General features: G+C 45.2%; 1 protein-coding gene across 1 annotated transcript; it reads left to right on the forward strand.

Moving 5' to 3' along the window:
- The first annotated feature begins 29,302 nt into the window (after positions 1 to 29,302).
- Positions 29,303 to 119,823, forward strand: LOC137570372 (cytochrome P450 2K4-like). The gene is made up of 9 exons (XM_068279035.1): positions 29,303 to 29,493; positions 53,572 to 53,734; positions 57,714 to 57,863; positions 66,249 to 66,409; positions 80,145 to 80,321; positions 85,708 to 85,849; positions 101,350 to 101,534; positions 107,043 to 107,184; positions 119,445 to 119,823. The coding sequence occupies exons 1-9, from the start codon at positions 29,311 to 29,313 to the stop codon at positions 119,621 to 119,623; spliced, it is 1,482 nt and encodes a 493-aa protein (XP_068135136.1). The 5' UTR covers positions 29,303 to 29,310; the 3' UTR covers positions 119,624 to 119,823.
- Positions 119,824 to 129,783: the final 9,960 nt, after the last annotated feature.

Raw genomic sequence — 129,783 nt, forward strand, 5'->3', positions numbered from 1 at the left:
TGTTGTTGTATTTTTGTTTGGTCTTGCCTCCTGGCAAAAGGTGGATGCAAGAGGTGCAGAGAATGTTGTTTGTCTTCTTCTGGGGTTCAAAGATGGAGAGGGTGGCACGGGTGACGGTTCACAAGGGTGTATCTCTGGGTGGTTGGGATTTCCCTGATGTTGCTTCCTTTTTGTCTCTGCACTATCTGGTGTCTGTCCGTAGAGTGTTGGAGTCAGAAGGGAGGGTGAAGGATTTTGTGAGATACTTGGGAGGATGGTTGTGGAATAAGTTGGGATGGGTCACTAAGGACCTGAGCAAGCCTGCCGCATTTACAACCGCGCTATGCTACCAAAAAGTCAAAGACATTCTGGATAACTTCAACATGACAGGAGCAGCCTTGACAGACATCAGCAAGCAAAACATAAAAAAGTGGATTACAAGGAATGATATGATCTGTTATATAAAAGGAATGACAAGTGTGCAAACAGAGGCAATATGGAAGAGAATGAGTATAAAAGGAATAACAAACAGGCAGAAGGATGTGGTGTGGATGGGCCTGGTATCAGCACTCCCTACTAGAGGTTTTTGCAAAAGAAGGGGTATAGCTGTCTCAGGAAGGTGCCCAAGAGAAGGGTGTGGAGGAGAGGAGGATGTGGACCACGTTTTCTGGGAGTGTGATTTTGCAAGGAATTTTCGGAGGAGGTTGGGAAGGTTTCTAGAGGTGGTGGTGGAGGTCAGGGTCACATCTTTTTCAATGGTGATGGGTGGAGTGTCACTGGGAGAAAAGGAGAAGGATAGGAGAGGGTGGATAGTGTTTTCTGTTTTCAAGGAAGTTCTGTGGGACGCAAGGAACCTAATTGTATTCAAAAAAGAGCAGTTGTCATTGGAAGCAGTATGCAATATATTTTTGGCAAGACTGTACGTGGTTTATCTAGCAGATAAAAGAGGTGTTGGGGAGGAGAAGGCGAAAGAATTGTGGAGACAAGAGGAATGGGGCTCTTTGCTCTAAAATGTTTTTTTTTGTTGTTGTTTTTTCTTGATTGATAAAGAACAGATTTGATTAAAGCCGACATGATGATTAAACCGTGAAGGAAGGGCAATATCGCTGCCAACCTGATGGAGAGATCCGTGTGATGGCTGGTTTTTAAGTGATTTTAATCTGAAAGGCAAAAAACAAACAAAACAAAAAAAAACAGTCTGTATGCATGTTGGATTATTATGATTCTGTACAAATTAACAAGCTGACACATCATTGCATTCCAGTGGTTCTGGAGGTGTGTTTAGCTTCTAAGGGTAACAATGGTTAATTTGCATGTTTTCAGCAGTGATGCATTGGGAGACATCTCAAGCTCACTCCAACCTGAATTATCGCAAATTCTTTCTGTGTTAAGAAAGCAAACTTTTGTTTTTCTTACACTGTTAATGGTAGGGTTCTCAAACTTTGCACAGTTGGCCGATTATTCAAGGGGAAAATTTCTGCCATTCTTGCACTGTTAATGGCACAAGCCTCAAACCTGCCATTCTTGCACTGTTAGTGGCACAAGCCTCAAATCTGGTATAGTTGATCATTGGGTGACTGGGGTTCAATTTCAGAAAGGGGGTGGAGCCACAAATAGACAATCAGATTTGTTTCATTATAATGCAAATTATTGTTGCCAAACACCACAAAGCTCACAAACTTGGTAATTGAGTAATTGATTAATTGTGTTTTAGGGTTAGGAAAGTGGGCACAGCCAACACCAGCCAAATACATAAGCGGGCAACGCAGGGTCATAAGTGGGCGGAGACAAATACAAATTTTACTGGGAAAATGTAAACAGCAGCCATTCTTACACTGTTAATTGTAGGGTTCTCAAACTTTGCACAGTTGGTTACTGGGTGACTGGGATTAATATTCATAAAAGTGGGTGGAGCCTACAAAAAACAATCAAAAATTACCTATTGATTTTTCAGGGGAATATTTCATTGCTGCCATTCATGCACTTTTAATGGCACAAGACTCAAACCTGGTATAGTTGATCATTGCGTGACTGGGGTTTAAATTTATATAAAGGGGTGGAGCCCCAAACAGCTAATCTGATTTGTTTAATTTTAATGCAGTTTAATGATGCCAAAGACCGCAGAGCTCACAAACTTAGTCATTGAGTAATTGAGTAATTGTGTGTTAGGGTTAGGAAAAGTGGGCGCAGCCAACACCAGCCAAATACGTAATCGGGCAATGCCAAGTCATCAGCGGGTGGAGACAAACACAAATTTCACTGGGAAAATGTAAACTGCAGCCATTCTTACACTATTAATTGTAGGGTTCTAAAACTTTGCACAGTTGGTCACTGGGTGACTGGGATTAATATTCAGAAAAGTGGGTGGAGCCTACAAAAAACAATCACAATTCACCTATTGATTTTCAAGGCAAATATTTAATTGCTGCCATTTTTGCACTGTTAATGGCACAAGCCTCAAACCTGGTACAGTTAATAATTGGGTGACTGGGGTTAAATATTTAGAAAAGGGGTGGGGCCACAAACAGCGAATCAGATGTGTTTAATTTCAATGAAAATTATTCATGCCAAAGACCACAAATCTCACAAACTTGGTCATTGACTATTGACAATTGTGTGTTAGGGTTAGAAAAAGTGGCCACAGCCAACAGCAGCCAAATACATACCCGGGAAACATTAGGACATCAGTGGGTGGAGAAAAATACAAATTTCACTGCTAGAATGTAAACTGAAATTTGGCACACACATAGTACATTACCTGGAATAAAGTATAGGATACGTTTTATTCCCATAACCAAAAAGGGGGCGGAGACAAATACAAATTTCACTGGAAAATGTAAACTGCAGCCATTCTTACACTGTTACACTGGAGGTTATTATTATTATTATTATTATTAATTAGATTTATATAGCGCCAACATATTACGCAGCGCTGTACAATAAATAGGCTTACAGACAATGATAACAGGGTTGACAGAACAATACAGGTAACGGACCATAGATACAACAATACAGGTAATAGCAATAAGATACACAACACAATGCAGATAATAGTACAATGCCAGATCATAAACTGGAATGGTAGTGGTAAAAAATTACCAGTTCCAAATTCTGGGTAAAGTGCACACAGTCAAGTATGATACACAAGGGAAGAGGGCCCTGCCAAAGGCTTACAATCTAGAGGGAGGGGCTGGTGACACAAAAGGAGGGGGTGCATCAAGAAGTTATTGGCAGAAAGGATTAGGGTAGTGTCGAGTTGATGTAGGCCTCCTTGAAGAAGTGAGTTTTGAGTGCTTTTTTGAAGGTGTTGAAGGTGGGAGCAAGCCTGATGGGCAGCGGGAGAGAGTTCCACAGGATAGGGGCAGCTCTAGTGAAGTCCTGCAGTCTGGCATGGGAGTGCGAGATGCGTGGGGTGGTTAAGAGGAGGTCGTTGGAGGAGCGAAGTGGGCGGCCAGGTGTATATCTGCTGACCAGGTCAGAGATGTAGGTTGGGCAGGACTTGTGTAAGGATTTGTATGCCAAACATAGGATCTTGAAGTTGATTCTGAAGTGAATTGGAAGCCAATGAAGGGATTTGCGTAGGGGAGTTGTGGAGACAGAGCGGTGGGAGGAGTAGATGAGTCTGGCTGCTGCGTTCATGATGGATTTTAGGGGGGCGATGCGGTTTTGAGGAAGGCCTGACAAGAGGGAGTTGCAGTAGTCCAGGCGGGAGATGATGAGGGCATGGACAAGGAGTTTGGTAGTGTCTGGGGTCAGGAAAGGCCGGATCTTGGAGATGTTGCGTAAGTGGAAATAGCAGGCTCTAGCTACGGTTTGGATGTGGGAGGTGAAGGAGAGGGCCGAGTCTAGGGTGACACCCAGGCAGCGGGCTTGTGTGGTTGGATGAATGATTGTGCCATTGACAGTGACATAGAGGTCAGTGGGGGGTGAAGCAGCACGGGGCGGGAAGATTAGGAGCTCAGTCTTATCCAGGTTTAATTTTAGGAACCTGGCAGACATCCACGATGAAATAGCTGAGAGACCAGAGGATACCTTCTCCATGGTGGTGGTGGAGAGGTCAGTGGTATGGAGGTAAATCTGGGTGTCATCTGCATATAGGTGATAGTTGAAACCCAGAGAGGAGATGAGTTTTCCTATGGAGGCGGTGTAAATGGAAAACAGCAGGGGACCAAGAACAGAGCCTTGGGGGACCCCAACTGAAAGTGGGAAGGAGGTTGAGGAGGAACCATTGAAGGAGGTCTTGAAGGAGCGATTTGAGAGGTAGGAGGAAAACCATGCTAGGGCACGGTCTTGGATACCCACAGATTGCAGTGACTGGAGTAGCAGGGAGTGATCAACAGTGTCGAATGCAGATGAGAGGTCTAGGAGGAGAAGGATAGTGTATTTTCCTTCGGCCTTGGCAAGCGTGAGGTCATTGACGACCTTGGTGAGGGCAGTCTCGGTGGAGTGACCTTGCCGAAATCCTGATTGTAGGGGATCAAATAGGGAGTTGGAGTCAAGGTAATGGGTCATGCGTTGGTGGACTAAACGCTCTAGGAGTTTAGATGCAAAAGGGAGTAAGGAGATAGGACGGTAGCTGGATGGAAGTGAGGGGTCTAGTGAGGGTTTTTTAAGTAGGGGAAGTACAGTGGCCTGTTTGAAGTCAGAGGGGAAGGTACCCGTAGAGAGGGAGAGGTTAAACAGAGTGGTGAGGACAGGAGCCAGAACAGGGAAGTGAGGACGGAGGCATTTGGATGGCACAGGGTCTAGGGGGCTGGAGGTGGCAGGAGAAGTGGCTAGGAGACGGCTGACTTGGTCCTCTGTGATAGGAGTAAAGGCAGTGAGTGGAGGGTGGGGTGGGGAATAGGTATTGGTGGGGGAGGAAGAGGTGGTGGAGTGGAGGCATGAGATTTCCCGTCGGATGCTGGCTATTTTGTCGGTAAAGTGGGTGGACAGATCAGTGGCTGAGAGGGCGGAGGTGGGGGGAGGAGTGGTGGGGTTAAGGAGGGAGTTGAAGGTGGCGAAGAGGCGCCGAGGGTTGGAGGCTTGGGATCCGATCAAGGCAGCAAAGTATTTTTGTTTAGCATCAGTTAATGCGGTATAGAACAGCTGCAGGTTGGCCTTGTACGCCAAGAAGTCGGAGTTGCTGCGGGATTTCCTCCATTTGCGTTCGTAGGTGCGTGTCTGTTTTTGGAGGTTGCGAGTGTGTGCATTGTGCCAGGGCTGGGGGTTGATGGGACGGCTGGGGCGGAATGTGGGGGGTGCAGCAATGTCTAGGGCTGCTGAAAGGGTCTGGTTGTATTTGGCCACAGCTTGGTTTGGGCAGGTAACGTTAGGGAGGGTGGATGAGAGGGAGTGGAGGGGGTTGGCTAGTGCAGTTGGGTCTAGGTTATGCAAATCTCTCTGCCAACGACCTGAGGGTGGAGGAGGGTTGGGGGAGGATGATGGGGAGATGGAGAAAGTGAGAAGGTGATGGTCGGAGAGGGGGAAGGGTGTGATGTCCAGGTTGGGGAGGGTGGCTGATTTTGAGAGAATCAGGTCGAGAGTGTGGCCAGCGCGGTGGGTGGGGGAATTGGTGTGTTGGGAGAGGCCAAGGGAAGTAGTGAGGGAGAGCAGTTGAGAGGCTTCAGGGGAGTAAGGACTGTCCATGGGTATGTTGAAGTCCCCAAGTATGATTGTGGGGAGGTCAGAGGAGAGGATGTGTGGGAGCCAAGAGGCCAGGTTGTCCAGGAATTGTTTAATGGAGGTGGATGGGGGGCGGTAAAGGACTGCGATGACTGCTGGAAGGGGATGGTAGAGGCGGATAACATGTGTCTCAAAGGATGTAAAGTTTAAAGAAGGGGGTGGCGTGAGGACACGGAAAGTGCAGGACGGGGAGAGGAGCAGACCCACCCCTCCCCCAGACCTGTTTTCTGGTCTGGGGGTGTGACTGAGGTGAAGTCCCCCATAGGAGAGGGCCGCTGCTGCAGCAGAGTCAGAGGGGGTGAGCCATGTCTCTGTGAGGGCAAGGAGGGTGAGGGAGTTGGAGAGGAAAAGGTCATGGATTTCAGTGAGTTTGTTGCGGACTGATCTAGGTGTGTTTAGCTTCTAAGGGCACAATGGTTAATTTGCATATATTCTGCAGTGATGCCCTGGGAGACATCTCAAGCTCACTCCAACCTGAATTATCGCAAATTCTTTCTGTTTTAAGAAAGCAAACTTTTGCTTTTCTTAACATCTTAGTAAGGGGGCTTTTAGGACCATTGTAGTCCCTTACACACTCCAATGAGTTCTGGGTCACCATACGCTTGCTGGTTAGTCTGTACCTCTCGGTGTTACAAGCCCTACTGCATAGAGCCAAATTAATCCATGCCATGCACTGATGAGGATTGAACAATCCAAAACAGTCTGTATGCATGTTGGATTATTATGGCTCTGTACAAATTAACAAAATGACACATCATTGCATTCCAGCAGTTCTGGAGGTGTGTTTAGCTTTTAAGGGTAACAATGGTTAATTTGCATATATTCAATAGTGATGTACTGGGTGACATTTTAAGCTCACTCCAACCTGAATTATTGCAAATTCTTTCTGTTTTAAGAAAGCAAACTTGTGTTTTTCTTACACTGTCAATGGTAGGGTTCTTAAACTTTGCACACTTGGCCACTGGGTGACTAGGATTAATATTCAGAAAAGTGGGTGGAGCCTACAAAAGCGAATCAAAATTCACCTATTGATTTTCAAAGGAGTGGAGCCACAGCCAATTAGATTTATTTCATTTCAATGCCAATTATTGATGCCAAAGACCGCAAAGCTCACAAACTAGGTCATCCTTGAGTAATTGTGTGTTAGGATTAGAAAAAGTGGGCAGAGCTAACACTAGCCAATTACATACCCAGGCAACGCCGGGCGACCAGCTAGTGACAAAATAAAACAACAAACAGAACAAATAGCAACAATGCTTGGGGAGAGAGGGGCTAATCCAAAAAATTCCCTAAGGGGGGGGACTCTGCTCCTACACATCCCAAACACAAATACAGCCCCACCTCCTAAATCCTATTGGCCCCAGCCAACCAATTTCCAACTCCTCCCAAGCTTTAACCCTCTCCTTGCCGGTCCGAACAGACATCTACATCATGAGAGCCCTGCCCAGGCTCTTCGTGCCCCTGTACGGGTTCAACTTTTGTAGCAAATGTTGTTTTCTAAGGTATTATGATGCATGTTTCAATGAATAGCTTTTTATACAATACACATTTTATGTGGTATTATATTTTTCTTCTTGTGTTTTCTGTTTGTCCTGCAGGGTTCCCACCGCCTCTGCTATCTCGTCCTGCTTTAGCTCTAATCTATTTGTTCTCTCCCCGATCTCTTCCAGTTGGGCAGATAGAGTACTTACTGCGGATCTGATCTCCGTTCTCAGTGTGTCTTTTAGTTCATTCAGAAGGTTTGTAATGTCGCCCAGGGAGAAGCTGTGGTCCGACATCTTATCTTTTCCTCTCTCTTCTGGACCGCCCTCTCCTTGTTCAGGCTCTTTGGCCTGCGCCATCTTGGAAACTTTGCGCGGTTTAAAGAAATCCCTTGCCGCCGGTAGTGTGTCTTTTTTTGCGCTCTTGTTTGGCATGCCCAGGCTCGGCGAGACTTCCCCCATCCAGCGGTGGTAGATAATTAACTTTTCACCGGCATTACCACTATGTGGAGCCCTCCGGGAGCAGGCTGAGTGCGGAGCTCACTCCTGATGACGCGCCGCGCATGCGCCCCAGTATTATATGTTTCAATAAAAATAAATCCTAAAATAAATAATGCATTTATTTTGTAAGCACTCCATGCATTCTATTTGGGCAAGATAGCAAGTTTTGTGTCTAAAAACATTCGCTGCTTGCTTGCAGGACCACATTCTGCTCCTGCGGCCTTCAGATGTACTTCCTGCTGGACAGGAAGTATGTCACTGGGATTCTCTGGGTTTTCTGTTGTATTTCCACCATTCTGCACATGCTCGCTGCACCGCCGCCAACATTTTTTAAATGTACGTGACAGATGACCAGATCAACCATTAGGTAGATAACTCTCTGATCAAATGTGAGAGATATCTATTGCCTGCCCATACACTGCACAGCACAGATTCACCACAAGCCCCGTACAACGTGACTTGGCACATGAAGGAACATCACAACACCTACCGTGACGCTGAAGGAGACCAGGGGTTGCACTGGTGGAGAAGTGAGACTTTAATATTGCACACAGGCATGGGGGAGTTGTGGAATTTAACACAAAGGACCCTTTTACACTTAATGCGTTGGCATGCATTAGTGTGCATTAGTATGCGTTAGTACGTGTTGGTATGCGCTTTTTCCATAGCAGTGCATTGTGAAAAAGCTTTCAGTTAAAGCGCATATAGTAGGAACTGAGCCATAAGGAAACATGGATATTTCTTTGAAAATCAGTTGTCTTTCAGTTATAACTGAGAGCAACTGATTAAGGCCCAGTTCACACTTGCGTTAAAAAAAACGGTCCATTCGCGGAATGGAGTGAAAAGGATACTGTACTAACAAAACGGATGCAAACGGATCCAATGTTAACCTGTGGATCCATTTACATCCCTCCGTTCAAATGGATCCGTTCCACACGATCCGCTGAACAGACTGCAAGTTTCCTCCTGCAGCATCTTTTCCGGACCGCTGAGCCCAGCTGAACAGAAATGAAAGCTGAAGTCCTGCACTGGGGGCAATAAGAAAACGGAATGTTTCTTCACACTAGTGAAGAAACTGACCATTCTAGGAGCAAAATCCACTTGAGGGGGCTGCAGTGGCTCTGCACTGGTGACACCTCCTTCCCACATGGTGGCGCGTAGTGGACTCGGGTGGCGGGGGGAGCAGCCTGCGTGCAGAGGGGGCAGCTGTGGCCGGGCAGCGCTATCTGCCTCTCCCTTCTGTGCGAGTAATGAGCCCCACTGGTCCTCCAAAGTCACTTATGCTTCTGATCCTTCTTCCTTTGGCCTCGCGGTGACTGTTGCGCTGCATGGGAGATTCGGCAGTGCTTTGCAATGGAGTGTTGTGAACAGGCCCAGCGGATCTGTGGTGTAATAGAAAAAGATCTGTTTCCACGGATCCGTTTACCTCAAAACGCAAGTGTGAATCAGAAGCTTAATTGGGCTGCAATTTCGAGTAAGGTATGGGCACCTTTTCCTGAAAGAGAGCCCGAGGTGGGCTCATAAAATTAGAAAAAAAAACTATGCTACCTGATCCGGGGGCTGGGTGGATCAGGTAGCCAGCATCCCTGCCGCTCTCCTCTGCTCCATTGGCCTGCACTGTATCCCTTTCACTTTCGTGACCTCAGGGGTCAAGATGTGGGAAAGAGAGAGCTCTCTCTCAGAACGCAGGGAGGCGGGTGAATGGGGGTGCGGCCAGGGAGAGACCTGCCCAATGGCAGCTCTGGAAAGCCTGCAGGAACGCCGCTAGTGAGCGTTTCGAGCAAGGAATCCTTCTCCTCCCATTACCCACCAGAATAGTGACAAATATTGTCGCTAATTTCGTGGGGCTATAGTGTGGTGGTGGGGAGCAGAGAGCGGTGTGTGGTGGGGGGGGACAGAGGCATGGCATGAGGCAGAGAACATGCCTCTTTGTCCCATCTGCCCCCCTCCCCCCTCGCACCGCTTCGGGTTCACTTTGATCAAAAACACTTTTCTGCTTTGTGAAAACAAAAAAAGAAAACGAGAGCCCCAATAGTGTATTAACGTTGTTTCAATTCACAGTTAAAAATTGAAGGAATAATACTCACAAGTGTGGGTTGCCAAGTTTTAGGCAACCCCTAATCTCGCTTGTCGCTCTCCGTAGAAAGGAAAAGGGTGTTCACACCCATTCAGCCAGTGGATACAGTTATATTCTAAATTATTACAGAGGCGCCCAAAGGATAAAAACACCATCAATTAAAATCATAAAATGGGGGGTACTGGACGACTTACCTCCCCAATGATGACAAATTGCAATTGCTCAAATAAAAGAAACAATTTATTCTTACTCCACAATACACTTTGCAACGCGTTTCACGGGTCTACAGCCCACTTCCTCAGGCAGCATAAAAATAGGAGGAACTGAAATACAAACACATATACACCAATCTGTAAAAACAATCAATAACATCAAGGATAACAAGAATCAATAACGAAGTGTACACCAGAGTCCTATCCGGATAGTGGTAACTCAGGGAGGGGATAGTTTTCCCCACCTAGCTATCTTATGAACCAATCAGGCCCTAGTTGCCTGCTAGCAATATAATTTAAAATCACCTTTTGGGACCAGTATTCTTATGCATATGCTGTTTGTCAAAGCCAATCATTAGCATCAGTATCTTTTATTAGCAGTAGTGATAATTCTTAGTTTAGGTGCTTACATCAAATTCCCCTTATTATCTATACCCACAATAAACCTCCCCCTAATCAACATTTCTATTTTTAACCTTTTCTATATATGCCAATAGATTGGCATATATAGGGGGCGCGCGCGCGTGCGTGCGCAGTGTAGAGCGGCCCGTCTTCGGGAGCATTTCCGAAGCCTCCCTTCGGCCGGGAGACAGCGGTATTTGACCGAAACGGTCTAATGCCGCTACAGGGGGGCTAGGACAGCACTGGGCACCGGCAGAGGAGAGGGAATGCTCTATGGGACCCAGAGCCTCCCTCTCCTTAGGTGAGTATCTGACTTTTTTTTTTAAATGGTTCCCATAAGCTTTAATGGCAGAGGCCTCAAATCTGGTACAGTCAGTCACTGGGAGACTGGGATTTAAATTCTGAAAAGAGGGTGGGCTACAAACAGCCAATCAGATTTGTTTAATTTCAAAGGAAACATGCAATTGATTGATGCCAAGGACCCCAAAGCTCATGAACTTGGTCATTGAGTGACTGTATGTCAAGGTTAGAAACGGTGGGCGGAGCCAAAAACTAACTTTTCACACGGGAAAATATAAATTGCCACTAATGATCCAATCTTTTTCATCCAATCTTACCAAATCTCTGTAGTATAAGGGTAAATTGAGTGAACATACTGAATGGATACTTCAGGCAGTTACCTTATATTACATAGAAGTGGTAAGATTGGATGAAAAAGATTGGATCATTAGTGGCCACCTTTACACTGTTAATGGCAGGGTTCTCAAACTTGACACAGTTGGTCACTGGGTGACTGGGATTAACCTCCTTGCCGTTCTAAAAAATCCGGCAAGGAGGCAGCGCCGCACTTTTTTAATTTTTTTTTTTTTAAATCATGTAGCGAGCCCAGGGCTCGCTACATGATAGCCGCTGAGCTGCAGCATCCCCCCACCCACTTCGATCATCTTCGGCGATCAGAGTATTCAGGAAATCCAGTTGAGAACGGGATTTCCTGCAGGGCTTCCCCGGTCGCCATGGCGACCGGGCGGGATGACGTCACCGACGTCATGGACGTTGTGACGTCAGAGGGAATCCCGATCCACCCCTTAGCGCTGCCTGGCACTGATTGGCCAGGCTGCGCAGGGGTCTGGGGCGGGGGGGTTGGGGGGGCGGCTCGGCACGGCGGGTAGCGGCGAATCGGCGGCGATCGCGTACTACACGCAGCTAGCAAAGTGCTAGCTGCGTGTAGGAAAAAAAAATTATGCAAATCGGACCAGCGGGGCCTGAGAAATCCTCCTGCGCAGGTTACCCCGAACTGAGTTCGGGATAACCGGCAAGAAGGTGAAATATTCAGAAAAGTAGGTGGAGCCTACAACAGCCAATCAAAATTCACCTATTGATTATCAAGGATAATATTGAAACTGCTGCCATTCTTACACTGTTATTGACAGAGCCCTCAAACCTGCTACAGTCGGTCATTAAGTGACTGGAGTTCAAATTCACTAAAGGGGCTGAGCCACAAACAGCCAATCAGTTTTCTTTGCTGGATAAACTGCTTCCATTCACACAATTTTGTTAAAGTCAAAAAAAGATTTCCCTGGGAAAATGTAAACTGCAGCCCTTCTTCACTGTTAATGGCAGGTTTCTCAAACTTTGCACAGTTGGTTACTGGGTGACTGGGAATCTGGGATTAATATTCAGAAAAGTGGGTGGAGCCTAAAAAAGCCAATCAATATTCACCTGTTGATTTTCAAGGGGAATATTAAAATTGCTGCCATTCTTACACTGTTAATGGCACAAGCCTCAAACCTGGTACAGTTGGTCATTGGGGTTCAAATTCTGAAAAGGAGCAGAGCCACAAACAGTCAATCAGATTTGTTTTTATTGATGCCAAGGACCCAAAAGCTCACAAACTTGGTCATTGAGTGACTGTGTGTCCAGGCTACAAAAAGTGGGCAGAGCCAAAAACACATTTCACTGGGAAAATATAAACTGCAGCCATTCTTACACTGTTAATTGCACAGTTCTCAAACTTTGCACAGGTGGTCACTGGGTGACTGAGATTAATATTCAGGGAAGTAGGTGGAGCCTATAATAGCCAATCAAAATTCACCTGTTAATTTAAAGGGGAATATTTAAATTGCTGCCATTTTTACACTGTTAATAGCAGATGCCTCAAACCTGCTACAGTTGGTCACTAGGTGACTGGGGTTCAAATGCTAGGGAGGGGCAGAGTCACAAACCACCAATCTGATTTGTTTAATTTCTATGGGAATATACAAATTATTGATGGCAAATGTAATGATCTGCTCAGCTGTCTGCACGGGCAGACAGCTGTTTGTCCATTCTTTAGGTCTGAATGCTGCAGGTCTCTGGAAAAGAGACCTGTCTTCGCTTTGCAAGTTTCAGAGTTGCTCTGCTGAGTTGCTCTGCTGCATACACTTGTCATGCAAATTGCCTAGCTGCCTCCTTTGAAGGCTTGCAGTATAAATACCATGTTCTCCCAGAATCCCGTGCTGGTCATGATGGTTGGTTCCTGCAAACTCTCCTGGAGTGTCAGCCTTGCTATCGTTTGCTAAGCTTATCTTAGAGTAATTCCTTGGGACTGCACTAGGCATACCTTCTAGTGCAGTCAGGTTGTATTATCTGTATTGCCTTGTTCTGTCTCTCTGTCTCGATTGTCTTGTCACCAGCGGCGGTCGACAGGAAATCATTCTGTCTGTCTGGGAGTGTAGGCCAGAGCTGCGGTTGCTACTGGCTGCTACATCTGTCTGGATTGCATTCGCCCTAGTGGTAGTGGCAGTGCTTCCTTCTGTATTCTGCCTTATGGGTGCTAACCAGAGCAGCGGCTGCTACTGGTAGCCCCATCTGTTTGTCTGCCTGGATCGCATCCGCTCTAGCAGTAGCAGCGGTGGTTCCTTCTGTGCTCTGTCTAGGAGTGTAGGCCAGAGCTGCGGTTGCTGCTGGCTACTCCTTCTCTTTGTCTTGTCTGGTACGCACGCTTGCTGTAGGCTCGGTGAGGTAACCGTTTAGCAAGCGCTCGCGTTCTCTATTTCTTGTTTGTGTTGTATTGGTTAGTTAGGGTGGCACGCTTATCACTGGGCGCCTAACGCGCGGTGATCGTGTCTATAACGTGTTCACTGTTGCGAATGAGTGCGGTGTTTGCGTTTAGCTAGCGTTTGTTGTTTTAATTGTTGTTGCTTGCGGTGCCTTTTGCTACTCTCGTGCTCTGTCCTGCTCAGTCTTGTGTCTGTTGGCAATTGCCAGTCTGGCGATTGCATTCATACTTTGTTTCTGCTGATGTGTGTTCACTGTCGCTGGGTGGCGACTAGATTGGTGGACACACATTCATTCTGTCTCTGTGCTCTTTCTTTATACTTGTGCTCTGTCTAGTTCGGTCTTTTGTCACTATTGGCAATCGCCACTTTGGCGATTGCGTTCCCACTTCGTTTCCGTTGTTGTGTGTTCACCGTCGCTGGGTGGCGACTAGATTGGTGGACACACATACATTCTGTCTCTGTGTTCTCTCTCTCTTCGAGGGCGATCTTGCCCTGCATTGCTTCAACTCGTACAATTCCCATCTGGCGTCTGTGGCAGTGCAGAAACTGTGTTCGTCTGCACTCCACAGCTCCATCTGCCGGTGGGAATCTCCCTCTACAGGTGCATAGCACCAGAGCTGGGTTCTCTCAATTTACACGCTTGTGGAGGATTTCCGTAGTGTCGGCGCGCGTCCTGACCATGGAAATAGTTCCGCAATCGTTACACCAAAGCTCACAAACTTGGTCATTACGTGGTTGTGTGTTATGTTGCCCATACATGGTACAATTTTTTCTTTTTTTTTTATTAGATAATTTTGTTTGATTATACCATTAGATCGAATATAAAGATTTTTCCAACATGTCCGACTGCATTTTTATTTAAACAACTTGATAATCGGTTATTTTTTCTTGATTGAAAAAAAAATTCTTTTAAACTTTCATTTGATCATTTTGGTCGAATAAAGGGGAAAATTGAACGTTTTTATTGTACCATGTATGGGCAGCTTTAGGGTTAGAAAAAGTGGGAAGAGCCGACACCAGCCAAATACATACCGGGGCAACGCCGGGTCATCACCTAGTATTGTATAAAAGATAGTAGCAACTGGCATCACCAGGTGCTGTAATCATCCAGTGGAGGGAACAGAGATCGTGCTGTGCTGGCAAAGCGGGGACCGATGACTCCATCATTGTACCATGTGCTGGAGTCATCGGGGAAGCACTGCAGGCATCGGGCTCTCCGTTTTGAGTTAAAGTGTCCAGCAATCCGGATAGCATATTGCGAACAGCCACTCACACTGATAATAGAGCAGCTTCCTGGTTGCAGGCCACCTGACCAGTGACATGTGCACTCCACAATAATGTGTTCCGCTGGCAATCTCTTCCGGCATGAGCACACATGTCACCAGTGGAGCGCACACGTCACCGGTCAGGTGACCCCCGAACCAGGAAGCTGCTTTATTATCAGTGTGAGCGGCTGTTCGCAATATACTATCCGGATTGCTGGACACTTTAACTCAAAACGGAGAGCCCAATGCCTGCAGTGCTTCCCCGATGACTCCAGCACATGGTACAGTGATGGAGTAATCGTTCCCCGCTTTGCCAGCACAGCGCAATCTCTGTTCCCTCACAGTACAGCAATTTAAAGGTCAGCCTGTCAACCGGCGGCCTGACACCCGGCATATAAGACGACCCCCAACTTTTCAGAAGATTTTCAGGGGTTAAAAAGTCATCTTATACGTCAGAATGTATGGTATATCTGAAGATTATAGATATGGTAAATGGTGGAGGTTTTGTTCTTTTTTCCTTTTTTTCTCCCATGTAATCTTCTATGCACAATACACAGTACAGGCTGTGTTATCCTGACTGAGCGCATACTAGGGAGATTATGCAACTCCAGTAGGGAGAAGGTGAGACTGTCACTATCACTAGAGGAAAGGTGGACTATTAATGTCATTAGTGGAGGAGTGGAGTTGGATGTTATCAGATACAGTAACCTCATGCTTGTAGAATAAAGGTAAGAAGCAGGATTTGTTTACATGGTAATACAGCAAGTTCACTCTGTGTTTGTTTTCTAAAGTTCTGTAATGCATTTTCAATTACAGTGAAACCTTGTATTGAGAGTACATGAACAACTTCAGGCCGGTAGCCCTTACTTCCATCATAATGAAAACTCTACAGCGAGTGGTCCTATCCAACCTCAAGATCTCAACTTTGCCCCTTCTAGACCCCCATCAGTTTGCGTATAGGGCAAACAGGTCCACTGACGATGCTATAAACATTTGCCTGGAGTTTATTTATGACCACCTTGACAGACCAGACACGTATGCCAGAATACTACTCCTGGACTTTAGCTCGGCATTTAACACTATCTGTCCACGCATCCTACAAGAACAACTGGCCACACTTGGTGTGCATCCAAGCCTACGCCGCTGGATCACGGACTTCCTCTCCAACAGGACCCAAACTGTCAGGCTAGGTGACATCCACTCACAAGCCATGACCACGAACACAGGTGCCCCCCAAGGCTGCGTCTTGTCTCCACTGCTGTTCTCCCTCTATACAAACAATTGCAGATCCAAGGCAGCTTCAGTCAAGGTCATCAAGTTCGCCGACGACACCACCATTGTCGGTCTTGTCACCAAGGACAACATCCAGGAGTACTGTCAGCAGGTGGAAAGAATCTCCCAATGGTGCAAGGAGAACAAGCTGGTGCTCAACACTGCAAAAACTGTTGAGCTAATTATTGACTTCAGGAAATCCACTCCCACCCCACCACCAATTCACATTGATGGTACGGAGGTGGCTAGAGTGCCTTGCGCCCGTCTCCTGGGCACTACCATCTCCAGCGACCTCAGCTGGAGGCCTAACATCACTGCCATCCAAAGGAAAGCCCAGCAGAGACTCTACTTCCTTCGTCAGCTAAGGAAGTTCGGCATGGCCCCGGAGATCTTGACCAGCTTCTACTCCGCCACCATCGAATCGATCGTCTGCTCTTCCATCCTGGTCTGGTACACCGGCGCAACCGCCAGTGACAGGCTCACACTTCAGAGGGTCATCAGGGCAGCGGAGAGAATCATTGGAGGACCTCTCCCCTCACTTGACCTCCTACACAAGAGAAGGTTGAGATCAAGGGCGCTGAAAATCGCTAACGATCCTGCTCACCCGGGCCACCGCTACTTCTGTCAGCTCCCACTAGGACGGAGACTTCGGGCCATCTCCACAAGGACGGCCAGACACAGTAACTCTTTCTTTCCCGCGGCCGTCAGCCTCCTTAATTCCCTCCACATACTCCCATCAGCACACAAAAACTGACAAAAAGTGTTGATAGGCCTTCCATGAGTACTGTAATGGGGGTAGATGCTGCTCTAGAATGTAACACAATGTCAAGTGCAATACAATGTGAATGTAATTGCTTCCTCTGTGTATAAGTGCTCTAGCGTGTAACACAAATGTCAAGTGCAATATAATGTGAATGTAATGTGAATGTAATTGCTTTCCTCTGTGTATAAGTGTAGTGTTAACTCTGTTCTGCTGTTCTACGCTACCTACTGTTGTCTCTCTTGAGCTATATGTACTGTGCCAAATCCAATTCCGGGCATGACCCAGTCATGCTTGGCAAAATAAATGATTCCTGATTCCTGAGAATAAAGGCTCGTACACACGTAGAACAAAGTGCATGGGGGGCATGCCTTGCAATGGCCGAGTGAGGCAGCAAGTTTCAGAGCTTCGGCCATAGATCCATCTGAAAATTGTGCCTGCGAATAATGGCGCACGGTGTTGCCGCTAATCCGTTTGTCGCTTATCGCCTCCGTAGCAGATGACAACCTCACCAGGTCAACATCTACTGTTCCTGCGTGAACACACGCCCACGCTGCTTGCGATTGCACTCACGTAGCCTGGAGCATTCTCTGCAGGCACAGAAGTACTGCACCTGCACAGAATGCCCTCGGCTACGGGAGCGTGGTCGCAGCCGTGTGTTCGTGCAGGCCCAGTAGATGCCGACTTGCGAGGTTGGCATCTGCTACAGAGGGGATCCGGGGACTCCGGAGCTGCGGTAAGGGACAGGTAGGCTGCCAGGGGCTGGAGGAAGCCCCAGGTAAATAGATCTAATTTTTTATATTTGCTCAGATGTGTCCTTTAAGAGAAGACGTGAATTGGATCAGGCACAATGCCTCTTCGGATTGACCAATTTTCAGGCTGCATATGTTTTGGATTACATTTATAGCCAGACAAATTAGTATATTTTGGTGAAGGGCAGTGGAGTTCTGTTTTATAATAGTCCCAAGCCAGTTCTGAATACAATTAACTATGTTTTGATTAGCAAGATTTTAAAAGCACATCCTCAATTTGTTGTTAAGCGCTATGCCCATTGCTGGCAGACATGACCGTACTTAGTTTGGTGTGGCGCTGCTGGTAATGAAAGAGCAAGGCATAATATATAGGCATTCTTTTCTGTTGTACACAAAGCAACACAAAATAGGGTTTCCGAAACTCGTGACATAGGGACGTTACTCCTGGACCATTGGTGGATGTAGTGTCCTGCTGAAGGGAGCGTGCAACTTGTCCGGAGTTTCGGTTATGTAGAGTTGCTGGCCATGGCTTATCATCTGCATGGTCCTGTCATCGGCACGTACCACTCCAATACTTCCGCTGGGAGTTAAGTACCATATATACTCGGATACAAGTCGAGAAATTTAGGACTAACTCATAGTATAAGAGTGGGGGGGGGTGGACTTATACATGAGTATCCCTAAATTTAACGACTTATAACCAAAATGAGAGGGCACCTTTCTCTCCCTCCCTCTCTGCAGTGCACTAGTGGCCGGCGGGTATTGAGATCCTCCGTAATCCCCGCAGCAGAAGTGAAGTTGTTGCCGGGGACTTTAATCCTCCCTCCCTCCATCACCCAAAGTGCAGCCGCCTCTCACTAACCTCCCCGTGTGTAATTAAATGCAGCGAAACATCTCAGCAGAAGTCCTCACTCGCACCGTGTCATGTGACTTCGAGAGCCGGCGGTACGCTAATGCACGTACCGCCGGCTCCCGAAGTCACATGACGCGGTGCGAGTGAGGAAGATGAGCGGGCATGGCAACCGGCGCTGGAAGGGAAATGACTTTGCTTCTGCTGCGATGTTTTGCTGCATTCAATTACACACAGGGAGGTTAGTGAGAGGCGGCTGCACTTTGGGTGATGGAGGGAGGAAGGATTAAAGTCCCCGGCAACCACTTCACTTCTGCGGGGATTACGGAGGATCTCAATACCCGCCGGCCACTAGTGCACTGCAGGGAGGGATTACGGAGGATCTCAATACCCGCCGGCCACTAGTGCATTGCAGGGAGGGAGGGAGGGAGAGAAAGGTTCCATCTGCGGCGGTTAGCCCTGCCCCAACCAGGAAGCGCTCCCCCGCATTACGGAGGGGATTTGGGGGATCAGGGACCCCCGTTAAGCCGCGGGATAGCGGCGGTTTAGCAAGGGCACACATGCCCCTGCTATCTATGAGGTCTGAAGCGAGATTTATTCTCGCTTCAGACTCTCTTTAAGCCTTTGGCTAGCATATTTGACTTTCCTACCCCCAATGAAGTTTAGCCGCAGCATTTCCCTCCATGATTTTGCTACGTTTATAAATAAAGGCAGAGCCAGTGTGTTTATGCAAGCAACACCAGTCAAAACATAAAATTGCTCTACTAACAACCAGAGAGAGAGAGAAAGAAGACTTCCATGACACAGAGCAGCACGGAAGAACTCCTACTAGGAGCATAAAGAAAAAATACTGTACTAAGTCCTGTGTGATTTATCAAAAACAATTCTTTATACATTTATGGCAAATGTGTAAGTGGCCTTAGGAAGGGCTTTGTGCAGATAAGCTGAGTGGGGATGCTTGTCTGATCACTCCATTATCAGAATGGCATCCATAATAAAAGGGCACCTGGAAGTATAGGAACCCAAAAAAGCCTATAGTAGAATACCAATAAATGTACATATATTCTATTATTAAAGTGTAAAGAAGGATCATAAAATATCAGTATTAACCCCCTTGGCGTTATGATTCTTTCCGGATTTTAGGGTCTAAAAGCAGTGCAATTTTTTTGCACCCTTTCAGACCCTTAAACCTGGAAAAAATCATGCTGCCATGGAGATCTGCAGCAGTTACACAATCACTCACCTCTCTGGCTCCAGCGCTGCAGTTTTCCCTCCATCCTCCGGGTGGTGCAGCAACTCTAAAGTGAGATTGCCGGCTGTCATCATGACGACAGCCGGTGATCTCACCAGGAGGAAGCAGAGCCCCGGAGGCGAGGAAGAAAAATGGCGGCCGATGTTGGAATCCCCCGGGAGGTATGTAGAAACACCTGCTGCTCGCATTACTCTGCACAAAGCCTCCGGCTACCCTGAGCAGAGGTCGGGATTACTGCTCTGAGCTGCGGTTTTCCGCCCCGACCCCAGCTCAGGATTACCGCCAAAGAGGTTAAATACCCATATTTTACTATACATAAACCTAACCCTACTCTCACACAGAACCCTACCCTGTGCTGCCTAACTCTAACTGCCCCCCAGCACACAAACTGATGCCTAACCCTAACCACCCCTCCGCACAGCTTACCTTAACCTATTGCCCATTGAAATTGTGTCGCTGAGTGATAATTTGCGTTCCCGCTAAGCATCAGCACCACGGGCGCTCAAATTTCACCTCAATACCGCTATTTTAATGGGCGCTTATAGCGGTGCTCAAACTTCAACCTATAGCGGGAGCACTAATTTCCTGCTCCCATCAGAATGACCAAATAACACTGCAAACCTTTGCCACTTCAACCCCACTGTATAAGGAGAGTGGTCTAAGAGCTCCAAGCATGATTTTTTGATTTTCTTGCAAAGCACCCCCTCCAGGGCCGGATTTAGGCCAAGGCCACCTAGGCCATGGCCTAGGGTGCCACAGGAGCAAGGGCACCAAAGCAGCAGGCTAAACTGGTGCAGCATTTGCAAGCTTGTAAATGCTGCAATGCAGGGAGATCAGGGGAGAACCTGATCGCAGTACTCTGCTGCTAGTCGCCTGTGCAGCGGCTGCCCTGCTCTCTCTGCACGTTGGCATTGTGGCCTGGTGGCTATGGACTTGGGCAGTATTGCAGAGCTACAAGTGGAGGATGTGGAATAGCAGCCACCAGTCGTTCACATTTCCAACGTTGAAGCTTCCTCTTCCCCTCTGACTCGCTGGTAAAATGCTGGCAAGTCACAAGTGAGAGATGCAGGTTGGAGGGACAGATATGCGGCAGCGGCTGATGAAGACAGAGGGGAAGAGGAAGCTTCTGCAATGGAGAAGAGTGGAGAGGTTGATGGCTAATGCGGTGTGGAGGCGAGCTGGCTACCTATGCTCAAAGGGGGGAGTGAGAAAGGGAGGGATTAAGGGAGTCATCTAGCTACCTATACTTGAAGGGGGGGGGCACAGGCTACACTAGGGGGAAAGGGGGAGAGGTCACCTGACTACCTATATCGAGGGGGGGTGGCTGGTGACAGTGGCCTTTGGCGGTAAAGAGTACAAATCCGGCCCTGACCCGCTAACTGCTGACAGCACCACAAGGCTGGTAAACAGAGTTAAAGGGCACTTCCATATTCACCGGGGTTCTCACTCTGTGGTCAATACCAGCAGCAATGGTTGGGAGTCATACATAGTAAATAGGTTCACAAAGCAAGCACAAAAGTAAAGAAAATTAGATGAAAAAGGCATTTAAAAAAGTACAGGCCCAATGATTGGACATGCCCTAAAAGTTTACATTTGGTTGAGTCACCCATTTGCCTACATATTATACTTAATCAGAAGCAGGATTCAGGAACTAGAAACTTGAAAGTTGACTTGTCATTGTAAAGCAGTCTGTATTATTTTCTCATGTATTACTGGGCGGCAGGGCCGGGCCAAGGCAGAGGCAAGAGAGGCTCCAGCCTCAGGGCGCAGTATAGGAGGGGGGCGCACAACTCACTCAGCTATTATTCCCCTATTGAGTTTGAAGCAGAGAGAAACAAGCAAAGGGGATACTTTGCAGTGACTGCAAGCCAGATACTGTAACTAGAGATTAAAGATGTTGGGGGCCCTGGGGCGCCTTATAGTGTAATAGCAATCAGTGTGTGACAGTGGGGGTGGGAGGGATGGAAGGGCGCACTTTGATGTCTCTGCCTTGGGTGCTGGAGGACTTAGTCCCGGCTCTGCTGGGCGGTGCAATGGTTATACATTAAAAAGTTTCAAGGCCATTATCTGTGCAAGCAGATAAAAACAATTGATGTATAGCAGAAGCACAGAAGAGAGAAACCTCTGGTTTGCTTTCAGTTCAGCCCTAGCAGTGTGAAACAGTAAGTACCTTCTTCATCTCACTTTGCTGTAAGCACAGTATGCATGAATGTCTTTGCTATGCAGGTATGTGTGGGAAGCAGGAAATTTGGGCGCAGGAGGCAAGTGGAACATTTGGGTGCCGCCATTGACTTTCATGCTAAATATCATTTGACGGGCGCCCCGGTGAATAATAACGTTTACAAACTTACTTAAAGGGATACTTAAGTCAAAATTAAAAAATGATTTTTACTCACCTGGGGAATCCCTCAGCCCCCTGAAGCTGTATGGTGCCCTCGCAGCCTCGCTCCGATCCTCCTGTCCCCGCCGGCGGCTACTTCCGGGTTCGGCGACAGCCGCCGACAGGCTGGGAACACGAGTTATTCTCTGCGTTCCCAGCCGCTATATCACCCTCTATGCTGCTATAGCGTATAACATAAATAATAGCAGCATAGAGGGTGATATAGCGGCTGGGAACGAGGAGAATCACTCGCGTTCCCAGCCTGTCGGTGGCTGTCACCAAACCCGAAAGTAGCCGCCGGCGGGGACAGGAGGATCGGAGCAAAGCTGCAAGGGCACCATACAGCTTCAGGGGGCTGAGGGATGCCCCAGGTGAGTAAAAATGATTTTTTTATTTTGACTTAAGTATGCCTTTAAGTTACCATAGATATTGGGCTTGATTCACAAAGCGGTGCTAACCTACTTAGCACGTCTAAAGTCTTTAGACGTGCTAACCAGGGTGCTAAGTAGGTTAGCACCTGATTTCTCAATCAGATCGCGCACAAAGTTTTGTGCGCAAAGTTTTGCGCGCGCAAACTCCCATGCGCGCGCTAAGTCCCATAGGCTTTAATGGGCACTTCGCGCGGAGCGCCCTGCACTCTGTGCAGTACGCGCGTAAAGTTGTACGCGCGAAAAGCTCGTTTAGACGTGCTAAGGGGGTTTTCACAGGCGTGCTAACAGTTAGCACCACTTTGTGAATCAAGCCCATTGTGTTTATCTACGTAAAGTTTAAAAACAAAATTTAAAAAAATATCAAGATAAACGATATGGGAGTCTTAGGGTTAGCCTCCACCAGGGGAATCTTGTTAGGCACCACCAGGTCTTAGGGTTAGGCAGCAGTGCTGCTAGGATACCCCTTTTCAAAATCCGGAACCGATTCGGATCCGGATACCCAGATATCCAATCCGGGTCGGATATCCGATTTCAAACTTTTCCAATCCAAATTGGATTTCCCACCTCAGTTTCCGGGGTATCCGGGCGGATTCAGATATCTGGATAGAAAAACCGGAAGTGTCCTTTAAATTGCTTTTGAAACTTTTCTTTTAGGGTAAATGAGGCATGTAGCATCATTTTGTTTTTAAAGGGAAACACTAATTGATGATATGGGGACTTAAAATCCCCCCCCCAAAAAAATGGCTTTCAATTAACATCAGGACTATGTTCCAGACAGCGGTCGTGCAGCCCACATTGTGCTTGATTCACTAACCGGCGCTAAGCCGGTGAGTGTGCCTTATCACTTAGTGGGCACAAACTACAGCACTAACCTTATCTGAGGTTAGTGTGCCTTATCTGAGTTAGAGTGCCTTATCTGAGGTTAGTGTGCCTTATCTGCAGTGTGCAATGTAGCTTTGTGCATCTTTTAGTGTGCACAAAGCTACTTAAGGGGCACTAAGTTCAGATAAGGCACACTAACTCAGATAAGGCACAATAACTGGAAAACTCTTTTTTACTCCGGCGTTAACACTTAGCGCCGGTTAATGAATCAAGCCCATTGTGTCCAAAGTCCAACCGCACAACTGGGACATGGCAGTTTTCAACCCAGACACCTCCAAAAATGATGCAACAATTGTGTTTTGGTTGGCTCTTTGCACGTGGCACTTTGCACATTGCACATGGCACTTTGCACTTTGCACGTGGCACTTTGCACTTTGCACGTGGCACTTTGCACTTGGCATTTGGCACTTTGCACGTGGCACTTTGCACTTTGCACTTTGCATGTGGCACTTTGCACGTGGCACTTTGCACGTGCCACCTGCCACGTGCCAAGTGAAAAGTGCCATGTGCAAAGTGCAAAGCGCCATGTGCAAAGTGCCACGTGCAAAGTGCAAAGTGCAAAAGTGTCAAGTTGCACAGAACACTTTGCACTTGACACTTTTCACTTTGCACTTGACACTTTGCACTTGTCACTTGGCACGTTGCCCTTGGCACGTGGCACTTTGCACTTTGCACGTGGCACTTTTCATGCGGCACTTTGAACATTGCACGTGGCACTTTGCACTTTGCATGTGGCACTTTGCATGTGACACTTTGCACGTGGCACGTGCCACCTGCCACGTGCCAAGTGCAAAGTGCCATGTGCAAATTGCAAAGTGCACAGCGCCCCGTGCAAAGTGCAAAGTGCCAAGTGCAAAGTGCCACGTGCAAAGTGCCACTTGCAAAGTGCAAAGTGTCAAGCTGCACAGAACACTTTGCACTTGACACTTTGCACTTGACACTTTGCACTTGGCACTTGACACTTTGCACTTGACACTTTGTACGTGGCACATTGCACGTGGCACTTGGCACTTTGCATTTGACACTTTGCACTTTAACCGGAAAGCTCTTTTTTACTCCGGCGCTAACACTTAGCGCCGGTTAGTGAATCAAGCCTATTGTGTCCAAAGTCCAACCGCACAACTGGGACATGGCAGTTTTCAACCCAGACACCTCCAAAAAATGATGCAGCAATTATGTTTTGGTTGTCACTTTGCACGTGGCACTTTGCACATTGCACGTGGCACTTTGCACTTTGCACGTGGCACTTTGCACGTGGCACTTTGCAGTTTGCACTGGTACTTTGCACGTGGCACTTTGCACGTGCCACGTGCCACCTGCCACGAGCCAAGTGCAAAGTGTCATGTGCAAAGTGCAAAGCGCCACGTGCAAAGTGCAAAGTGCCACGTGCAAAGTGCAAAAGTGTCAAGTTGCACAGAACACTTTGCACTTGACACTTTTCACTTTGCACTTGACACTTTGCACTTGGCACTTGGCACATTGCCCTTGGCACGTGGCACATGGCACATGGCACTTTGCACGTGGCACTTTGCATGTGGCACTTTGCACATTGCACGTGGCACTTTGCACTTTGCACGTGACACTTGGCATTTGGCACTTTGCATGTGACACTTTGCACGTTGCACGTGGCACTTTGCACGTGGCACTTTGCACGTGTCACTTGCCATGTGCCAAGTGCAAAGTGCCATGTGCAAATTGCAAAGTGCAAAGCGCCACGTGCAAAACGCAAAGTGCCAAGTGCAAAGTGCCACGTGCAAAGTGCCACGTGCAAAGTGCAAAGTGTCAAGCTGCACAGAACACTTTGCACTTGACACTTTGCACTTCACACTTTGCACTTGACACTTTGCACTTTGCACTTGACACTTTGCACTTGGCACTTGACACTTTGCACTTGGCACTTTGTACGTGGCACTTTGCACTTGGCACTTTGCACGTTGCACTTGGCACTTTGCATTTGACACTTTGCACTTTGCACTTGACACTTTGCACTTTGCAAAAAAATGGCTGTCAATTAACATCAGGACTAGGTTCCAGACAGCGGTCATGCAGCCCACATTGGGCTTGATTCACTAACCGGCGCTAAGCCAGTTAGTGTACCTTATCTGAGGTTAGTGTGCCTTATCTGAGTTAGTGTGCCTTATCTGAGATTAGTGTGCCTTATCTGAATTAGTGTGTCTTATCTGAGGTTAGTGTGCCTTATCTGAGTTAGTGTGCCTTATCTGAGTTGGTGTGCCTTATCTGGGGTTAGTGTGCCTTATCTGAGGTTAGTGTGCCTTATCTGAGTTAGTGTGCCTTATCTGAGGTTAGTGTGCCTTATCTGAACTTAGTTCCCCTTAAGTAGCTTTTTGCACACTAAAAGATGCACAAAGCTACATTGTGCACTGCACGATAACATCGCACCCGCTATACTGTACATGATGCAACCCTAAGGTCGCATAGGATGCGACCTAAACAGCGCATCAGTGCACCGTTATCGTTGCATCCTATGCGACTTTATGGTCGCATCATATACAGTGTAGCGGGTGCAACGTTATCATCTCACAGCACGCAAAGATCAATGCATTACGCTGTGCATGCTGTGCTCGGTGCAGTGCGCGATGTAGCTTTGTGCATCTTTTAGTGTGTACACAGAGCTACTTAAGGGGCACTAAGTTCAGATAAGGCACACTAACCTCAGATAAGGCACACTAACCTCAGATAAGGCACACTAACATCAGATAAGGTTAGCGCTGTAGTTTGTGCCCACTAAGTAATAAGGCACACTAACCGGCTTAGTGCCGGTTAGTGAATCAAGGCCATTGTGTCCAAAGTCCAACCGCACAACTCAGACATGGCAGTTTTCAGCCCAGACATCTCCAAAAAATTACGCAGCAATTGTGTTTTGGGTTAAATATAGGTGGTATCAGCACAGCAGCAGTAGCCTGTGGCACCCTGGCGGTGCGAGCAGCAAAAGCAGCAGGAGCAGGGCAATGCAGCAGCAGCAGGTGTATTGTCTGCCAGGAGCATGCCGGACGTGGCACTTGGCATGTGGCACTTGGCACTTTGCACTTTGCACGTGGCACTTGACACTTTGCACTTGGCACTTTGCACGTGGCACTTTGCACTTGGCACTGTGCACTTTGCACATGGCACTTTGCACATGGCACTTTGCACGTGGCATTTTGCACTTTGCATGTGGCACTTTGCACTTTGCAAGTGGCATTTTGCACTTGGCACTTTGCACGTGGCACTTTGCACATTGCACATGGCACTTTGCACTTGGCACCTTGCACATGCCACATGACACGTGACTCCTGCCACGTGCCACCTGCCACATGCAAAGTGCAAAGTGCAAAATGCCACATGCAAAGTGCCATGTGCAAAGTGCAAAGTGCCACGTGCAAAGTGTCATGTTGCACAGAACACTTTGCACTTGACACTTTGCACTTGACACTTTGCACTTGGCACTTGGCACTTTGCACTTGGCACTTGGCACTTTGCATTTGACACTTTGCACTTGACACTTTGCACTTTACACGTGGCACTTTGCTCTTTGCACATGGCGCTTTGCACGTGGCACTTTGCACGTAGCACTTTGCACGTGGCACTTTGCACTTGGCACATGCCAAGTGCCACATGCCAAGTGCCATATGCAAAGTGCCACGTGCAAAGTGCCAAGTGCAAAGTGCCAAGTGCAAAGTGTCAAATGCAAAGTGCCAAGTGCTGAGTGACAGTCAGACAGCAGAGGAGAAGACACTAGTGCACACTAACTGTCACACTGGCACTGCTCACAGCACAGCAGTTCTGTAGTAAGGTAACACAGTAGTACTACTACTCTAACCACTATTAGCACTGAGTGCAGAACTACAGTACTAACTACTACACAATAACACTGTAATCCTATTCCCTAACCTAACCTAACCTAATCTAACCTATACTGTAGCTAAGGCTAGCTGGCCAGCAGGCAGCAGCTGGCCTGGTCTGTGCACAGCACACACACAGACACATAGCAGCTGCAGCAGGCCTGCAGCACACACTCTGACTGTCATTTACAGAATGAAATCAAGCTAGCTGCTACCTAATTAACAATATAACACTAGTGTAGTGATAGTGAAGGGGTTAATCACTCAACAGCTTTAGGTTTATCACTGTATACAGCACTTTCTAGACCAGCAGCACTGGAGCATGTCTCTCAGTGAGCATTCACAAGCAAGGACGAGATTTCTCATCATGACAGCCCTCCTTATTACACAGGGGGGCCTGGCCAGGTTTCCTTTCTGTGATTGGGTGCCAGGGCTTAGGCTGGGAGCTCTCTGATTGGCTTAATTAGGTCAGGTGGGGCTGGCCAGGGTTCCCTTCTGTGATTGGTTGCTAGGACTTCTGCTGGGAGCCCCTGGGAGCCCTCTGATTGGCTCAATGACATCAGGGACATCATCTCTTTAGTTACAGTATCTCAATAGTCGGATTTCTGCGGATATCCGCGGGTATCCGGATTGCCTGCCAACTATCCGCAGATAGCTATCCGGATTTGGGCCCAGGTATCCAGAATCCGGATCCGGTCGAATAGCTGAAAAAGTTTGGATTATCTGGGTAACCCGGATATCCGAAATCTTGCTGAGCAGCACTATTAGGCAGCACCAGGTGGGTCCAAGGGTTAGGCACCATGGGGGGGGGGGGGAGGAGGGGGGGAAGGGGGAATGTTAGGGTTAGGCACCACCGGGAAGGGGGGGGATGTTAGGGTTAGGCACCACCAGGGGAGTCTTAGGGTTAGGCACCACCAGGGGAGTCTTAGGGTTAAGCACCACCAAGGGGAGTGGCGTAGCTAAGAAGCTGTGGGCCCCAGTGCAAGGTTTACATTGGGGCCCTTCAAGCACTCTATACATAACAGTTCATACAACACACCAAAACCTGCCAAGGACAACCACAGTGTCAGAGGTGCAAGAAGGGGATGGGTAACAGTGTGCTAATCATCACTACTATTCAAAGCATCTATAGAAGTGATTATTATCCACACAGGACCAATGAAGAGCTAACACTGTGGTTGAGGGTGGGCCCCTCTAGCCCAAGGGCCCTGATGTGGTTGCAGCCTATGCACCCCCTATTGCTACGCCACTGACCAGGAGGGTCTTAGGGTTAGGCACCACAAGGGGGGTATTAGGGTTAGGTGCCACCTGGGGTTTCTTATAGTTAGGGTTAGGTAGGGGGAGGGTTCTGTGTTAGAGTAGGGTTAGGCTTAGCTGTAACAAAATATTGTTAATATTTACCAATGTTTTACTATAGTTACTACGATTGTACATATATTTTCATTTTCATTGTTATAAATGATATTTTCAGATTTTATTACATGAAGAAACAATAAAAAAATATGATTTTAGACAATATTATAAAATGATTATGATTGTACATATGTTTTTGTTTTCATTGTTATAAACAATATTCTCAGATTATATTACATGAAGAAAAAAGATAAAATACGGTTATAGACAATAATATGACATTTCTAAAACAATACTAGTTGCCTGCAGCCCTGACAGTAATGTCAGAAACCCCTGATCTGCTGCATGCTTGTTCTGGGTCTATGGCAAAAAGTATTAGAGGCAGAGGATCAGCAGGACAGCCAGGCAACTGGTATTGCTTAAAAGGAAATAAATATGGCAGCCTCCACATACCTCTTGCTACAGTTGTCCTTTAAGCACCTCTGTACTTACCTTAGCTCGGGTCAGGAGTAGAGATGTGGCGAACTGTTCGCCCAGCGAACATCTCTGGGGGTTTTACTACTTCCGGGTCGCTCTGACCCAGAGTACTACGCCTGCGCTGCCCGGCGGAGCGCGTCCTAGATCGCGCTCCTGTTGCCGGGCACGCTCTGCGCATGAGTGTGATGTCGTTCATGACGTCACGCACATGCGCAGAAAGTGCCCGGTAACAGGAGCGCGATGTATGACGCGCTCCGCCAGGCAGCACTGGCGTACTACTCCGGGTCAGAGCGACCCGGAAGTAGTAAAACCCCCAGGGATTCAGAGATGTTCGCCACATCTCTAGTCAGGAGGCCTATAATAATAGTTATACTTTTTACTTGACATCAACCATCTAATTTTATTTATAATATTTTTTTTCTGTAGGTACTACAGAAGACATGTTGGCCATTGATCCGGTGACTATTCTTCTATCTGTTATTGTCATCCTTTTCTTGGCCAATGTATACAACAGTCAGAAGAAAGACAAGAACAAGAATTTCCCACCTGGACCCCGACCATTGCCCATCATCGGAAACATACACCAGCTCGACATGAATAAACCTCACAAAACATTCATTGAGGTAGCATATCACTTTTCCAAAAGCATCTGGCATTAAAACCATTACTGTATTTTTACAAAATCAATTAAATAAAGTATAAGCGTCAGTTCACACTAGACCTGGTTGCAGAACGTGGCCAGGCTCCATTTTTCAGAAACCAGAACACAAACAGATCCATGCTGCACTTTTGCAGCATACGTTTCTGATCTGTTTGCATTTTTTGCCCCCCCCAAAAAAATGGATGCCTTAGGGGGTAGCTGCCAGAGAGCAGCAGCGAGCGAAAGGGAAGTAATTACCTTTCTTACTCAGCTCACCGTGACTTCCTGCAGAGGGCAGAATTGCCAGAAGTCACGCGAGGAGCAGAGGAAGAAAGGTAATTATACTTCCCTCTCACTCGCTCTTTAATTTTGCCGCACATAGCTGGCGGGGGAGCAGGGACGGGAGGACCCAGGTGGGGGGGCGACCCCACCACTGTGCCCGCTACCTCCCATCCTGGCCGCTACGCCCTCAGGCTACCTGGGGGACATCTATTGGGGTGACGTGAAGGGGAGGAGCAGGCAGTAGGCAATGCGGCAGGGTTGCTCGGGTAGTACTTTATAATACCCGCCCGGATCTGGGTACCCAGATATCCGGATCCGACTCGGATATCCGGATCCGACCTTGCGGATATCCGAATTGGATCTGGATATCCGACCATATTACCCGCGGGTACCCGACCTATTCGGGTACCCGGATAAAAAAAACGGAAGTGCCCTTTAAATAGCTCTAAAAAGGGTTTTTAGGGTAAATAATGCATGTAGCATCATGTTTTTTTAAAGGGAAACACTAATTTATTATTTGTTGGACATAAAATGAAAAAAAAAACCTGTCAATTAACATCAGGACTAGGTTCCAGACAGCGGTCATGCAGCCCACATTGTGTCCAAAGTCCAATCGCACAACTGGTACATGACAGTTATCAGCCCAGACACCTCCGAAAAATGACACCGCAATTGTGTTTTGCAGCAGCAGTGGCCTGTGGCACCGTGGCGGTGGGAGCCAGCGCCAGCTTGCTTCAGCCTCTTGAACTCCTCATGCTCAACAACATGTTTTTTGGCCAGATGGGTAATGAAGCTGGAGGTGCCATACTTGTGGGTCACAATCTCTGCTCATCTGTAGTTTGCACACATTGCATATGGCAAACTTGCTGTCCAATGAGGGCAGAGTGAAAAACCGCCAGATTGGGGAGGTGAAGATTCCCCTGCGACCTGGATGGGATGCTGCGGCTTTTCTCCCTGTGGCGGTTGGGGGTTGTGTGGTGTGGCTGGTGGTAGCGGCAGAAGGATGTGGTAAGTCCCGAATTCCACGGACACTGTCTGCAATACTGATCCTCCGTGCCAAACCCACCAACGCATCCTCCTCTTCAGAGTCAGAGCTGACATCCCCATGACATCCCATCATCAACATCATACCCCCCTCCTCAAAACCCAGAACATCCTCCTCAAACTCGCGGCTAACAGCCCTGAGTTCAATCGTGGCGCCTGGAGCGAAAAGCGAAAAGCTTGCTGACTGAGGTTAGGCTGCCTGCTGAGGTCGACACTGACACGGCAGACCTTCTGAGGCTGCCCCTCCTCTGGCTGCCGGTGCCAGCAGACATTACAACTTATACGTGATGATGATGTCACCAGATGATGTGGGGTACTTTTACTTTAATGAAATCGGGGTTGGACTTTAAATCAAATCAGCACGGAGTGACAGACCGCAGAGTAGAGGACAGACAGTGCACACTATCTGTCTAACTGTCACACTGACAATGCTCAGCAGAGCAGCACTGTAGTAATCTGTAGTAAGCTAACACAGTACTACTCTCTCTAACAACTAACTGCAGTACTAACTAACTATATAATACAATACAATAACACAGTAATCCTATTCCCTAACCTATACTGTCCTGCTGGGCTGCACAGCACACACAGACACAGACAGCAGGACCTAACTGAGTGAATGAAATCAAACAATTACACTAGCTAGCTAAAAAAAAACAATAAAACAATAGTGTAGTGAATGTGTTTAGCACTCAAAGCTTTGGGTTTATCACTGTATACAGGCAGCACTTGCTAAGCCAACAGCACTGGAGCAAGTCTGTCAGTGACCAGCCAGCCAACCACACAAGCAAGGACGGTCTGTCTCATCATGCCAGGCCTCTTATTACACAGGGGGGCTGGTCAGGGTTCCCTTCTGTGATTGAATGCCAGGGCTTAGGCTGGGAGGCCTCTAATTGGCTCAATGAGGTCAGGTGGGGCTGGCCAGAGTTCCCCTCTGTGATTGGTTGCTAGGGCTTCTGCTGGGAGCCCTCTGATTGGCTGGGAGCCCTCTGATTGGCTCAATGACATCATCTCCTTAGTTACACTACCCGGATACAGATATCCGGCGAATATCTGCGGGTACCCGGATTATGCTGCCAGATATCCGCATAGAGCTATTCGGATATTGGCCCAGGTATCCAGAATCCGGATTCGACCCGGATAGCAGAAAATGGTCGGATACCCGGGTTAATTCGAGTACCCGGGATCCGGATAAGCATCCCTGCAATGCGGATCTCCCTCCGTTTCTGTGTGCAAGAATAGCTTGTGTAGCGGGTGATCCGTTTTTGCATTGCCCTTCACTACCCCTCTGTGTATCCGGACCCTGCATTCAGTTTTTCAGCACGGATCCCCCGGATCCCCCTCGGATCCGTTTTTGAACCCCTTTTCACACAGTAACTTTCTACTGATTACTTATTCAACAGCTCTACAGAGGGTGTCCACCCCCCCCTCCCCTTAGATTGTAAGCCTCTGGCAAGGTCCTCCCTTCCCTAGTGTATTCTACATGATCGTGTACCCCAATCATTGTCCTCCTTCTCTATGACCGCTTCATATTTGTATTACTGGTGTTAGGAACCGGCCCCGCGGCAAGCCTGCAGATACGGTTCCCGACTGCGGGTTTGACCAGATCAAGAGGGAAGCAGCCTTAGTCAAGCTACAACAAGGCTGTTGCCCCTCAAAGCACTTCTCACTGCCACCACTAGCTGCTGCTAGACACTTCCACGATTCTCACTCTGCTGTCGAGTGATCTACACACAGTCCGCGTTTTCGTATCGGGTCAGCTTTGCGCTTGAGGCCGAATATGGGAACGCCATGCACACACACACAGTACAATCGTACAATAGCAAGGCACAATCAGGCACTGAATCTAGTAACGCAAGTTACACTGCAGTCTCTCTACTAATCAAAAATTAAGGCAGTGGCAAACAACACAGGTAGAGCATACACTCCCAAATAAACAAATAAAGCGTTTTTTTGTTTTCCAAAACACGTATCAAAATGTATTATACCAAAAAATATATTGAATCATAAAACGTTAAAAATACATGGGATGGCCACCCCGTCACACTACAGCCGCCCAGAGCACCATCCACACCAAACACCCACACGCCGGCATCTAACTAACAACCTGGTGTTACTGAAAATTGTCCAGAGATTAATGATCAGTGCGTGCACATTGGCTTAACTAGAAAGGAAATGCAATATATCATATAGCCAAGGGGTTGATCCCCTAAATAAGGTATAGCAAAGACAGAATTGCAGAAGCAGTCCAGCAGTTCAGCCAACAACTTGGGTGTGTTAAATGTTCAAGGTGCCAAGCAGCAGATGACTCAGACTTTGTATGACAGCAAAGCAAAGCAAGCATAGGTATCACTGTTTTCGGCCGCCACAATTATGCCTCACCAAAGATCACCTAAGCGGTCACTTGGACTCCATATAGGCAGATATGAGGAGCAGACTGTTGCATCAAAACATATATGTATACACTGCGTAGGTAAGTTCATCTCACCATGCTCCCATGTATGAGCTGTGTAGCGATCTGTGCTTACTGGTACTCCTGGCAATGTGTGGATCCACCTATGGCTTGGCAGGCAGTATAGGGCATCAGCAAACGTAGGTCCCAGTGCTCATGCTGTCCCCGTCTGGATAGAAGGTGTTGTGGCTTAGAGGAGGCTGATGATAGGAGCCAATCTGAGGTGCCTGGACGGAGAGAGCGGGACGGCGTGGCGTCCCATGCAGGCGGGTAGTTTCCCCTATTACACTGCAGTCTCTCTAGGCTATGAGCGTTGGCTTAGTACAGCAGAAGTCAAACTTATTAAATAACGATTTAATATTCCAGAAAAAAGTGGAACAATGCAGAAAATAATATATACACAAGATTTACAAAAACAAAGTAAAAATTACAAAATAAAAGTTACAAACATACACCACAAGACAGTTTGCACAAAATAAAATGGGAAATAAACGTTACCAGTATAAGCAGAGTGTTGTTTGCGTGGAGCACCCGGTCTGGTCAGGAACCAGGTTAGTCCTGGCGTTGTTGCTCTCTCCAGAGAACTACGAGTTGTGAAGGACCTGTGCGGGTTCTTATAGGCCAAATTTGGGGCCTGGGGGTACAAGTCCAACCTGCCTCCGAAGGTTTGCACAGAATGCTTGTAATATCCTGTGATATGCAAACTTCAAAGGTTTTTCCTGTCCCACTTTTGATCTTTCAGAGACTTCAAAACACTTCCAGCAGGCTGTCAAACGTTCCTGTGTTAGCTTCCAACTGTCTATTTAGTCTGGATTGTATTTTGGGCTTATTTACATATACACAAAGTTCAAAGCAATGCAACACCTTTGCAGGATGCAGGACAAAAGGCGGAAGTTGTTATGTAATTACCTGTACCCAGAGGAACTGAATGCAAATGTAGTTTCACAGACCACCACATTAGCAGCTTATTTGAGCCAGGGACAATAGTACATATCTGAGACAGTATTTCACAGCAGATCAAAGGTGACTGGCTAGTGGCCTAATGAGCAATTTCCTTGCCCGAAGCTAGCAACTCAACTTAGCAGTTCCTGCTCTATTGTTTACAAGAATTCACCTTCAGATGCAAATGTACTATAGAAGATCCAATTAGCAGCTTCCAACTTCCAGAGGACTGAATACAGACTCAAAGTACTTCATCCTGTCATACAGACAATCACAGCTTCCCCCAAAGCCAGACTGGCTTTAGCCGACATACACACCTGACATAATACACAGCAGACATAAAAATGGGAAAATATGGCTTCTGTATTATCCTAACATCATAACTAGCTGCGGTATTATGACAACTGGGCCTACCTAACCACCAGCCCAAAATCGCATGATCATGTACTTTGTACCATTTTCCTTGTACAGCTTTGTCCTATGTTGTTACTTCTGTCATCCTTTGTATCATTGTATGTATGTATTGTCCAGCGCTGCATACTATGTTGGAGCAATATAAATACAATAAATAATAATAACTTTCTCAGTAACCATTGTCCCCATCTCTTTTTTCCTGAACTAGGCCTAATTGTCCTTCCTTCACGTCCATGCAAAAAGTTTTTATGTAAAACAATATTTTTTGTTTCTATGTTATAAACGAAAATCTAGTGCTAAATATTTTGAATGAACGCTAATTAAATGGCAAAATACCGTCTATACGAAAAAAACGATATTTACACTTGTAATAAGCATACTAATAAGATTGTAGATATTACAGGTATTTTACTGCAATTATACCTAACTGTACTCTCACACAGAACTCTCCCTATACCTATCCCTAACACCTAGACCCCCCTCGATGTTAATAAGCATAGTTTAATAAATTGTATATGTTACAAATATTGTACTGGAACTTACTATACCTAAACCTACTCTCACAGAGAACCCTCCCTGTCCTGTACTTATCCCTAATTCCTAGACCGCCCCCCCCCCCCCCCTCGGTGGTGCCTGACCCTAAAACTGCCTAACCCTAAAACACCCCTGGTGGTGCCTAACCCTAAATCCCCCTGGTACTGCCTAACCCTCACCACCACCCCGGTAGTGCCTAACCACCACCCTGGTGGTTCCTAAACCAAACCATCCCCCTTGAGGTGTCTAACCCTAACCATCACCCCCCCTCCCCCGGTGGTGCCTAACCCTAACCATCCCTACTGCACTTACACACATAGAAATAATAATATATTTGATACCGTCAAATACTTCACTACAAATAACATGAATAGAATAATTTATATATTTTTAATACAGTAAATAGCCTTACAATCACATAAACATTTAAAATATTATGAATAGTAAAAATTATATATTTTTAATAGAATAAATAGCTTTACAATCACGTATGCACTAAAAATATTATGAATAGAAAAAGTTATATATTTATAATAGAATAAATAGCCTTACAAAATTGCCAACATTTTTACGGAATATTACGCACAACTATATGACTTACTTAATCAACCTAACAACTGTTATAATTTAAGTAGGCCTCAGTTATTTGGACTGAGTTAGTCAAAAAGGCTTGATGAGCAGACCTGCCCTTTAAGGGGATTTTCTCTGAAGAGAGAAAATCTGCAGTTCTGTCAGCAGAACTAGAACATACCAAGAAGCTGTTCTGAACAAGGCCGCAGGCCTCCCTGACCTGGGCCTGGAACAATAAACATCAGTCATGTTTTGTAAATATTCACATTCCTGCATGTATGTCAAATGTCTCATCGATTATTAATCGAGTAGGCGGGTATGATGACACCATGAGTGGGTCCACCAATAGACTGATATAGGGGGTGGCGAAGATGATGTCATATTTAACTCTTTCCTAGCCGGTATTAAATCTGGAGCGAGCAATGGAGAACTCACTTCTGCTTCTTCCTTCTGCACTAGCTCGCAAGGCCGACTTGGACCTCTAAGCATGTTATTCCTTTATGTAATCTGATATAATGTTTGCTGTACATAGGTAGTTTAGTGGAACGTAGGTTAGCAAGAAGGTACCTGATAGACTTCGGTAGGGAGTCTAATCATGAGCTTATAATGCAACATGAAGATTTGCATAGCTAGGATATGATGACTGTATCTATCTGTCTTTCTGTGACTTGAATAAATAACGGAAACATTGGAGAAGCCTGAGAAAGTCTATTTCCTGTTTGCTGTGTGGAGAGTCAAGTGATCTCACAGTCTGTGAGACGATGGTGTCGAAGCAAGGTGATAAGAACAGTTTATAACAGTGGTGCCTGAAATCCTTCCCTGCCTAGCTATACAGGCAGACAGGGGCCGGGGCCGAAGGAAAATGGTTTCAAGATATTCCACAGCAAAACAAGCGGAATAGAAGGACACGGACTGTAAAGCTTATCAAGCTGAGACTGATAAGCTGGTGTGAGTAGTGTGTGGGAGCCGAGCACACACGGGCTACAATTCGAGAGAACCAGCGGCGACACTCGTGGATGTTAAACTTAGCCTGAAAGTGCACATCAGTCCTAGCCTAAACAGGATCACAGGTGACTGGAAGGCTCCGAGGCCGGCTGGCAGCTGCCGCTGGAGATTGATCCGCTGAGCCAGTGTGGGTACACAGAGCTGACGCTCAGTAGTTCCAGGGATCCACTCAGTGTCGTGGAAAGTTGCCAAAAGCTGGTCGAATTCGCAGGCTTACAAAGTCTTCTGCTCAGGCAAGTATGTTTTACGTTGTTGTGTTGCATTATCTTTATTGTATGAGAGGAGGTTAATGTGTTAATATGTATATTCTGTGTTAATTGCAGAGTGGAGGCTGCGGGCTTCTCATCTCTCCTGTGCGTGAAGGGAGGGGTGAGGAGAGGTGCAGCTCCGATGTAAATACAGAACGTGTTTTCAGAGTTTATGCGCTTTTATTGTTTTTTAGGATTCGATGTTCCTGTGTGGCAGATGTTTTGTTTTCTCTCTCTGGGTTTTGTTTTGTTTTTCTCTCCCTGTCCAGAGACTGAGCAGGATGATAGATAAGGGGGGGGGGTCCCCCGCGGCAGAGGGAAACCATCAGTGTTAGTGGTGGATAGAGGGAGAGAAGAGGAAAGCGAGTGTTTTTCTGTTTGTGAGATGTTCTGCATGTTTCTCGCATTTCCAGTCGGTGCTGCTGCTAACATGTTTTTTCAATGTCTGTATTGTGTTGAAGTTCTAGCTGGGATGTTAACAGTTAAAACAGTTAGTTCGGTTCTTAGTTATGTCTGTGATAGAGTGAGAAAGATTCCTACGTCTCTGGGGATCCGTATGTCTGATTGCAGTTCGGATTACAGCTGAGACGTGAAGGAATGCTGAGGCTGATTTTTGTGCACTGTGGATAGATGCTGTGTGTAACGATAAAAAAAAAATGTGTATGTTCTGTGTGAGTTTTGTTTTCTCTCCTAGGTCTATAGGAACGAGAGGCTGCTATGGGAGCAGCCATCTTGGCTGGCAGTCCAGGACTCAAAATGGCGGCAGTGGAGAGAGCCCGCCCCCGTGAGTCATGGCCCCCACACGTCATGGCAGGGGGGAGGAGGGGCTGGGGGGATCCACATCACGTCAGGCTGTGCTCACGGCTCCGGGCAGAGCAGCTGAAAGGGAGGGGGGTAGAAATACAGAGACAGTCTACTGTGTGTCTCGGTTCTCAAAGTATTTCCCCAGAGATTTTCCCTGGGTCCATGGAAAGGAATGCCAGAATAGGAAGTGTTTCCCAGCTCGGTGCGGGGACACACGTAGCAGTGCAGATCAGGAAAGGGTCTGTACTGAGTTGCTTATGGGATTATTCCTGTAAGTGGGGCACCTTAATGGGTGGTGCAGCATGAGTTCCCAATAGCGTATAGGGGGGGACAGTGCATCAGGGGGGTGCCGGAGTTGGAAAAAAGGGAGTTGACCAATTCGGGTTTCCGTCGCCGCTTCTGCAGAGCGGTAACGTTTTTTACGGTTTTGTCGTGAACAGGGCCAGAGCTGGACTGAGAGGTCTATGCTGGGCTGGAGCTGTTTTTGTGTGCGGTTTTTTTCGTCCACTGATTGGTCAAATATGTTTTTTCCAGCTCCTATCAATTGTAGCACAAAGAACAAGGACTGACAACAGTTCATGGGGCAATTATACAGATGATAGAATTGCCGTTTACAGAGTGACAGTGTATCAGTACGGTGTTTGCCATGTGACTACCTACCAAGTGGGCATTCAGGGATCTGCATACAGGCATGTGACGCTGGTATGCTTAGCCCTGCACCCTGTGTAGTTTAAGTGTAAAGTGCTCCTTCCTACAGGGAGGCAGCCGTTTTTTTTGTGAAGTCTGGGGGTAGTGGCACGGCAAACATTGATCAGAGGGTACAACACACAGAACTTCTAGCAGAGCTGGTATCGCGATGAAGTTCTAGACAAGTAAATGCGATAATGAGTAAGAGCATTGCAGGCTCACCTGCAAAGCAGCATCAGGTGTGGCATCCGTAATCTGTGCATGCGACGGCCGCGCATGGACAGATAAGGGGGGATGTGGAGTGAGCTGCAATGGGGTGAGAGCTTCCAAAGGTGAAGCGAGCTTCCATAGGTGAAGTCCGCGGGAGCATATTTTAAACAGGTAAGTACTGAGGATAGTACTGAGGTAGGGGGGTGAAGTTTAACTCCAATCTACCAATAAGAGTAAACAGAGTTCATGAGAACCATAAAGCAACGAGATCAATTACGATATATATTGATCAATCTAAAGTGTAAAGAGTACAAGCCGCAGGGCGAATCCCAAATCATTAATAAGAATTGATTTGTTTGTATTTCGATTTCAGGTGTTTGGCAATATGGATTTGAGACAGATGCAGTGCTGGCAGCAAAGATGGAGATGTCAGTCGGATAAGCGAAAGGTTCCAGATGCCGATCTAAGCTTGGAGGAACACGAGATTCCTGAAATCGGAAAGAGACTAAAACACGAGATTCCTGAAATCGGAAAGAGACTAAAACACGAGATTTCGGAGATCGGAAAGAGACTAAAAAAACTGTCTGAGCAAAGCATAGTGCAAATTGCTAATGTTTTTCTTTCCCAAGGTGGTGCTTTTATAATGAGGAGTACCGTGCTGATGGTGATCCTAGGTTGCCATTTCGTCCTAGGAAAACGAAGAGAGGACATTCTCATGTATAATAAGGGGTTAATGAGAATGCAAGGCCCAAGCATGTTAATGTTGGGTGACAAAGGTACTGATCCTTTCACACCTCCCTCTGATTGGCACAGATGGACCAAGCAGGGATGGAGGGAAAGAGCACTTGTGCCAGGAGAAAACAAATTTCATGGCACAATGTGGGTGAAAGGTCTGAAGGGTCAAGTGTGCGGGCAGTGGGAATTTAATGGCAGTGTAAATCTGCTATTGAATGCCACACTCCCAGAATCGATGCACCGATCCAAAGGTTTGTTAAAAGGTACATTGCAGTACAATGGGTACATGCAAAAGGTGGAGTGTGTGATTCAGGGGTACCTTGTCTTGGTTATGCAGAGTGAGATGGTTCCAGATTGGAGAGGAACAAGCAGGAGGCGTCAATTCTCTTACCAGAGAGACGCAGGGGACAACATCACACTCTGGAGCTACCAACAGAGAGTGCCTCTGAAACAACTATACACACATAAAGGCTGGAAAGCCAAGGGTGGGTGGTTCTCGAAACAAGAAGTAACAATCGAGATCAAGCCACATTTCCAGGTGACAAAGAGGGTGGGGAGAGCGGTCCCGGGGGAGGGAAAGCCCACACAGGGAACCCCATTCACACCACACGGGTCACAACAGGGGACGATATTACACAGTCCATATGCAGCAGCTTATCCTCATGATAGTTGGGTAAGTGAAGAGGTACTCTTAATCGAAAGATTGCAGAGAGTACAGTCTTCCCGACCTCAGGTACATATTGTGCCTCAGGACGTAAGGGGGGAAGAGGTCCAATCAGGACAGCTGGGGACATATTTTGTCAGCGAGAGATTGGACAAGGGGAGGTATATTAATTTTTCTGGAGAAGGATCTTTTGCATGGCAGCTTCGAGATGTTTGGGTGAACAAATGGAAACGGTGCAACATTCCTTTAGGCACCGCTACTTCCGTAGTTCCCACCTCAACCCGTGTCTTACACCAGGACCTGAGAGGTCAACCTTTTTTGGTGCTAGACGGGGAGGTGAAGCAAGTAGAGTTGTCCTCATGCGGGCAATTCTTGCAGAAGTATCTGCGTTGGCCGGGGCAAGCCAAATTTAGTGAAGAAGCCTGCAGGCTCAATAACGCAGAATGCGAGGCTACCATTCAAAAGATCCACCCTGAAGCCAAACCAATAGTTCCGGTGGCTGAAGGAAAGGTTTGGTTTTTTAACATAAGGTCTAGTGATACATTCAAGGTATATTCTCATAATTGTTCCGATAAGGGGGAGTTTCCAAGGGGAACACATTGTATGAGTGGAGATCCCATATGGATCCTGTCATCCAGGTTTGATGACGTTGTTTCTCAGATTGTTAAGAGAACTCTAAAGGTCAAAGTTTCACGGGTAGTTCCCGTCCTGAAAGAGAACCCGACATGGGACAAAGGGGAACAGGGTTTGATCCAAGACGACCACATTTTGTTACAAAGGTTAAACAAACAGTACACTAAGTTAGAGGTAAGATTTCACCATGATACAGGTGATCTTAACGAGGTAGAACACAAAAATGAGCAGGTGAGTTCCAGTCTGCCCTGGTGGACAAAGGTTCCGGTGATGTTCCAGGGACACTCGGACGGGGCATCTGCAGTTCCAAAGTTCTTTCTACACCCACTGGTCGTCTGGATGGGGATGACAACTTTAGGCATCATTATCCAGGTGAGGTTGCGGGATAAAATTACGTAAAATAAATTAACCTGGTCCAGAGATTGGTGCCTCATAAACAATCTCCGGAACCAATAGTTTAAATTAAGGGATATACAGGGTTACGGGTATAGGTTTAGTAGTACCTAGGAGCTGATTGTATAAAGGCGCTCTTTTAGAAGGCACCTGGCACTGCTCCGTTTTGTAACAACCAAACGAGTTTCACTTTTCTGTGGTCATGCAAGTTTGTGAGTGATACGCAAGTGACGCAAATGCTGAGCATGTGGTATTGAGGGACTTAGAAGTAGGGCTTCCCCAGAGAGCCTGGTTACAGGAAGACCAAGAGGTCTTGCTCTCTCTCTTCCAGGGGTAACCACCGAGAGCAGAGAAGTTGTGTGAGCACGAACATCGAAAAGTGAAACATAAACGAAAGAAACCAGGTACTGGGAGGTTCAGACGCTGGGATCTGCGGGTCAAGCCGTTTTAGGGGGGATTGTTATAATTTAAGTAGGCCTCAGTTATTTGGACTGAGTTAGTCAAAAAGGCTTGATGAGCAGACCTGCCCTTTAAGGGGATTTTCTCTGAAGAGAGAAAATCTGCAGTTCTGTCAGCAGAACTAGAACATACCAAGAAGCTGTTCTGAACAAGGCCGCAGGCCTCCCTGACCTGGGCCTGGAACAATAAACATCAGTCATGTTTTGTAAATATTCACATTCCTGCATGTATGTCAAATGTCTCATCGATTATTAATCGAGTAGGCGGGTATGATGACACCATGAGTGGGTCCACCAATAGACTGATATAGGGGGTGGCGAAGATGATGTCATATTTAACTCTTTCCTAGCCGGTATTAAATCTGGAGCGAGCAATGGAGAACTCACTTCTGCTTCTTCCTTCTGCACTAGCTCGCAAGGCCGACTTGGACCTCTAAGCATGTTATTCCTTTATGTAATCTGATATAATGTTTGCTGTACATAGGTAGTTTAGTGGAACGTAGGTTAGCAAGAAGGTACCTGATAGACTTCGGTAGGGAGTCTAATCATGAGCTTATAATGCAACATGAAGATTTGCATAGCTAGGATATGATGACTGTATCTATCTGTCTTTCTGTGACTTGAATAAATAACGGAAACATTGGAGAAGCCTGAGAAAGTCTATTTCCTGTTTGCTGTGTGGAGAGTCAAGTGATCTCACAGTCTGTGAGACGATGGTGTCGAAGCAAGGTGATAAGAACAGTTTATAACAACAACCCCTCTTTCATACATGCGATAGACACCTTCCTAACACCACTTAACCTACCTAAACTCACAGAAGATCAGCGCAAAATGCTCAACTCTCCTTTTACAAGTACGGAAATCTCAGAAGTCTTAAAATTACTCCCTTCTTCCAAGAGCCCAGGACCAGATGGTCTCCCCTATTCATATTACAAAAAATTTGATTCCGTCCTAACCCCTCACCTAGTCACCCTAGCCAATAAAATTATGAAAGGTGAATCCCCTCCCCTAACCATGCTTAACTCTCTCTTAACTATGATTCCCAAAGAGGGGAAAGACCCACAACTCCCCCAAAGTTATCGACCAATATCCCTCCTAAACTCAGACTTAAAAATCATCACTAAGACAATAGCCAACCGCCTTAATCCTATACTTACCACATTAATCAATAATGACCAAGTAGGCTTTATCCTTGGCCGCCAGGCTGGTGATAATACCAGGAAAGCCATTAATCTAATTTCCCTTATGAATAGATCTGGAAGACCTTCTCTGCTTCTGAGCCTAGACGCAGAGAAGGCCTTCGACAGACTATCATGGCCCTTCCTATTTAGAGTTCTAGAACACCAAGGTTTTGATGGTCCCTTTATCCAACTCTTACGCTTCCTGTATTCCTCGCCAACCTCTACAATTAAACTTCCCTATGCCTCCCCTAGCCCCTTTCACATTCACAATGGTACCCGCCAAGGTTGCCCCCTTTCTCCCCTCCTCTTTGCCATCAGTATAGAACCCCTCGCCTCAGCTATCAGACTGAACCCAAACATACATGGAGTCCGACAAAAGGACCATGATTACAAAATATCATTATTTGCAGATGACATATTACTTACTATCACACAACCTTTAATCTCCTTACAAAACCTGCACAAAACTATCTCTAACTATGAATCTCTCTCTAACTTTAAACTAAACCAAGATAAAACTGAAGCCCTGCCAATCAAAATCCCCTCTGAATTACTTCTTACTCTAAAATCTCATTATCCCTACAAATGGAAGACACAATCCCTTAAATACCTAGGGATCTTCCTCACCCCCACATATTCTACCATCTACAAACAAAACTTCCCCTCCCTAATTCACACTAGTGTTGGGCGAACAGTGTTCGCCACTGTTCGGGTTCTGCAGAACATCACCCTGTTCGGGTGATGTTCGAGTTCGGCCGAACACCTGACGGTGCTCGGCCAAACCGTTCGGCCATATGGCCGAACTAAGAGCGCATGGCCGAACGTTCCCCGAACGTTCGGCTAGCGCTGTGATTGGCCGAACGGGTCACGTGGTTCGGACCCGAACGCGCTCTGATTGGCCGAACTGTCACGTGGTTCGGGTAAATAAATACCCGAACCACGTCATATCTCCGCCATTTGTCTGTGGGTTTAGCTTTGGGTAGGCAGGCAGGGTAGTTCGCGCTCCAGCCACGCTAGCCAGGGTCCCCCCCAGTCATTGTGTGTCACTGCTGGGAACAGTAGTACACCGCTCGTTCAGCCACACTATATAGCATTCTGTGTACTGTTCTGTGTCTGCTGGGAACAGTGGTACACCGCTCGTTCAGCCACACTATATAGCATTCTGTGTACTGTTCTGTGTCTGCTGGGAACAGTAGTACACCGCTCGTTCAGCCACACTATATAGCATTCTGTGTACTGTTCTGTGTCTGCTGGGAACAGTAGTACACCGCTCGTTCAGCCACACTATATAGCATTCTGTGTACTGTTCTGTGTCTGCTGGGAACAGTAGTACACCGCTCGTTCAGCCACACTATATAGCATTCTGTGTACTGTTCTGTGTCTGCTGGGAACAGTGGTACACCGCTCGTTCAGCCACACTATATAGCATTCTGTGTACTGTTCTGTGTCTGCTGGGAACAGTAGTACACCGCTCGTTCAGCCACACTATATAGCATTCTGTGTACTGTTCTGTGTCTGCTGGGAACAGTAGTACACCGCTCGTTCAGCCACACTATATAGCATTCTGTGTACTGTTCTGTGTCTGCTGGGAACAGTAGTACACCGCTCGTTCAGCCACACTATATAGCATTCTGTGTACTGTTCTGTGTCTGCTGGGAACAGTGGTACACCGCTCGTTCAGCCACACTATATAGCATTCTGTGTACTGTTCTGTGTCTGCTGGGAACAGTAGTACACCGCTCGTTCAGCCACACTATATAGCATTCTGTGTACTGTTCTGTGTCTGCTGGGAACAGTAGTACACCGCTCGTTCAGCCACACTATATAGCATTGTTTACTGACACTATATAGCAGACTATATAGCATTGTGTGTACACCGCTCAGCCAGACTATATACCATTGTTTACTGACACTCTGTGTACACCGCTCAGCCAGACTATATACCATTGTTTACTGCCACTCTGATTCTGCTGGGAACAGTAGTACACCGCTCGCTCAGCCAGACTATATACCATTGTTTACTGACACTCTGTGTACACCGCTCAGCCAGACTATATACCATTGTTTACTGCCACTCTGATTCTGCTGGGAACAGTAGTACACCGCTCGCTCAGCCAGACTATATACCATTGTTTACTGACACTATATAGCAGACTATATAGCATTGTGTGTACACCGCTCAGCCAGACTATATACCATTGTTTACTGACACTCTGTGTACACCGCTCAGCCAGACTATATACCATTGTTTACTGCCACTCTGATTCTGCTGGGAACAGTAGTACACCGCTCGCTCAGCCAGACTATATACCATTGTTTACTGACACTATATAGCAGACTATATAGCATTGTGTGTACACCGCTCAGCCAGACTATATACCATTGTTTACTGACACTCTGTGTACACCGCTCAGCCAGACTATATACCATTGTTTACTGCCACTCTGATTCTGCTGGGAACAGTAGTACACCGCTCGCTCAGCCAGACTATATACCATTGTTTACTGACACTATATAGCAGACTATATAGCATTGTGTGTACACCGCTCAGCCAGACTATATACCATTGTTTACTGACACTCTGTGTACACCGCTCAGCCAGACTATATACCATTGTTTACTGCCACTCTGATTCTGCTGGGAACAGTAGTACACCGCTCGCTCAGCCAGACTATATACCATTGTTTACTGACACTATATAGCAGACTATATAGCATTGTGTGTACACCGCTCAGCCAGACTATATACCATTGTTTACTGACACTCTGTGTACACCGCTCAGCCAGACTATATACCATTGTTTACTGCCACTCTGATTCTGCTGGGAACAGTAGTACACCGCTCGCTCAGCCAGACTATATACCATTGTTTACTGACACTATATAGCAGACTATATAGCATTGTGTGTACACCGCTCAGCCAGACTATATACCATTGTTTACTGACACTCTGTGTACACCGCTCAGCCAGACTATATACCATTGTTTACTGCCACTCTGATTCTGCTGGGAACAGTAGTACACCGCTCGCTCAGCCAGACTATATACCATTGTTTACTGACACTATATAGCAGACTATATAGCATTGTGTGTACACCGCTCAGCCAGACTATATACCATTGTTTACTGACACTCTGTGTACACCGCTCAGCCAGACTATATACCATTGTTTACTGCCACTCTGATTCTGCTGGGAACAGTAGTACACCGCTCGCTCAGCCAGACTATATACCATTGTTTACTGACACTATATAGCAGACTATATAGCATTGTGTGTACACCGCTCAGCCAGACTATATACCATTGTTTACTGACACTCTGTGTACACCGCTCAGCCAGACTATATACCATTGTTTACTGCCACTCTGATTCTGCTGGGAACAGTAGTACACCGCTCGCTCAGCCAGACTATATACCATTGTTTACTGACACTCTGTGTACACCGCTCAGCCAGACTATATACCATTGTTTACTGCCACTCTGATTCTGCTGGGAACAGTAGTACACCGCTCGCTCAGCCAGACTATATAGCATTGTGTTTACTGCCACTCTGTGTACACCGCTCAGCCACACTATATAGCATTGCGTACTCTGCCAGTCAGTGTGTATATTGCTGGGATCAGTAATACTCCACTCACCGTCAACCACTATATGAGCTCAACATGAGTTCCCCAGAGACCTCCGCTGTGAGCAGCACTCCCAACAACAGCAACAGCCAACGCCCCACGCAAGCTATAACATCCACCCCAGCAGCCAGTGGTCAGCAGCAGCCCTCCCCGGAGGAGAACGTTGTGTCCATCAGTCCGTCGCCAGAGCGATTAATGAGGGCTGCCATTGAGGAGATGATGGGGCCTGATGTGGAGGAGGAGGTCTGGCTCAGGCCAGCATCCCAAGTTAATGTTGAGGACGATGAGGGGTCTGTGTCTGGGGATGTTGGGGTGGCAGAGGTGGTGGGTGGGTCAGACTCAGGAGAAGAGTTGTATGATGAGGATGATGATCGGGACCATCTGTATGTGCCTCAGAGTCCGACCCCGGAAAACATGTTGTATCGTGTGTTTAGGTACTAAAATCTGCGTTCCCTCCCAGTAGTGTTGGGCGAACAGTGTTTGCCACTGTTCGGGTTCTGCAGAACATCACCCTGTTCGGGGTGACTATATAGCAGACTATACAGCATTGTGTTTAATGCCACTCTGTGTACACGGCTCAGCCACACTATATAGCATTGTGTTTACTTCCACTCTGTGTCTGCTGGGAACAGTAGTACACCGCTCACCCGCCACTGTATAGCATTTCTGTACTGCCACTGTACTGCTGCCAGTCAGCGTGTACTTTAAGGATAAGTGAAATGAGGAAGAAATCCGGTGAAAGAGGGAGGGGCAAGGGAAGAGGTGTTTCCCCTGACGGTTCACGTACAGGCCACAGGGGAGCACCCAAGAAAACCCACTCAATACTGCCCATGTTGTCCAGGACAACAACCCTCACAGATCCAAAAGAACAGGACCAGATAATTACTTGGATGACCTCTCAAGCGTCCAGCAGTGGGTTAAGCAGCACCAGCACATCACGCACGAGGTCCGAGTCCTCAGCCAGTTAAAGTCTGGGCTTTCTTTGAAGACTGCACTGAGGATGTTACCATGGCGATTTGCAAGGTGTGCAAGACCCGCCTGAGCAGGGGGAAAAGTATTAACAACCTCTCCACCACCAGCATGAGCCGCCACATTCTATCCAAACATCCCACTCTGTGGGCAAACGCGGCAGGACAGGGTACCACCAGCAACACTGCCTCCCTTGGGTTCACCAGACTCACCACCAGACCCGCCTCAGCAGCAGCAGTAGCCCAGCCATTGCGTGGTTCACAACATTCACAAACATCAGACGATGCTGACACTGTCACTTTCCGGACTAGTGCTCTTGAGGTCTCCCAGTGTTCATCAAACACAACAACCAACAGCCCTTCGGTGTGCAGCGCTACGGTTGAGTTGTCTGTCTCTGAGATGTTTGAGCACAAGAGGAAATTGCCAGCAAATGACCCCCGGGCCGTGGCAGTAACAGCCAGCCAGCATAGCCAAGCTTCTGGCCTGCGAAATGCTGCCATATCGAGTGGTGGAGACAAACAGCTTCAAGGGCATGATGTCAGTGGCCATCCCACGTTACGTGGTTCCCAGCCGCTACCACTTTGCGCGCTCTGCAGTGCCTGAGTTGCATGAGCACGTGGTCAGCTAAATAACCCGAAGCTTGAAGAATGCCGTTGCCTGCAAGGTTCACCTCACCACTGACACCTGGACGAGTGCGTTCGGCCAGGGTCGATACATCTCCCTTACCGCGCACTGGGTGAACCTTGTGGAGCCTGGCAGCGATTCCTCACCTGCTACGGCGCGGGTGTTGCCCACGCCGCAAACAGCTGCACCGCCGTCCCTCCCACTGGATAACAACAGCAGCACCTACCTCTCTGACTCCTTCTCCTCCAACGCATCTCAAAGCTGTACCTCATCCGGAAATGCTAACCCAGCACCAGCAGCAGTAGGATCGTGGAAGCAGTGCAGCACAGCTGTTGGCATGCGTCAGCAAGCGTTGCTGAAGCTGATCTGCCTTGGGGATAAGCAGCACACAGGGGAGGAAATTTGGAGGGGAATAAAGGAACAGACGGATTTGTGGCTGGCACCGCTGGACCTGAAACCGGGCATGAAGCTAGACACCTGGCACGAACTGGCAATGTACGCAATAGAGGTGCTGGCTTGCCCGGCAGCCAGCGTTATGTCGGAACGCTGTTTCAGTGCTGCCGGAGGCATCATCACAGATCGGCGTATCCGCCTCTCCACAGAAAATGCAGACCGTCTGACTCAAATTAAAATGAATCAATCCTGGATTGGAAACGACTACGCAACACTCCTGGACCCCAACCAAGTAACATGACCGATGAACATCTGGGATGGTTTAGCGTTTCCGGTCCCTGTTTATTGAACCTCTCATCTGTATTACATTTATGACTGCATGGCGGCAAAAAGCATTGCTGCTATATCCGCACGCTTTTTGTCCTCATGCAAGGCCTGGGTTGTTGTGTCTCACAAAGCGTGGCCTTCTCCTCCTGCGCCTCCTCCTGTTCCATCACGTGTGCTGCTGCTGCTGCTGCTGCTGCTGGGTTACCGTTGCCGGTCCCTGTTTATGGAACCTCTTATCTTTATTACATTTATGACTACATGGCGGTACAAAGCATGCTATCCGCACGCTTTTTGTCCTCATGCAAGGCCTGGGTTGTTGTGTCTCACAAAGCGTGGCCTTCTCCTCCTGCGCCTCCTCCTGTTCCATCACGTGTGCTGCTGCTGCTGCTGCTGCTGCTGCTGGGTTACCGTTGCCGGTCCCTGTTTATGGAACCTCTTATCTTTATTACATTTATGACTACATGGCGGTACAAAGCATGCTATCCGCACGCTTTTTGTCCTCATGCAAGGCCTGGGTTGTTGTGTCTCACAAAGCGTGGCCTTCTCCTCCTGCGCCTCCTCCTGTTCCATCACGTGTGCTGCTGCTGCTGCTGCTGCTGGGTTAGCGTTGCCGCGTGGTCCCTGTTTATTGAACCTCTTATCTTTATTACATTTATGACTACATGGCGGTACAAAGCATGCTATCCGCACGCTTTTTGTCCTCATGCAAGGCCTGGGTTGTTGTGTCTCACAAAGCGTGGCCTTCTCCTCCTGCGCCTCCTCCTGTTCCATCACGTGTGCTGCTGCTGGGTTAGCGTTGCCGCGTGGTCCCTGTTTATTGAACCACTTATCTTTATTACATTTATGACTGCATGGTGGTACAAAGCATGCTATCCGCACGCTTCTTGTCCTCATGCAAGGCCTGGGTTGTTGTGTCTCAAAGCGTGGCCTTCTCCTCCTGCGCCACCCTCCTCCTGTTCCATCACGTGTGCTGCTGCTGGGTTAGCATTACCGGTCCCTTTTCCTGGAACCTCTTATATGTATTACATTTATGACTGCATGCCGACAAAAAGCATGTTACCTGTGCAAAGAAAACAGACATTTCCCGCATTTAAAAGACAGTTTTCCCTTTGAAACTTTAAAATCGATTTTCTCAAAAACTATAAGCTCTTTTTGCTAAATTTTTTTTCCTCTTGTACCCACTCCCAAGGTGCACATACCCTGTAAATTTGGGGTATGTAGCATGTAAGGAGGCTTTACAAACCACAAAAGTTCGGGTCCCCATTGACTTCCATTATGTTCGGAGTTCGGGTCGAACACCCGAACATCGCGGCCATGTTCGGCCTGTTCGGCCCGAACCCGAACATCTAGATGTTCGCCCAACACTAATTCACACCATACTCCAAGACCTACATAAATGGACGGCGTACAAGATTTCTTGGTTAGGAAGAATATACGCACTAAAGATAAATATATTACCTCGCCTATTATATCTCTTTGAGACTCTCCCAGTTCGGGTCCCCTCATCCCAACTTTCTCATTTGCAATCAGAGTTCCTTAAATTTACCTGGAACCATAAGAGACCTAGAGTCCTTAAATCAATACTCTTTTCCCCCAGAGAACTGGGAGGACTGAGCCTCCCACACCTAAAATACTACAATCTAGCCTCACACCTAAGACAACTAACAGAGTGGACGAGTTTCCGGGTTTTCTCCAAATGGGCTCTACTGGAGGCTACTGATGTACTACCCTTATCTCTAGCTTCTTTTATATGGGCAACACCTCCCCCTAAAATACCTCATATTAACCTCCTCCCCACAATTACCTTTACTCTACACATATGGAAAACCTCCGTCCACATGGCGCACCTACGATCCAATCCCTCACCACTTTACCCAATATTAGGTAACCCCTCTTTTCCTCCCGGAATCTCAAAGAACTTCATGAACAGGTGGTTCTCATTAGGTTACTTCAACCTCCACAACTGAACAGACCCACTTTCTAAAAAACTACTATCCAGGTCAACCTTGGAGGAAAAGATAACTTTTACCCCTCAAACACTCCTAGAATTTAGCCAGATTAGCCACTTCCTACATAAATATGCCCACAACTCTACATCCATCTCGACATATACCCCCTTTGAAAGACTATGTGAACGCAGAGGACATCAGAAAGGCCTAATTTCACAAATCTACCTGATTCTACATGACAAATCAGGCTCCCTGATCCCTCCCCACCCTTACATGTCAAAATGGGAGGGCTCTCTCTCCACAACCATCTCCACTCAAGATTGGGAAGATATCTGGGAGAATGCCAAACACTCCTCAATGTGCACCCACATCAAAGAAAATATCTATAAAATTTTATTCCGATGGTACCTGACTCCTGAGATGTTGTCAAAAATATACCCAGGCACCTCTGATCTATGCTGGAGGGGTTGTGGAGAGAAAGGTACCCTAGAGCACATTTTTTGGTCCTGCCCTCTGATAATCCCACTATGGCAACATGTACAATCCCTAATTCTAAACGTAGTTGGTGTCCAAGTCCCCTTAGACCCCCTCTTAATGCTACTAGGCAAACCTATACCGGACCTAAGCAGACATACTATGCGCCTCATTACCCACATACTCACTGCCACCAGACTATCTATAGCTACATCCTGGAAAAATATCGCCCCACCGAGCATTCTAGATGTTAAGATAAAAATCTCATGGACTAAATCTATGGAACAAATGACTGCATCGCTAAGGGACACAGAAGACAAATTTCATAAAATATGGGACCCATGGACGCAAATTATTCCAGACTATAGACCTCCCTGAATCCAATACCCCAATAATCCAGGGCTTACGAACTCGTAGCATCCCCCCTAAGCCCCCCCAAGACTCCACCCGCATCTCTAGACATCCCATTATACATCACAACCTGAACAAGCCCTTCGTCTCTCTCCCTATTTACCCTCACCTAAAAAAACTTATGAGAGGTCCGTAACCACTGCGACTCATGACAATTCCTGGTGCTCTTATCCCTACCCTTCTTTCTCTCTTTCTTCTTCCACTCCTCTTCCACCCAAATACACTCCCAACTTTCTCCTATCCTTTCGCCCCCCTTACTTCATATTTCTCCACTACTCAAAACTTCTACAACCCAACTTTCTAGTTTCTCGCAATGTTTCTCCTAGACAATCAAAAACTTCTTCTGCTTAGTTTACTGTAAGAGTCTGGGACTGCAGACTGAAGATCCTGTTAAAGACCCACAAGGCGACACAGTCCCCTCTTCCAACAGCTCTTCTTACTATACTTCCTAAAGAAACTCTAGACCTGTTCAGTATCTCATAATCTTGTTCTATGCTCATTTATTATCTTTAATAAAAATCAGTGTTGAAAAAAAAAGAATAAATAGCCTTACAATCACGTACACATTATAAATCTTAAAATAACGGTAATGTTAAAAGCGATATATTAGTAAGATAATAAATCTGAAAACTATGATATACGCATTATAATTCTGAAAATAAGGTTAATAATACCAAAAGCGATATATTAGTAATACAAGGAGTTTGAAAGGGATATTTAAGCATTATACTTATTATGAAAACGAAAATGTACTTATTACACTCCTGAAAGCGAAAATTGAAAACGATAAAATAAGTTAAACTGAAAGTAAAAATGAATTTGTAAATGGTATTTGTAATAAACCTTATTCTGTAAACAAAAACTTTTGTTAACATGATCGCTGCAAATGCTATTTCTAGGGCTCTGAAATTTACTCTCTGGCGCCCAATAGCTGATGTTTTGCATTGCAGTGTATGGGTGCGCCCTTTTTGTCCACTAGCCATATGCGCCCTTTTTTCCTGCTTCCCTTCCGCCTGTATCCCCTTCTACTAATCAATGATGAGCTAAAATGCCAATATTCTATTTGCACTATTCTTGTTAAATTAGTACTATTTTCCCTTTTCAACAATGCATAATTTAGCATTTTTTCGCTGTAATTTTCGCTTAAAAAGCCAAAATTTTGTTTAGCGTTTTTTTTTGCTTTGATTTTTCAATGTTTGTAAAGCCTAATATGGGGATAGAACAAATTACTTCCTCTAAATGTTTGCATTTTTGCGCAAAGCACATTTGAAACACAGCAGTTATTATCAAAAGTTGCTATTTGGTCAAAAATATGGCACTTGTTTTTTTTTTTTTTTTAATTCGCTATTTGAGCGATAACACGAAAAAAAAATAGTGTATTTTGTGGGGAAAAAAGCAAAACGAAAATGTAATTTTCATTGCGAAAATGACTTTGGTGAAAATTTGCAAGCAACATTGCTACTAACTACCCTCCTAGCTGTTAAAGTCGATCCGAGATAAACTTTTACTTATGGCATAATTGTGTTCTTTTCATATAGTTTATAGGGCATTCCTCAAGCCAAATATTTTTTTGTTTTTGTTTTAATACTCTAATTCTCTATAAACTAAACAAGCCTCGCCCACAGCTTCTCCAGAGAGCCTTGGCACTGTGGCAAGGGCTTATGGGAGCTCAGTCTGGGCAGGAGGAGGAGGAGGTGGTTACTAGCCAGAGATTTCAGAGGCAGAGGGGTGGAGGGGAGGCTGAGGGTTGGAGACGCTATCAGCTTGTTTGTGTAATGTGAGAAACAGAACATGGCTGCCCTCATTGTATCACAGGAATAAATAATCGTAAACTATTGAAGCTGTTTGCAGCTATATTTGCTGTGTAAACTGTCTAAACTTTAGATAAGATATATATACAAGTTACTTGTTAGTTTAGTTAGTTAGTTTTTCATCTTGTATCCGCTTTAAGCATCTTGTTTCTTGCCTGACATACTATCATCAAAACCTGAGGTTAGAAGGTGGTTCATCCTCTTACGTTTTTCCTTTTCCAGTTGTCTAAGACGTATGGTCCAGTGCTCGGCATACAACTAGCGTTGGAGAAGATGGTGGTCCTGTGCGGATACGACGCTGTGAAAGATGCCCTAATCAATCACGCCGAGGAGTTTTCAGAGAGGCCATTTTTCCCAATGATTTCAAAAACTACAAGAGAAAATGGTAATTATTCATGCATTTTATGAAGCAATTAAAAAGAAACCGTGACCAAGAATTGAACTTCATCCCAATCAGTAGCTGATACCCCATTTACCATGAGAAATCTATTCATTTGCTCAAACGGATCATCAGGAGGCTCTGTATGGCTGATATTGTGGTGAAACCCCTCCCACAGTCTGATTTCAGCGCCTCACAGCACTGAGGTCCTGACATCACACTGTGGGAGTCTTGTTGCATTATGGGAAATAACAGCTGTTTCCTACTGCCAAAAATCCAAGCAGCATCTCTTTCCAGTGACATCACCTGCCAGCAGTAAAAATGTCACCATGTGATAAATGTCAGAATGTAAATTAGGGAGAGGAAAGATTTTACAATGAGCAAACACTGACTAAATCATTTATACATAATTATTGTACAAATTAAGCACTTTTTTATTACATTTTTTTCACTGGAGTTTGTTATGAATAGCCGCATGTGTGCAGTATACTGGCTGATGAACACAATTTTCTTTTCTTTGCATACATGTGCATTTTTCGCATTGAATATTTAACTAATAGCCGCACATGCGCAGAACACCTGCAAATAGATGCAAATATTTCTATGCACTGAACGCGAATTACACGTAATTGCGTAATTAGTAAAGTAATTACGATTCACAAACATAGTATGCTGTATGTAACATTATCACAATTACACGTTGTGTAAATTGCGTGAAGGTTGGCATAATAATAATTGACCCATTATGAGTACCACCAATATGCTGATGATAAACAATCAAAACAAAATTAAACATGACAATTAGAACTGGAAAGTTTTATTGAAGATGAAAGTGACAGAAAATCCAGTGTTTTGGGACCAGAACAGTCCCTTTGTCAAGGTAATATGTACAAATATATGGACAACCCCCCCCCCCCCCCCCCCCCCCGAATAAATAAATAAATGAATAACCAACATGTGGTCAAGAATCCCTAGAAAATTCCAGATAGTTCTGCATAATCTGTATGTGCAAAAATAACCAACCCAAGACAAATAACATTTATAAGTATAAATATAAGCAAGCTAGCCATTGGTGTCCTAGTATAGGTTAGGCAGCCGTAGGTGTTTTCTGTATAGATTAGCCAGCCATAGGTGCCCTCAGTGTAGGTAACTCAGCTATAGGTGCCTCCAGTAGAGGTTAGCCAGCCATACGTGCCTCCAGTATAGGTGCTCAATTAGGGATTCTAAATTCACGGATATCATCCGCTTAATTAAATCACCTGTGTGGGTGGGCGGGGGGGTTTAATCTTACCCATCAGGCATCTTCTTTGATCCGCCCCTCGGCACCTCCCACCATGTGTTCCAATTCGCGGTCATGTGATTACAAACACTTTCTCCTTCCGGGTTGAAGGAGGAAGTGTTTGTAGTCACGTGACGCGCTTGGAACGTATCATGGGAGGCGCAGAGGAACCGATCTAAGAAGACAACCTATTTGAATTTCATCCGAATCCGTGAATTGAGCATCCCTATTCCCTAGTGGCCACCACCAGTATGTTTCTGGTCTTCACCCCCATCTCAGCAACTGTACACTGATAGGCGGATGTCAAGCTGGGGGCAATACAGGTGACCAAAAAGCTCTGGTCTTCAACGGAGAGGCTTGGGGTTTGCAAGGGAGGCAAGGAATAACAGTAATGGCATTTCCTGGTGAATGGGTGATTTATTTTCCTGTTCAATTGCCAAAGAAAAAATAAACAATTTAAAGGACACATCCAAGCAAGTTAATATAAAAAAATCCACTTACCTGGGGCTTCCTCCAGCCCCTGCCAGCCATCTTGTGCCCTCGCCGCAGCTCCGCTCACCACTGGTGGCCCGGGGTCCCCTTCCGGCGCAGGATATCAACTGCGCCTGCGCGAGCGGCTCTCAGATTTGCACTGACTTAATCCGGACTATACTGCACAGGTGCAGTAGTTCTGCGCCTGCGCGGTACAGTCTGGATTACATCAGCGCGACCAGTGAGCCGCATGCTGGAGTGCAGGAGAAGCCAACCTGGCGAGGATGGCATCTGCACCGGAGGGGACAGGAGCCAACGAAGCTGTGGCGAGGGCACAGGACAGCTGCCAGGGGCTGGAGGAAGCCCCAGGTAAGTGATTTTTTTATTTTTAATATGCTCGGACCTTCCCTTGAAGGTACTTTTTCCTTTATACCCCTCACCACGATTCGAGCATAGCAAGTGGTAATTGTAATCCTCTGTGGACTTCTATCAATCTTACTTTTCTTATTGAGCAGCATCTGACTTTCCCACAGGAAGACAGCACAGCAGTGTAAATCCTGCAATGTGATAAAAAAATAGTAACATAAGAATGCTTTACATGCAATGGATGAAACTCTCAGCATTGCAAATTATGTTATGGTCTGCACTCATGCATTATGCCTACTGGCAGATTGTAAATGTCTGAACTATTTACTCAAGGAAATCCCTTGAGTACCAAGAATGAAAAACTAGAATATTTTAGTCATAATATTGGCAAAACACTATGGGCTTGATTCACTAACCGGCGCTAAGCCTTGTAAGTGTGCCTTATCTGAGGTTAGTGTGCCTTATCTGAGGTTAGTGTGCCTTATCTGAGTTAGTGTGCCTTATCTGAGGTTAGTGTGCCTTATCTGAGTTAGTGTGCCTTATCTGAGGTTAGTGTGCCTTATCTGAGGTTAGTGTGCCTTATCTGAGTTAGTGTGCCTTATCTGAAGTTAGTGTGCCTTATCTGAGGCTAGTGTGCCTTATCTGAGGTTAGTGTGCCTCAGTTCAGATAAGGCACACTAACTCAGATAAAGCACACTAACTCAGATAAGGCACACTAACTCAGATAAGGCACACTAACCTCAGATAAGGAACACTAACTCAGATGAGGCACACTAACTCAGATAAGGCACACTAACTCAGATAAGGCACACTAACCTCAGATAAGGCACACTAACCTCAGATAAGGCACACTAACCTCAGATAAGGCACACTAACTTCAGATAAGACACACTAACCTCAGATAAGGCACACTAACCTTAGATAAGGCACACTAACTCAGATAAGGCAAACTAACTCAGATAAGGCACACTAACCTCGGATAAGGCACTATAACTCAGATAAGGCACACTAACTCAGATAAGGCACACTAACTTCAGATAAGGCACACTAACTTCAGATAAGGCACACTAACTCAGATAAGGCACACTAACTCAGATAAGGCACACTAACTCAGATAAGGCACACTAACCTCAGATAAAGCACACTAACCTCAGATAAGGCACACTAACCTCAGATAAGGCACACTAACTCAGATAAGTCACACTAACCTCAGATAAGGCACACTAACTTCAGATAAGGCACACTAACTCAGATAAGGCACACTAACTCAGATAAGGCACACTAACTTCAGATAAGGCACACTAACTCAGATAAGGCACACTAACCTCAGATAAAGCACACTAACCTCAGATAAGGCACACTAACCTCAGATAAGGCACACTAACCTCAGATAAGGCACACTAACTCAGATAAGGCACACTAACTCAGATAAGGCACACTAACCTCAGATAAGGCACACTAACCTCAGATAAGGCACACTAACTCAGATAAGGAACACTAACCTCAGATAAGGCACACTAACCTCAGATAAGGCACACTAACCTCAAATAAGGCACACTAACCTCAAATAAGGCACACTAACCTCAGATAAGGCACACTAACCTCAGATAAGGCACACTAACTCCGATAAGGCACACTAACCTCAGATAAGGCACACTAACCTCAGATAAGGCACACTAACCTCAGATAAGGCACAGTAACCTCAGATAAGGTTAGCGCTGTAGTTTGTGCCCACTAAGTGAAAAGGCACATTAACCGGCTTAGTGCCGATTAGTGAATCCTAACCGGCCTATATAAACTATTGAAGTGTTCCTGGAAGCAGAAATACAGTATTTTACAATGACCGGTATATATGGCCATTATTTCCAGGTATTACCTTTTGTAACGGAGGGAACTGGAAGGTGATGAGAAGATTTGCCCTTTCCACACTAAGAGATTATGGAGTTGGGAAAAGAACTATAGAAGAAAAGATCATTGAGGAAGCTGGCTGCTTAGTGAAAAAAATTCAGTCCCATGGAGGTGAGTACTGACCATCAGTGATATTGGAACATGCCAGTATTCTTTTCACATTCATTTTCACAAAAATATTTTTTTGACACTGAGGAAAAAAACAAACAAAAAACGTATGATATAATGTGTAGTATGGATAATTCATCTCATCTCACTAAATAGGGCTGCTCAATTCCGATCCGGGAGATACCCGGATAGTTGCTATCCAGATATCTCCCAGTAAACCTGTGCAGGGTGGGCGGGGGTCAAGCTTACCTGTCTGATGCCTTTTTCGTCCGGCCCTCGGCGCCTCCCATGATGCGCTCCACGCGCGTCACATGATTACAAACACTTCCTCCTTCAACCCGGAAGAAGGAAGTGTTTGTAATCATGTGACCGCCGCTTGGACCACATCGTGGGAGGCGCCGAGGGACGGATGAATAAGACGTCAGACAGGTAAGCTTGACCCCCCCGCCCACCCCGCACAGGTTTACTGGGAGATATCCAGATAGCAACTATCCGGGTATCTCCAGGATCAGATTTGAGCAGCCCTATTATTAAAAAATTGAATGTTTGGATGTTTGCTACTCAATCACGTAACAATGGCTGAGCAGATTTGAATGAAATTTGGCACTCACATAGTACATTACCTGGAATAACATATAGGATACTTTTTGTCCCCATAACCAAAAAAACATTGCATTATTTTCTAATCTGTGCAGTTTAAAATCTACACTCTGCATTTTAAGCTATACAACAGGGCAGAGCTACTGACCATTTGAACTTCCCTGCAGTAAAATTGTATCTGAAGTTGTCCTTCTCTGTTTCTTTGATGTAGAAGTGCTTCAGAAAATAGCACTGTAGCCAACTAAATTAGTTGAAGAGCTCAGAGAAGCTCTTTTGCATAGATAACAAATGAAGTTTCTTAACTCTTCCTGTACTGGAAATAATGAGACTCATATCTTTGCTACTAATGTTTTTCGTAGCTGTACTACACAATCAATTCATTATACTACAAGTAGAGATGGCTCGAACCTCCGATTTTAGGTTCGCGAACCTTGAACGCGAACTTCCGCAAAAGTTCGAGAACCTGCGAAGTTTGCGAACCGCAATAGACTACAATGGGCAGGAGAACTTTCCAAAGTTCAAACATTAATTCTGGCCACAAAAGTGATGGAAAAGATGTTTCAAGGGGTCTAATACCTGGAGGGGGGCATGGCGGAGTGGGATATATGCCAAAAGTCCTGGGGAAAATTATGGATTTAAGCAGCGGCCTTAAAAATTCAGGAATCCACCTGGGGTCCTGGAGCCTGTTGGTGGTGGCGGAGAAGGCAGTCAAGCGGCCTGCAGGCCGAGATGCTGTGTGGGGGCACTGACTTAGTCTTGGGGCAGGCAGCAGCGGCCGGCAGGCAGGCAGAGATGCTGTGTGGGGACTGACATAGTCTCCGGGCAGGCAGTAGCCCTCCGGGATCCATGCCTCATTCATTATGATAAAGGTGAGGTACTAAACACTTTTTTGACCTAGGCGACTTCTCTTCTCACTGACAATGCCTCCAGCTGCACTGAAGGTCCTTTCTGACAGGACGCCTGAGGCAGGATAAGACAGAAGTTGGATGGCAAATTGTGACAACTCTGGTCACAGGTCAAGCCTGCGCACCCAGTAGTCAAGGGGTTCATCGCTGCTCAGAGTGTCTACATCCGCACTTAAGGCCAGGTAGTCGGCTACCTGCTGGTCGAGGCGTTGGTGGAGGGTGGATCCGGAACGACTAAGGCGAGGCATTGGACTAAAGAATATCCGCATGTCCGACATCACCATGAGATCGCTAGAGCGTCCTGTCCTTGCCTGCGTGGACATAGAAGGATGATGAATATTACTGGCAGTGGCACCTTTATTCCGTTGTGCTGTGACATCACCCTTAAACGCACTGTAAAGCATAGTTGCCAGCTTGTTGTGCAAGTGCTGCATCCTTTCTGCAATCTGGTGATTTGGTAACATCTCCACCACTTTGTACTTATACCGAGGGTCTAGTAGCGTGGCCACCCAGAACAGCTCATTCCCTTGAGTTTTTTTATACGGGGATCCCTTAACAGGCTGGACAGCATGAAAGATGCCATTTGCACAAAGTTGGATGCCGACGTACTATCCGTCTCCTCTTGCTCTTCCTCAGTGATGTCAGGTAAGTTCTCCTCCTCCCAGCCACGAACAATACCACGGGAAAGGTGAGCAGCACAAGCCCACTGCGACGCCTGCTGCGGTTGTTCTTCTGCCTCCTCCTAAAAAAAAAAAAAACACCTTCCTCATCTGACTCCTCTTCCCAACAAGACTCTTCCTCCTCCTCCCCCCTCCTCTGTGCTGCCACAGGTGTTGAGGAAACATATGGTTCTGCTGATGATTGTTCCCACTCTTCCGCCTCCTTCTGTTCACGCTCCTCCACAGCTTGATCCACCACTCTACGCACGGCACGCTCCAGCAAGAAAGCATATGGGATCAAGTCGCTGATGGCGCCTTCACTGCGTCTCACCAGGTTTGTCACCTCCTCAAACGGGTGCATGAGCCTGCAGGCATTACGCACGAGTGTCCAGTACTTCAGCCATACCATCCCCAGCTCCCCAGAGCATGACCTTTCACTGTAGTTGTACAGATACTGGTTGACGGCTTTCTCCTGTTGTAGCAGGCGGTCAAACATTAGGAGCGTTGAATTCCAGCGAGTCGGGCTATCACAAATCATGCGCCTCACCGGCAATTTTTTTCTCTGCTGAATATTGGCCAAGCGTGCCTTGGCCGTGTAGGACCGCCTGAAATGCCCACACATAGAGTTGAGCTGAAATTTTCGTAATTTCGCGTTACTATAACTACGCATGCGAAATTTGCGATTACGATGCGAAATTACGGTAGCGTAATTGCCATTAAAATCGTAATTGAAAATACTGTAAGCGTAATTTTCAACGCGTAATTTCGCGTTTCGTTCATACCGTAATTTCGCATTAAACCATACCGTAATTTCGCGTTAAACCATAACGCTCCCGTATAATATAAAAAAGCAGCCAACTTTAAGGGTTAATAGCAAAGCCCCCTTACATGCTAAGAGCCTCAAATTTGGAGAATATATTAGGGAGATCAGAAGGAATAAGAGGAATTTTTTTTTTCAAAAAGACCTTATAGTTTTTCAGAAAATCGATGTTAAAGTTTCAAAGGAAAAATGTATACATTTAAAAACCCGCCGACTTTAACGGTTAATAGCAAAGCCTGCTTAAAGTTTAGGAACACCAAATTCCCAGGGTATATTAAGGGGATCAGTGGGAATAAGAGGAAAAAAATTGTTTTCAAAAAGACCTTATAGTTTTTGAGAAAATCGATTTTTAAGTTTCAAGGGGAAAAATGTCTTTTAAATGCGGAAAATGTCAGTTTTTTTTGCACAGGTAACAATAGTGTATTATTTTTATAGATTCCCCCAAGTGGGAAGAGTTTTACTTACTTCATTCTGAGTGTGGGAAATATAAAAAAAACCGACATGGGGTCCCCCCTCCCAGACCTCTTTAACCCCTTGTCCCCCATGCAGGCTGGGATAGCCAGAATGCGGAGCCCCGGCCGCGTGGGGCTCCGCACCCTGATTATACCAGCCCGCATGGTCCATGGATTGGGGGGTCTCGGAAGGGGAGGGGCAGCCAAGCTTTCCCCTCCCCCTCCGAGCCCTTGTCCAATCCAAGGACAAGGGGCTCTTCTCCACCTCCGATGGGCGGCGGAGGTGGAGGCCGCGATTTCCTGGGGGGGGGTTCATGGTGGCATCTGGGAGTCCCCTTTAAAAAGGGGTCCCACAGATGCCCCCCCCCCCCCCCTCCCAGGAGAAATGAGTATAGAGGTACTTGTACCCCTTACCCATTTCCTTTAAGAGTTAAAAGTAAATAAACACACAAACTCTTAGAAAACATATTTTAATTGAACAAAAAACATAACCACGAAAAAAGTCCTTTAATATTCTTAATTAACCCTTTAAATAAATGATCCCTCGCAATAGCCTCGGAAATGTTCTATCAGTTACAATGTAACAAAGTTATTACAATGTAACAACTTTGTTACATTGTAACTACGCCGCACCCGACGTCACTCGCCGCTCAGCCGCCGCATACACTTACGCGTCCGTGAAGGACGCTAAGTCCCCGCCGGCTCCCGCCGTCCACCCCGCCCACATCTGTCACCCACATGTCACCCACATGTGGGTGACATGTGGGTGACATGTGGGAGAGGCGGGGAGGGCAGCGGGAGCCGGCGGGACTTAGCGTCCTGCACGGACCCGACAGAGCTCTGAGCTATATAGCTCAGAGCTCTCTAAGCATCTTTGAATTTGGGCTCCAAGGAGTCCCATTGGTCCTTAGCAGACCAATGGGGTTCCTTCAAATCAGAAGGAACCCCATTGGTCTGCTAAGGACCAATGGGGCTCCTTGGAGCCCAAATTCAAAGATGCTTAGAGAGCTCTGAGCTATATAGCTCAGAGCTCTGTCGGGTCCGTGCAGGACGCTAAGTCCCGCCGGCTCCCGCTGCCCTCCCCGCCTCTCCCACATGTCACCCACATGTCACCTACATGTGGGTGACATGTGGGTGACAGATGTGGACGGGATGGACGGCGGAAGCCGGCGGGGACTTAGCGTCCTGCACGGACGCGTAAGTGTATGCGGCGGCTGAGCGGCGAGTGACGTCGGGTGCGGCGTAGTTACAATGTAACAAAGTTGTTACATTGTAATAACTTTGTTACATTGTAACTGATAGAACATTTCCGAGGCTATTGCGAGGGATCATTTATTTAAAGGGACAGGTAAGTATTAATGGTTAATTAAGAATATTAAAGGACTTTTTTCGTGGTTATGTTTTTTGTTCAATTAAAATACTTTTTCTAAGTGTTTGTGTGTTTATTTACTTTTAACTCTTAAAGGAAATGGGTAAGGGGTACAAGTACCTCTATACTCATTTCTCCTGGGAGGGGGGGGGGGTGGGCATCTGTGGGACCCCTTTTTAAAGGGGACTCCCAGATGCCACCATGAACCCCCCCCCCAGGAAATCGCGGCCTCCACCTCCATCGCCCATCGGAGGTGGAGAAGAGCCCCTTGTCCTTGGATTGGACAAGGGCTCGGAGGGGGAGGGGAAAGCTTGGCTGCCCCTCCCCTTCTGAGACCCCCCAATCCATGGACCATGCGGGCTGGTATAGTCAGGGTGCGGAGCCCCACGCGGCCGGTGCTGCACATTCTGGCTATCCCAGCCTGCATGGGGGACAAGGGGTTAAAGAGGTCTGGGAGGGGGGACCCCACGTCGTTTTTTTTTTATATTTCCCACACTCAGAATGAAGTAAGTAAAACTCTTCCCACTTGGGGGAATCTATGAAAATAATACACTATTGTTACCTGTGCAAAAAAAACTGACATTTTCCGCATTTAAAAGACATTTTTCCCCTTGAAACTTAAAAATCGATTTTCTCAAAAAGTATAAGGTCTTTTTGAAAAAACCGTTAAAGCTATTAACCGTTAAAGTCGGCGGGTTTTTAAATGTATACATTTTTCCTTTGAAACTTTAACATCGATTTTCTGAAAAACTCAACGGTCTTTTTGAAAACAAAATGTTTCCTCTTATTCCTTCTGATCTCCTTAATATATTCTCCAAATCTGAGGCTCTTAGCATTTAAGGGGGCTTTGCTATTAACCCTTAAAGTCGGCGGCTACCTAACATTGATCCATGCGTCAACTTTTCTGCTTGGGAGCATGGCCATACGCATTAATTTCGTAATACCCACTGTAATGCAAAAATTACGCGAAAATTACGCTTACGCGAAATTTCGAGAAATCCTTCTTCATTACGATTATGTACTTACGGCCAAAATCGTAATTACACTAACTACGCGGAATTTCGCGACATCGTAATTACGTCATTACGCTCATCTCTACCCACACACCTTCCTGGACTGCTTCAGGACCTCCTGTAAGCCTGGGTACCTAAACACAAATCTTTGAATTATTAGATTCAGCACATGTGCCATGCAGGGTATATGTGTGAACTTTCCCAAACTCAAAGCCGAAATGAGATTGCTGCCATTGTCACACACCACATTGCCAATCTCCAGTTGGTGTGGGGTCAGCCACTGATTCATTTGTTTGTTCAGAGCAGCCAGGAGAGCTGCTCCAGTGTGACTCTCGGCTTTGAGGCAAGACAAGTCCAAGATGGCATGACACCGTTGTACTTGGCATGCAGCTTAGGCCCTGGGGAGCTGAGAGTGTGTAGCTGTAGAGGAGATCGCAGAACTAGTAGAGTAGCACTGCCACTCAGCCAAGGTGGAGGAGGAGGACGACAGCGAAGAGGATGTAGCAGGAGGAGGAGAAGGAGAGGAGGTGGCAGCAGGCCTGCCTGCAAGCTGTGGAGGTGTCACAACTAGGTCCGCTGCACAGTTACGTACTTCCTGCTTGCCGCCAGCGGTCACCAGGTTGAGCCAATGTGCTGTATAAGTGATGTACCTGCCCTGACCGTGCTTTGCAGACCAGGAATCTATGGTCATATGGACCCTTGACCCAACGCTGTGTGCCAGAGATGACACCACTTGCCTTTCAACTTCATGGTACAGTTTGTATCGCTTTTTTTGAGAAATAATTTCGGCCTGGTGTCTTCCACTGTGGTGTCCCAATGGCCACACATTTCTGGTATGATAACAGCTGGCGAGCTAACAGTTCTGCCAAGCCAGCTGTCAGACACCGGGCAAGTGGGTGACTGCTGGCAGACATTGGCTTCTTCCGCTCAAAGATTTCCTTCACGGACACCTGGCTGCTGTGGGCAGGGGAGCAGGAACTGATCAAGGTGAGAGTCGGAGTGGAGGAGGGTGGCTGTGAAGGTGCAAGGGAGAAAGCGGCTAAAGATGCTGCACCTGAAGGAGGAAGAGGAGAAGGAGGGTGGCTTTGCTTTTGTGTGCTGCTTTTTCTCAGGTGGTCTTCTCTTCCCATTGCAGTTTCTGCTTTTTCGTCATGTGCCTTCATAAGGGGTCTTTCCACAGCTCAATTTCCATGGCTCAATTTTTGGTGGCAGAGAGTACAGATGGCATTGCTTTCATCTGAGGCAGATGGCACTTTGGTGGTGGCGTCAGCAGCTGACATTGAAGGGCATGTTGGCTGGCTGTACATAGGTGGCGATACATGGCGCTGGACACTGCCACCAGCTGTTTCTGATGATGAGCTCCCCCTGCTTCTTTCAGCAGCTCGTCTCCTCCTACTCCTCTTTGGCTCCCCATCTGAACTGTCACCCTGGTCATCATGTCTATTAGAATCCAACGTGACATCCATGGCAGTATCATCATCATCATCAACATCATAATCATCCTCCACAGCTTTGTTGTATCAGATACCTCATAAATTGCACCAACAGCAGGTACTTCATCATCCTCACATCTTACCTCCATAGTGATGACTAACTCAGACTGAGCCGGTGTAACTTGCTTAGCGCCTTCATCGTGTTGTAACAATAATGGCTGTGAATCAGCTAATTTCCCACCAAATAACTCATGCAAAGTGTCAAACGGAGCGAATGTGGCATCACACAGATGCAGTTAAAGATATGCAGTGACTTCTGGTATAAGAATGTGCAGTCACACAGGTGCAGTGAAAGGTATGCAGTGACTGCTGGTAGAACAATGTGCAGTCACACAGGTGGAGTGAAAGTGGATGCACTGACTGCTGGTATATAATACAAGTGTGCGGTCACTCAGATGCAGTGAAAGGTATGCAGTGACTGCTAGTAGAACAATGTGCAGCTACACAGGTGCAGTGAACGGTATACACTGACTGCTGGTATAATACAATGTGCAGTCACAGATGCAGTGAAAGGTATGCAGTGACTGGTATTACAATACAATGTGCAGCTGTCACACAGGTGCAGTTAACAGGTATGCACGGGCTGGTATATAAAACAGCGTGCGGTCACACAGGTGCAGTGAACAGGTATGCAGTGACTGGTATATAAAACTGTACGCAATGCGGCCCGCCGACCTCCGAGGTCGACAAGCTGCCAGCGGGGGACTGGAGCAGCAGTGAGTGACTACGAGGGCACAGGATGACTGCATGGGGCTGGTAGAAGCCTCAGGTAAGTGAAACTCATTTTTTATTTTGCTTGAGCAAAGTTTAAGTTTCAAGTTTTTTTGCATTCATCGCAAATTTTGGAGGCAAAAAATATAGATTTTTCATGTTTTTGAAAATAGTTGTGCTAAAAATATTGTTTTCCCGCATTTCATGCTTTTGCTGCAAAAATATTATTTTGCAAAAAAATGCAAAAATACAACCTAATTTGTCGTTGTTATACAAATGGCATGACTTTTATTTCCCTTGGTTTTAAACATGTTGCATTGGCGACACACATTTTTTACTTTCACATTGTATGTGGTTCAATTCCAGGTAAACCGTTCAATAATCACCCCATACTAAATGCAGCTGTCGCCAACATCATTGTAGCCATATTACTGAGCCGCAGATTTGAGTACGACGACCCCCTTTTTCAGAAGCTGATGAATTTGACCAATGAAAATATAAAACTTCTGGGGTCACCTTTAGTGAGGGTAAGTAAATTGCATACTTGGATCTAACTAAGCGCAAGCAAAAACTGGCAAAGTGCAGTGCCCATGGCCACTCCTGAGAGCTTATTGAACACTGGTTTAAACTTAGGCTGCTTTCTCAGTGGGGCGTTACAGGCGCACGTTAGAGCAGCCTGTAACGCAGCCCAACTCACAGTAATGAAAAATCAATGGACTGTTCACAGTGCCCACGTTGCGTTACAGTGTAACGCTGGACGTTCAAATACAGTGCTGCATGCTGTGCGTTATAGGTGGTTTTAGCTGTGTTAGACTGTTTGCACATGCTCAGTAAGGGGAGAGTCCGCTATTGTTCCTAGCCACATGGCTAATTAATATTCACTGCACTGTAGTGTTGTCCAGATCATGAACAATTCGGATCTTTGATCCAGATCTTTTTTGTGAGTCTAATCATCCGGATCATCACAATGAAGGATTCGGTTCACAGTGGATGTCTGGAAGAAACAGGAACTGCAGCTTCTGTGCACAAGTACAATCTTCCTGCTGCATCTCTCCCTTCCCCATTAGCACCCTCAATGTGCCCTCATTCTCCTGCACCTCTCACTCTGCTGTAAAATGATTCAAAGATTTGGTTCAAAGATCCGGATCTTTTCAATGATCCGATTCGAATCATTGAAAAGATCCAGACTTCCCAGGATAGCACCAAGAGCCTCATAATGCAACTCAATCTGACGTCCATCTTCAACACCACCATGCGTTGCGTTAGGGGCACGTTATGCGACCTGAACGTCCCCTAAAACGCAACGTCTTGGTGTGAAAGAGGCCTTAGAAAGGGAAAGTGGACTTGACTCTTGCACAGGACAGAAGGAAAACAGAGATAAATCCAATGTGTATGTATTTAGAGAGTTTAGCCGGTCTAAATCCCCCTCATCTGTGACTAATCACCACTGTAATTTGATCTCAGCTGAGTCAGCTCAGGAATATCCTCTGCCATGGAGGAGCATCTAATTGGTAAACACAGAATATTAACAATAAGTCCACTTTCATTAATGCTGACAATATGGATTAGCACACATTGGGCTCTATTCACAATCATTTTCTGCATGCGGAAATGCACTTGCGGTAAATTTTTGACCAAAATAAGACCATCTTGACATTCACAAAATTTTCCGCATGTGGAAATAGTGCAGTAAAAGTTGGCAAATCATGCAGAAAATTTTCCACAAACGTTGGTAATTCCCGCAAAAGGTCCAAATTCACAATGAAAAATATTTATTTAAGTGTTTATATAGCGTCGACATATTACGCAGCCCTGTACAGTCCCTCAGAGGGGCTCACAATCTAGTCCCCACCATAGTCATATGTCTTGGTATGTATAGTGTAGTTCATGTATCATAGTCTAGGGCCAATTTAGGGGGAAGCCAATTAACTTATCTAAAAACACAGAAATTCCTTGTGCTCCAAATGCAGACAGAACAGTCACTTCCACAATACCTTTTTCTCTCCTCCAAGTGTCAACACTGTGCTGCTCCAAACTGGGGATTTGTAGAAGGAACTCTAAGTGGGAAAGGACAGCTCCATAGTGTGATACTTTAAAAGATGGCTTTATTCGCAAGATAATAAAAACATACTCACAAAATGTGTGAACACAATTCGCATATCAGCGGTAGGCTGGTCCGCTTAACACCCTGGCGGCATTAACAAACGTGCTGTGGCCAGCAGCGTGGTCTCCGATGTCCTGAGAGCTCATCTCGCAAGGGGGAGTGGGCGGGGCTTCCTATTGGCGTGCACGTGACATCATTACGCGTTTCAGCGCCTTTATCAAATGACGTCACAGGCGTGGCCACAGCGCATTTGTTGTTGCCGCCAGGGAGTTAAAGTGAACCTCCAGACTAAAATTCTACTCAGCAGAACTGAAAAGGCTTGGTGTGTCTTCAACAGTTTCACAGCATCAGAACTTTGTTTTTCTTACCCAAGCCTCATTTTTAGCTGCACAGAAGAAAACGGCCCAGTCATTTTTCCCCTGATTCTGTACAAAGCATGATGGGATTTCTGATGATGAGAACTCACAGGACAATAACATCAATTCAGAGAACAACCCAAATGAACATATGGATTTAAAGCCACTTTTTTCCAAGCTAGAATCCGCCTTGAGGGAAGAATTCTTTCATCAGGCTGACATTTCTATGCAACAAACATATATTGACGAGAAAATTTCCCCCGATGGGATAAGAATCAAGACATTATCTGCATTCCCAAAAGACCCAATCTTTACGGTTGATTGGTATGAATATTTAGAGTGCTGTACACAGGGGATGATGCAGAGGATTATTAATAAACGGACCTCTCTTATAGAGGAACTACAACCAGTTATAGGCATATATAGGGAGGATTTGGACCCTTACTCTAGAAGTATCAAATATCAAACTTTACTTTCGGGTTTGATATCGAGAGTAAGGAAGTTTGAACGTGAAACGGTAGACACCAAATTAAGCAAACTGAACAGAGATAGATTAGCTTATGCTGAACACAAGGAAAGGGAGAAGAAACCACATGGTCCGGCTCCAATTCCAAGACAACCTCCTAGGGTGCCGCTACAAACACCCTTAGCTCCACCCCATAATCTACAAACACCCTTAGCTCCACCCCATAATCTACCAGCACTAATGAATTTGAGCATACCACCCCCACCCTTTTTATATCCTAATTTTCCCCCACCACCTCTAGAGATACAAAATTTAAGAGCCCCAAAAAAACCCATGCATGAAACCCCCCATTCAACAATCAAGATACAATCAAACACGTTTTGTGGAGTAGCAACTCCTTTGGCTTCTGAAAAACCAACACTTGGAAAACCAAACACGGCGAGTTCGGTACAATCCAACATAATAACAGGGACACAACAGAATATTTCACCCCCTCAAAACACGGCTGGTTCGGCACAATTCAATATGATAATAGGGACACAACAAAATATTTCACCCCCTCAAAATACACTAAAACCTGTGTTGGAGATCAAAACACATATTTCAGGTCTGCAGGACCAACCTAAATTTTCCTTCTCTAAATACTCAACTCTGAAAAATGTCTTTTCATTCCCCCCCCAAAAAACAGTCACCAAAAATAAAGGGATAAAAGATAATACCCATGGTCCACCAATCACTTCCAAGATCAAAATAAGAACCAAAAATACATTGAACAGTAGCAATTCTAAAGAGAACAAATCCACAATACTGTCTTTAAATTCACCCAAATGTAATTTTTTTAAAGGTCCTCCACCCCCAACCCTGTTTAGACACACTTCAAATCCACCACCCAAAATGGAAATTGGGAATATAGTAGTATATAATCAGACGGACATCATTGAAGTTCTCTCACCGACAGGAACAAATTCATCTCAACCCGGCATCAATCAGAGAGACATCATTGAACCCCAATTACAGACAGAAATAAATCCCTCTCAACTTAGTGTCTATGACACCCAGACATCACCCGCAAACACAAGCAACACCAATGTAACTGATATTGACCAATCACAATCAATCAACACGGCACCAATAGATAATTCAAGTGAACAGTCTTTTTTAGATTTACCTCCAATACTCACGAACACCCTTTCAGACTCACTTCACAATCAATTACCAAGCCCCAAACCTTCCCGCACTATATTGCACCCTCGAAGTATCCTCAAACGCCCCCTTCCAGACGAAGAAAACGGGGTTCCCGGGGAAAAGGTGGAAAAAAGAAACAGAACGTAGGGAAAACCCCTGTAAATCAAATCAAATCAATATACAACTTGTCCAGTCACAACCTAAATCAGGAGGAAATTAGTCTCTTAAATAAAGGCCTCTCATACTGCCCAACCAATACTTCACAATTATGTGACCTTTATGCAGATTTAAATGCATTTGTGCGAAAATTAACACTGAAAAGGCACTTTGCACTCAAAAAAACAGACAAAATGAGCATGGCTATTATCACGCAGAATGATGAAATACCCGTCGTCACGGTTGACGATGGGGAAATTGCATTGGAGAGATGTATAACCACATCTCTAAGAGGACGGTCTAGATTTTATCCCACGGCCTCAAAGGGCAATTTTATCGAAACGTTTTATGCGCTTGTACTTGATGATCTACAAAAATTATGTCAAGATGAAGTTGTGTACCCATCTAATTTAACTCGACCGGAAAATAGAGCCTTGAATACCCTGAAAAATAACCGTGAATTAATAATAAAATCTGCTGACAAGGGGGGGGGAATTGTACTACAAAATAGAAAGGATTATATTAGTGAGGCTTTACGTCTACTTAATGACACCATACACTATAAGATCATACCCAGTGATCCAACAACGGAATATAACAAGGCCCTCAAGGAACTTATAAATAAGGCCTTTTTAGACGGCCTCATCACTAAACATGAAAAGAATTTCATCCTCATTGAAAACCCTAATATTCCATTCATGTATCATCTTCCAAAAATTCATAAAAGTTTGGAAAATCCACCCGGGAGACCAATAATCTCGGGGATCAATTCAGTCACTAGCCAATTATCTAAATTTGTTGATCAACATCTCCAGAAACATGTACATGAACTCAAATCTTACACAAGAGACTCACAACATTTGATCAGCATTCTTGAAAACAGGAATTGGGATCCAGATTTTACATGGTTATCCTGTGATGTTTCAGCATTGTATACAAATATTACGCACACATTTGGAATGCAAGCTGTATCACAATTTTTACAATCGGATGACAAAATGCCGCGTAGTCAAAAACAGTTTATTTTAAATAGTGTAGAATTTATACTTACTCATAATTATTTCTCATTTTTAGATGTGTTCTATCAACAAGTGGGGGGTACGGCCATGGGGAGTAGCTTCGCCCCCAGTTATGCAAATTTAGCCATGGGCCACCTTGAATCCATACATATATATCATAATAACCCCTTCAAGAAACATATAGCTTTATACCAACGGTACATAGATGATTTAATATTTATATGGAAAGGCGACCCAAATTTGATCCCACTTTTTCTTGAACATTTGAACAGGAATGAGGCAGGTTTATCTTTTACTTCCAAATATGATAAGGACTCCATTGAATTCCTGGATTTGGTGTTATTCCATGGTGAGGGCCGAATTAAAACCAAGACTCATTTTAAACAAGTAGATGCTAATGGATACATACATTTTAACAGTTTTCACCACAAACCTTGGACCACCAACACACCATACAATCAATTTAAGCGGATATTTAGAAATTGTTCAAACACAAATGATTATGATGAACAATCTAAAATATTGGTGAAGAAGTTCCAGGAACGTAAATATCCCAAAACCCTAATTGAGGATGCACGTAAAAAGGCAAACATTTCCGGAAATAAACACGAAAATATAACGGAATCACAAACGGACACAAGTTCCGTATTGAGATTCATCACAAAATATAGTACACAACAAAAGAACATCAAAAATATCTTACAAAACAGATGGGAAATATTAAGACAGGATCCATACCTAAGGAATAATATCCCCAACAAACCCCTGGTCACGTTTCGGAGGGCACCCAATCTTAAAAATCTATTAGCCCCAAGCAAATTAAGAAACCCTAGTTTAGGAGAACACAAACTACCTATTGGCTCCTTTGGTTGCCTTAAGAAACGTTGTCTGGCCTGCACATTCCTAATCCAAACGGATCACATAAAAGCCCACACAAATGGAGTAATTTATCCAATACAAAAACACATAGATTGTGAATCTAGGTTTGTAATTTATGTGGCCTCCTGCCAATGTCAATTACAATATGTGGGTCGAACAACCCAGTTACTACGGGAAAGGATAGGCCAACATAAACGAAATATTTCCAAAGGCCTCCCTACACATGGTTTATCCAAACATTTTTTACAGTTTCATAATAGTGATCCGGCAGGGGTCTCGTTTATAGCCTTTGAAGCCATCAATCCCCTGGCACATGATGCGTTCAATATCCTAAAAAAAAGGGAAACATTTTGGATACAGACCCTAAAAACGTTGGTACCTGAGGGTCTCAATGAACAACTTGAAAAAACATACTAGTTGAAATGAGTCCTCTACATCATCTCCTGGTGACAAGGTGGTATGAAAGAGGATACTTGCAAGTCGCTCTCTTTTAATATCAAAATTCCTTTTGTTCCCTCCCACCCAAACAAAAATCCCCCCCCCGCTATCCCCCTCGTCTCTTTCCCCCCCCCCAATATGGGCGGGTTGGCACGGGTTGGTGTGTGGGCATGCGCTCGTAGGTGAGCGCAGGTGATGCATGCACAATTGTATGGCATGGGTGCATGCATGCATGCGTGTATGCATGCCTATATACGTTCCTTCCCCCCCCCCTTTCCATCCCCCCTCCCCCCTCCCCCTTTTTTCATGTCGGGCGGAGGGTTTTCCCTTCCCTCTGCCGGTTACATTTTCCCCTTTTTCCCTATATGTTTTTGTGTATCCCCCCGTCTTTTAAAATAATATTTTATTAACATTTATATTTAAACCCTAATCTTTGGTATATATCTCCTCCCCTTTTTTTATATATATGGGGTTATATTCTCCCCCTTTCCTTATATGTTTTTGTGTATCCCCCCGTTTTTTAAAACAATATTTTACTAACATGTATTTCAAACCCTAATCTTTGATATCTCCTCCCTTTTTATATATATGGGGGTATATATGTGTATATACCCCTTATATATTCAAACCCCAATCCTTGGGTGTGTGTGTATGTTTATATACGTATACCCCCTGAATAATCCTTTGCCATAGCCCAATCTCATACGTGTGTATGGGCAAAATATGCGTTTTGTTTTTGTTTTTGTTTTACCCTTTGTTAACGTTTCCCCTGTGACAGGTGTGCACGTGTGCGTATATATTTATGTTTATACGTGCATCTATGGTTATTTATTTATGTGCAATTGCTTTTATTGTATTACCTCAATGCCCCTAGCAACAGCATATACAAAACCTAAGAGTAACTAGGTGACACATGAGGGGAGGGGATGTGGTGCGTTCTGTTGTGGAGCGCATCACTTTGTATTAGCTGCGCGCATGTCCGTACATGCTCGCGGCTCAACAGTTCTTCCGGAAACTAGGGAGGCTGGACACCACCCCCTTTTGGAACGCAAGCGGCAGGCCGTGGAGCGCATCCACGACTTCCGTTTGACGATGTTTCCGGAGGAAGTCCCATCAGGCCCCACAGGTTACGATCGTTCAAAAGACAGGACATTGCAGCAGCAGGTCGCAGAGGTGCTACACCCAGACCGAGTGACACTTCAGGTAAGCCCACTGAAACATTCCACCCCTACAGGCTGCAATTGGCGCGGGGGATTCGGGTATGAGGATATGTTAAGTGGATATAAAAGGGTTGTAGGCTGTTGTATATGGGATTTCGGCTGCTCTATATTTATGATCACAGTGGAACATATACGGGTACTCAGTGGATTTGTTATGGGTACTCAGTAGATTTTTATATGGCTATGGACATGACAGGAATTAACTATATAATGAATTTCATATGGATATTTTATTTGTTATTTTTTAATGTTTCTGGATGGATTTGTTTGATTATATGCATAGAGCATTATGGTTATATGCATAGAGAGTTATTGATTGCATTTAGTGGATGGATAAGTGATGCAGCGTAGATCTAGCGTTGCACGTCCTGCAGTACTTGTTCAATTATGCACTTTATGGAGAAAATGTATTTTATTTTGGAAGTGTGCAACATTATAGATATGTGATATGTGTGTATGTATTTTCATGTTTTTTAGTGCTCCTGTTTTATACTGCCTGAGGAAGCGGGCGATAGACCCGTGAAACGCGTTGCAAAATTGTGGGAGTCAAATCAATTAATAAATTGTGTATGATTATTTATACCAAATTTAGTGTCTGATTTCTGGGGTGGTGAATCATCCAGGACCCCCCATTTTATGATATTTTTAATTTATTTTATTCTGATTGGCGCCTCTGTTATAAACATTTCTGATGATGATGTTCTCCTTCTGCTGTTTTGGTGCTAACTTTTTAAAATTTTGAATTTGAAATTTGAAGCCTAGCACGCAAAGCTGGGAGGGGTGATCAGGACACAGGACAGTTGGAACTTTGTTCTCATGCTTCCTGTCACCTCCTTTCAACCAAAAAGATGGCTGCCCTCATGAAATCACAAGCATTTGCCTGTTTTTTTTTTTAAACAGGGTGGGTAAGAGATTATATTACCTATCTATTATAATTAACATAACTAATGTAACTTAATGACAGTATGTTTGTTTAGGCTGCAGTTCCCCTTTAAGCAGATCAGCCTACCGCTGATATGCAAATTGTGTTCACACATTTTGAGAGTATGTTTTTATTATCTTGCGAATAAAGCGATCTTTTAAAGTATCACACTACGGAGCTGTCCTTTCCCACTTAGAGTTCCGTCTACAATTAACTTATCTGTATGTTTTGGGGATGTGGGAGGAAACCCACACAGACACAGGGAGAACATACAAACTCCTTGCAGATGTTGACCTGGCTGGGACTTGAACTGGGAATTCAGTGCTGCAAGGCGAGAGCGCTAACCACTACGCCACTGTTCTGCCCGTTTGTGACATAACAACCGATTTTATATCACCTACAGGTACCAGGTGATATATTTTGCTTCCCATTGACGTAAATGGGGTCTGGAGCCTTGAGCACTGTGTTTGCTGGACTTTTTTATGGTGACTTCTTTCCCGCATGTTTACCGCATGGTTTCTGCCATTTTACGTGTGTCTCCACACTTTTTTTTCGAAATATACCTGCATGTGGAAAACATGCGGGAAAATTCTAGTAAATATGGAAAAAATTTGGAAATTATCGCTGCCGGTCTGATTGTGAATAGAGCCCACTGTACTTGATGCTTTTACTCTTTGCATCCACAGTATACAAAGGAGATTCTCACAAAGTGTTACTGAAATTGGCAAGTGATAGGAATAACATGTTAAATTATTGTTATTATTATTATTATTAATAATAATTTATATAGCACCAGCATCTTCCGTGGTGCTGTAAAACAGAATACAAGGTATAACAATACAATATAAACAATACAACAGCGAACAGTACAAGACAATTGTGGATTACAGTTTATACAGTGAACAAATCAATTACAGATTATTGCATAATGGTGGAAGCAGGGCAGGATATACCATAAGGCATTGTAGGCATGTGCCTACAGGCGCCTGATGATAGAAAGGCAGCTCTCTCCCCTCCTCCAGCGCCTCCCTCCTTCCCTATGCAGAGTCCTGATGAGAGTCTAAATAAGAGGTTACTCCCCTGTTCTCTGCATTCCACTGATGAGCGCTTACTTCAGCCAGAGGTACCTCTAGCTACTTAATACTGAAGTTCTTCTAGCTACCTAATACTTAGTGGCATCTCTAGCTACTTAATATTGAGGATAGCTCTGGCTACTTACTACTAAGGGGCACCTGTTGCTATCGATGATGGGCAAAGGAAGTAAGGGAGAAGTGACAGCTGGGCCAGCCAGCACACTTGCCATGCGGTTCGGCTGGGTTTGTGGGTTCGTGGAAGGCGAAATCTAAGGTGCCAGGACATCTGTGCCTATATAGACTATAGGTGCCTAACCCTATATAGGCTCCTGTGAGGTAAATCCGGGCCTGGGTGGAAGATATGCACACACATTCACAGCATTAAGAGACAAAAGGGAAAGAGAGCCCTGACCAATCGGCTTTATAGTTTTAAGGGTTAAATTGAATGTGTAAGGGAAAAAAAGTGCCCCTCTGGGGTACTTATCTTGGCAGGGGGAAGCCTCTGCATCCTAATCAGGCTTATTTCATCCTCTTGAGCCTCGGGGATCCAGCTCTGGCTTCCCCCAAAATCCCCCGATAAGTGCCGACAAGCTGTGCGCAATAGTTACAATTTGCTTTCTGGCACAGGTGCATTATCAGCTTTGTACGCTGTGCGCCTGCGCAGTAGAGCTGACCTGTTTGGGATCGGCTATTTCTGGATGAGCCCAATCGGAAAGCCGCTACTGCACCAGAATAGGAGGGAAGATTGTAAATATTGCTGCACACGGTGTTCGGGGCCTGCGGGATCCCGGAGGGTGAAGAGAATGTGGAAAGCCTCATTAAAAACCAGAGGCTTCCCCCTCCTGAGGTAAGTACCCCCCAGGGGCACTTTCTATTCTTACAGATGCCCTTTAAAGCAGAACTGTAGATATAAAATAAACACATTTTTTCACTTACCTGTGGCTTCCCCAAGCCCCCAGCAGCCATCCTGTCCCGCGCTGCTCCTCAACGATCCTCCTTTCTCCCGCGGCCAGCTACCAGGCATGGGCTTAAATTCGGATTACGTGATTACAAACACTTCCTCCTTCCGTGGATGAAGGAGGAAGTGTTTGTAATCACGTGACGCGCGTGGACCGCATCGTGGGAGGCACCGAGGGACGAGCGAAGAAGACGTCCGACGGGTAAGCTTGACCCCCCGCCCCCCCCCCCCCCCCCCCGCCCAGCCCGCATAGCATTACTGAGTAATGCTATGCGGGCTGAATCCGAATTTAAGCCCATGCCTGCCAGCTACTTTCGGTTTCACCGCCAGGCCACTGCGCCTGCGCGGCTCTGGCCACGCATATCCTTTCTTCGCGTTCCCCGGGGAACATAAAGAAAGGATACGCTTGGCAGGGCTGTGCTGGCCTCGACTTACAAGTCGAGGTACGGGACCGACCGGCGGCGGCGGGGGAATGGAGACTCTTGGAGATTCGAAGTGGGACAGGACAGCTGCTGGGGGCTTGGGGAAGCCCCAGTTAAGTGAAACAATGTGTTTATTGTATATCTACAGTTCCGCTTTAAGGGATAGTACAATAGGTGAAGGGAAAGGTGTGTATATGAGATGGTAAAATGGTGGCCAGTGAGAGAGTATGTTTGCCTGAAGAGGTGAGTTTCCAGGTTGCGCCTAAAAAGGGTAAGTGTGGGTGAGTGGCGGATGTGTTGAGGGAATGTTTTCCAGAGGAGGGAAGAGGATGGAGAGAAATCTTATAGGCGAAAATGAGAGGAGGTGACCAGAGAGGAAGACAGGAGAATATTATTAGCAGAGTGAAGATTGTTTGTAGGATGGTATCTGGAAATAAGTTTATGATATGCAAAACACTAGCTCTACTTCCTAATAATGTGTGAAAAATGAATATAAAAACAGCAGGGGCCTAGCGAAAAAAAATCACTGGGTCCTTTGCTCAGCTGCCTGTGCAGGCAGGCAGCTTTTTGACCATTGTGTAGGTTTGCATGCTGCAGGACTCTGGAAAGAAGAGCTTCTGTCAGTTTTGCAGCTTGTGCTTGCTGAGGAATTTGCATGCGTTGTCATGCAAATTGCCTGGCCACATTCATTGGAGGCGTGTACTATAAGTACTATGTGTTTCCCACAATGCTTCGCTGGTCATATGGATTCCTTCCTGTGAAACACTCTGGAGAGTGTCAGCCATGCTCTTTGTTTGAAGATCAGCTTAGAGTAATTCCTGGAAACTGTGCTAGGCAGGTTCCCTAGTGCAGTTAGGATTGTTTATCTGTTTTGTTTGTCTGTTGCGATTGTCTTGTCCCAACGGTGGTCGGCAGGAAATCGTTCTGATCTCTGTTCTTGGAGCATAGCTGGTGCAGCGGTTGCTACCAGCTATCTCTTCTGTTCTGCCTCTCTGGATCGCACTAGCATCCTGCGCTAGTGCTGTGGATCCTTCTGTTCTGTTACTCTGTCTCTGGATCGCACTCGCTTCGCGCTAGTGCTGTGGATCCTTCTGTTCTGTCTTCCTGGATCGCGCATGCCACTTTCGCTAGTGCTGTGGATCCTATCTCTCGCTTGTCCCTGTTTTCGTATGTCTGTCTTGTCTGCTACAATCGCTTGCTGGAGGCTCGGTGAGGTAGCCATTAAGCAAGCGCTCGCGTCCTCTGTTTCATGTTTGTCTGTCGATGGTTAGTTAGGCGTGATTGTTTCTGTTGTGCTTTCTGTTTCGTATTTGCTGTTGTGTGTGTGCGGTCGCGGGGTGGCGACTAGATTGGCTCACACACATACAACCTGTCCCTTTGCTCGTTCTCATTCGCAATCGCTTCTCTTGTGATTGCGTTCTGCACTTCGTACAATTCCTGTCTGGCATTTGTGGAGGTACAGAGGATTGGTTCCTCTGCACTCCCCAGCGCCATCTGCCGACAGGAATTTCCCTCTACGGGTGCGTAGCACCTTTTGCTGGGTGCCTGCAATTATACGCTTGTGGAGGATTTCCGCCGTAGCAGCGCACGCGTTGTGCGCTGCTCACGGAGAAAGTTCCACAATCGTTACAGTCCTATTGCAAAATGTTGGTCATGGCTCACCGCAAAAATATCGGTATTATGCAGCCTTCATGCCCCCGCTTCTTCCCCTGATAGCTCAGATAGTAGTATAAGGTACCCTTCCCCATAGTGGTATTATGTAGCCTTTGTGTCCCCTCATCACCTACCCCCAGATAGCATTTTTTGGGGGAAGTTTCAGCTTAGGTATTCCCCTGAGATAAGTTTGACCAAAGATGTCCAAAGAGGCCCTATCATGTCCTTAGACATCCTAATCCACCAATGATCAGTAAAAACCAGTACTTGTGTGAAACAAAAAACACGCGGACAGTGGGAGCCTGATCTGCTGAAGTATAGCCGGGTATTTGGTGAAGTTGTATCAGATAAATGAAATACTCACAAACGTGGGTTGCTTCAGGAGGCAACCACTCATAAGGGCATGTAGGGAAGTACCGTCACCACTGTAGGGAAGTACCGTCTGTGGGAAAGATGGTCGCAGCTGCAGGAAAAGTGTTTATGCCACAAGAGCCCTTGTGGAGCGAATCCCTTAGCAAGGGTTAATGTAGTAAGATTATTAGTAAACGGGAGGTTACCAAATGGTATACCAATCAGTAAAAAACAGTGCTTCTGTATATAATATACTTGAAAAGGTTTTATCTTAACCTCTCTGGTGGTAACCCAGAATCAAGCTCAGGGTGGAAAAAAGAAGCCAGGAGCGGTAAAATTGATCCTGACTCGGGATAGCTGCCGGGAGGTCTATGCAGAGCCTGAAGCACAGTTGGCATATCAACTCACCTCACTCAGGATCCAGATGCTGGCAGCCATTCTCCTTCCGATCCTCTGAGGCTCAAAGGCTCTCAACCCCTCTGGTGAGATCACCGTTTGTTGTCATGAGGACAAACTGCGATCTCACTCTAGGATTACAGCGCCACCCAGAGGATAGAGGGGGGATTGCAGTGCTGGATCCCATGGAAGTAAGTGCACGGCTACTGCAGATCTCACTGCGGTATGATTTTTTCCCCTGGTTTTAGGGTGTAAAAGCACGCAAAAAAAATATTTCACCACTTTTAGACTCTAAAATCCAGAAATAATCATACCGCTAGGGAGGTTAAAGAAGGAGGATCACAGAGCAGGTATTAATTGATTCAGCACTTAGGACAATGCGTTTCGCAGTGTAAACTACTTCATCAGGACAAAAACGTCACAATACCTGGGATGCAGAAAGCCTGGGCGCCAGGCCTCCAGCCTACTAATAATCTTATGACCAGTTAAGAGAAAATGTTGAATCAAAAAGTATACAGATGCAGTATTATTATTATTATTGTTATTGTTATTGTTATTATTATTATTATTATTATTATTTCATATTTATATAGTGCCACCGACCAGCTTGAATGTTATTTATTTAATTTTTAATAACCATAATCTTCTTTGTATTCTTCTTAAGCTCTACAACAGCTTCCCATTTCTGCTAAACTTGCTGCCAGGATCTCACAAGAAGATCTCTAAGAACAATGTACAGACTGAGAGATTTGTACAGGAGAATTTTACTAAGCAGAGGCAAGAACTGGATGTAAATGACCAGAGGAATCTTGTTGATACATTTCTGGCAAAACAACAAGAGGTAAACGGAAAACTATAAATACAAAACCGATGCAGTGGTGCTTACTTGATAAGGGGAAGAGCTGTAACATAGAATTTATACTATGACCACTTAAAAGAAAACCTGTAACTTCATAAACCCCCTTTGAAAAAGCACATTGCCCGTATCATTCCTGATGTCACCTTTAGTGTTGGTCAAACATCTCATTGTTCAATATTCAGATATTTGCAGTTAATAGGAAAAGCCCCTATACATGCTAGACTCACTACATTTTCTGGGTATGTTAAATAGAACAGTGGGAACAAGGGGAGGGGAGGGGGGTTATTCAAAAAGATCTTGTAGTTTTTTTTAGGAAATTGATACAAATTTAAAAAAACCCTGTTTTTTAAAGGCGGGAAAATGACATTTGCAGTATATTTTAATGTATACTTTTTCAGAGCTCTGTATACACATTATATACAAACAAAATGCACAACATGGGGTCTTCCCCCTACTAAGCCTCTTTAACTCCTTGTCAACCATGCAGGCTGGTATAGCCAGAATGCAGAGCCCAGGCATACATGCAAAAAGGGCGCCTGAAAAAAAAGGGCCCGGGATAAAGACAAAATGATACGTTTGTATGTAAAACAATATTTTTTGTCTCTATATTATAATCTAAGATCAAGTGCTAAATATGTTGAATTAACGGTTATGAAGAGGCAAAATACAGTCTGTAACAAAAAAACGATGTTTACACTTGTTCATACCAAAAAGAAGAGAAACCCAGTAGAAATAACACCACTCAATCGTATTAAAGGGTAAGTATCAAAAATTACAACTTTATTACAACCATATCACAAAAATAATAATAATCACATTTTAAGATAATTCCACATTAGAATCAATTAAAAACACACAACCCATAAAACTCTCTGCCTGAAATAAAATATATGCACAATGCAATAGAATTATTATGCTTGGTATAGGTATGGATCAAAATAATCCCTCAGTAGAGATGGCCCGAACCTCCGATTTTCGGTTCGCGAACCGCGTTTGCGAACTTCCGCAAACGTTTGCAAACCGCAATAGACTTTAATAGGGTGGCGAACGTTGAAAACTAGAAACATTTATGCTGTCCACAAAAGTGATGGAAAAGATGTTTCAAGGGGTCTAACACCTGGAGGGGGGCATGGCGGAATGCCATACATACATGCCAAAAGTCCCGGGGAAAAATCAGGATTTGAAGCACAGCAGCGTTTTAAGGGCAGAATTCACATTGCATGCTAAATTGGAGGCCTGAAGTGCTTTAAAACATCTTGCATGTGTATACATCAATCAGGGAGTGTAATTAGAGTACTGCTTCACACTGACACACCAAACTCACTGTGTAACGCACCGCAAACAGCTCTTTGTGTAGTGACGGCCGTGCTGGACTGGTGCGGACCATGGCCAGAGTGTAGGCCATGGTGGTTTTCAAGCCCATATGGTTGGGCTGAGGTAGCTCAATGACAGAACAACAGTGACTGAGCGTCCAGCTGATCGAATTTGGTCTGTCCACAATGAAGCAACGACCTTATTATCTATTTTCTTGGGTCAGGTGTGCCCCCCAACCCCAGCACACTCATATAGCGGTCATTGCTTCATTGTGATATGCAAGCCCCTTCACCTCGGCAAGGTAACGATCACGAAGGGGGATTGACACATGTACATGCCTTTTGTTTTGTTGCTGCAGCTACAGTGCAGCCAGAAAAATTAGGCAGGCATGTACACGCACCAGAAAAATTATTATAGTGGCCTTTGTACATAGGTGGCGATACATAGCGCCGGACACTGCCACCAGCTGTTTCTGATGACGAGCTCCCCCTGCTTCTTTTAGCAACTCATTTCCTCCTACTTCTCTCTGACTCCCCCTCTGAACTGTCCCCTTGGTCATCTTGTCTCTTAGGAACCCATGTGGGATCCGTATCATCATAATCATCATAAACATCCTGCCCAGCTTCACTTGCCTCAGACACCTCCAAAACTGCACAAACAGCAGGTACTTCATCATCCTCCTCCTCACACGTTACGTCCATAGTGTCGCTGCATAACTCAGAAATATGAGGTGGTGTAACTTGCTTAGCGCCTTCATCTGCTTGTAACAACAATGGCTGTGCATCAGTGATTTCCCCACCAAATAACTCCTGTGAAGTGTCAAATGCAGTGGAAGTGGTGCTTGTAGTAGCGCTGGTGGCTGCGGAAGATGAGGTATTCTGTGTTAAATAGTCAACCATGTCCTGACAATCTTGGGAGGTAATGGGACAAGCCTTCTTCTGACCACTGTACTTTGGGCCAGGGCCACACAAAATCACATCAACATGACCTCGCACAGACCTGCTGGGTGGCCTTCCTCTGGGTCTGCCTGTACCTCTTCCTCTACCTGTTTTGTCCGTTTTGTCCATATCAGGGGGGGGGGGGGGGGGGGATGAAGTAAAAAGTATGGTACACAGGTGCAGTTAACAGGTATGCATGGAGTGGTATATCACACTGCGTGCACTCACGTAGGTCGGTGGGTGCACTGAACACAACAGGTAGGTATATGCAGTGATGAGGTGGGTTCACTGAACACAACAGGTATGTATATGCAGTGATGAGGTGGGTTCACTGAACACAACAGGAAGGTATTTGCAGTGATGAAGTGGGTTCACTGAACACAACAGGTAGGTATATGCAGTGATGAGGTGGGTTCACTGAACACAACAGGTAGGTATATGCAGTGATGAGTTGGGTTCACTGAACACAACAGGTAGGTATATGCAGTGATGAGTTGGGTTCACTGAACACAACAGGTAGGTATATGCAGTGATGGGGTGGGTTCACTGAACACAACGGGTAGGTATATGCAGTATTGGGTATTACAATGTGCACCTGTCACACACACAGGTAGTCACTGAATGTGCTGGGCCTGGCTGGCAGTGGCACACACACAGTATGAATTAGCAAGGCTGTCTATGCAACACAAGTGTCAGTGGGACACACAGAAAAAAAAATAGATCACAAGAACAAGATTAGTTCTTAAAAGAGCTGTTGTGGGGTGCTATTTTAGCAATAAGAATCAGCAAGGAGCAAGCTAAGAAGCCTACAACAACCTAACTAATCTTTTCCTATGAGAGTCTGCCAGCAGCTGTCCCTTCTCTCACTACTGCAGGCACACGAGTGAGTGTAATAGCCGGCAGAGCCTGTCTTTTATAAGGGGGGAGTGGCTCCACGAGGGAGTGCAGCCTGAATAGCTACAATGTGCCTGCTGACTGTGATGTAAAGGGTCAAAGTTGACCCTAATGGAGCATTACGGGGGCGAACCAAACTTCTGGGAAAGTTTGCCTTCGCCGGCGAAGGCGAACCACCCAAAGTTCGCCTGGAACCGTTCGCCGGCGAACTATTTGGGCCATCTCTAGTAGTTATTGGTCAGTGATTGAGCGGTTTATCAAATATGTATCAGATCTAATTTCATAGCTCCCAACTGTCCCTCTTTTGGAGGGACAATCCCCCTTTAGGATCCCTGTCCCTCTGTCCCTCTTTCCTCCTCATTTGTCCCTCTTTCAGGACGTTGTCCCTCTTTCTATCTTTCTATGTAAATATATATTCTATCTATTAAAACATGTTTGATTGACTCTAAACTTTATTCCCATCCTTTAAATTGATATATTACTAATTTTGAAATGTTAATATGAAGGAAAGCGAACCAGGATAGAAAGGACCAGTGTGGCTTAAATTAGAAAACAACATATTTTTCTTATGAAATCTTTATGGCATGCGTTACTAGGGGTGTGATGGAGGGCATGGTCAGGGGTGTGGCAGGGGCATGGCTTAAGTGTCCTTCTTTCTCATCTCAAAAAGTTGGGAGGTATGCCTAATTTGTTCCCCTATGATATTGGTTTTAAATGGTTTTAATTGTTACCTCAAATTTGTCATTAAATAAAGCTCCTTTTTGATACTGTGATATGGGTGTAGTGGTGCGGTGTGATGGGATCTTCTGTTCTTTTGTTGTATACTATTACCCGATAATGTGGCCTTCATATAGCCACTTATGTATTAACCTTTCATAAAAAACTGTAATTAAAAAAAAAACCTATGGAGCATACTTTCCTCGGGAGGAGGAAGCCTCTGGATCCTAATGAATCTTCCTCCAATCTCCTTCGTCCCATGGTGGAAGCACTAGAAGCCCCCACACAGCAGGCATGTAAATATTTACCTTCTCTGGCTCTCCACTCGTCCTCAGGTGAACTAGCCGAACCCGATCGGATCTGCTCTACTGTGCAGGCAAATGTCACCTGCGCAGTAGAGCGGACCTGATCGGGCTCGGCTACTTCTGCCTGAGCTCATCAGGAAGCCGCTACTGTGCCTGCACTGGACCTGGGAAAGGTAAATATTGCAGGTGCTACTGCACCTTTGCCACAGCCCACTTCCCGTGTTGGCTGTGGTTTCAGGGAAGCCAGTGCTGCCACCATGGGACAGAGAAGGACGGGGGAAGCCTCATCCAGAGGCTGCGCCCTCATGAGGTAAGTACCCCCTATGGGACTTTTTTTTTCCTACAGATTATCTTTCAAGGAAACCCAATATGATCCAATTTCACCCAAAAGAAAGTTCGAGGCCCATAGGAACTTTTTCACCTGAGTTTTCTCCTAGGTGATATTTACACAACTAAATAAAATGCCTTTTAAACCACCAGCAAGCAAGAAAATCATCAATATAATTTTGATAGTAGTTTTTCACCTACTTTTTGTACTTTTTCCGGGTTTATATGAAATGGGCGTCTGTAAAAAAGGGCACCTGGTGTAGCCCATATAAAAACTTCGGCTACAAAAAATCTCCGGGACGTGTTAATTACTATTCCCCCTCCAGGCCGCCATGGATAGTGGGGGAATGAAATAATTCGGCTTCCAGCGCCTGTAGCCTATATCAAAACTCGGCCGAATAAAAAATATAAGCTACAAAGGGGTGCCCTACTGTAGCCGAAAACCTTGTAGCCGAAAAAATATGGGCTACAAAGAGGCGCCTGCTTGTAGCCTATATCAAAACTCGGGCGCCCTTTTCTACACCTTGTAGCCCATATTTCCAGAAATAACATTGATGTCTATGGCGGCGCCCTTTTCATACAGGCAGCTCAGGCGCCCTTTTCAACCGATACCCTTTTTCCATTTAAATTGAAGATGAAAAATTAACTCCTAGGAGAAAACTCGGGAGAAAAAGTTAATTGCATATGGGCCATAGTCTTTTAACACCTAATAGACCATTTTTTAAATATTCTGTCAAGGTTTGCTGAATGAGTTGCAACCTCCCCGGCCCGCTGGGAAGCCTCAGGAATCACTGGAGTTGACTTGCGAGATACAATTTTGCTTTCCTAAAGCAGGCCTTTAGTGTCTAAATGTCTAATTCTTCTATTAAACAGCGCACTCCAGAGGCCATTCAGTATTTTCATGATGACAATTTGACTGCGCTGACGGTCAACTTGTTCGGTGCTGGAATGGAGACAACATCCACCACTCTACGATGGGCCCTTCTGCTCATGGCGAAATATCCGGATATACAAAGTAAGAGATGTTCCTCTACAACAACTGACTTCATATAATGACCCAGTGATAATAATAATAATAATAATAATTTGTAATGAGCAAATTAGCCCGACATTAGCCCTACTTAGGAGGCAACATTTGAATTGCCAAAATCAAACATTCTAGCAGCTAAAGACAGCCATTATAAAAAAAATAAAAAAAATAAAAATAAAAATGTAAAACTGAAGATAAATGCATATAAGATGTACATTTCTTACCAGTGGCGTAGGCCCCGTGGTCGCTACGGTCGCCGTAGCGCCTGGGCCCGGCTCCTGAAGAGGAGGGGGAGGGGCCCGGGGGGCCCACGTCCGTTTGTAGTGCCGACTGTGCGGCCCGTGCGCGCTATTGGGAGGGGGGAGCCGCAGCCGCGGGGAGGGCAGCCCGACCTCTCCCTCCCTTCCTCTCCCCGGGCCCCCCCCCCCCTCAGATGCAGAGTGAGCGCGCACGGAAGTGCTGTAGGCAGAACTCACCTCCGTCCCTGCTTTCCAATCGCCGCTGATCTCCTCTCTGCATAGAAGCTGATACACACTGCTTCCGGCTAAACAGGAAGCAGTGTGTATCAGCATCTATACAGCGGGAGGAGATCAGCGGCTCAGGGACGGAGGTGAGTTTTGCCTACAGCGCCTCTGTGCGTGCTCACTTTGCATCTGAGGGGGGGGGGGGGGGAGAGGAAGGGAGGGAGAGGTCGGGCTGTCCTCCCCGCGGCTGCGGCTCCCCCCTCCATATACAGCACCTACCTACCTACCCTATCCTATCCTGGGGGGCAGCTACCTACCTATCCTATCCTGGGGGGCAGCTACCTACCTATCCTATCCTGGGGGGCAGCTACCTACCTAACCTATCCTGGGGGGCAGCTATCAATTCTATCCTGGGGGGGCAGCTACCTAACCTATCCTGGAGGGGCAGCTACCTAATCTATCCTGGGGGGGGCAGCTACCTAATCTATCCTGGGGGGGCAGCTACCTAACCTATCCACGGGGGGCAGCTACCTAATCTATCCTGGGGGGGGGAAGCTACCTACCTAACCTATCCTGGGGGGGCAGCTACCTACCTAACCTATCCTGGGGGGGCAGCTACCTAATCTAACCTATCCTGGGAGGCAGCTACCTACCTAACCTATCCTGGGGGGGCAGCTACCAACCCAACCTATCCTGGGGGGGCAGCTACTTACCTAACATATCCTGGGGGGGCAGCCAGCTACCTACCTAACCTATCCTGGGGGGGGGGGGGGCAGCTACCTAATCTAACCTATCCTGGGGGGGGGGGCAGCTACCTACTCTAACCTATCCTGGGGAGCACCTACCTAATCTAACCTATACTGGGGGGCACCTACCTAATCTAACCTATACTGGGGGGCAGCTACCTAATCTATCCTGGGGGCTGCTACCTAACCTATCCTGGGGGGCAGCTACCTAACCTATCCTGGGGGGCAGCTACCTACTCTAAACTATCCTGGGGGGCAGCTACCTACTCTAACCTATCCTGGGGAGCACCTACCTAATCTAACCTATACTGGGGGGCACCTACCTAATCTAACCTATACTGGGGGGCAGCTACCTAATCTATCCTGGGGGCTGCTACCTAACCTATCCTGGGGGGCAGCTACCTAATCTATCCTGGGGGGCAGCTACCTAATCTATCCTGGGGGGCAGCTACCTAATCTATCCTGGGGGGCAGCTACCTAATATATCCTGGGGGGCAGCTACCTAATCTATCCTGGGGGGCAGCTACCTAATCTATCCTGGGGGGCACCTACCTAATCTAGCCTATACTGGGGGGCACCTACCTAATCTAACCTATACTGGGGGCACCTACCTAATCTAACCTATACTGGGGGGCACCTACCTAATCTAACCTATACTGGGGGGCAGCTACCTATCTAACCTATACTGAGGGGCAGCTACCTAATCTAACCTATACTGGGGGGCACCTACCTCATCTAACCTTATACTGGGGGCACCTACCTCATATAACCTATACTGGGGGGCAGCTACCTAATCTAACCTATCCTGGGGGCACCTACCTAATCTAATCTATACTGGGGGGCACCTACCTAATCTAACCTATACTGGGGGGCACCTACCTAATCTAACCTATACTGGGGGCACCTACCTAATCTAACCTATACTGGGGGGCAGCTACCTAATCTATCCTGGGGGCAGCTACCTAACCTATCCTGGGGGGCAGCTACCTAACCTATCCTGGGGGGCAGCTACCTACTCTAACCTATCCTGGAGGGCAGCTACCTACTCTAACCTATCCTGGGGGGCAGCTACCTACTCTAACCTATCCTGGGGGGCAGCTACCTAATCTATCCTGGGGGGCAGCTACCTAATCTATCCTGGGGGGCAGCTACCTAATATATCCTGGGGGGCAGCTACCTAATCTATCCTGGGGGGCACCTACCTAATCTAACCTATACTGGGGGGCACCTACCTAATCTAACCTATACTGGGGGGCACCTACCTAATCTAACCTATACTGGGGGGCACCTACCTAATCTAACCTATACTGGGGGGCAGCTACCTATCTAACCTATACTGGGGGGCAGCTACCTATCTAACCTATACTGAGGGGCAGCTACCTAATCTAACCTATACTGGGGGGCACCTACCTCATCTAACCTTATACTGGGGGGCACCTACCTCATCTAACCTATACTGGGGGGCAGCTACCTAATGTAACCTATCCTGGGGGCACCTACCTAATCTAACCTATACTGGGGGGCACCTACCTAATCTAACCTATACTGGGGGGCACCTACCTAATCTAACCTATACTGGGGGCACCTACCTAATCTAACCTATACTGGGGGGCAGCTACCTAATCTATCCTGGGGGCAGCTACCTAACCTATCCTGGGGGGCAGCTACCTAACCTATCCTGGGGGGCAGCTACCTACTCTAACCTATCCTGGAGGGCAGCTACCTACTCTAACCTATCCTGGGGGGCAGCTACCTACTCTAACCTATCCTGGGGGGCAGCTACCTAATCTATCCTGGGGGGCAGCTACCTAATCTATCCTGGGGGGCAGCTACCTAATATATCCTGGGGGGCAGCTACCTAATCTATCCTGGGGGGCACCTACCTAATCTAACCTATACTGGGGGCACCTACCTAATCTAACCTATACTGGGGGGCACCTACCTAATCTAACCTATACTGGGGGGCACCTACCTAATCTAACCTATACTGGGGGGCAGCTACCTATCTAACCTATAATGGGGGGCAGCTACCTCATCTAACCTATACTGGGGGGCACCTACCTCATCTAACCTTATACTTGGGGGCACCTACCTCATCTAACCTATACTGGGGGGGCAGCTACCTCATCTAACCTATACTGGGGGCAGCTACCTAATCTAACCTATCTCATTCACAACATAGATATATGAAGATCCGGCACTGCTTCTAGCTTTAAAAAGAGCTTTATTGCCAGCGGCTCTTTCAATGTGCAAAAAAGTTTCCAACAAGTTTCCAACAAGGTAATCAAAAGATATTCATGCGGTAAAAATATGCAAGGTGCACATACCCGTTGTGGTTAGTGAAGGCTGTGGGGCATGGTGGTAGGAACGGCCCGCCTAACGTCCGTTTCGCTTCAGTAGCGTCTTCAGAGGCAGTGTGGCAATTCACGACTGTCCGTTTCCGGGTTAAATACTGTATAGTGGAATCATTTCCGGGTCGCATCTACGCGTACAAAAGTACGCATGCTCCCACTAACGTACGCATGAATGCGTATTGACGTCAATGGAAAATGCGTACACTTCCGGAACTTCCCTGCGTCGTTTCATGCTTACGTACTTACGCATACAAACATCGATGCACGCGTACAAGCGTATGAACACCGATGAGAGTATGCGAACCATGCTTAGGATTGCTATTTACAAATCGAAACTAGCAATCTGCTAAGCACAAACGGGTATGGGCTGGTGTATTAACAATTTAAAAAGTTAAAACATATAGGGGAATAAATCTGCACACCAAGAGATGCAAAAAGCTCCCACCAAAAGATTGTAGGAGGCTTCATGGAGCTAAGACTGGGCTGCGGCCCCCCGCTGACAGGAATTCGCTTAAGAAAATATTTTCACTACTTAACATAATTAGAACAAGTCAGAGACCCACGTCCCAATCAGCCCCATTACAGCACTCCCGATGTGCAGAGATCGCCCCCAACCTAAAAACATTTCCTACAGTAAAGAGATACAAATGGACCTACTCTATACTCTCAAGTTTTAAAGCTCAACTATACTCTAAGGATCCAGGAAACATGCCATTTCTATTTTTTCGTTCAGGCCTAAAGGGCCCATCGCATCTGTTTTTATTATCCAATTTGATTCCTTCCTTAAGAGTAATCGTTCTCTGTCTCCTCCTCTATGTGGCACTGGCATATGGTCTAAGCCAGCAAAGGTTAGGCAGTTCGCATTGCTTCCATGGGCCATCCTGACATGCTCTATGAGTCTTGGGCATCCTTTCCCTGAATCCACAGATCTGAAGTGCTCCAACACTCTCGTTTTCATTTCTCTAGTTGTCATGCCTATATAAAACCGGTGACATGGGCACCATATTATATAAACCTACTCGTACATTTCTCCCTCTGCCTAGTTGTGGGCAAATTGAGCAGTGCCCACATCTATGATTACCTTTGGTCTGTCCTCTTTCTAGCCAGTTAAGCTCCCTCGGCATCATAAACTCACTGGAGGTAACTTTATCGCCTATGGTTGGGGCTCGTCTAAAAGTTATCAAGGGTGGCTCTTTGTAAATATCTTTCAGGGATGGATCCTGTTTTATTATGTTCCATTTCTCTAAAATATTGCGCCTTATTGCGTCTGCCATTGGATTATAGTCAAATGAGAACACTAACCTCTCTCCTATGTTTTTATTTATTTCTTTCCTCTTTTTCTTTTTCACTATATCTTTCCTATCTATCAGACTGGCTTTTTGTATTGCTTGGTCTAGTTCTGTCTGAGTATAACCCCTATCCAATAGCTTTGCTCTAAGATCCATTGCTTGTTCCAGAAAATCATCAAATGTGGTATTGTTCCTGCGCAGGCGTAAAAACTGGCCATATGGTAGTGATTTGAAGACGTGAGATGGGTGATAGCTGGTCCGATGTAAGAATGTATTTCCTGATACTGGCTTCCTGTAGCCCTTTGCTACTAGTTGGTTCTCTACTATACATAATTTTAGATCTAAGAAGGCTACCTTATCCTTACTGAATTCATGCGTAAATTGCATGTTTTCTTTACCATCATTTAGGTAGCCCATGAATTGCATAAACATCTCATAAGTCCCGGACCAAAACACCAGCACGTCGTCCACGTATCTGGACCATCTCCTGAGGCCTCCCCCATGGGGAGCATCGGTACCATACACATACCTCTCCTCCCACCATGCCAAAAAAAGATTGGCGTATGTGCATGATACCGAGGTCCCCATAGCTGTGCCGGACAGCTGCCAGTACCACCTCCCATCGAACATAAACGCATTGTGCGTAAGTACAAAATAGAGGCATTCACATATATAATCAATGAAACTTTCATCTTTGTCGGTCTGAGACAAGAACGTCTTTACAGCAAAGACTCCGATATCATGCGGTATACGGTTGTATAAGTTCACTACGTCTATGGTTGCCAAAGCATCCCCTTCTCTCCAGATCACATCTTCTATGCTTTCAAGCACGTCCAATGTGTCTCTAAGGTGGGACTGCACCCGTCCTAGCAAGGGCCTCAGGAGATGGTCCAACCACCTAGACATTCTTTCGGTGAGGGAACCAATACCCGATACAATGGGACGTCCCGGCGGATTGGTCCGGGACTTATGGATCTTTGGTAAATGGTACCAGATCGGTTTTTTAGGAAACTCTGGCAGAAGATCTTCTGCTAGCTTCTTGGACAGAAAGCCCCCCTCCACCCCCCTTCTCAATAGCGACCTCATAGCATTTTGAAACCTATAAGTTGGATCCCCTGCTAATCTTTTATACGTTGTTGGGTCATTTAGCTGACGTAAAGCTTCTTTGTTGTACTGCTCTGCTGTGAGTACCACTATCGCTCCCCCTTTATCAGCTTTTTTGACTATTAGTTCCGGTCTTTCTTTAAACCATTGTAGAGCTTTCATTTCATCCTGATTTAGGTTGGGATCTGCTTGGGTGTATGTGAGGGCCTTAATGTCCTTCTCCACTAGACTTTGAAAAATATCGAGTGCTGATCCCTGAGTCACTGGGAATGGTTTGATTGATTTACAAGGTATAAATTTTTGTTGGCTTTCTAGGTGATCCTCTATTTGGGGGGTTTGTTCACTATGCTCCCTATTATCTGTTAGAAGTTCCTCCAAGATCCTTAAGTTCCCCAAGTCCTCATCTGTCCAAGATGCATTTGGCGTAAACCCCAAAGGGCCTACAGACGCTTCTTCGGATTTAGCTTGAAAAAAGGTCTCTTTCTTCTGAAAAAATTGTTTTATGCTCATCTTTCTTACTCCCTTATAGAGATCCACCTTAAAACGCCAAAAGTCAAATTTCTGTGTGACCGAAAAGTTGAGTCCTTTCTTCAATATTGATTCGCATGCTATTGGTAGTGGTGTCTTGCTCAAGTTGACTATTTCTATTTGTTGTTCCCTCTGTAGTACTTCCTTTTCTTTGATTTCTGTTGGACTGGATTGCTCTGGCTGTCCTCCCAGGTTAGCTGCCTCCCTCCTTTTCCTTTTGAGACGGCCCCTTCCTCTGCGTGTTTTTTCCCTAAAGGGGCACTCTTTGGATTGGACGCACATTCTGATTGATTATTTTCAAGATTACTTTTTTTATTATTTTTGGGGACTGCTTTTGCAGTCTCTTCTTCACTGGTCTCTGTATCTGTCGTCCAGTAACCTTTTTTAGGGCGTTGTGGTCTCGGACCTCCAGGTCTGCCAAACCGTGGTCTGGAAAAACCCCAATTAAATTCTTTCCCGGCCTTAAAATCGTCGGTATCTCTAAGATATTTTTGTAATTTCCTTTTCTTTATTTCCTCCTGAATTGGGGCTAGCCTTTTATCAATTTTCTTTAGGGTTCCATTATAGCGTTCCTGGTCTACAAGACCCTTATATTGCTCTTTCAGGTCTTTTATTTCTTTCTGGATCCCTGTATGTTCCTCTTCGGTCCTCTCTAGGACTATATTTTGTATCAGGAAATACATTCTTACATCGGACCAGCTATCACCCATCTCACGTCTTCAAATCACTACCATATGGCCAGTTTTTACGCCTGCGCAGGAACAATACCACATTTGATGATTTTCTGGAACAAGCAATGGATCTTAGAGCAAAGCTATTGGATAGGGGTTATACTCAGACAGAACTAGACCAAGCAATACAAAAAGCCAGTCTGATAGATAGGAAAGATATAGTGAAAAAGAAAAAGAGGAAAGAAATAAATAAAAACATAGGAGAGAGGTTAGTGTTCTCATTTGACTATAATCCAATGGCAGACGCAATAAGGCGCAATATTTTAGAGAAATGGAACATAATAAAACAGGATCCATCCCTGAAAGATATTTACAAAGAGCCACCCCTGATAACTTTTAGACGAGCCCCAACCATAGGCGATAAAGTTACCTCCAGTGAGTTTATGATGCCGAGGGAGCTTAACTGGCTAGAAAGAGGACAGACCAAAGGTAATCATAAAGGTAATCAAAGAATTTAATTGGGGTTTTTCCAGACCACGGTTTGGCAGACCTGGAGGTCCGAGACCACAACGCCCTAAAAAAGGTTACTGGACGACAGATACAGAGACCAGTGAAGAAGAGACTGCAAAAGCAGTCCACAAAAATAATACAAAAAGTAATCTTGAAAATAATCAATCAGAATGTGCGTCCAATCCAAAGAGTGCCCCTTTAGGGAAAAAACACGCAGAGGAAGGGGCCGTCTCAAAAGGAAAAGGAGGGAGGCAGCTAACCTGGGAGGACAGCCAGAGCAATCCAGTCCAACAGAAATCAAAGAAAAGGAAGTACTACAGAGGGAACAACAAATAGAAATAGTCAACTTGAGCAAGACACCACTACCAATAGCATGCGAATCAATATTGAAGAAAGGACTCAACTTTTCGGTCACACAGAAATTTGACTTTTGCCGTTTTAAGGTGGATCTCTATAAGGGAGTAAGAAAGATGAGCATAAAACAATTTTTTCAGAAGAAAGAGACCTTTTTTCAAGCTAAATCCGAAGAAGCGTCTGTAGGCCCTTTGGGGTTTACGCCAAATGCATCTTGGACAGATGAGGACTTGGGGAACTTAAGGATCTTGGAGGAACTTCTAACAGATAATAGGGAGCATAGTGAACAAACCCCCCAAATAGAGGATCACCTAGAAAGCCAACAAAAATTTATACCTTGTAAATCAATCAAACCATTCCCAGTGACTCAGGGATCAGCACTCGATATTTTTCAAAGTCTAGTGGAGAAGGACATTAAGGCCCTCACATACACCCAAGCAGATCCCAACCTAAATCAGGATGAAATGAAAGCTCTACAATGGTTTAAAGAAAGACCGGAACTAATAGTCAGAAAAGCTGATAAAGGGGGAGCGATAGTGGTACTCACAGCAGAGCAGTACAACAAAGAAGCTTTACGTCAGCTAAATGACCCAACAACGTATAAAAGATTAGCAGGGGATCCAACTTATAGGTTTCAAAATGCTATGAGGTCGCTATTGAGAAGGGGGGTGGAGGGGGGCTTTCTGTCCAAGAAGCTAGCAGAAGATCTTCTGCCAGAGTTTCCTAAAAAACCGATCTGGTACCATTTACCAAAGATCCATAAGTCCCGGACCAATCCGCCGGGACGTCCCATTGTATCGGGTATTGGTTCCCTCACCGAAAGAATGTCTAGGTGGTTGGACCATCTCCTGAGGCCCTTGCTAGGACGGGTGCAGTCCCACCTTAGAGACACATTGGACGTGCTTGAAAGCATAGAAGATGTGATCTGGAGAGAAGGGGATGCTTTGGCAACCATAGATGTAGTGAACTTATACAACCGTATACCGCATGATATCGGAGTCTTTGCTGTAAAGACGTTCTTGTCTCAGACCGACAAAGATGAAAGTTTCATTGATTATATATGTGAATGCCTCTATTTTGTACTTACGCACAATGCGTTTATGTTCGATGGGAGGTGGTACTGGCAGCTGTCCGGCACAGCTATGGGGACCTCGGTATCATGCACATACGCCAATCTTTTTTTGGCATGGTGGGAGGAGAGGTATGTGTATGGTACCGATGCTCCCCATGGGGGAGGCCTCAGGAGATGGTCCAGATACGTGGACGACGTGCTGGTGTTTTGGTCCGGGACTTATGAGATGTTTATGCAATTCATGGGCTACCTAAATGATGGTAAAGAAAACATGCAATTTTACGCATGAATTCAGTAAGGATAAGGTAGCCTTCTTAGATCTAGAATTATGTATAGTAGAGAACCAACTAGTAGCAAAGAGCTACAGGAAGCCAGTATCAGGAAATACATTCTTACATCGGACCAGCTATCACCCATCTCACGTCTTCAAATCACTACCATATGGCCAGTTTTTACGCCTGCGCAGGAACAATACCACATTTGATGATTTTCTGGAACAAGCAATGGATCTTAGAGCAAAGCTATTGGATAGGGGTTATACTCAGACAGAACTAGACCAAGCAATACAAAAAGCCAGTCTGATAGATAGGAAAGATATAGTGAAAAAGAAAAAGAGGAAAGAAATAAATAAAAACATAGGAGAGAGGTTAGTGTTCTCATTTGACTATAATCCAATGGCAGACGCAATAAGGCGCAATATTTTAGAGAAATGGAACATAATAAAACAGGATCCATCCCTGAAAGATATTTACAAAGAGCCACCCCTGATAACTTTTAGACGAGCCCCAACCATAGGCGATAAAGTTACCTCCAGTGAGTTTATGATGCCGAGGGAGCTTAACTGGCTAGAAAGAGGACAGACCAAAGGTAATCATAGATGTGGGCACTGCTCAATTTGCCCACAACTAGGCAGAGGGAGAAATGTACGAGTAGGTCCTGTGGACACGAAAGTACAACACTTTTTTACTTGCCAAACAAAGTTCGTAGTTTATATAATATGGTGCCCATGTCACCGGTTTTATATAGGCATGACAACTAGAGAAATGAAAACGAGAGTGTTGGAGCACTTCAGATCTGTGGATTCAGGGAAAGGATGCCCAAGACTCATAGAGCATGTCAGGATGGCCCATGGAAGCAATGCGAACTGCCTAACCTTTGCTGGCTTAGACCATATGCCAGTGCCACATAGAGGAGGAGACAGAGAATGATTACTCTTAAGGAAGGAATCAAATTGGATCATAAAAACAGATGCGATGGGCCCTTTAGGCCTGAACGAAAATATAGAAATGGCATGTTTCCTGGATCCTTAGAGTATAGTTGAGCTTTAAAACTTGAGAGTATAGAGTAGGTCCATTTGTATCTCTTTACTGTAGGAAATGTTTTTAGGTTGGGGGCGATCTCTGCACATCGGGAGTGCTGTAATGGGGCTGATTGGGACGTGGGTCTCTGACTTGTTCTAATTATGTTAAGTAGTGAAAATATTTTCTTAAGCGAATTCCTGTCAGCGGGGGGCCGCAGCCCAGTCTTAGCTCCATGAAGCCTCCTACAATCTTTTGGTGGGAGCTTTTTGCATCTCTTGGTGTGCAGATTTATTCCCCTATATGTTTTAACTTTTTAAATTGTTAATACACCAGCCCATACCCGTTTGTGCTGCCACCTTGTGGCCATGTAGCAGATTGCTAGTTTCGATTTGTAAATAGCAATCCTAAGCATGGTTCGCATACTCTCATCGGTGTTCATACGCTTGTACGCGTGCATCGATGTTTGTATGCGTAAGTACGTAAGCATGAAACGACGCAGGGAAGTTCCGGAAGTGTACGCATTTTCCATTGACGTCAATACGCATTCATGCGTACGTTAGTGGGAGCATGCGTACTTTTGTACGCGTAGATGCGACCCGGAAATGATTCCACTATACAGTATTTAACCCGGAAACGGACAGTCGTGAATTGCCACACTGCCTCTGAAGATGCTACTGAAGCGAAACGGACGTTAGGCGGGCCGTTCCTACCACCATGCCCCACAGCCTTCACTAACCACAACGGGTATGTGCACCTTGCATATTTTTACCGCATGAATATCTTTTGATTACCTTGTTGGAAACTTGTTGGAAACTTTTTTGCACATTGAAAGAGCCGCTGGCAATAAAGCTCTTTTTAAAGCTAGAAGCAGTGCCGGATCTTCATATATCTATGTTGTGAATGAGCTTGATTTCCTTTTTTCTCTTGATCCTGAGCACGCTGTGCTGTACATGTGCGGATACCTGGTGGAATCTATACCCCTCTGTTTTGCAAGCTGTGATATATTTTGAGTGCCGCCGTAGTGCCAGTCGCTGTACCCTCCATTGTCACTAATCTAACCTATACTGGGGGGCACCTACCTATCTAACCTATACTGGGGGCACTTACTTATCTAACCTGTATTCGGGGCACCTAGCTAGCCTATACAGGTGGCAACTATACTGGTGGCTACCTATTTTGGAGGCACCTACCTAACTAACCTATACTGGGGGCACCTACCTATCTAACCTATGCTGGGGGCAACTATTCTGGCTACCTATATTAGAGGCACCCACCTAGCTAACCTGTACTGGGGGCACCTATCTATCTAACTTATACCGGTGGCGCCTGCCTATCTAACCTATACTGGGGGCAACTATACTGGCTACCTATGCTGGAGGCACCTACCTGGCTGACCTATACCGGGGGCAACTATACTGGCTTACCTATGCCTGGCTACCTATACTGGGGAGGGACCTATAGCTGGCTATAGGGATTCAGATATGTGTGTGCGTCGGGTGTTGCCAGGGGAGGGGGGGCTGTTGTTGCCTGGGGGGGCCCACATCCAGATTCCACATCGGGGCCCAGAGGTTTGCAGCTACGCCACTGTTTCTTACAGAGTAAAATGCACAATAAATGTCCTATGTAGCTGTCACAGTAGGTAGTAATAAACTGGCAGATCTGACAGTTTTTGGGCTACTTCATCTCCTCATGGGGGAATTTCTTTTATTACTTTTATTCTTTGCAAAAGCACCCCCTTAAAGCGGTATTGTCACCATAAAAATCTAATTTCAACAGCAACTGGTCTGAGTGTATTAAGTGATAAAGATGCTAAGCCTGCATTCAAAACGTTCAAAACTTTTTCTGCTGTTATGATTTGGAGTTATCACATGCATTGGCCCTTTAGTAGTCGGTGCCAAAGAATTGCATGCTGGGGGTTCTTTATATCTATAATCTATTCCTCCTCTTCCCTTTATTTCCCTGCCAGCTGCTTATCTGAAATCTAATCCCCTACTCACTTGTGTTTACAAGCAAGGCTGAGGCGACTCAGCGATTGGAGGAGACAAGAAAAAAAATAAAGGGCAGAAATGACATCACGAGTTAGCCTTAACTGTGGGCAAAAGACATGGCCCCCACCAGGAACAGAATTATCGTCATTTACTATATAACATTCACTGAAATCAAAACGTGGACAGTATAATACATGTATTATGTAAGTAGATCAAGTATTTATCTACTTATATATGTGTTTTTTTCCCCTGGCATAGTATGGCTGATCCTACTGCTTTAAAAGGATCTCTACAAAGATGTCAGCCAGCTACTCTACTCGCTTGCACACTAGTTTGGCAGTCGGACTGAGCAACTACAGTTCAGAAAGTGTTTTTTTATAAATAAAGGAATAACTGAGAATCCCTCATGTGGAGATGGATCAGTCCAAAAGCTGTCAGATCTGTCATATTTTCACTACTTACTGTAAGTGGCAGCAACATAGAAAAATGTAATTAGTAGTTAGGGGGGTAACTATAGGGGCTGCAACACCCTCAGCCGCAGGGGGGCCTGCCTAGGGCCGCTATGGGGGGCAAAAGTGCTGTCTGCAGGGGGAGCGCTGCCGCCCGATTGTGGCCCCCTAAGGTGTTGAACTGGCCACGGTATCTAATAGACGCCATGCCAGTTCTTTTACAGCAACCCGCAGCTCACCTCAGCCTGCGGGAGTTTTCCAGGAGGCGGAGCAAGGCTACGGGAAGATGGGCGTTCAAAATCCCTGCACTGGAGGCTATTTGTGTCTCCTGTACAGGACTTCGGGCGCCATCTTCCCGTAGCCCTGCTCTCTGCCTTTCAGCGCAGGAGATTTGCTGCAGGAGGATCGTCCGGGGAGCTGCAGCAGAGGCTGGCCGGGAGAGGAGACTTCTGTCAGGTGAGTAAATTATTTTTCTTGCAGGTGCATTAGTTTCTGGTGAAAAGCTGCCCACTTTACGATTATTTTCTGGTGAAATGCTGCACACATTACAAATATTTTATGGTGAAACATTGCTGCATTACGATTATTTTATTGCAAAACATTGCAACGTTTTGATTATTTTATGGTGAAACGCAGCCCCATTACAATTATTTTATAGTGAAACGCTGTCCGATTACGATGTTTTGGCACCTATGGGGGGGGGGGGGCTATCCAAATCTTCGCAGGGGGGCCCAGTGATTTCTAGTTAGTTTAGTTATGAAGAAATAGGTACATTAATTTTTATGTATTTTAACCACTTCAGTACTACAGTTTTTTGTCCCTTAAAAAACAAAACAATTTTCACATTTCAGCGCTCCTCCCATTTATTCACTGATAACTTTGTTACTTATCACACTGAAATGATCTATATTTTTTTTATATATTTTTTTCTGTCACAAATTAGGCTTTCTTTTAATGCTACTTTTTGCTAAGAATTATTTTGTTTTATATGCATGTTAACCTCCCTGGCGGTAATCCCGAGCTGAGCTTGGGGTAGCAGCTGGAGGCTTAATGGAAGTGAATGGAGGCAGCCAGGAGCTTTTACATACCTACTGGGTGATCCAGACGTCAGTAGCCCTTCTATTTCCTGTCCTCGGAGGCTCTGAGTCACTCTGGTGAGATCATCGTCATTGATCTCACTAAAGTGTTACAGCGCCACCCGGTGGATGGAGGTCAAATTGCGGCGCTGGAGCCCAAGGAGGTGAGTGAGTGCAGGAGCTGCTGCTGGCTTCCTGGCGGTATGATTGTTTCCTGATTTTAGGGTCTAAAATGTTCAGAAAAGACCCTAAAATCTGGAAATAATCATCCTGCCAGGGAGGTTAAAGGGAATAATAAGAAAAAAAACATTATTTCACAGTGTTCAGCCATTGTAGTTTAAAAATAAAATATGCTTCAATGCATTAAACCCACAAATTTGATTTGCCCATTTGTCCCGGTTATTACAACGTTTAAATTGTGCCCCTAGTACAATGTATAATGATAATATTTTATCTGGAAATAAAGGTGTATTTTTCAATTTAGTGATTTTTTTTAATACTATATTCCTAATTACAAGACTTTATTTGCAAAATTAACAGTAATATACCCTTGTGCCACACACACATTAAAAAGTCCATAAGGTAACTATTTATGTTTTTGTTTTTTTAAATGATGATTTTTTTTTACAAGTGTTTTATTTTGGTAACTATGAGGTCGGGTGGAAGGGGTTAAAAAATAATACAATATATTTAATTTAATAGTGTATAATAGTGCATTTGGGTGTATTTATACTTTTTGGCCACAAGATGGCTCTACACTTAGTTCCCGATAAGATGGGAATGAGGGAATGTATCTGTTTACTTTCGTTTTTGTGAATAAAAGCCGATGTCTTGCTGACATCGGCTTTTATTCATCACAGGCACGGTCATCGGGGTTGGGAACAGCTGTTTGCCTACCCCAATCACAGAAGGAGGGGATTGCAGTGGCGAGGCAAAAGGAAACTGTGTGGGATTGTGAACAGTGGCGGTAAGTAAACCTTACGCATATCTACGCACCTGATCCGCAAGTGAAGTATACAGGGCCATAGATATGCAAGGTACAGAAGTGGTTACATTTTACATTTTTAATGATACTAGTCCATTCCTTATTTGTTGAGTTGAGAGCCCCATCCTAGCCTTCCCAGGTGTTTAAGGGCAGATTGTAGGCCCGATATGCGTTAGTTGATCCTGTGGTTTTATTGTCCTCTTTCATGTGGAGTCCTCATTCAATAAAAATACCAGCTTTTTTCACTTACCTTGTTCAGTTTTGCGGATCCTTCTTATTTGCTATAATGGATTGGTTTGGCTGACCGGATCCTGTACCGACTGGTAAGGGCCCAATGAGGGTTTCAGAGTGTTTATGAACTTTGTTTGCCTAGCCTTCCCAGGAGTAGGCCCTGAACAAACTAGGAGATTTTTTGCAGACTTCTAATTATGACACACCTCGCATTGGTAGTGGATACCACTGCTTTTCAGTGTTACCAGCTTATCTGGACTATAGAGATCTCATAGATGCAGTTTATATGTATATATGTATATCTCAAGTGATCAACTGATGTTCAGTCATGCAGGATATTAATTTACCCCTATTTCTAAACAGAGAAAGTACAAGATGAAATTGAGACAGTCATTGGAAGAGCTCAGCCTAGCCTGGAGCACAGGAAACAAATGCCGTACACTGACGCTGTCATCCATGAGATCATGAGGTTTGGAGACATTGCTCCTACAACTCTTCCGCATGCAACTTCTCAAGATGTCACCTTCAGGGGATATTTTATTCCAAAAGTGAGTGACCAATGCTAATGTATAGGAATACCAGCATTAACTTACCAACTTGAATTTCTTTGTTAAAATGTACACAAGGTGGTCCAGCCGGAGAGGGGGGCGGGAGGGAGGTTAGTGAAAATCTACAACCTGGCAGGAATAATAGCTCCCAAACTGGGTATAGATTTCAATCACCACCACCATAAACAAATAAAATGAGATGTAAATATCTTCTCTAAGTTCTCCTAAATACTGCTGTCTTTCCAAATTGCTATAAATTACCCGGGTCCCGACTCCCAACCTCATGCTAAAAATAAGAACAAAAACACTGCGGAATGAAACAGAGGGCGCGGATCGCGTCCTCTGAGGATAAAACTTGCAGCCAGCTATTAACTTTTTTTTTACTTCTTGCTTTTGAAGTCCTTTAGAGAGAGCCTGAGGTGGGCTCAAAAAAGGGGAAAAAAAGTAGGCTACCTGATCCGCAGTGCTGAGCAGATCAGGTAGCTGCAAAACCCGCCGCTCCCGTGGACCGCTATGGCCCACTTTCACTTTCGTGACCTCTGGGTCACGACGCTGCACTGAGAGACTGTTGTCTCTCATAGCGTGCAGGGAGGTGTGGCAGCAGCAGGAGGCGTGGCCAGGGAGAGAGAGCTGCCCAATGGCAGCTCAGGAAACTCTGTAGGAATGCCCCTAGTGGGCGTTTTGAACAGGGTATTCCCTGGGGGGGGGGGGGGGGGGGGCAAAGAGCGGCAGTTGGGGGACACAGAACCATGTCATTAGGCAGAGAACATGCCTCTGTGTCCCATCTGCCCCCCAAAGATCCACCTCGGGTTTTCTTTAATATAGAGTCCCCAAGATACAAACATCCCACCGCTTGGCCTAGTGCCAGACATCTCCTACCGCATGCAGGGCTGGATTTGTACTTTCCAGCGCCCTAGGCCTGCTGTCACCTACCGCCCCTCCCTCCCCCCCACCACCACCACCTCCAAAAAAGATCATGTCCCACACTCTGACTAGCGATCATTGGTTTGAATGGGCTCATTTCAGTTGTGCTGCTCTGCCTCCCATTCAGCCAAGAATCAGTGGCTGCTCTGTCTGCTCAATAAATCCTGTAATTTGCACTCCTGCCCAAATGTGCACAGTAGCTGATAGTGTTCTGGGAATGCATACTTGAGAAATGACGCTGATATATGTACTTGTCAAGAATGCATAACACTATACTGGCGTTGGTTGCTGTGCACATCTGGGCAGGAGCAGGAAATTACAGGGAGTGCAAGTCGCAAGTGGCCAGAGCATGCGCTGCTTCTTTATCCTCTGTGCGACTGGCTGCAGTCAGAGCCACAAACAGGTGACAGGGAGCGTGAGTGGCCAGAGCATGCGCTGCTTCTTTGTCCTCTGTGAGACTGGCTGCAGTCAGAGCCACAAACAGGTGGCAGGGCAGAGCAATGAAGAGAAGCCCATCCAAAATATAGAACAGGTAAGTAGCAAACATCCTGTCAATACTCACTTTGGTTGTAATTAACCACTTCACCACTGAGGGGTTTTACCCCCTGACCACCAGAGCAATTTTCACCTTTCAGCGCTCCTTCCATTCATTCGTCTATAACTTTATTATTACTTATCCCAATGAAATGAACTATATCTTGTTTTTTTTGCCACCAATTAGGCTTTCTTTAGGTGGGACATTATGCCAAGAATTATTTTATTCTAAATGTGTTTTAATGGGAAAATAGGAAAAAATGTGGGAAAAAATTATTATTTTTCAGTTTTCAGCCATTATAGTTTTTAAATAAAGCATGCTACTGTAATTAAAACCCATGAAATGTATTAACCCATTTGTCCCGGTTATAAAACCATTTAAATTATGTCCCTATCACAATGTTTGGCGACAATATTTTATTTGGAAATGAAGGTGCATTTTTTTCAGTTATGCATCCATCCCTAATTACAAGCCCGCAGTTTATAAAGTAACAGTGTTATACCCTCTTGACATAAATATTTAAAAAGTTCAGTCCCTAAGGTAACTATTTATGTTTTTTTTTTTTTTTTAATTACAAAAAAAAAAAAAAAAAAAAACATAAATAGTGGGAGGTAATGAGTTAATTTATTGTGTAAATGTAATGTTTGTATATGTAAAATGCTTTTAGGGTGTAGTTTACTATTTGGCCACAAGATGGCCACAGAGTGTTTGTTTACATGCGACCTGTAAGCGTCCGGAAGGACGCTTACAGGAAGCAGTAGGAGGCTGGGAGACTCACAATGATCTCGCTGTTTCTGAAAGAAGCAGCAGATCATTGCGGGGGCTAGATCAACGAACGGGAATGGATTTTCCCGTTCATTGATCTCCGGGCGAGTGGGCGGCGGCGTGCACGAGCGGCGGGTGCGCGCACACGAGCGACGGGAGCGCGGACAGCGGCGGTAGCGCGGAAGGTACGGATTTCTCCGTCCCTGGTTTTTTAGGAGGGAAAAAAGGGGCGGAGAAATTCGTACCGCTGGGGGTAAAGTGGTTAAAGCGGACCTGAACTCAAAACTACCTCTATCTCTCTCTCTCTCTCTCTCTGCTATAAAAGATACACAACAGCATAATAACCTTTAAAGAAAAACATTTCTTTGTTACAGCTGATACAAATCCTGCAATAAATTGGCAGTGTCTACTTCCTGCTTTCATGGAAGCAGACATAGTGTTAACATCCTGTGCTTTCAAATGAGCTTAGATGTTGTGGCAGTCAGGTGACACAGGGGAGAGATCAAATTACAACTTCAGATTAGACACAGATGAGGGGGAAGTAGACAGGCTCTCTAAAAACATACATGTTTTCCTTCTGTCCTGTGCAAGAGTACAGCTCCACTTTAAAGCATCTGAATGACATTTATTTATATTTGCTGAAAAATCTATGCATCTCTTTTGAATGCTGAAAGTACATATGGTGGTGTGCTCTACAGAGCCGGGACAAGGTCCTCCAGCACCCAAGGCTGAGACACCAAACTGCGCCCCCCATCCCTCCCACCCCAGCCGTCACACACTAATTGCTATTAGACTAAGAGGCGCCACATGGCCCACAACCTCCCCAACACCTTAATATCTAGTTATCTGGCTTGCAGTCACTGCCATGTATCCCCTTTTCTTATTTCTTTCTGCTTTAAACACAATTAGGAATGACAGCTGAATGAATTCTGCGCCCCCTCCTACACTGCGCCCTGAGGCTGGAGCCTCTCCAGCCTATGCCTCGGCCCGGCCCTGGTGCTCTAACATATTGACAGTATACAGGAACAAAGGCTGAAGACAATGGGCCTGATTCATAAAGTGGTACTAACTCTTAGCACAGGCGTTTTCGCGTGAATTTTTGCATTGCGCGTGGTTGCGACTTTTCGCGCGAAACGATAACGTTTTCGTGCGCAAATGCAAATTTTTGTTTGAAAACAATATAGAGTTTGCGTGAAAATTTGCGTTTGCGCGCGAAAACGGTATTGTTTCGCACGAAAATTTGCGATCGCACACAATGCGAAAATACGCGCAAAAACGCCCGTGCTAAGAGTTAGCACCGCTTTGTGAATCAGGCCCAATAAATGGTATCATCCTGATTCAAAACTCTCTGCCTTTGTTGATGGCTCAGATGGTACAATGCTTTCCTGCTACAGGAAAGTAGAAGGGTGTCAAACCATACACACTAGCATAGAGGTAGTAACAGCTCATGTGTCCTTTAAAGTGGCAATTTAGCAGTGAAAGGGAAGCAAACATCATTTTTATTCCTGCAGTTCTCATAGATGGTAGGAACGGAAGGACAGAAAATGAGTCAGGAAAGAGTTAACTGAGACCACTGCTGGCTAGGAAGAAAAAAAAACCTTAAGCCATAAATTTAGGTAGAGATTAGAAAGTGTAATTAACAGCTGCTGGGGTCAGTCTGACAGCTGTAAAGGAGAAAGTGAAGAAACTAGCAGAGCTCAGTGATGTTTGTGAATGCCTGCATTAAAACTCAGTAGAACTTAGTTCTATCTGCTTTGTAATGTAAATCCCTGGTATTTATCACATTGACCTGTATATCCATCATCTAGAGGAATGGATCATCAGGTGACAGCAGATTCTAAATGTCATAAAATACCAGGAATTATGAGAGAGAGAAGCAGGGATTGGGGAACTCTGGAATTCAGCTATTAGTGCAGAGCAGGGTGCTGGATGGCTGCGCTGCGGAACCAGAAGAGGTGATTTACTTTGACTTATGACCTCTTCTCTCTCCAAGTCCTGCCGCCCTTCTGATTTTATCACCCTAGGCCATGGCCTTTGTGGCCTTCCCAGAAATCCGGCCCTGACTGCATGTAGCATGATTATAAGTGACATTTGGAGAGTGAGGTGCCAGCACTAGAGAGAGAAGGAGACAGGAAGGATGGTTGCATGGGCACAGAGCTAATCTCTGGCGGGGAGGTGAGAGCACAGCTTCTGCTTTGCCATACTCTGTGTTTACACACTGGGCTGGAGGAGTGCAGGACGGGGACAGATAGTGGCACAAAGAGACTGAAGGATTTTCTCGCCCAACAGTATCTTGGGTGTTTAGAGAGTGGCAGGAAAAAAACCTTCTTATATATATTTTTTTATTTATATTATAACTGGAAAAGTTGGGTGTTGTCTTATATGCCCAGTCGTCTTATACACCGAAAAAAAAAATAGAAAAAAAATAAATAAAAATAAAATAAAATATATATATATATATATATATATATATATATATATATATATATATATATATATATATATATATATATATATATATATATATATATATATATATATACTGTATATACCTGTTGCATCCATCAATGTAGCCTGTAAAATGTTAAATGACCACACCCACAATGTAGCTACTCCCATTATAAAACTGCTGGCTCTGCTCCCACCAACCCCCACCCGACCACCATCCATACAAAATGTTGGGTGTCCAGATTTTTGGGGCCATGTAATGTAACCTCAAAAGACTAATTTACTGATAATGTCGGGAGCAGGGGCATAACAATAGACCCTGCAAGGGATGCAGCCGCAGGGTGGTCCAGAAGCCGCAGAGGGCCCCGTGGGTGGAGAAGTTTCTCTTTCCTGTCCTGAGTGACTGACAAATAAGAACACAGAGAGAAAAAAAACTTTCTGCTCTCTACACAATTGTTCTAATGGCTGCATCTGCTCAGCTATCCAAAGTTTTGCAGGGTGGGCCCAGTGATTTCTAGATACACCACTGGTCGGGAGTGGATCCATGCACCTTTCTGATAAGTGCGGACACCAGCACTGGCTGATGTCATCCCAGAAGTGAGTAGAAATGCCAGTTGGAGCACCTAGTTCCTCTAGTGATGCAGTTGAAAAGATAAGAGGGGGCAATGTCTTTCTGTCCTTCACTTGCTAGACACTTTCTAAAGTAAGGTAAGAGTTGCAACTAAGTTTTCACTCTAGAGGAGTAAAGGACAAGCAATCTCATAAATGTGATACCACTTATCCATTCAAACAATATATAAAGCAATGCAATGATTTATGTATCTGTTCTCCCGCAGGGCACCACGGTCCTAGGCAATCTCAGCTCTTCACTGAGAGATGAAGCCTATTGGCAGAAACCCTACGAGTTTTACCCTGAACACTTTCTGGATGCTAAAGGCAATTTCAAGAAGAATGAGGCCTTCCTCCCCTTTTCTATTGGTAATTCTTGACAGATTTTCTAACTATTTATTCCCCTTTGAAAGAAACTGGCAGGACTCCATGATCGGGATGAGCAGGCAAATGTTTCAAGTTGGAGCTCGCTGTGAATTGGGTCGCTTTCACTCACCAAAATGTTTTTGCTGACTTGCCACACATTTGACTTTAAAATTTGCCTTTTACATTTTCACTAATATGCAGAACGATTTCAAGGCAATTTACATTAAAGTAAATGCTCCCACTTTAGTGGTTAAAAAATACATGCTTGCGCGGGTCCAATTTTTCATACCTGCACCCGACTTGCACCCGCAGACCCGCTACCCGAACCCAACCCGCAACCTGCTTTCGGTTGAATTTGATACCTGCACCCGCAGCCCTGCTACCGGACCTGCGACCCGCAATCCGCTTTTTCCATTTTCTTATAAAGTACACATTTAAAGCAACATTGGGGAGCTGTAAATAAAACATTTTTTTATACACAAACCAAAGAAGTGTTTTAAAGATTTTTTTTTTTTTACTCTTATTCAAATCAATAAAAACTGAGGAGTAACAGTACTGCTCAAACAACAAATAGCAGAGCAGAGCACCCACATCCCTGTCCCGGTATGCTGTAGGCTGCTCCCCATCTACATTACCTCTATTGGGAGTGTCAAACCCCCCCCCCCCCCCCCGGCCACTGCAATGCACACTGGGAGACATAGTAAATTAATCACAGGGGATGTAGGCACATTAATGTACTACACCTCCCAGCATGTATTGCGGTGGCCAGGGTGACACTTCCACTGCTGCAGCTATGAGTTGCAAGGTATAGACACTGCGTCCAGGCTTATATAGATCATTTTCAGATTTAAGGGTGCATATACAGGGAATGCAGAATTATTAGGCAAGTGGTATTTTTGAGGAACAATTTTATTATTGAACAACAACCATGTTCTCAATGAACCCAAAAAACTCATTAATATCAAAGCTGAATATTTTTGAAAGTAGTTTTTAGTTTGTTTTTAGTTTTAGCTATTTTAGGGGGATATCTGTGTGTGCAGGTGACTATTACTGTGCATAAAAAAGTGGGATCAGCGCATCACCAGGCCGCCTCTGAATGGCCTCTGCTCAGAGATGCGCTGAGCCCCCCCCCCAGAAACTACAAACGCACCTTGAACCCAAACAGAGGCTCTGCATATACACCAAAGGTAAAACTGTTAAGTGGGAGCAGCTGACCAGAAATAAATTAAAACATAGCAAAGAAATGAACAGCGCTACTTAAAAACAGATGAGTGCTTACCTGCAAAAGAGTGCAAGCCCCACTTATGGGATAAAATACACACTGAGCATACACATGACCTGTCTACCACTTGGGGGATGTTAGTTTCCTATAACAGCTTGCATGCAACTTGTTAAGTACTTGTCCCTCCCACTGTCGAAGAAGTCTTTCCTCCATGGGAGGGGACCTAACACTAACTAAATCCTACCTATGCATATGCATAGCCTGGGCGCGCTACCAAGTAAAATTGAAAATTGCGCAAAAAAAGTGGGATCAGCGCATCACCAGGCCGCCTCTGAATGGCCTCTGCTCAGAGATGCGCTGAGCCCCCCCAGAAACTACAGACGCACCTTGAACCTTGGTGTATATGCAGAGCCTCTGTTTGGGTTCAAGGTGCATTTGTAGTTTCTGGGGGGGCTCAGCGCATCTCTGAGCAGAGGCCATTCAGAGGCGGCCTGGTGATGCGCTGATCCTACTTTTTTGCGCAATTTTCAATTTTACTTGGTAGCGCGCCCAGGCTATGCATATGCATAGGTAGGATTTAGTTAGTGTTAGGTCCCCTCCCATGGAGGAAAGACTTCTTCGACAGTGGGAGGGACAAGTACTTAACAAGTTGCATGCAAGCTGTTACAGGAAACTAACATCCTCCAAGTGGTAGACAGGTCATGTGTATGCTCAGTGTGTATTTTATCCCATAAGTGGGGCTTGCACTCTTTTGCAGGTAAGCACTCATCTGTTTTTAAGTAGCGCTGTTCATTTCTTTGCTATATTACTGTGCATAATTATTAGGCAACTTAACAAAAAACAAATATATACCCATTTCAATTATTTATTTTTACCAGTGAAACCAATATAACATCTCAACATTCACAAATATACATTTCTGACATTCAAAAATAAAACAAAAACAAACCAGTGACCAATATAGCCACCTTTCTTTGCAAGGACACTCAAAAGCCTGCCATCCATGGATTCTGTCAGTGTTTTGATCTGTTCACCATCAACATTCCGTGCAGCAGCAACCACAGCCTCCCAGGCACTGTTCGGAGAGGTGTACTGTTTTCCCTCCTTGTAAATCTCACATTTTATGATGGACCACAGGTTCCCAATGGGGTTCAGATCAGGTGAACAAGGAGGCCACATCATTAGTTTTTCTTCTTTTATACCCTTTCTTGCCAGCCACGCTGTGGAGTACTTGGACGTGTGTGATGGAGCATTGTCCTGCATGGAAATCATGTTTTTCTTGAAGGATGCAGATTTTTTCCTGTTCCACTGCTTGAAGAAGGTGTCTTCCAGAAACTGGCAGTAGGACTGGGAGTTGAGCTTGACTCCATCCTCAACCCGAAAAGGCCCCACAAGCTCATCTTTGATGATACCAGCCCAAACCAGTACTCCACCTCCACCTTGCTGGTGTCTGAGTCAGACTGGAGCTTTCTGCCCTTTACCAATCCAGCCACGGGCCCATCCATCTGGCCCATCAAGACTGACTCTCATTTCATCAATACATAAAACCTTAGAAAAATCAGTCTTGAGATATTTCTTGGCCCAGTCTTGACGTTTCAGCTTGTGTGTCTTGTTCAATGGTGGTCGTCTTTCAGCCTTTCTTACCTTGGCCATGTCTTTGAGTATTGAAAACCTTGTGCTTTTGGGCACTCCAGTGATGTTGCAGCTCTAAAATATGGCCAAACTGGTGGCAAGTGGCATCTTGGCACCTGCACGCTTGACTTTTCTCAGTTCATGGGCAGTTATTTTGCGCCCTGGTTTTTCCACACGCTTCTTGCGACCCTGTTGACTATTTTGAATGAAACACTTGATTGTTCGATGATCACGCTTCAGAAGCTTTGCAATTTTAAGAGTGCTGCATCCCTCTGCAAGATATCTCACTATTTTTGACTTTTCTGATCCTGTCAAGTCCTTCTTTTGACCCATTTTGCCAAAGGAAAGGAAGTTGCCTAATAATTATGCACACCTGATATAGGGTGTTGATGTCATTAGACCACACCCCTTCTTATTACAGAGATGCACATCACCTAATATGCTTAATTGGTAGTCGGCCTTCGAGCCTATACAGCTTGGAGTAAGACAACACGCATAAAGAGGATGATGTGGTCAAAATACTCATTTGCCTAATAATTCTGCACTCCCTGTACAAGACAATCTTGATCTTCCATGTGGAATGAGGGCCAATCAAAATGGCCAATCAAAATTGTGTGTGTGTATATGCACCCAAAGTGCAATTACTTCTGTTAGAACCTTTATTTGTTAACCTCCCTGGCGCGATCCTGTGAGAGGTGCAGCTTCACCATTTAGCTTCAGTCATCGCTATGGCGTTGATCGGACATGACGTCTGACATCGTCGACGTCATGACATCATGTGCAGTCCCGATCCTCCCCATAGCTAAGCCTGGAGCTGATTGGGAGGCTGCGCCATTGCGGGATCCCTGGGGGGGTACGTATACCAGTGGCAATCGGGGGTGATCGGGGAGAGCGGAGGAACTTGGGGGGCATGGTTAGCTAGCAAAGTGCTAGCTTAAGCATAGAAATCAAATTTTATTAAAAAAATCCTCCGGGGGCCATGTGATCCTCTCCGGCGGCTAGCCCGAACGTAGATCGAGCTTACCGCCAGGTAGGTTAATGATGAGCTACTGTTCAATGAAGGTGCTTGGCTGTGCAAAAACGTGTAGGCTTGAGAAGAAATATTATTATGTGCCAAAATTAACTTGTCTTGTAACGACGTGGATACAAGTATGTGCGATTAGGTGGACGAGGCTTTGCGTCGTGCGGCTGTAACGACTAAGAGCAAATTGTGTAGGTAATCTCTCATACCACATGGGAGATGTAAAATTGGGAGATAATTGGCCAATCCAAATTGGATGTGTATATACACCTTAAATTATCTTTTCTTCATTACAGTAACTCAACAGCAAAATAAACGGTAATTAACTACTTTGGCCTCCTGGACGTACTAGCTATGCCCAGGAGGCCATGTGCGTGTCCGCGCACTCACGCGGCCAATCCCGCACGTGCACATGTGCTCCCAGCCGCGGATCGTTAGCCCACGAATCAGTGAATCGGGCTATGGTGCCCGATCACTGATTCCTCTCCCCCGCAGAAAAAGCGACAGCTTCTCTCAGAAGCTCCGCTTTTTCTGGCTATTGCGTCCCCCATGCGTCCCTCTAAGCGTATGTTACGCTTAGAGTGACGTCATGTAAACAAACTCATGGCCGCATCTTGTGGCCAAAAAGTAAAACTACAACTAAAGGTAAAAAAAATAAAACTCAACACACATTTACATTATAAAAGTACAGTTTACATCCCACCCTCCCAAAAAATACCCAAATAGAATGTTTAATATAAAAAAAAAAACATTACAATAATAAAAAAAATGTAAATATTTACCTAAGGGTCTAAACTTTTTAAATATCAATGTAAAGATGAAATATTTCTATTTTTTTTTTTTATTTTAAACTTGTAAATAGTGATAGATGCAAAACGGAAAAAAATGCACCTTTATTTCCAAATAAAATATTGTCGCCATACATTGTGATAGGGACATAATGTTAACGGTGTAATAACCGGGACATATTGGCAAATACAATACGTGAGTTTTAATTATGGAGGCATGTATTATTTTAAAACTATAATGGCTGAAAACTGAGAAATAATGAATTTTTTCCGTTTTTTTCTTATTCTTCCTGTTAAAATGCATTTACAGTAAAGTGGCTCTTAGCAAAATGTACCACCTCAAGAAAGCCTAATTGGTGGTGGAAAAAACAAGATATAGATCAGTTCATTGTGATAAGTAGTGATAAAGTTATAGGCTAATGAATGGGAGGTGAACATTGCTCGGATGCATAAAGTGAAAATGACTGAAGGCTGAAGTGGTTAATTATGAAAATCAGGATTACATGTACAACAAGGCTTTTAAGCAGGGAGAACAAATACAGTATACAGTATATGCACACCTACTCAGGACTTACCAATCAGAATCAAAGTTAATTGGAGCAGCTTTATCACAACCAAAAGGAAATAAAAAGCAGCACACACATCAATTGTTTCACTTTTAGATTTCCCTCCATTTTGCATGCACTTGTGCTGATAAACCTGCCTAATTGTCTTGTACCTGTCTGATAATAAAATTCTGTATTTAATTATTCTTGTCATATGCAGCAAACACATACCTGTGTGTGCTAGATGGCTGTGGATGCAGCTACACTGTCAGCAGATCTTGTCCCATGTGGCATGTGCTTCTCTGCCTGCAATGTGCTGCTCTGCCTCCTCCCTCCAGCTTTATAGAACATGCCAGACGATTCTCTAGCTCTTGTCCTATTAAATATCCCCAGTCACTAACAGACAGAGCTTTCCTATCACACCTTTTCCTCTAACAGAGCATGCCCCAGTGATTTCTGGCCATCTATGAAAAACACATCTTCAATCTCACACTGGCATGTTCCCAGTTATATGGACTAGTATTATTTATTTTTACATAAATGTCCTTATTTTTTTATTTTTTTTTACAAAACCCTCCATCCCTCCCCCCACCACTAAACACTTTGATCGGCTGTCATAGGCTTCAGCCTATGACAGCCGATCACCGCAGAAACTCTGTAGATTGCAGCGCTGTACATGGTATTGGTAATTAGACGGTGGTTTCACTGTCTAAGAGTCTCCCAGCGGCGATCGCCGCTGGGAGACTGAAGGCGGAGAGTGATCTCCTGCAAAATGAAGCCCTTAGGACTTTACGCCGATCGGCGTTAGGTGGTCCTGGGGCTGCCGCCACAGCCACGCCAATCGGCATCACGTGATCGGCAAGCAGTTAAAGATGAGAAGCAGCAAACAAGTCAGCAAGAAAGTATTCTGGTGCCAGCATTCCTCACAGATTTTGGGAAGGCAAAATATACAGAATTATCTTATGCTTGTTTTGACTACCTGCCACCCGACCCGTACCTTGCTACCCAAGACCCGACCCGCACCCGCAACTGGCTACACGCGTCTCAACACGCACCCGCAGCTCCAAACCAATTCCGGTACCTGCACCTGACCCGCATTGTGGGTAACCCGCGGGTACCTGATCCACTGCAGGCCTCTAATACATGTAATCATTACTATCATTATTATTATTATTATTATCACCTTACCACCACCATCACCACATTATTATCATCACCAAATGTTCTAGGTATGTTGAGGAGAGTTTTGGGAAAACCATGCATTTCTTTTTCAAAAAGACCTTGGCCCATATATGCAGTTAGCTTTTTCTCCTGAGTTTTCTCCTAGGTGACATTTTCGACGATCGGCGAGTGGTTCAGAGAGATAAACTATATATCTTATATGGAACAGTTAATACGTGAAACTAGAAGAGAACAACAACAGTTAGATATTACCTGGGAAGGGTGGAAGCAATTTATTATAACCGAGGAGTATAGAGATACCTTGGGTAAGGGTTAGAATAGATCACAGACTGGGTATTATAAGCGGACGAAAATTTACTTTCACTTCCTTCAGAAGAGCCATGAGTCGGAGAGTGTTCCCCTGTATTTCACCACATACGAGATCTTTCTCTTTCTTCTTTCTTTTTTCTCTTCTTTTTTTTCTCTCTCTCTCTTTCTATTACTCTTGATACAATAATAATAATAGGATTATAAGATGTATATATTATTGGAAGTTGAGGTATTTAGGATTGGAGTCATAAGACAATGCTGCTCCTCCTCTTCCCTCTGAATAGAAATTGCGGGCTCACGACATGTATGTATGCCATATGTAAATTATATCGATGTGGACAAACGTGTCTGTGTCCATTAAACTACATGTATCGCTCATTCTTTTATATTTTACTAGCTGATTGCACGGCGTTGCCCGGGAATATATTTGGCTGGTGTCGGCTCCACTCACTTTTTCTAACCCTAACAATTAATCAATGACCAAGTTTGTGAGCTTTGTGGTCTTTGGCATCAAAAATTTGTATTGAAATGAAAAAATCTGATGGGTTGTTTGTAGCTCCACCCCCTTTTCTGAATTTGAACCCCAGTCACCCAATGACCAACTGTACCAGGTTTGAGGCCTGTGCCATTAACAGTGCAAGAATGGTAGCAATTAAATATTCCACTTGAAAAGCAATAGGTGAAGCTTTATACACTATTGTAGGCTCCACCCACTTTTCTGAATATTAATCCCATTCACTGAGTGAGCAACAGTGCAAAGTTTAAGAACCCTCCAATTAACAGTGTAAGAATGGCTGCAGTTTACATTTTCCCAGTGAAATTTGTATTTGTCTCCACCCACTGATGACCCGGCATTGCCCGGGTATGTATTTGACAGGTATTGGTTCCGCCCACTTCTTCTAACCCTAACGCACAAACACTCAATGACCAAGTTTGTGAGCTTTGGGGACTTTAGCATCAATAATTTGTATATTCCCATAGAAATTAAAAAAATCAGATTGGCTGCTTGTGGCTCTGCTCCTCTCCAGCATTTGAACCCCAGTCACCCAATGACCAACTGTAGCAGGTTTAAGGCATCTGCTATTACCAGTGTAAAAATGGCAGCAATTTAAATATTCCCCTTGAAAATCAACAGGTGAATTTTGATTGGCTATTATATGCTCCACCCACTTCCCTGAATATTAATCTCAGTCACCCAGTGACCATCTGGGCAAAGCTTGGAACCCTGCCATTAACAGTGTAAGAAGGCCTGCAGTCTACATTTTCCCAGTGAAATTTGGTTTTGGCTCTGCCTTCTTTTTGTCACCTGGACATACAGTCACTCAATGACCAAATTTATGAGCTTTGGGGTCCTTGGCATCAATAATTTGTATTTTCCAAGAAATGAAACTGTTTGTGGCTCTGTCCCCTTTTCTGAATTTGAACCCCAATGACTAACTGTACCAGGTTTGAGGCTTGTGCCATTAACAGTGCAAGAATGGCAGAAATTTTAATATTCCCCTTGAAAATCAACAGGTGATTTTGATTGGCTTTTTTAGGCTCCAACCACTTTTATGAATCTTAATCCCAGTCACCCAGTAACCAATTGTGCAAAGTTTGAGAACCCTGCCATTAACAGTGAAGAAGGGCTGCAGTTTACAATTTCCCAGAAAATCTGTTTTTGACTCCACCTACTTTTTGTAACCTTGACACACAGTTGACCAAGTTTGTGAGCTTTTGGGTTCCAGGCATCAAAATTGTGTGAATGGAAGCAGTTTATACAAAAAAAGCAAATCTGATTGGATTTTTGTGGCTCCACCCCTTTAGTGAATTTGAACCACAGTCACTTGATGATCGACTGTAGCAGGTTTGAGGCCTCTGCCATTAACAGTGTAAGGATGACAGCAGTTTCAATATTCCCCTTGAAAATCAATAGGTGAATTTTGATTGGCTCTTGTAGGCTCCACCTACTTTTCCATATATTAATCCTAGTCCCCCAGTGACCAACTGTGTCAAGTTTGAGATCCCTGCCATTAACAGTGTAAGAATAGCTGCAATTTATATTTCCCCATGTAAAAAGTTGTTTTTGGCTCTGCCCACTAACCTTGACATACAGTCACTCACTGATCAAGTTTATGAGCTTTGTGGTCTTTGGCATCAATAAGTTGCATGTTACCATTGAAATTAAACAAATCTGATTGGCTGTTTTTGGCCCACTCCCTTTACAGAATTTAAACCCCAGTCTCCCAGTGACTGACTGTACCAGATTTGAGGCCTCTGCCACTAAAAGTGTATGAATAGCAGCAATGTAATTATTCCCCTTGAAAATCAAAAGGTGAATTTTGATTGGCTGTTGTAGGCTACACCCACTTTCCTGAATATTAGTTCCAGTCACCCAGTGGCAAACTGTGTCAAGTTTGAGAACCCTGCCAATAACAGAATGGCTGAAATCAATTTAAAAAATCTGATTGGCTGTTTGTGGCTCCACCCACTTTAGTGAATTTGGACCCCAGTCACCCAAAACTGACTATTCAGCTGTGGTATTCTTTAATGGCAGAGGTCTCAAACCTGATACAAACAGATAACTCCAGTGTGTGAGGGGTCAAAAGTACATACTGTGACCTCCTCCTGCCCCCTCCGTCTGCCGCTGTTGGTGCACTATTCATGCCGGTGTCCCGGCGACTTGCTTGACCCTTGACCTGAACATATTTCTTCCCTCTTCACTTCTGGCCAGCGCATAGCTTTCGGCTCAGAAGCACGCTGTCCTCTCCGTCTAATCTGGGCTGCATGTACACTCCATTAAACCAAGCGTCACATGATTAGCATGTGACGCTTGGTGTATTGGATCACACACGCAGCCCAGATTAGACGGAGTAAAATGTAATGTAAATGTTCCCCCTTGAAAATCAATAGGTACATTTTGATTGGCTGTTTTTAGGCTCCACCCACATTTCTGAATATTAATCCCAGTCACCCAGTGGCCAATTGTGTCAAGTTTGGGAACCCTGCCATGTAAAAAATTAAGTTGTTGGCGCCGCACAATTTTTCTAACCTTGACATACAGTCACTCTATCAAGTTTATCAGCTTTGGGGTCCTTGGTATCAATACTTTGTATATTCCCATTGAAAAATAAACCAATCTGATTGGCTGTTTGTGGCTCCGCCCCCTTTCTGAATTTGAACCCTAATCACCCAGTGACCGACTGTACCAGGTTTGAGGCATCTGCTATTAACAGTATAAGAATGGTAGCAGCTTAAATATTCCCTTTGAAAATCGAAAGGTGAATTTCTATTGGCTGTTGTAGGCTCCACCTACCTTCCAAATTCTTAATCTCATTCACCCAGAGACCAACTGTGCAAAGTTTGAGAACCCTGCCATTAACGGTGTAAGAATGCCTACAGTTTATATTTTCCTAGTCAAATTTGTTTTTGGCTCCACCCACTTTTTGTAACCTGGACACACAGTCACTCAATGACCAAGTTTGTGAGCTTTCGGGTTCCTGGCATCACAAATGTGTGAATGGAAGCAGTTTATCCACCAAGGAAATCTGATTGGCTTTTTGTGGCCCCGCCCCTTTAGTGAATTTGGACCCCAGTTACCCAAAGACACACTGTAGGAAGTGTGAAGCCTCTGCCATTAACAGTGTAAGAATGACAGCAGTTTAAATATTCCCCTTGAAAATCAATAGGTGAATTTTGATTGGCTTTTTTAGGCTCCACCCACTTTCTTGAATCTTAATCGCATTCACCCAGTGACCAACTGTGGCAAGTTTGAGAACCCTGCGATTAACAGTGTAAGAATGGTTGCAGTTTACATTTTCCCATTGAAAATGAACGGCTGAAATTTGATTGGCTGTTTTATGCTCCGCTCACTTTTCCTAGATTTGTAACCTCGGTCACCAAGTGACCAACTGTGCCAAGTGTGGGGACTCTGGCTTGATTACTGGCAGAATGGCAGCCTTTTACATTTTTTCCATTGACTTGAATGGGGGAAATCTGATTCGCTGTTTGTAGCTCCGCCCATGTGTGCAGGGGGGCCGCAAGACCCCCAGAACATATCATCCCAGGTAGTAAGGGATCTGTGTACCAAGTTTCGTTCAAATCGCTCAAGCCGTTTTCACGTGATCGCGGCACATACACACACATACATACATACATACATACATACATACATACATACATACGATTTTATATATATAGATTTATTGTATTTGTATGGAAAAAAACTTTTTTTGATAAATAAAGAATTTATAAAAAAAAAAAATGTATATATATCATCAGAAACAGTTGAGAATCAGTGTTGTTTGCAAATTTTTACCAAAGTCATTTTCAACATTGAAAATACCATTTTCGATTTTGTGAACATTTTAGCCAAAATAGCTTGTATTTTCACATTTTCGTGAAAAATCTTTAATTTACCAGCAAAAGCATGTAAACAAGAAAAAACAATATTTCTACTACACTTTTGTTTTTAACTGCAAAAATGCAATATTTTTATCGCAAACATTTGTGAAAATGCAAAAAATGCAAAAAATAAACATATTTTTCTATGGCATTTTCGCTCAAAATTAAAATTTTACATTATTTTCTCGAAAAATTAATGCGAAAAGAATATTAGCACTTCCGCTCATTGTTGCCCTGAAATTCCTACTGGGGTTTTTGAGACAACTTGCAACACTTTTTACAGGGATTGCAGTAAAAAAATCAAAACAAAACAAAACAACAAAAAATGTGGGGGCAGCAAAGCCCACTACACCATGGACAAAGATCCTATCCCCACCTTTGTACCTAGAGGAAGGTGGATTTAGGCCCTGGTAGGCATGTGGAGGGTGCCCCCATGAACCTCACTAGAGGCCGCTCCACACCAAGTGAAATGGGTATAGGGTTCTCCTTATCCATTTCCACAAAGGGTTAAAAAAGAAATAAACCTTTAATGTGTCTAATTAACTAAAAATACTTACCTTAAATTATTCTACACAAACATCCTCAGAAATGTCCCACACTACTATCGTCTGGACGCCACACACATCCACACTCACTACAGCAATGTATAGCAAACCCGGAAAAGCATCTTTAAATAGGCTGCTGGGGCTAATCACTGGTTCTTTAACACACCAATGACAATCCTTCCCAAGGAGAGTGACCAATGGGAATGCTTGCTGATGAGGATTCCCACTGGTCTGTTAAGGAACCAATGGGAAGCCCCAGTGACAGATTTAAAGAGGCTTTGCCGGGATTGCTATACTTTAGTATAGCAAGTGCCGGCAATGTAAAAGGGAACCCCAGATGCCACCATGACACCACTAAAACTTTGCACATGCATGTAAAGGATCATGCTCATGTATACCTGTGCTGTGCTATGCTGAACATATAAAAAGGCCACAACCCTGCTTGTGGTTGCCAATAACAGCTTACTATATGCCTCCTGAGAGATAAGCTCGCAGGGCCAGACAACAATACAGTGGTACCCAAAAAATGTCATTAATCACCCACCCTAAAACCAGGTCTAAGAGAGTCACTGAAGGATAAAGCTCTCAACATGTATTGTAACTACTACAAAACATCTTTCTTCTGTTTTTTTTTAGGCAAAAGAAGTTGTGCAGGAGAAACACTGGCTAAAATGGAGCTGTTCCTCTTCTTTACCGTACTGCTGCAGAACCTCACCTTCAAGGCTCCTCCCGGTGCTGTGCTGGACCTCACCCCTGATCTGGGTGCTACCAATGCCCCCCTCCCCCATGAAATGTGTGCAATATCACGAGACTAGATTGCAGCTATCTTGATATATTCAATGATAAATGAATATATGCTGCTAAACTACCATAGTTGACAATCTACAATATCAGCTGCTTATCTTGGAGTTAAAGAGATGTGTGAGACCGCATACAAGCGATGTCGGGGATAAGCGTGCAGCGGATCCACCCCCTGTACCCACAGGGTATAGCGTATAGTCTCTCCAAGGTGATCCAGCACAGCTCTTTTATCAGAAAATTACTTTATTGGATCATAACAAGTACATACATATAGCTGCATAGAGGCTACGGTCCACCGTTTCGGAACGGTGGACCGTAGCCACTATGCAGCTATATGTATGTACTTTTTATGATCCAATAAAGTTATTTTCTGATAAAAGAGCTGTGCTGGATCACCTTGGAGAGACTATCTTGGAGTTATGCTTTTTTTTTGTGTTGCTCATATCTGAGTTTTAAACTGAATACGCCCCTTTCATAAGTAATTATTATAACTGCAGTTAAGGGGGGGGGGGGGGGGGCAAAAAAATCTGGAAATGGATCTCAGGATCAAAACAACAATATTATAAAATATTAAAAACTGTATAAAAACTGATAAGAAACATAAAAAAGATGTTAAAGAGTGTTGCAAATGTATTGTTTGTAAGCAGTGAGTACACAATTAGTAAATATACATTAGGAAGTAAGACCTGATTATATATCATGCTGGCCATACACTTGTACTGTAGATACTTTCAAAATATTAGATGTTAGATTTGATACAATGGACCATATGCAATTCAATTTTTTTTCCAAGTTTTCTCGAAGGTGATATTTTCACATTATAAAAAAAATGCCTTTTAAGGCTTCTCGCACAGTGCAAGCGATTCCGATTCAGATTCCGCTTTTTAATCAGTTTTTACATCAGATTCAGATTCTGATTTGCAGTGTGCAGGGAGCAAACTGCAAATCTGAATCTGAATTGGAAGTAAAAACAGATTAAAAAGCGGAATCTGAAACTGAATCGCTTGCACTGTGCAAGAGGCCTAAGCCACCAGAAAGCAAGAAAATACTCAAAATAATTGTGATAGTACTTTTTGACTTCCTTCTCAGGACTTTTTCAGTTGAAAAGTGCTGGAAAATTATTTTAAATAGAAGATGAAAATTAATCTGCTAGGAGAAAATGTAGGAGAAAAGTGGAATTGCATGTGGGCAATGAGTCCCTTAACCACAAGGGGGCCTCTGTTCCCTGGCAGGGATCAGCCTCCAGGCTACCAAACGCATCTGTTGCTATGGAGGACAGCAGAGGGAGAACAATGTGATCGGGTGGTGATCAGGTGTCGGGGTTCGCTAAAGATCCTACATGCTAGATCAATAGCAGACACCACGTGGCTGCTGTACACACGCTGGTCATGATTCTCATCCAAAGCAGTCTTTATTGTCCACCACGGCCGAGTTCAAACCAGTATGTCTATGTAGCTTAAAGAGACACTGAAGCGAAAAAAAATATGATATAATGATTTGTATGTGTAGTACAGCTAAGAATTAAAACATTAAGAGCAGAGACATAAGTCTAATATTGTTTCCAGTACAGGAAGAGTTAAGAAACTCCAGTTGTTTTATCTATGCAAAAAGTCATTGAGCTCCACGACTTTCAAAGTCGCAGAGAGCTCTGTCTTCTGAAGATTGTTATCTCGAATGTCAGTCACTGTATTTTCTTTTTCTCTCCAGAGGACAGGTCAATAGTTCACAAGACTGCTCTGTAAAATCCTTTAGAATGCTGAGTAGTGTGTAAACTGCAAGTATTAGAGAATGATGCAATGTTATAAAAAAAACACTATATAACTAAAAAATTAAAATATGAGAATATTTTCTTTGCTAATAATCTTCTAGTAATTATCCATACTACACAACCAATTCATTATATCACCATTATATTTTTTTCCGCTTCAGTGTCTCTTTAAGATCAGGACCAGCTTTCCAATGTCCAGAGGAAGGGAAGGTCTTTAGACATGAGGCCGTATGCAATTCACTTTTTCACCTGAATTTTCTCCCAGGTGATATTTTCACAACTTGTAAATAAAAAGCCTTTTAAACCACCAGCAAGTAAACAAATACTCAAAATACTGTAATTTTGACAGTCCATCTTCACCTACTTTTTGGTACTTTTTCAATTGTAAAGTGCTAAAAAGCTATTTTAAATCGAAGTTGAAAAATTATCTCCTAGGAGAAAATTCAGGTAAAAAAGTGAATTGCATGTGGGCCATAAGCCCATACGCAATTCCCTTTTTCAGCTGAGTTTTCTCCTAGGTGATAATTTTAAACTTGTCAATAAAATGCCTTTGAAGCCACCAGAAATCAAGAAAATACCCAAAATAATTTTGATAGTACCTTTTCACCTACTTTTTGGTATTATTTTAGTTGAAAAGTTCTGGAAAGTTATTTTAAATTGAAGATGAAAAATTATCTCCTAGGAGAAAACTCAGGTGAAAAAGCGAATTGCATATGGCCCATAGTCTCTTAAAGGTTCCCTCCTCAGAGAGTTATTCCTCTCCTGCGTGCTGATGAACATCATCTGGTTACAACATTCACATTCATATTGTCTTGTCATCTGCTTCTTTTAATACCATCATGTCATCTATTTATCATTCTAATAAAAAAACAAAAAACAATTTACAACTCAATGCTTGTATTTTTGGCACCCATGCTGATGACAGTAGATTCTTAAAGAAAACCTGAACTGAAAATTAAAAGTCAAAATAAGCATACACAAGTCATACTTACCTCCCATGTAGACTACTCCTTGACCTCTTTCTCCTCTCCTGCGTCCTGTTTATCCACTGTGATCAAGGGAATTCTCTGTCCTCCATTTTGAAAATGGCCATAACCCCATAACAGCTTCCTTGTCAGCACACTGTTAAACTGTAACATCGTCCACTTGAGCCATAGGGAAACATGGACATTACTGGCACATCCGTTGTCCACTCAGCTATAACCGACAGCAACTGATATATAACTGACAGCAACTGATATATCTCAGTTCTGACAAAACGTTGTCAGAACTGGAAGGGATTATTGTCAGAAGAAAATGGTGAGCTTCTGAGAGGAACTGATGGCAAGGTAACTATGTAATGTTCATTTGAAGTTACCCCATGTGTTTATTTTAAATAATTTTACTCAGTACAGGTTTCCTTTAAAGAGCACATTCTTATTTTTCTTCTCCATAAAACATCATTCCCCCGTTTCCCTGGCTCTTATTTGGTACATCTGCTGCACAAAGAAAGTTGCAGGGCATGCTGGGTTTTCTTTTTTTTTTTCTTTACTTTCCTCTCAGACTTAACTAAGGCATCCCGATTGGCTGAATCCCTCCTGTTTTCTACTCCAACGCCTCTGGTTGCATCCCTCCTGTTTTCTACTCCAACACCTCTGGTTGCATCCCTCCTGTTTTCTACTCCCACGCCTCTGTTCCTCTCTTATTGGCCAATATTTTTCAATGCATTTTCTACTGCAGAGCTGGGTGGGAGAGTCGTAAGACTGGGAAGAGAGTGGGCAATGATACACAGACATAGTAAGGGAGGAAATGATGTCAGGATTGGCTTCAAGATAGACACAGACAAAATGGAAAATACTAAGAAGAATTTTTTCTTTTTTTTTTACTATTAAAAAAACACTAAAACTAAAATGTGGGCAGTGCAATACATATGTTATGTAAGTAGAGCAAGTATTTATTTACTTATATATGTGTCTTTTTCTGAGATAGTATGGCTGACAGCTCCACTTTAAGGCACTTATATTGACCTGAGGAAGCAGGCAAAGACCTGTGAAATGAGTTGCCCTTTTAATTGTGCTTAAATAAACCTACCCCCATGGCAGTGTTTCTCAAACCTGTCCTTGCGACTCCCCAATGGTGCATGTTTTGCAGGAAACCTCACCTATGTACAGGTGGGGTAATTAGTGACTCAGCTACATGAAATCCATATAGCTGAGACACTAATTACCCCACCTGTGCATAGGTGAGGATGCCTGCAAAACATGCACCACTGGGGAGTCACAAGGACAGGTGAGAAACACTGCCCTATGGTATATGCAACTATTAAATGTTTGTGATTGCAAGTATTGTTGTTACTGTATATACAGGATCTTCTCAAAAAATTAGCATATTGTGATAAAGTTCATTATTTTCTGTAATGTACTGATAAACATTAGACTTTCATATATTTTAGATTCATTACACTACAACCGAAGTAGTTCAAGCCCTTTATTGTTTTAATATTTATGATTTTGGCATACAGCTCATGAAAACTCAAAATTCCTATCTCAAAAAATTAGCATATTTCATGCGACCAATAAAAGAAAAGTGTTTTTAAAACAAAAAAAGTCAACCTTCAAATAATTATGTTCAGTTATGCACTCAATACTTGGTCGGGAATCCTTTTGCAGAAATGACTGCTTCAATGCGGCATGGCATGGAGGCAATCAGCCTGTGGCACTGCTCAAGTGTTATGGAGGCCCAGGATGCTTCGATAGCGGCCTTAAGCTCATCCAGAGTGTTGGGTCTTGCGTCTCTCAACTTTCTCTTCACAATATCCCACAGATTATCTATGGGGTTCAGGTTAGTGTTGGGCGAACAGTGTTCGCCACTGTTCGGGTTCTGCAGAACATCACCCTGTTCGGGTGATGTTCGAGTTCGGCCGAACACCTGACGGTGCTCGGCCAAACCGTTCGGCCATATGGCCGAACTAAGAGCGCATGGCCGAACGTTCCCCGAACGTTCGGCTAGCGCTGTGATTGGCCGAACGGGTCACGTGGTTCGGACCCGAACGCGCTCTGATTGGCCGAACTGTCACGTGGTTCGGGTAAATAAATACCCGAACCACGTCATATCTCCGCCATTTGTCTGTGGGTTTAGCTTTGGGTAGGCAGGCAGGGTAGTTCGCGCTCCAGCCACGCTAGCCAGGGTCCCCCCCAGTCATTGTGTGTCGCTGCTGGGAATAGTAGTACACCGCTCGCTCAGCATTCTGTTTACTGCCACTCTGTGTACCTCGCTCAGCCACACTATATAGCATTCTGTTTACTGCCACTCTGTGTCTGCTGGGAATAGTAGTACACCGCTTGCACAGCCACACTATATAGCATTCTGTTTACTGCCACTCTGTGTACCACGCTCAGCCACACTATATAGCATTCTGTTTACTGCCACTCTGTGTCTGCTGGGAATAGTGGTACACCGCTCGCTCAGCCACACTATATAGCATTCTGTTCACTGTTCTGTGTCTGCTTGGAATAGTGGTACACCGCTCGTTCAGCCACACTATATAGCATTCTGTGTACTGTTCTGTGTCTGCTGGGAACAGTAGTACACCGCTCGTTCAGCCACACTATATAGCATTCTGTGTACTGTTCTGTGTCTGCTGGGAACAGTAGTACACCGCTCGCTCAGCCACACTATATAGCATTCTGTTCACTGTTCTGTGTCTGCTGGGAATAGTGGTACACCGCTCGCTCAGCCACACTATATAGCATTCTGTTCACTGTTCTGTGTCTGCTGGGAATAGTGGTACACCGCTCGCTCAGCCACACTATATAGCATTCTGTTTACTGTTCTGTGTCTGCTGGGAATAGTGGTACACCGCTCGCTCATCCACACTATATAGCATTCTGTTCACTGTTCTGTGTCTGCTGGGAATAGTGGTACACCGCTCGCTCAGCCACACTATATAGCATTCTGTTCACTGTTCTGTGTCTGCTGGGAATAGTGGTACACCGCTCGCTCAGCCACACTATATAGCATTCTGTTTACTGCCACTCTGTGTACCTCGCTCAGCCACACTATATAGCATTGCGTACTCTGCCAGTCAGTGTGTATATTGCTGGGATCAGTAATACTCCACTCACCGTCAACCACTATATGAGCTCAACATGAGTTCCCCAGAGACCTCCGCTGTGAGCAGCACTCCCAACAACAGCAACAGCCAACGCCCCACGCAAGCTATAACATCCACCCCAGCAGCCAGTGGTCAGCAGCAGCCCTCCCCGGAGGAGAACGTTGTGTCCATCAGTCCGTCGCCAGAGCGATTAATGAGGGCTGCCATTGAGGAGATGATGGGGCCTGATGTGGAGGAGGAGGTCTGGCTCAGGCCAGCATCCCAAGTTAATGTTGAGGACGATGAGGGGTCTGTGTCTGGGGATGTTGGGGTGGCAGAGGTGGTGGGTGGGTCAGACTCAGGAGAAGAGTTGTATGATGAGGATGATGATCGGGACCATCTGTATGTGCCTCAGAGTCCGACCCCGGAAAACATGTTGTATCGTGTGTTTAGGTACTAAAATCTGCGTTCCCTCCCAGTAGTGTTGGGCGAACAGTGTTTGCCACTGTTCGGGTTCTGCAGAACATCACCCTGTTCGGGGTGACTATATAGCAGACTATATAGCATTGTGTTTAATGCCACTCTGTGTACACGGCTCAGCCACACTATATAGCATTGTGTTTACTTCCACTCTGTGTCTGCTGGGAACAGTAGTACACCGCTCACCCGCCACTGTATAGCATTGTGCTCTGTGTCACTGCTGACAATAGTGGTACACCGCTCACCCACCACTGTATAGCATTTCTGTACTGCCACTGTACTGCTGCCAGTCAGCGTGTACTTTAAGGATAAGTGAAATGAGGAAGAAATCCGGTGAAAGAGGGAGGGGCAAGGGAAGAGGTGTTTCCCCTGACGGTTCACGTACAGGCCACAGGGGAGCACCCAAGAAAACCCACTCAATACTGCCCATGTTGTCCAGGACAACAACCCTCACAGATCCAAAAGAACAGGACCAGATAATTACTTGGATGACCTCTCAAGCGTCCAGCAGTGGGTTAAGCAGCACCAGCACATCACGCACGAGGTCCGAGTCCTCAGCCAGTTAAAGTCTGGGCTTTCTTTGAAGACTGCACTGAGGATGTTACCATGGCGATTTGCAAGGTGTGCAAGACCCGCCTGAGCAGGGGGAAAAGTATTAACAACCTCTCCACCACCAGCATGAGCCGCCACATTCTATCCAAACATCCCACTCTGTGGGCAAACGCGGCAGGACAGGGTACCACCAGCAACACTGCCTCCCTTGGGTTCACCAGACTCACCACCAGACCCGCCTCAGCAGCAGCAGTAGCCCAGCCATTGCGTGGTTCACAACATTCACAAACATCAGACGATGCTGACACTGTCACTTTCCGGACTAGTGCTCTTGAGGTCTCCCAGTGTTCATCAAACACAACAACCAACAGCCCTTCGGTGTGCAGCGCTACGGTTGAGTTGTCTGTTTCTGAGATGTTTGAGCACAAGAGGAAATTGCCAGCAAATGACCCCCGGGCCGTGGCAGTAACAGCCAGCCAGCATAGCCAAGCTTCTGGCCTGCGAAATGCTGCCATATCGAGTGGTGGAGACAAACAGCTTCAAGGGCATGATGTCAGTGGCCATCCCACGTTACGTGGTTCCCAGCCGCTACCACTTTGCGCGCTCTGCAGTGCCTGAGTTGCATGAGCACGTGGTCAGCTAAATAACCCGAAGCTTGAAGAATGCCGTTGCCTGCAAGGTTCACCTCACCACTGACACCTGGACGAGTGCGTTCGGCCAGGGTCGATACATCTCCCTTACCGCGCACTGGGTGAACCTTGTGGAGCCTGGCAGCGATTCCTCACCTGCTACGGCGCGGGTGTTGCCCACGCCGCAAACAGCTGGATAACAACAGCAGCACCTACCTCTCTGACTCCTTCTCCTCCAACGCATCTCAAAGCTGTACCTCATCCGGAAATGCTAACCCAGCACCAGCAGCAGTAGGATCGTGGAAGCAGTGCAGCACAGCTGTTGGCATGCGTCAGCAAGCGTTGCTGAAGCTGATCTGCCTTGGGGATAAGCAGCACACAGGGGAGGAAATTTGGAGGGGAATAAAGGAACAGACGGATTTGTGGCTGGCACCGCTGGACCTGAAACCGGGCATGAAGCTAGACACCTGGCACGAACTGGCAATGTACGCAATAGAGGTGCTGGCTTGCCCGGCAGCCAGCGTTATGTCGGAACGCTGTTTCAGTGCTGCCGGAGGCATCATCACAGATCGGCGTATCCGCCTCTCCACAGAAAATGCAGACCGTCTGACTCAAATTAAAATGAATCAATCCTGGATTGGAAACGACTACGCAACACTCCTGGACCCCAACCAAGTAACATGACCGATGAACATCTGGGATGGTTTAGCGTTTCCGGTCCCTGTTTATTGAACCTCTCATCTGTATTACATTTATGACTGCATGGCGGCAAAAAGCATTGCTGCTATATCCGCACGCTTTTTGTCCTCATGCAAGGCCTGGGTTGTTGTGTCTCACAAAGCGTGGCCTTCTCCTCCTGCGCCTCCTCCTGTTCCATCACGTGTGCTGCTGCTGCTGCTGCTGCTGGGTTAGCGTTGCCGCGTGGTCCCTGTTTATTGAACCTCTTATCTTTATTACATTTATGACTACATGGCGGTACAAAGCATGCTATCCGCACGCTTTTTGTCCTCATGCAAGGCCTGGGTTGTTGTGTCTCACAAAGCGTGGCCTTCTCCTCCTGCGCCTCCTCCTGTTCCATCACGTGTGCTGCTGCTGGGTTAGCGTTGCCGCGTGGTCCCTGTTTATTGAACCACTTATCTTTATTACATTTATGACTGCATGGTGGTACAAAGCATGCTATCCGCACGCTTCTTGTCCTCATGCAAGGCCTGGGTTGTTGTGTCTCAAAGCGTGGCCTTCTCCTCCTGCGCCACCCTCCTCCTGTTCCATCACGTGTGCTGCTGCTGGGTTAGCATTACCGGTCCCTTTTCCTGGAACCTCTTATATGTATTACATTTATGACTGCATGCCGACAAAAAGCATGTTACCTGTGCAAAGAAAACAGACATTTCCCGCATTTAAAAGACAGTTTTCCCTTTGAAACTTTAAAATCGATTTTCTCAAAAACTATAAGCTCTTTTTGCTAAATTTTTTTTTCCTCTTGTACCCACTCCCAAGGTGCACATACCCTGTAAATTTGGGGTATGTAGCATATAAGGAGGCTTTACAAAGCACAAAAGTTCGGGTCCCCATTGACTTCCATTATGTTCGGAGTTCGGGTCGAACACCCGAACATCGCGGCCATGTTCGGCCTGTTCGGCCCGAACCCGAACATCTAGATGTTCGCCCAACACTAGTTCAGGTCAGGAGAGTTGGCAGGCCTATTGAGCACAGTAATACCATGGTCAGTAAACCATTTACCAGTGGTTTTGGCACTGTGAGCAGGTGCCAGGTCGTGCTGAAAAATGAAATCTTCATCTCCATAAAGCTTTTCAGCAGATGGAAGCATGAACCCACTTTTGAACCAGAAACAGCGGCAGAGGCGCCTGACCTGGGCTACAGAGAAGCAGCACTGGACTGTTGCTCTGTGGTCCAAAGTACTTTTTTTCAGATGAAAGCAACTTTTACATGTCATTCGGAAATCAAGGTGCCAGAGTCTGGAGGAAGACTGGGGAGAGGGAAATGCCAAAATGCCTGAAGTCCAGTGTCAAGTACCCACAGTCAGTGATGGTCTGGGGTGCCATGTCAGCTGCTGGTGTTGGTCCACTGTGCTTTATCAAGGGCAGGGTCAATGCAGATAGCTATCAGGAGATTTTGGAGCACTTCATGCTTCCATCTGCTGAAAAGCTTTATGGAGATGAAGATTTCATTTTTCAGCACGACCTGGCACCTGCTCACAGTGCCAAAACCACTGGTAAATGGTTTACTGACCGTGGTATTCCTGTGCTCAATTGGCCTGCCAACTCTCCTGACCTGAACCCCATAGAGAATCTGTGGGATATTGTGAAGAGAAAGTTGAGAGACGCAAGACCCAACACTCTGGATGAGCTTAAGGCCGCTATCGAAGCATCCTGGGCCTCCATAACACCTGAGTAGTGCCACAGGCTTATTGCCTCCATGTCACGCCGCATTGAAGCAGTCATTTCTGCAAAAGGATTCCGGACCAAGTATTGAGTGCATAACTGAGCATAATTATTTGAAGGTTGACTTTTTTTTGTTTTAAAAACACTTTACTTTTATTGGTCGGATGAAATATGCTAATTTTTTGAGATAGGAATTTGGGGTTTTCATGAGCTGTATGCCAAAATCATCAATAGTAAAACAATAAACGGCTTGAACTACTTCAGTTGTGTG

Source organism: Hyperolius riggenbachi, chromosome 4 (assembly GCF_040937935.1).
Source record: "Hyperolius riggenbachi isolate aHypRig1 chromosome 4, aHypRig1.pri, whole genome shotgun sequence".
In the NCBI taxonomy this organism is placed as follows: Eukaryota; Metazoa; Chordata; class Amphibia; order Anura; family Hyperoliidae; genus Hyperolius; species Hyperolius riggenbachi.

What these genes read in the sequence shown, in the direction of transcription:
- LOC137570372 (XM_068279035.1), top strand. Translation starts at nt 29,311, where the DNA reads ATGTTGGCCATTGATCCGGTGACTATTCTTCTATCTGTTATTGTCATC. An exon ending in TGGGGTCACCTTTAGTGAGG is followed by an intron (nt 66,410 to 80,144) that starts GTAAGTAAATTG and finishes ATTCTTCTTAAG; the next exon opens with CTCTACAACAGCTTCCCATT. An exon ending in GAAATATCCGGATATACAAA is followed by an intron (nt 85,850 to 101,349) that starts GTAAGAGATGTT and finishes ATTTCTAAACAG; the next exon opens with AGAAAGTACAAGATGAAATT.